General features: G+C 44.0%; 2 protein-coding genes across 4 annotated transcripts; one reads left to right on the top strand and one right to left on the bottom strand.

Annotated features, from left to right (window-relative positions):
- The first annotated feature begins 287 nt into the window (after positions 1 to 287).
- On the top strand, positions 288 to 24658 carry NT5DC3 (5'-nucleotidase domain containing 3). 2 transcript variants are annotated; one of them, XM_075427888.1, is made up of 14 exons: positions 288 to 476; positions 5332 to 5516; positions 9066 to 9140; positions 9659 to 9714; positions 13619 to 13709; positions 15440 to 15577; positions 17094 to 17154; positions 17402 to 17504; positions 17647 to 17748; positions 18728 to 18809; positions 19135 to 19221; positions 20359 to 20499; positions 20872 to 20936; positions 21927 to 24658. In XM_075427888.1, the coding sequence occupies exons 1-14, from the start codon at positions 440 to 442 to the stop codon at positions 22186 to 22188; spliced, it is 1485 nt and encodes a 494-aa protein (XP_075284003.1). In that variant the 5' UTR covers positions 288 to 439; the 3' UTR covers positions 22189 to 24658. The 2 variants fall into 2 exon arrangements, with proteins under 2 accessions (XP_075284003.1, XP_075284004.1); XM_075427889.1 differs by lacking the exon at positions 288 to 476 and adding an exon at positions 2059 to 2138.
- A 215-nt stretch (positions 24659 to 24873) lies between these two features.
- Positions 24874 to 112805, bottom strand: STAB2 (stabilin 2). 2 transcript variants are annotated; one of them, XM_075427884.1, is made up of 69 exons: positions 112483 to 112805; positions 107937 to 108070; positions 106983 to 107098; positions 102974 to 103059; positions 102039 to 102108; positions 99552 to 99647; positions 99125 to 99250; positions 96977 to 97173; positions 95853 to 95986; positions 89939 to 90072; positions 88055 to 88137; positions 87235 to 87384; positions 85725 to 85868; positions 84881 to 84943; positions 84669 to 84788; positions 83966 to 84019; positions 82712 to 82792; positions 81584 to 81736; positions 78366 to 78428; positions 77476 to 77559; positions 76196 to 76282; positions 75246 to 75357; positions 73781 to 73961; positions 72666 to 72759; positions 72289 to 72447; positions 71795 to 71890; positions 70920 to 71015; positions 69897 to 69944; positions 67370 to 67506; positions 66898 to 67012; positions 65851 to 65928; positions 65589 to 65681; positions 65368 to 65475; positions 62527 to 62658; positions 61311 to 61436; positions 59869 to 59925; positions 58574 to 58669; positions 57884 to 58079; positions 57252 to 57347; positions 56250 to 56295; positions 54632 to 54705; positions 52972 to 53097; positions 52347 to 52420; positions 50500 to 50571; positions 47630 to 47749; positions 47161 to 47208; positions 45932 to 46015; positions 45685 to 45831; positions 45188 to 45313; positions 44796 to 44855; positions 44141 to 44317; positions 43969 to 44058; positions 42887 to 43033; positions 41601 to 41657; positions 40794 to 40917; positions 39645 to 39794; positions 37734 to 37838; positions 37233 to 37340; positions 36438 to 36631; positions 35261 to 35402; positions 34776 to 34909; positions 33479 to 33644; positions 33140 to 33246; positions 32237 to 32356; positions 31296 to 31454; positions 30969 to 31076; positions 28374 to 28502; positions 27168 to 27287; positions 24874 to 26541 (listed from the first exon to the last, which is right to left on the bottom strand). In XM_075427884.1, the coding sequence occupies exons 1-69, from the start codon at positions 112564 to 112566 to the stop codon at positions 26491 to 26493; spliced, it is 7644 nt and encodes a 2547-aa protein (XP_075283999.1). In that variant the 5' UTR covers positions 112567 to 112805; the 3' UTR covers positions 24874 to 26490. The 2 variants fall into 2 exon arrangements, with proteins under 2 accessions (XP_075283999.1, XP_075284001.1); XM_075427886.1 differs by lacking the exon at positions 107937 to 108070 and having other exon boundaries at positions 112483 to 112565.
- Between the last annotated feature and the right edge of the window lie 9091 nt (positions 112806 to 121896).

Here is a 121896-nt window from a genome sequence, read left to right as displayed (position 1 = left end):
ACCTCATGTTTTTCGTTCTGTCTCTAGTCTCGCTGCTAACACTTAAGGATTACTTTGAGTTGTGTCAATAATCCGCTGGCCTAATGGGTCTTCGTATAGAAGCAAAAACCCCCCATGAAAGTTGTTCTAGCTAACAGAATTACATAAAGGAAACAACTTTTCTTTTTATTTGTATCACACACATCAAGCATATGCTAGCATTACAAAAGCACGTTGTCTGAAATGCGGGGAGGGTGATCTTTGAAAGCACTGGGACTAGACACTCGGGCACGCATCTCTTCTTCCAGGTTCGTCCCAGCTGTCTGGGGAGCTAACTACAGACTGCAGCAAAACCAGGGGTTCCTACCCGCAACAGTGGTTTTCACATTCGAGGCCCTGTCTTGCACACGCTTGCAGAGAGAGAAGTACCATCAGTCTGCTTTGATAGTATAAAAAATAAATGAATGTGAAAGTTGAAAGCCTTCAGCCTTCGAGGGGTGAGTGAGTGACAGTGCTATAAAGCACTGTATTATCTTTTTCCAGACTTTTAGCAGAGAAGTTTTCTGACCTTAACACTGATCTCACAGTAAGGGAACATAAATCCCTGGCTCTGCAGTATTCTCTTACTGCTTATGCCAGAACAGCAACACCTCCACTGACTGTTGGAAATGGCTTCTCCGTCACTGCTCCTGCTTGTATTATTCAGAGCAGTTTGTGTAACTGTTCCTTGAGACTGCGTCACCTACCTGTGTGGTCATTGCTCGCAATATTTATAGTCTTGGGACTCGGAGACCAGGCTGGGCTGTGTTCAGGAGAACAACAATGTGCCTTTTTCTATTAATGGGATTAATTAGCCTATGGGTTGGAGTGAAAAAGCCATCCGGTTCTAATGCATTTTTGCTTTGTTGAAGGTGAGTGATTAATTAGGAGTTGGGGTGAAAAGAAAACCTACAATACCTTAGAACTATGCTATGAATTCAGAATGACTTTCACTGAGTCTCCTAATTTCATAGGTGACTTAAATTTTTTTTTTTTCTGGTTGTACATGGCAAGTCTGATGCTGAAAGGTAAATGGGAGTTTTCATTTTCTCTGCCCCAGGGTGTTGCAGTGAGAGAGTTCTGTGAAAATCTCTGACTAGAAAGATCAGGGAAAGCAAGTACCAGATCAGAAATTCTCTACGAAATTGTCTTTCCTCTTGCCTTGTCTGTTTGCTAAATAGTGACCATCCTGTCCACCCCTTGTTCCCAGAATTTATCATGGTGGATTCGTAGTAATGCACACCAGAGTCACGTACTGCAGTAATGAAATTACAATGTAATGTAAATTATAGCGCAGGGACCCTGATGAAGGCTGTATCTGGTGTCCCCAGGTAACCAACTCTGCGCAGTCCGCAGGGTATCAGGCTCCTGGCAGTGGCAGTTGCGATGCCAGTCACGAGCTCAGCCGTGGTGGGAAGGGTCGAGCACACAGCTCCCCGCTGACAGACACTTTGACAGCCAAGGCCTGATTGTTTTTCTTTGTTTGCCGTGGTTTTGCCTGTAAAAATAAGGTGGGCGTCATTCTTCGTTAAACGAAACCAAAAACCCCCAAGAGCTCCCGCACAGCGAGAGGCCCCAGGAGGAGCCGCCATCCCCACGCAGCCGCCCTTGCCCTTGCACCCAGCGGTGACCCTCCGGCGCGGGCTGCGGCCGTGCTGCCGGCGGCTGCGGGCGGGGGGAGCGCCGCTGTCCCCCGTCGGGACGGCAGAGCCGAGGGCCGCGGCCACCCCCGCTCCGCCCCGCCCGGGGCCAGCTCCTCTGAAAGCTGCTCCCCTGCGGGCCAGGCCTCAGCGCTCGGGCGCTACCTGCCGGGCCGGGCCGGGCCCCGCCTCCCGCCTGGGCGCGGCCCCGGGGCGGGGCCCGGGGAAGTGACTTCAGGCAGCGGCGGCGCGGCGGGGCTGAGCCGAGCCGAGCGGCGGCGCGGAGCATGGCAGCGGTGGCTGCGCGGTCCCTGCTGGCGGCGGGGTGGGCGAGGGCGGGCGGGCGGCGGGGCCGGGCCCTGCCCGCCGCGGGAGCCGCTCCCTGCTGCACCGTGGCCCCGCAGCAGCGGCCGCAGCCGCCTCCCGACATGAAGAGCTACCTGTGGTCGCGATACAAGGAGGCCAAGAGAGTCACAAAGGGTGAGCGGCGGGGTGGGGCGCCGGGCTGCGGCTGGGAGAGCGGGGACGGCGAAGCGGGCGGGAGCCGCCGCGGCAGCCTGGCGGGCTGGGGGGGGCCGTGCCAGCCCTGCGCGCCCGACCCGGCGGGCCGGCCCGAAGCCGCCGTTGCGGGTGCTCTCCCAGTGCCAGACTGGGAGCGCTGCCGTGGCGGGGGCGGCTGCCCCGCTCTGAGGAGGGGCCGGGGCCGGGGCCGGGCACGGCGGGTAGCGGTGGAGGTGCGTCGAGCGGAGAGAAGAGAATGCGAAACGAAAACCGGGGAGCTGGTCGGCTGTTTGAGGGGCTTTCTGCAAGAGGCTGCTCTTCCAAAAAGTTAAAACGCTGCCAAGTTTTAGGTGACTTCGTGTTGCCCGTTTTCCCGTTAACGCGGTGGAGCGTTGAAGGCAGGGTGAAATGCGAACGGTACCCGCCTGGCTCCGGGGAGCCCTGGTCTTCAGCAAGCTGAGGCAGAAATTTCAGGGCCAAACGCTTGCTTGAAGCCTGCTGGCTTCTGCCCGTGCTCTGGTGGGAAGAGCATCGCCGAGGTGCTCCAGTGTGGCATCTCCTGACAGAGCCGAAAGAGGAAAAGGCAGCGTGTGTTCCACAGTGGGAAAGCGTGTCCTGTCACGGCAATGGATGGTGTTTTAGTCTTGCATCTTCTGCCCTTTAAAAAAAACCACAAACAAAAAAAGTAAGTATGGACTTATCTTACACTGAAGAGTCCTGAGTGCGACCTGGGGCTTCGCTGTGCTGCATGCAGAGGTAGCGTTTGCAGACAGAAAGTAGTGGCAGGGTTTCACGGGTGCCGTGGTAGAGATCTCGGAAGAATGCGACGGACTTTGGAGAGTGAGATAAAGCATAGGAAAAAGAGAGTAAATGCCTTTTATTTTGAATCTTTTTTTTTTTCTTTTCCTGTTTGTGGGATTAACTTTTTCTTTGAAACCACACCCAAATAATACTTCACAGCTGAGGTTAGAGCGTAGGGTAGTGTGAAGACGCAATGAGTGGGTGTGGGTTGGCGGAAGATGAGGCAAATGCTTCTAGAGTAATTCAGAAGATTTTATTACAGCCTAAGTCACCCAGTGGCTCCAAGTGTGTGACGTTTCACCTTGTGACAGCATTAAGATGACAAAACTGTCCGGATTTTTGGCCCAAGGTTTATAGCGCTTGGGATGCTGTCTGCCGGCCAAAATGTCTCACAGCAACAAAGTGTTTCTGCTGTCGGATTTCAGGCAGGCACTCGTCAAGGGTTTTTCAGGTTGTGGTTTGTTTTCTTTTGTGAAATGTCTTTATTTAAAAAAAATGTTGGCTCACCAGACTGCACAGTTGACAATTGAAAAAATACCTGAGCTAGAATGTAGAAATGGATGTTGTAACGTGACTTCAGAAGTTTTCTCAAAACTTTGGTTATGACTTCAAGTTAATTAAGTGATTCGTGGCCCTTTTTGTAGAGTATTTGCCTTAGTAGCAGCGGGTCATATTGCATTGGAGTATTTTGTTACCTCAACTGAGCATAACGCTTATCTACTGTATTTCTGTGAGCAGTGGCTGGGGACAGTAGGAGCTAATGTTTTGGTTGAGGCTTATGTTGTTAAATCCCGTGAAATGAAAGATACAGCTTTTCATGTCAGCTTAAGCATGGGGAACTCCTGGGGTCTTTTCTTGGTGAAGGAGATGCTAGACTTTATTTGAAACTTGAGATTAAACTTGGGCAAATTGCTGTTCTTTCTCTTGGGTATCTGCATCTGATAAAGTTGAATGGTTTCAGATTGCCATCTGTTATTGGGCAGCTGTGTAAGTTTCTTACTGTAGCTGCCCGTCGCGTGTGCAGCAGTCGAAGGCATTGCTTTTGTAAATGTTATTTCCCTTTCTATGAGTTTTCCAGAGTTCTCAAAATGGGGCACTAGCTTTCTAACAGATCTGGAGCCCCCATGCCTACCTGCCTTGCTGAAATGGTTTTCTCCTGTGATGGGTCACGTAGTGTATCTGTCCTCAGAGCTGAAGGTGTTTAGAGAAGCTTGACCAATTCCTTCTAGACTTAATGTAGAGAGTAACCAAAGCAAGCATGTTCCATTTAAACTCACCCTTCTAAGCACAAATTTAAGATGAAAGCTCTGCTTTTTTCGACTAGTGGGGAAGACTGTATTATAAAGATAATATATGGGAAGGAAAGGAAGGAAAACATGTTTTATGCTTTTGGGAGGGTAGCATTTAGCTTCCTAACATTGCTTTTCCAAGTTTCTAAACAAGAAATACAAACATCCTTAATACTGACGTTGGTGTTGGTCCTGTAATAGACTAGAAGATGATTCAGGTCGAGTGCACATATTGCGCAACTGTGGAAACTAGCATAATATGAAATAACAAAACTACATAAGGCATGGAACTATAGACAGGATATCTAGTCCTAAAATTGTTTAATGTTAGTATGTTGTGGCTCTATGTAAGTAGTCTTAACTTTTCAGTATACTTTTGAAACAAATACCAGGAGAAATATACCCTTAAAAATGGAATTGATTTACACACACTAGGTGCTTGTGTGTAGAGAATAATAAGCAGGATATTTCTGGTTTCCTTATTTACTGGAAGGTTAATAAACATAGCAATGTGCATGTAATTGTTGTTTGGGAATTATAACAATCACTTAAAGTTTACTTATTTGAGTTGACATTGAGTAATGTGGTAACCTTGAAATGGTGAAGCAAAATAAATTAAAGCAACGTCAGATTAAAATAATGTCAGTTCTGCTTCTGGGGCAAGCTGGACCAAATAAAGGGAGGAGAAGACAGGGCTCCCAGAATAATAATGTCCTCCTCACAACTCCAAAGTTCATTATCAAAAGCAGAAATAAATGTGTAAATGAAGTTAGCAAAAAAATTATATATATGGAGTCTGGGATTCTCTGATGACTAAGATGCTGCAATGCATCTTCTCTCCTACTTGAACTGTACAGAGAAAAGTGTGCTGCGAATTAAAACTGTGGGTCACCAAGATGAGTTAGGGACAGCATTTTCAACAGCATCAGATTGTTAAGGATTAGCTGGTTAATGTGAATGAGTTTGGTAGTTTCCATCATTATTTATCTGTATTTAGAAATTGCTAATGGATTTCTGGGTATTTATTTAAATAAAACTACAAGGCTGGTGTAACTTTTTTTTTCTCTCTCCCTTGTTCCCAGAGTTGGTTCCTTCGATTATGAGTAACATGCTGAATCCGGATGCTATTTTTTCAAACAACGAAATGAGCCTGTCAGACATTGAAATTTACGGGTTTGATTATGACTACACATTGGTCTTTTATTCTAAACATCTGCACACGCTGATCTTCAATGCCGCTCGAGATCTTCTTATAAATGAGCATCGGGTAAGTAAAACTAATAGAATAACAATAGACTTATGAATAAAGAGTATAATAAGTAATTTCTAACTGAGAGTGGCATAACTCATCTTTTCATGCCTTAGTCGTAGCTTGGGGCTCCCTTATGCATGTTGTACAACAGCTACATATGAACCACAGAAGTCCTGGTTTAGTCTCAGCTGCAGTTTTGAGCAGAGTGCAGTCTGACAACCATTAAGGAATAGTGTTTTATTTGTTTTACTTTTTAGTTTGGTGGTGGTGGGGTGGTTTTTCTTCTTTCCAGATTGTCAGTTGTTGGAGTCACCCTAATAGATAAGAAGACTAAAAGTTACCATTACTCTGTTGTATGCGTTGCTGTGAGTGCAGTGATTTAATTTCCATTTGGAATATTTTTAGCCTGACTTCTTATGAGGTGCTGGATTGCTCTGTGTGCTCGCGAGTTGCTCTGTACGCGCCCGGCGTTTCAGCTCAGTTAGGTGAAGGGGCAGCGTGTGCAGTGACCCTGTGGTCGGAGGCTGCAGAGAAGAGAGACCCAAGTGACTGTTCTGCTCAGTAGTCCCCTAAGAGGGAGCGCTGCCCTGTTGCCATGCAGGGTGTTTGCATCGGTGACCAGCTGACATCCAAGCATCTTGGAGCTGGTTGTTGTATGGTTCGGGGGTGAGAGAAGTTACTGTGTGTCGGAAAGCCGGGGGGAAACGGGTGACTTTGAAAACTGAAGGTATTGCAGGGAAAAAGAACGTGGACTGAAAGAGGTGAAGTTTATTGAACTGCAGGACTTGCAAGAAAATAAAAGACAAAAGGTCCATAGACTATTAATAAAACTGCTGTTTTGTTTTGTACAACCTAAATCTGAATGGGTGGTGTTATTCTGCTTTCGTATTTGAATCTAAAGGTTAGGAGCTATATATAAACATCTATAAATATCCCTGGAAGAACAAACAAAACTTCATGGGCACTACAAGCATACACAACTTGATCCCCCAAAGATTTTGTCATGTCTTGGTAGTAATTTCTGTAGAGTGTGTGAATACACTTTATTAAAGCTACCCAGTTCTTGCAAAAATCGACATGACCATAGGAGTTAAGACTAATTCTTGTAGACAGTAATTAAAATAGTGCTCTGTCTTTGCTGTTTGAATGAATTCGGTTTGTCTCGATTAAAATATCTTGAGTTCTAGGAGATGAACCTCTGATTACTTTTTGAGACAACTTACTGAAATATATCCTCTCCAGTTGGAATTTACTGGGGGACAATGGGTTTTATTAATGCTATCTCTGTAGCTGCTTATACTGTAAACGTTTTTCTCGACTTTGATGTTAGAAAAAACTTCTAGATAGTATTGCCCATTGTGACTGTCACAGCCAACCTAAAAGATGGCCAATTTTGGTCATGGCAATGTAAGGTAATTCATCAGAAATTGCAAAATACAGTGTAGAAAGCAAGGAATTTTGAAGTGTGTCCAAGACAATAAACATCAATGTAATGCTAATCTTGGAGGTGGCAGCAGGTGTTGAGCATAAACTCCCGCGCCTGGGTTGGTTTCTTTCCTAATGTATGGGCTTTGCGCCACCTTATCTGGACTGCTGTTTCAGTCCAGATATATCTATCCCTACCAAGAGCGGGATAAGCAAACAGTGCAATTTTTATCATTATTTTGTTTGACTGGTAAGGAGACTTTGATTTGTGTGCCAAGACAGGCTCAATGTTTTTCTCATATGTACTGGCATGCATGCAGAAAGACAGCCTTCTGGTAAAGTAAGTTAAATTAGGAAAATCAAGCATGCAGGAATTTGAAAAAGTCAGAAACAAATTTCCTTGTTCGTGCTTGATGTGGCTGCTTTGAGGCATGTGCAGTACACTGTCGGTTTTAATTAATCACATTTGGTATCATCCCCTGATGTTTTCCCATGTCTCTTGTAGTGCTTCATGTTCCCTGGCCAAATCTATACATCTTCCCAGCGCATCTGTAGGCATTTGATGCTGTGCTTCATTCGATGAGTAGCCTTCCCCGTTTTTTCCTGGAAGTGGTGGTAGGGAGGATAGTTCAGAAGTTAGGAGGAAGGACTATTTTCTGTAACTGTAGATGCCTGTGCTCAGTACAAGCACAATCTACAGTGGTTGTAGAGCAGGTCCTCTTCAGCATGGACTAAAAACTGTGTGGAGAAATTGCGACTTTTGTATTTTTTTTTTTTGTAAGAGTAGCTAAAGCCTCTCTTGAAGCTGTATAATCTACTTTTTTCCCCGAAAGGCCTGTAAATTAGCCATATATCCTTGTTGTTGAGAAAGTGGAGAATGTGCTTGAGTTGCATTTGTCAAGTTCTAAGACTGCTGTAGCCTGTGGGAGGAAAATGAAGGATCACCTTTCAGTTGGTTAATCCAAAGAAATGGTAGTTTTCTCAGGCCTTGTCAGAAATGACTGAGACATTTTACCTTTTGAAAACAAATGAACAAAACCCTTAGCCAAAGGCACACATCTGATGTAGTTTTTTGTCACGGCTGACCCATGCTTAAAGCAGGACAAAATTACAATTGACTGAAAGTGGGCTTGTGCTGAAAAAATGTAAGAAAACCCTCTAATGGGTGGTGTGAGCTACCTATGCTATCTATACACAACCTGAGGGAAGAATACGTGACACAGACATTTAATTCACATCCATCTCTGAACAGCAAGGTGTTACAAATGGTGTCCAGGGTAAGTACAGTTGGGTCACTGTGGTGTTCTCCTGAAGTGAGTCACCCCTGTGGTGTTGAAAGTCTAACTTTGTTTCAGAATCTGATCTTTGTAACACGCTGTACCTTGGGGGAGACCCCTGTTAGGGGAGCCTGGCCCCTCCAGGTAACGTTAGCGGTTGTGAATTCTCTTCTTCTTTCCTTCCCATCGGTGTTTATTTGTGGTACACTGTATCTTTAAACACCTCTGGGGTCTACATTTGAAACATGACAATCAAAGATCAGGAGTATTATCCACACTTAGTAAGTCAAAACACATAGCTCTGCTTCTTTCTTGGAAATGCCAGAGACTTTTTTTGCTCCTGTTAATATAGATGATGTCGTATTGATTTTTCTTTCAATAGAAGTGAGCAGTAGACTTCAGGTATCTCTAAATCAGGGCATGTTCTTGGGTTTCTAGCTAGAAGGTTAAGATGGAAACTGCATCTGTTTCTTGACGACACTTCAAAATGCAAAGTAACTCAGCTATTACTTTTTAATAAGTTAATAAAATTTAGTTTGTTTTCAAAGGTGCATATATTGAAATAACTTTTTGAACAAGAGGCTAATGGTTAAAGGTGATTGCTACAGAGTACCTTGCTGTCCAGCTTTAGGTACCGTGCCTGGCTTAGATTTAAAACATTGATCTTGCATTTTGGAAGAATATTTGACTTGTCTTGCACTGTACGTATGTTCTTGCAAATCTCACCAACCTAGCAAAAGTCTTTTAATGACTGGTGAAAATGAGAAGGACAGAAAACTTGGGCTTTTAAAATTCTGTGGAAACTTTTAAAAATCTTTTTCTGTTACGGATTTAAAATAAAACAATTGCTCCCTCTTCTTAGTATCCTGCAGAAATAAGAAAATATGACTATGATCCAAATTTTGCAATCAGAGGACTTCATTATGATGTGCACCGGGTACGTATAAATAACTTTGTGATGAGTTATGCAGTGCTGAGAACCTAGCCAGAGAAAATAAAGAGGGCTTTTAAGTCTTCCAACTTTGTTCGCTCTGTGTTGATGTGTAAGGATTTTGTTTCATATTTTTCTGTTTCGTAGCAAGCTTGATTCTTTCTCTCTTTTTTTTTTAATAGCTCTGAAGTCTGAAATGTTTTGGGTGTTTTGCTCTTAATGGTGGGTGGGGAGAGGATGACAACTTAAGAGCGCAACTGAATGAACCTGAGCAGGCGTCTGGTAGTAGAAAAAGTTATTTTGTCATGACTTAGCTCAGGTCACTGGACAACGTTTCCTTGGAGATTTGGCAAGCCCTAGATAAAAGTCATTGATAAAAGTACTTTGGAAGCTATGAAGGCAGTTGAAGTGAAGGTACTCGGGGGTTCTTGAGACAGAAAGGTTATAGATAAAATTGTTTTGATTTTTATAATTTCATGTCAAATAGTTGATAATAACTGATATTTTTTTTCCTCCCCTTCAAGGCATTATTAATGAAGATTGATGCTTTTCATTATATTCAGCTGGGGACAGTTTACAGGTCGGTAAAATTATTTCCTATTTATAATAAAAATGTGTACTTTTGTTTTTTGAATCTTAGTTGCACTTGTTAGTGTACATCTTAGGTTCATATCGGGAACCGTGCCCTGACAAGCACAGATATGAATGAACGTTGCAGCCTTACTGGAAGGGGTTTTCTTTGCACCTCTGTGTGTACACCCAGGCTCGCGCACGCGTTTAGTGACTGATACAGTACAGCGGCTTGCCCGGGTCAGAGCTGGGGAAGTTGGCAAGCCGGTTGGTCACATAGTGCTGACTCACTTCGTTTCCGGCTGTTAAATTGTGCTGAAAGACAGCTAAAAATACACTGATGACTTCTCCGCTGTTGCTTTCTATGTGAAGGATTGTCACAGAGCCTGTTAGCGTGGCTTTGGTGTGCTTGTAGAGGCGCTTGAGAGGCCTTGCTGTGTTTGCACAGAGCTTTTAAGTTTGGACACGTGAGCTGCATCGGACTTGCAGAATGGAGAACAACTGCTTTGCGTCTGCACAGCCTGACACTGCTGGAGTTTACTGAACTGGAGTAGAACTGGCAGTATCTGTGCTGTGCTTCGTTACATGATACAGGCACACTGCGTGGGATCTTTTTGACAGCAGTTTTTAGTCCGGCTCAGTTTGCTGTAATGAAGCAGTACACGTTTGACTGATGTGAGCGCCATGCTTGGTACCAGATTTTAAATTAAACAACAAGCCTGAGCACCTTTCTTAATGGCATTGGACAAAAAGTTTTCATTTGGGGCCAAAAGTGGAAGGTGTCCCTGCGTGTGGCAGGGGTTTTGAACTCTTGAAAGTCCTTTCTGACCCAAACCATTCCACAATTTTATGAAAAGATAACACGACCTTGAGGTGATTTACTATGGGGGACTGTATATGGTAGTACGCAATGATGTTAATGTGCTCGTTACTTCTTTTTGTTGGCTAATCGGGCAGCTAGGTAGATGATTCAGCCGTAGTCGTTGGTCTGTTCCTTTATGACTTAGTCCAAGGTGCCCTTTGGGAGAGGAAGGGAAGGAAAATGGAAGTGGAAACAAGGTGGCATGGTCCAGCCTTAGGCTCATACTGTCAACATAGTAGCTCTCTAAAGCTGCCAAACCAATGCATTCTGTGTGTATTATCGGAGTCTGAGTGAAACTTTGCACGATTTATTTGTGTGTTTTATACATGCTGATGTACAATAATTATTGTATGTTTCAGCTGACAAAACCCATTCCTGTGGTTTTTGGAGGAATTGTTTATGCAGGGCTAGGAGGGAACCAGAGAACTCAGTATGAAGGGTGCTGGTTGTAAGATTAATTTAAAAAGCCTGTCACATTTTCACATTTTTCACTGTGAAAAGTTTGCTAGATTAAAGGCTAGGTGAAATAATAAAAAAATACATATATCTGTAGAGATATGTTGTAGAAGTATTATGATTGGTATCACAGAATCACAGAATGTTCGGGGTTGGAAGGGACCTCTGTGGGTCATCGAGTCCAACCCCCCTGCCGAAGCAGGGTCACCCAGAGCAGGCTGCACAGGACCTTGTCCAGGCGGATCTTGAATATCTCCAGAGAAGGAGACTCCACAGCCTCCCTGGGCAGCCTGTTCCAGTGCTCAGTTACCCTCAGAGGGAAGAAGTTCTTCCTCGTGTTCAGACGGAACTTCCTGTGCTTCAGTTTGTGCCCATTGCCCCTTGTCCTGTCACTGGGCGCCACATGTGAGAGCACCAGAAAAAGTGTTGCTAGAACAGAAAAAAGGGTGGCTAGTGTTGGTGGTGCCTGGATCAGTTGGTCGTCAAGATATCAGCACATCTGCATGCTGTTTCTCCAAATACCCATGTGGGGGTGGGGGGAGCAAAAAAGAGGCTGAGGGCTTTGAAAGATGTCAGGAAGAACAGTGGTATGACTGGAACTGCATAGTGACCTGGGCGAGATAATGAATGGGTGGTGGGTCCATGAGCAGTGTTGCCCTATGATACAGAGTGGGACAAAATGAAGAGGCAGAAGATTACAGTTGCTGTCAACTCCTGGTACAAAAGGCACATCCAAAGCCAGCGGACCATGACCGGGCAAGAAAGCTCTAAAGAGGTGTTGAGATTTGGTGAAGAGCTGGTGTCCCTTGTTCTCCATGTCACCCAAAGTAATACTGGACAGACTGCTAGGTACTTGTGAGTGTGTGTGAGGGAGACAGTGGACGCTACCATTTCACTCAATACTTTCTCATAATTTTGTTTAAAATAAGGTTACCTTTCTCTTCTGTACCAACGCTGAGCTTTGCTGTCAGTTGCTGCATATCTGTAGTTCTTGGTTTTAATCTTCTGTGTGTTCTGTACGTGTGTAAGTCAGTTACACCTCTGAAAGTAGCAGGACTTGTCCAAGCACACAGCCTCACCTGCACTGAGAGGTGTCAGTGATTCCGGTATCCCTCTGACGATGCACATGTCTGAGAGCACCAACGGGAGCCCTGCTGTAGGTGAACGGTGATGCTTTTGGTGCCGTCTGTCCGTGCCGTCAGTGGAATAAAATAAATGCTGTAGGTATACAGCTGGACTGAGAACTGTGTCAAGACTCTAGGTCATCTGGTAAAGCTGTTCTACAGCTTTGCCTACAGTCGTCTTTCCTCTGTGGATTGCTTGTATGTCTGTTGTCCTCTCGATTTGTGCTTAAGTAGCTTCTGATCCACAAGCGCTTTCTTTAGCAGTACTTGAGTACCATTTGCCATAGCTGCCTGCAGACTAGAAGAGGAGTCAGTCCTCAGTTCTGGTTGTATGACTTGGTACATGTTGAACATTTTGGTTGCGTTTCTTTGTGTTTAAGCTACTGCTGTGGAGCGGGTGACGCCGAACTCTGTGTGTTACAAATCCAAGTTATTATCTGCCCTGTCTGTGCACAACATGAACTTGAATGCTGGAGTCCTACCAGCAGTAGCACAGAGCTGTGTACGAGTTGCTGTAGCACTCAGAGGTGCAGTAAAGGACCCAGTTAACATGGGACTCTGCTACCATAGCAGCCCTGAGGAAGTTCATGTATCATGCCCTGCTGCGGCAAAGCTGGCGTGGATGCTAAACACCGAAAATACTAGGCTTATTAATTAATTTATTTTTTAATGCCTCACTTCTGGATAAGACCAAGAAAAGGAGGCACTGAAATCAACAGTCTTACAAGGCTGCAAAAAACCTGAAGGGACCAGATGATCTGCTTTTCATTTGTGTTCTTTAGTCTGAAGTAAAACCTCAACACTTCTGTGTCCTCTGGTGAGGATGTTTGCATGCCTGCAGCAGTGTTTCAGATGCTTTAGTGCAAGATGCTTAATACTGTAAACATTCAAAACTGAAAAAACCAAAGCATTTAATCTCTTATTAGTTGATATAGAAACTCTGGTGAGAGATGTCTCCTCCTTTCCAGTTTGTTTAATTACTTGTCAACAATCCTTGAAGTAATCTTAAATTTTGGGAATCTGAACTGTTGATACAGTTTAAAATAAATTCTCATTTAGTTAAAAGTTGTGTGTGTTTTCCTTGAATCTTCAAGGTCATGCTGCAGAATAATCTGTTTTAAACACTATCACATCATCAGTGCTGTATGAAACGGAGTGAAGAATTACTTTGTGTTAAGAAACTGGAAGCTCTAACTATTTCTTAAAACCCTTGAGGCATAGTTTCAGTGGAGGCTAATTAGCTGTTTTCCCGTAAGAAAGCAAAAAGGACTTAAAATTGGAATGTGTGCGTCAGCCTGTTAAAGTGTTACTTGTTCTGTAAGGAAAGATGCTGTTTTAACTTACAGACCAAAGAGTTCCTATGACTTTATTAGTATTTTAATAAGCTGCGGATCTAAGTGTTAATCTTTCATTTGGTAGTGACTTGAAAATTTTAATCTGACTTTTGAACTAAAGCTAATGTTGTTTTCCAGAGGCCTCAGTGTTGTCCCAGATGAAGAAGTCATTGCAATGTATGATGGTTCCCATGTCCCTTTAGAACAAATGAGTGACTTTTATGGAAAGGTAAAACCACAAACTGCTCTTTAAAAATGATATTTTTTTTTTTCTCAGGGTGGGGGTAGTGGTGTTTGCATTTTGTTCCTATTCTTGCTACCAGTTATATTTTCTCGATACGTGATTGACTTACAGTGCCAGATGTGAAGTTTGCCCTCTAAAGTGACAAAAATATTTCCTTTCTCCCACTCACTGTAGTTTCTTCTTTCACTGTTCCCTTGCCCAGTCATACAGACAGAGAAGCAGAACATAAAAAAAAAAAAAGTGACTTGCTCAGTATTGCACAGCAGATCTGATAAAGGCTGGGGAGTGAACCATACCTGGTGCCTTACCCCAGCTGTGTACTTCTTCCCGGTGGTGTGATGGCTTGGCTGAGGTAGCAGCAAGTAAATACATGGAGGCATCCCTTGCATACAAGCGAGCATAGTGACAGGAACAGGGCTTGACAAAAGATGAATGATAAAAGGTAAAGCTTTTAAGTTCAGGGTTTGACTCTGTGGGGAAAGTTGATCTGCTTGCTGGTTGGTTCCTTCCTCTTTTGCAAATGAAGAATGATGCTGTCTTCTTAGTGAAAAACAGGTTTATTTTACCCCTCCTATTTATGGGTGTTAATTCCATGTTGGCATGAAAGGCTATTCTTTTTGCTGTGGAGCAATTCGTTGTTCTCACACTTGTTCTTATTTTAAGGAGCTGAACTTAGAATTCCCAAATCTGGTCTCTGCGGCAGTTCTGAACATTGGCCTAGCATTCCCTGTGGGATATCTTGGTCTCTGCAGGTCTATGCTTTCTTTGATCTTGGAAAGGACAGTGGCAGAACAAGAGGCCATGGACACAAACAGAAACACAGATTTCCTCTGAACTACAGGAAACACTTTACTGTGGGGGTGACTGAGCACTAGCGCAGGTTGGTTGCCCGCAGAGGTTATGGAGTCTCCATCCTTTGAGACATTTGAAAGCCATCTGGACATGGTCCTGGGCAAGTGGCACAAGGTGGCCATGGTTGAGCAGGGGGTTGGACAAGATGACCTCCAGAGGTCCCTGCCAACCTCAAGTATTCTGTGTTTCTGGGATCTTGACCAGTTTTTTGCCTTGAGCAAAGAAGTCTGGTTGCTTTACCCCTCCTCTTCTTGAGAAGTATTTGGTTTGTATTTGCCCTTGTATAATGAGTTTCTCTGCTTTCGTGAAACTTAACTGTAGTTACAGCTTTTGCAGACTAGAAATATTTTCTTCTGTTCCTGCATGAGTTATTGTAGATTCTTACAACTTTTTATTATCTCTTTTCAAGGAGGTAAATTGTTTTGCAGTCCTAATCCACTTATTAAAAAGCAGCCCCTCCCCTAAAAAAACAGAAAAAAAAAATCAAAAAACAAACCAAACAAAACCTCCAGCCCCCATCACAATACCCAGTGCTTCTTATTTACAGAAGTGCAGAGTTCCAGTGAAGGCCTCTTAAGTCCTTCTCTTAACTTTAAGCGGACCACTGTCTTTTGTGTGTTTACGAGTTAAAATACCTCTCTTAAGAGTAATGAATTATGATTAATTCTTAAAGCCAACGCTATTGTTGGAGTTACTTCATTGAAAGTCTTTTAGTTCAAAAAGAATCTAAAGCAATGTGAACAGTGATGGCAAAAGCTGATTATCTGCAGGTAAGCTGAAGTGTTTATACTGAATGAATTAAAATATTCTAATTTGAGAAATGCCTAACCTCTTTTTCTTCTTTTTTCTTCCCACTCCTGTAGAGCTCACAAGGAAATACAATGAAGCAATTCATGGATATATTTTCCTTGCCAGAGATGACACTCCTATCTTGTGTGAATGAGTATTTTCTGAAAAACAACATAGACTATGAACCTGTTCATCTGTACAAAGATGTCAAGGTACTAGCTTTGAAGATTTAGGCAAACCTCTACATTTGTGTGTCTTTTCTGTGAGTGCTTCAGGAAGCTTCAACCTGTTGTGTCAGCTGCAGTGAAATACCTCAACTTTAGGTTTTGTACAGAGTAATTATTGCTATACAACCGTAAAAACATAAGTAAAATGATGGTAGACCTTTGAAAAGAAACATAGAATAATGTGAAATTTGTTTTAAATCTGACGTTCTGGGGCTGTTGTTCTTTTTGTAGGTTTGAGGGGTGGATAATAAATAAAGCTTCAATAAAGCTTCTTCTGATTGTTATTGTACCACAGATTGTATATCTGTGGTATTTGTTTCTCACTAGCAGCAATTGTAAGAGACTATATGGAATACCAGTTTGGAGCTTTCAGTTGTACGGCCTCTGTATCTTTGCTAGTATATGATCATTTGCTGCCTCTTGCTTTTGGCATATCTATTTTGCCTGTTTTCCTCACTTCCTCCTCCAGAGAAATCTAGTAATAGGGAATAGAGTAATTTGACCCTCTGGATTCCTCAGGATGTATCCTGCAGAGGACATAAAATTATGTCATGGTTATTTAAGAACAGAAGAGGTCATACCCAAGTTGATGGTATTTGTCTGCACAAGCTTTCCATCCAAAACCTTTTCCTGGCCCCTTGTTGATACGTACTAAGCTTGTCTAGTTGTTCAGCATATGTGGTGCACCTGAATGTTGAACTTCTCACTTTCTGAAGTAGATCAGATAGGTTTCAATAAACTTTTGACCTCAAGAGTATTTTTCCCTTCTGCCTATGGTTACATAGAGCCAGAAGGCTAGTTTTTATGGTTTCTGCTGAAATATTCATAGAAACTTCTGTACTGCTTAGCATTACCAACATTTTGGAAGCCCCATAGTGGAATTTTTTTGAGGATTTTTAGGGCATACCCTATGTAAGTACCAAAATCACAGTACCACTGAACTGAAAAAGCGGTTTGGTGCAGAGCTGGCTCAGGAGAGCTGCGAAATGCCTTCGGAGCAGCTTACGGGTACTTTGCTTAAGCATTTAGCTCCTTTCATCTGTTTGTAAATTTATTTTTTAAATAACCAGGCATTTGGGAATGATCATAATCTAAAATCTGTCTGACTTAATGCTTTTGGGGTTTCTTTTGCAAGGGGAAAGGAATGTGTTCTGCTTCAAAGGTTGTTGGAAATCTGTGGTGACTCTGCTTCTGCAGAGAGCTTTCACCCCACTTCACCCTGCTGAGCTCCCTTTCAGAGCTGTTATGTGACAGAGCCCCTGTGCTACACAGTTTTATACTTCCCAAAAATATGAAGCTAGCTTCTTAGAGGGCAGGCTTACTCTTTGTCTGGTGGTGAAATATGCATGATGAACATCACATGGCATTTCTGTAAAGTTGAAAATGTAATTCAGAGAAAGGAATTGTTTTAAAAACAAATTACTCCTGCTATGCAGTGAGCATGGTTTTTACAGTTGAAAATATTTTTAAGTTCTTTAGTGCTCTGTTGTTTTCCTGACAGGATTCAATCAGGGATGTCCACATCAAAGGAATCATGTACAGAGCAATTGAAGCAGATATTGGTAAGTACTAATGAGGTTATCTATCAAAGCTTTTCTCACTGATAGTGTAATGATAGTGTAATGATTTTGGCTTCCTTATTTAAGATTACAAATTCTAAATTTTAAAGCTTGAAAGAGTTATTTCCACTTGTCTAAGGTGCCTTTGTTAAGTATAACCTATCATGTTCTGAACCCTTTGTTGAATGCAGAGAAAATTCTGGTGAAAAACTTTTTCAATTAATACCGTATTTTCCCCCAATCCTCACAGAAAAATACATCTGCTATGCTGAACAAACTCGTGCGGTGTTAGCAAAGCTGGCTGATCATGGCAAGAAGATGTTTCTCATCACAAACAGTCCCAGCAGCTTCGTGTAAGGGAATAGTTGTTTGCTGTTCAACTGTACATTTTTGAAGGATGGGGGAGAGTGAGATTCTTGCACGTGATTCATTATATTGCACAGATACCTGAACTTCTGTTACACTTCACTGTTAATATCCCTCTGTCCTTTTTAGGGACAAAGGCATGAAGTTCATAGTTGGCAAGGACTGGAGGGATCTCTTTGACGTGGTCATTGTACAGGCTGAAAAGCCAAACTTTTTCAATGATAAGCGAAGGTGGGTATTTGGTCAGTAAAGAACGATTCAAGCAGCTTATTCCATAGAAGGCTGTAGAGTGTGCTATGAAATATTTTAATTGCATGTAAGGTAAAATGAAATCACATTTGATGAAATCCTTGTTAAGGTCATTACAGAATGCAGCAATGCTCAGTTCTGAATTCCAAATATTTACCATTTCTTACCTAAGAAAGTTCCAGAGCTATTACAGTTCTGCTGGACTGAATTAGGGTCACAGAAGCTGTTTTTAATACTTTAGCTTGTATGTTGAAGTGTGTTCCTTTCCTAACAAACATGAGAAATTTTGATGCCTTTCAGAATCAGCCCCTCATCTGGAAATGTCTTTCATTGCTGCTGTTTTTTTTAGCCATACATGATATGTAAAGGGCAGACTGGCTGACAGGCTGGAGTATTTGGACTAGTTGTTCAATTAAGTAAAAACATTTGTAATGCATGTGCACTACTCTTGCACTTGGAAAAGACCTGTTCCTTTATGCTTACGATGATTTGAAAGTGAGATAGAGAGGTGGGATTTCTTTTTTCCTTTACTTTTTTTCATGCAAGTTTAAAAAACTTTGCTGTACATCTTGCCTTCTGTCTTCCACCTTCTATTTCAGTTATTGAGTTGTAGAAAATAATGTAATGGGCAAGATTTTTACACATCTTCTTTTGTATTCTTTTCTCTCCTTCTTAATGGCAGACAGTTCACACTGTTTCTTCCCCTCTGTCCAGGATCCCTGCTTTAGTTCTCCAACTCTGGGAAAAATGTCATAGATGTGCTGGACAGATGCGTTGCATTTCACTGGCTAAAGCTGAAGCTTTGAAGCTTTGCTCTTTGTCTGCTACAAAATGTTCAGATGCTAGACAGCATGTTTTCACTCTGAAAGATGAATATTTTTAATATTAACGTTTTATTTTCCTCTGAAAAAGTGACAGATTTTGTACAGCAATGTAATAATTGTCTGTAATTCTATTCTAGACCATTTCGGAAGGTAAATGAAAGGGGAGTGTTGCTCTGGGACAAAATTCACAAGCTGCAGAAAGGTCAGATTTACAAACAGGTATGCTTTCAGTAAACTCAGTTAAAATTCAGTACCTATTTCCTAGAATCCCAAGCTGCTTTAGATATCATAAACGCTTCTAAAAAGTACATATTTTTTTAAGTGGTACAAATTCATTGTTGGTATTGTCTGTCTGCAGTTTACTTGCCTCTTGAAGTGATAGTATTACTGAAGTTGCCTGTAAAATTTGGAATTTGTAATGTATTAAACTGAGGACAAGATTCTTGATATGAAAATATTTTTAGGGGTGTACTAAATTCCTTTTTCGTGTCTGTGAAGGTGCCAGTTGTGTGCTGCTACAGTGTATGTGTCATTGTTTCCGCAGGGTAACTTATACGAATTTCTGAAGCTTACTGGCTGGAGGGGGTCTAAGGTTCTCTACTTTGGTGATCACATCTACAGCGACTTGGCAGTAAGTAGTTTACTTTCAGAAAGTAGGATAAAAGATGAGGCTTTTTGTCAGTTTTCCTTCCCAGTGATTCAAGGTAACACACACTCATTTGAGATTCCTAAATACAACAAAATTTGAGTTGATAATTAAGCCATGCTACTTTTCTGGTTTGTAGCATTTAACTTGTTTACAAACTGTGCTCAGGAATGTGTGAGTTTGTATTCCTGATCCAGATACTGATTGCGTCAGATGTAACAGAGTAAACGCAGATATCCAAATGTGCAGGATGTGGCTGATCTGGATGACATTTACTACCAAGTGTAAGAAGAGCTGAATGAACTTGTGTTTTGAATGGCAGGAGGCAATCTTCCTGTCGCTAATAGTAAACTAACTTTCTTCCTGAGATCTTGCTATGGTTTGTAGCCCCACTATCCAGGCGTTTTCTTACTATTTGAGGAACAAATGTGCTGTTAACTGTTACTTTAGAGTAAGCGAGCACCACTGAACTCTTGTGTAACTGATTGTGTGTGAATGGCTGGATGTGACTTTCCACTGCCAAGTTGTGGTGACATGTTTCAGCAGCAGCAGATATTAATGTTTTTGCCCTAGTTTGCTTTTAAGGAGGTAAGTAAGTTTGGATGCTTCAGAAGGCTGAGGGCCAACGGAAGGAGGCGACAGCTCCGTTCTTCTCTGGCGCAAGGGAGGAGAGAGCACAGGTGGCAGCTGCCTCATCCTGTACTTGTCAGGAGGAGCTGCAATAGCTGGGGGTCCTGGTACGACCCTGCTGTCAGCTGAGTGTGTGGGTAAATACCACGAACCCATCACATGGCTTCCTCCAGATACTTCTCAGAGCAGCAGAGGTCTCATCTACTGCAGGAAATTTCCTACTGTTTGTTTTAAACCTAATGAATTGCTGCTTATTTGCAAGTGCTTATGTGTTCTTTGTCTTTAAAAATGTGGGATTTGAAGCTTACTTTGAAATTAAAATCTGTTGCCTGTTGGCACAGTTAAATCCCACTATTTAAGATTTCTGCTTATACTTAAGAAGCAATTCAGTTAGTGCCCCTTTGGGATAAACAATGGTCATATTCTTCAGTTCTTTTAAGTCGCTCTTTTTAAGACTAATACTTTTATTTTGTAATTCTTTTTGGTAAATAGGATTTGACCCTGAAGCATGGCTGGCGCACTGGTGCAATTATTCCAGAGTTACGATCAGAGATTAAAATCATGAACACAGAGAAGTACATTCAAACCATGACCTGGCTGCAAACCTTGACAGGATTACTGGAACACATGCAGGTTTGTTCTGTATGTGTGTAATCAGCTCTGTGTAGCAGAAGGGATCCAGGCAAGTTTCTAAATGCTGGACATTTATGTTGCAAGTACTTTCTGTCTCATTAGAGTTCACCAGTTTGTAGATAAATAAATGCAGTTATTTGTGTGGCTAGTTAGTAAGAGTTTTACCAGAATTTTGGTACCAAAAATCCCTTCCTGCCATTGTCAGCCTGGATTGATTCCTGCTTTCAGTTGTTCAAAATGCGTGTGGGTAACTTCTGTATGCTGATCTCTGAAGTGTTGCTCTTGTCTTGTTGGCTGACAAGGGTTTTTTAATGGAAAGGCTCATTTATGAGGGCATCCTTAGTTACCTGTCATCCATACTTTACATTCCAGGTCCACCGTGATCCTGATTCACAAATGATTTTAGAAGAATGGAAGAAGGAAAGAAAGGAAATGAGGTGAGTCATGGGAGATGAAGAATTTGCAATATGCTTCCTGGTAGCCAAGTGTTCTGTGTGATATCTTCTACAGGTTTCTTCAGAATTTCTATCCGTTGCTGATTTATATTTCCTGGTAGTTACAGACCTTCTAAAATTGTCTGTGTAAAGCAGTATTCTACCCGTGGAGCTCTTCTCCCTTCTGACCCTTTGAGCACATGAATGCCTTTTCCCTGTTCCCCTCATTTGGAACAGATGTTAGTTTTCTGCATGAAAGGGTAACATCAGATGGAATACTTTTCCTTCTCATCTTAGTTCTCCTGTCCCTCTGTGTTCAGCTATGACTATTGCCATTGATTACACAGCTTAGCTTCTGCATGATTTAAAAATGTGTTTCTGTATCAAAACTTAGTCACTTCTTCATTTTCTTTTTTTTAGATTATTTCTTCAGATTACATACCATAAATCTTAGAATATGCAGACATTGGGCACTGCACTAGATTGGATTTAGCAGTGGACTCATCAGAGATAGGTAATAGGGCTAAAACTCCTCAAATCTATTGTCGTGAAGGAGCAATCCCTAACTGCAGGGTGTGTGAAGTGCACAGTTGGCAAGGCCAGCAGCTGTACCACCAGCAGCCTTCCCCAGACAAGTGGAAGTAAATGAAGTGGGAATGATACTTGGCAGTGACTAGTAACAGAAGTTTTTTTTTTTTTTTTTTTTTAAAAGTCCAAGTGAGTGTCATTAGGATTTGGAGGAAGGCAAAAGTTGTCTTTCACAGTCTCTAGAAGCAAAAGCTTGAGATGTCATGTTTCTGAAGTCAGAAGCAACTTATCGCTGGTTTTAGTGGAAGAAGTGTGAAGCTCTTCTGTTTGTTTACTGCTGTGATTGATATAATAATGATAATGCACAGAACAGATTTTAGGAACTGCTTGCTTCAGATTCTGGATGCTAGCTGGTGCAGGTATGTTCACCTCGTTCTCTTTGTTTTCTTCTTTTTGTGGGGACAGGGAGATGAACAGGAATCTCTTCAACGCACAGTTTGGAAGCTTATTCAGAACTGATGAGAATCCAACTTATTTCCTAAGACGTCTCTCTAGATTTGCAGATATCTACATGGCATCATTGAGTTGTCTCTTGAACTATGAGCCTGATTACACGTTTTATCCAAGAAGGACTCCTTTGCAGCATGAACTTCCTGGCTGGTCAGACCAGCTGTGCACTGGTACATTCAGAATACCTTTTCTGCAGGAGACGGTTCAGATCAAATAAGCTTGTTCTCTCTAAAACCAGCAAATACGCTGAGTTTCTTTTTTTAATGTACATGTGTTTTATTTAAGTCACTTGGAATCTGTTATCTTGATTTTGACATAACTGATACTTGTTCTCGTGAGCATTGTGCCCATTTTCTCCGGTCCTGCTCAGAGATGTGTAAACTCCTTTTACACACAGAAGAGATGATGGCCTGCCAAAATAGTAGTGGGCTGGGAGGGAGGGAAAGGGCTGGTGGTGTTCTGGGGTGGCTGTTTTTGTTTATCTGTTCATTGAAAGTTTTGATCTGCAGCCTTGTGGTTTACAAAGAAATACCTATACTCTCTCTGCTCTGGCCCTGATCAGAACTCCAGCTGGAGCCTGTAATGGGTCTTGGCACTGGAACGCCTAAGTCCAGTATTAGTAAATCAGCGATAGGCAGTTAGAAACCAATGCGTGGTGAGACTGAGAGGGATGGTGCATGCATTTTTAACTTTCCTTGCTGCCATAGCCAGAGCCTTATCTGTAAGGGGACTGACTGCTGCGTGGTGTTGGCGTGCCTCTGCGGAGATTGCAGCGCTGACGGGCTCAGGCTGGTGGGCTTTTGCTTCTGTCTGTACTGTTTCTATTCTGGTAACGTCTGTGCTGGCTCTAAGTGGACCTGAGCCTAAAACAGAAAGTGCCAGTAACTTGGGCTGCTTCAGCTTCCTTTTGTTAGCTTTCAGGTACCTTTCTGTTTAAGCTTCAAAACACTTCGAACATCTGCTCTCTGAAAATAAAGCTGTTTGAAGAGGTCTTGCATTTTGCATTTCAAAGTGGAGACAGATCTCTGTCAGGCTTTAGATTAATCCTGAATGCTGCTTTTTAAAATTTTAACAGTGTCTTACAGTGGCATGCGATGTGGTTTTGCTGTTTCCTAGGAGAAGAATGTATTTCATATAGCCTTCAGTAACGGACTTTTACAGTCAAAAGTAAACACGCACAGTGGGCAAAGGAGTTGAAAGACAAATGAAGAAATGAGAAGACCAGTGTTTTCTGATGACATTCTTTTTAGCTCAGGCCCTCAAAGCTGAATTGGGGGTGGTGGACAGTTTGCATCTATCAAAATAATTTTGACGGTGCAGATTAGAAGTTTTACTGAAACGGATGTTTTCAGTAATTTATACTGAAATGACAGGCAATGCACGAATATAAACTCTGGGTAGCATATACGTTCCAAAGATTAGAGCTGAAAAATGTCGATTTTGCACAAGGAGAACATCTGTTGATGTGTTTCCTCAAACAGGCACTTTATGGAACTGCTATATAGTTGTTTTTAAAGAAGGATGCTTTCCTTTCTCTGCATCCAGAGGAAACTTTTTTTTTTAACTGGTGTTTCCCACCCCAGCCATTTTAGAAGGCATAATATGATGAATGTTTTTCAAATTTTAGTTATTAAAGGCTCTGGTTTTAAAAGCATATAATTACTAAAATATATAGCATTTGGTATTCTTCATTTTGGGATATCACTTGCTTCCTACCATGATTGTCAGGTAAACAGACTTTTGGTGACCAAAAGGTTTCTTGTTTGTTTGGTTTTTTTAACCTGTCTGTATTATGTGCAAGTACCTAGATTGACTTTCATGTGCAGTATCTTTCATATTTTTAAAAGCACATTTGCAAAGTAAAGAATGTATTGTAATCTAGCCTGCACATTTTCATAAGTAATTTTCCTGTATGCTTGAAATCAGTCTGAAGTCCTCTATAACAGAGGCAGTTACAGATTTTATGTTGGTGGTTTTCTTGTGCTTCTGTTTCACACCTGGCATGTGACACTCCTGGAGCGTGCGTGTGTATGCTTGAAACGAGCAAGTTCACGTGACAGTCCTGCTGTTTTGCTGGAAGAAGATAATAAAGTTTTGCAGGAAGTTGGTTTGGTTTTGTCAGGAGACTTGGTGGTGGGGCGGTGCGAGGAATATTTAGCACAACTTGATAATGACGTGTGGGGATGCAAATATCCCCGGTTTGCCTTCAGTTGTTTATCCTGATGCTCGGCGAGAACCGAGCTTGGTGGTACATGTGTGTAGCACCTCTCATGCTCCAGAGATTTAATGCGCTATTTAAAAAAAAACAACAAACAACCAAACCAAAAAACCACTGTACGTTCTCCATCTTACTACCAGCAAGTAATAATATTGTGTTACTCAGTTCTGCATTACTGAATTTGTTAACGTTTTGTTGGTTATAGCTCTGTGACGTTTATTCCTTTAAAGCTGGCTAGGAGTCAGTTTGCTTAATTTTCCTGTGTTAAGCAGGAACGGTTTGATTGGTTTGGATGATGTTATCCACATAACACATTTTATTTCAAGATGACTTTCTCCTCTCCCCCTTCCTTTCTCTTAACTTACAAATCAAACTTCTGTACGAAGCTATGTTATAACAGCCAGCTGAAATGAAATCTTGTTTATATTGCATGATTTCTTGAAATAAACAACATTGCATGAAAAAAAAATATGGGAGGGTTAAGTTCCTTTAAAACAACCCAACTATGTATAATATGAATTGAAGTGAGAATTTTAGTGTCCTATTTATTTTTCAGTGCTAGAATGCTCTTCTTTAACTTTTAAAAATTTCTTGCATTTTTGTAATGATTTCACCTTGGCACACTCTGCATTACTGCTTTTAACCTGGTTATGCTACCGACTTCAAAGAGATTTTCTGAGCATGTTTAAAGGGCAGTGTCTCTTTGTACTCATTTTCGGAGTATAGTTCATTTGAACACCAAAGCAAGAAGAAATTTTCAATCTGTTCTATCGAAAATACGGAAGAGAATAGTCTGTCAGTAGAAGAAGAGTTTAATGAACTGTGGGACTTTTTCGGTGATAAAAATATTCAATGATTATTAGAAAAATAAATGCTTGGACTTTACCTTCTGGTCCCTACGAGCCTTTATATTTCGGGTGACTGGGGAGAAGGAAAGAACATGAGTTGTACTAATTGCAGAGCTCTGTGGGGAAAACTCCCCTAAATGTGTATGTGTGTTTGTGTTTTAATTTTTTTTTATGATTTCTTACAGGTAAAAACAAGCAGGCATGGGGGGGGGGGGGGGCAGGGGAAGGAGTCAGGGAAGTGAGTCCAGTTTGTCCCTTTCACCCAGGCATATTTGTGCATGAGAGTCCCTTGGTTGTGCTTGATTGCTGTGTCAACAACCCTGGATTTGCCTGTGCATCTTGTTTGGATGGGAGGCAGCCGGGGGTTGCTCTCAGAGGTGACCGATGCTTTGCTGCAGTGACGCTTCCCTCCTGCTCCCCACGCCTGGCAGACACCCGGAGGCATATCGTAGGGGAACGTTACTGCTGCCAGCAAGAAAATCTTCCTTTTCTTGCTCTTTTGTGGTTTCTATAGCGTTCTCGCCATTTGCTATGATATTAAGGTTTTGAGGAAGGGAAACGAAAGAGAATCAAACTTCACCATGCTAATAGTATGGTGAATATTGCAGCTGTTATTGCTGTGTGTCAGTTGAAAGGCAACATTAACGTGCTTGGTAAAGATACGTCTGTGGACAAGCAGCTTCTGCTCCCAGCAGACCCCAAAATCTGAATGTGGACATGAGCTGGCAAGTGCTTCATCGTCATTGTCTGCTTTTCACAAAAATGGCTCAAAACTGATTGCTATTTTAATACCCTCATATAATTTATATTTCTTGCTAAAGCTGCTATAATTCCTATTTCCCTTTGCACAGTGAGGTGAAATGTAAACAAACCACAGTGAAGTTGGAGGAAAGGCAGAAAAGCTAGAGTGGGCAAGCAGGGCAGACAGGATGGTTGCATTCCAGCTGCTGAAATTCTTACAAGAAGAGGTATTCTAGCAGAAAATCCCCTCAGTTTAAAAATACAGGGTTAACACGTGTTCTGTTTCATGGTGGCCAGTTTTAGCTGTAACTGAGCCAACATGAATGCGTAGAGCTGGAGTACTAGCAAATTTAGGATGCTTGCCAAGTCAGCAGTGTGTTTGAGGCCATTTTAAAGTCTGTGAAGAGGAATAAAAGCAGTTAAATAGCAGGCTAGTGAAAGTCTTACACTTTTCACCAAAGTTCACTGTTTGCTTCTGAGTAGGTTAGTTGAGACAGCTTTGCATTTGGTGCTCTCAGTTGATACAGCTCAGATACAGCCGCTGCTTCTGAGGTTGGTAACTCTGTGACCTCTACAGACGGCATCTTAAACAAAGCTGTGCTCTTTTTAATTTGTAACAAGATTTTATTCTCTGAAATGCGTAGATGCTGTTTTTTCACAGTAAGGGTAAGTAGAAATGTGTTTTATACTTGACTAAGGCCAAATTCAGTCTTTAATTCTGATCGTGAGGACCACTTATCACAAGCTGCTGGTCATCCGAATCCTGTAAAAAAGAAGAAAAAGAAAATCAGACTTGAACATTGCATTAAGAAGTGAAAGTCTCTTTTTGGCAAATTTGTCCATACAGATGGCAGAGTTTGCACCAAACTAGTCTCTTTACTGTGTGCAAAAAGGTTTATTTGGATTTTAGACTCTGCATGTACATGAGGGTCTTGCTGAATTGGACCATTGAGGCTATTCAGATACTCTGACTTAACTCAATCTTTCCTCCCCTTGTTTCCCAGCCCCCCTCCCGTAGCATTTCGGATTCTCTGCAGAGTGCTGGCACGGCACTCAGCTGCATTTGCAGCAGAGAGAAGGGAAGACAAAACTGGAAGGCTTTTGAAGTTTGTATAGACCCGTCACTGGCATCCAGCAGCATTTGAAATCCGATTTAATTCAGCTCCCTTTGAAGGTTGGCTGCAGCCTAGTCATTACTTGAGTCACAGCTGTAGACCACAGTTTTGCTACAAGTGAGGCTACCCAATTTGTAGCAGTGGTGAGACGGGAAAGTGTTGGTGTTTTCCTGAATTAATTGTTCTGTCTTTTCCAGCTAGTCATTTTCCTTTCATAAAGTCATTCCCTCTTGCCCTGATTTTAGTTGTGTCTTGAATCAAAATGAACACTTACTGAGAAGAGATCGTAAGCAGGTTCTGGTGGAGTCAGTGCAGAAGAACTTTCGTATGAGGGGTTGGCGATATTTGAAGGCTGTGACTTGTCCAGTGGTGTTACGTCAGTGTCATCTTTTGACTACACAAAATTATACAAACCTGCTTAAAATCCGTCCTCCTCCTAACAGTGCATTAAGTGGGGCACTTAAACTTTGCTACCGAGGGTTGCAGTGTTGTGACTGAACTGGCTGTATCGGCTACATCGGTGTCTCTGGGCATGAACCGCGTTCTGGGTTGTCGTGTTAGCTCAGGTCACTTAACACTGGTATCTTTTTTTTCTCTCCCTTATTATTTTGAAGCCTCAGCAAAGATTGGGAGAGGAAGCGTAGCCCTGACATTGTGCCTGGGGTCAAAGGTACCTGGTTAGTCCTGAGCGCTCTCATTGCAGCTATGTGAAAATACAAGCGTGTCTCCTGGCTGATGGTTCCTGGTTTTGTCTCTAGAAGACAGCTCACGTTATGGAGGGGCTAGGATGGGAAGGGATTTCTGGTTACTTGTAGGCAGCCTTGCTTTTGGATTGATTCTCGTGCATTTTGGAGTACTTTTTTTGTCATCCCTCAGAGATCTCCGAGTAGCTTGGCTGTTGCTGGCTGATTTCACGTTATGATACTATGCAAGACTGGCAAAGTTAGTTGAGGGGAAGCAAGCATGAGAGTGCATCAGTATAAAAAATTGCACTTTTCAGTCCTGACAACCATTTCAATTTGCTTGTTTTTTGAATCTGGCCTTTTTCCTGTCAAACATTTCGACCTCCAGAGCAGCAAAGTTGTTAGCAGTGCCATGGAGGAGGGGCTGCCCTTTCAAGTGGTTGTAACTACCTGCTGCCCTAAGGTGAGGCAAAGGCTGCTGCGCTGGTGCTGTGCAGTTAAAGAAGCTTTTGGCCAGCCCTGGGTGTTGGGAGTGTCTGTGGGAGCAGGAGCCCGGCGGACATCCTCGAGGGAGAGGTCTGGGGGAGCAGTAGGCACATGTAAGCTTGTGCCCGGGACAAGCGTGGGAGCCTTCCCCGCTTTCTCCGTGTCTTAGCCTGAACAGTTCAGGTGGGAAGCGATCGGGAATGTTTCTAGCTCAATAAAATGCAAGGAGGGACTGGAGGCTGTGGGTCTGGGGGTGCGCTGGGGCTGGGGTAGTGCTGCCCCCCTGCTTGGCCTTCATGTCTGCCGCCTACCTTGAAGTGCTGGAAGCCAGCGTTTCTCTTCCTGAACCTGAGGTAAAAATAACCGATAAAAGCCACAATTCCAGTAACCAGGCAGATGCCGAAGAATATTCCTGTCCCGGTGCCGGCGTGGAGAGGAGCCTGGAAGTGAGAGAGAGGGTGAGCAAGCTACAGGGTGCGCCCCGGTCACCTTCCCACACCCGAGCACACGCAGTGTCCCTAGTCCTGAACTGCTCTGGCCCTCGAGTTTCCCGCTACATGTTCCCCAGAGACAGTTAAATACGGCCTTTTGATAGTAATTACAAATTAATTTTTTTCAGGGTACCGTAGGCTGGCTGTAGCAGAGCTTCATCTTGTTTATGTCTTTGAAGTTACAGAGCGTGCCTAAGCGTTCTGTTCTGCTTAGGTTTCTCAGAGTAGCAGTAGAGGCTACGGTGAGGCTGAAACCTCACTGGGGGCCTGAGGAGGAGAAGCGGGTGCCAAACTCCCTTAAGCAGCGTTGGGAACCTGTGCTACAGACCCTGGACGGCTCTGAGTGGGTCCCAGCTTCTTCCCTGCTGTTTTATGCACTGGGGAGGTGTTGGCTATTGGCAGCTGTCGGCAGCCATGCCACCCTCTGCGCCCTGCTTACCAGGGCTCAGACCAGACCGCGCCGGAGACCAGGGGCGTCTCCTCGCCGGGCAGAGGGGCTGCCAGCCTGGGCAGGGGCTGCGCGGGGCTGGGCTCTGCCGGCGGCCCGGCACCTGCCTGCGCTGGGTCATTGTGCCCCGAAACACGCCATGTCTGCTGCCTGAAATCGCTCTTCAGTCAAGAGGTAAAGTGCCAGTCCAAGCAACTCTACATAATAGTTAATAATAATTTATATATACATTTAATAAATGTGTAGGTGAAGGACTGAAGGACGTTTCCCCATGATCTGGATTTAATCTAACGGGGAGAAATGCCTCCAGACTCTGACTTTTGGTTTGCCTTCTGCAGCTGTGTGCCCTGACAGACTGAGATGCTGAAGGTGACCGGCAGTTTTGGGGTGACAATAATTTTGAGGGATGCCAGGCTGCAGTCTCCCCAAAGCACTGTGCTCTTTGCTGGCAATCCGGGAAGTGAGGAGGGGTCTGGAAGTGGGCAGGAGATTCATGTGCTCTTACTCTTGCTTTTGCACGTGATGTCCTAGCTCCATGGCCTCCCGCCTAGAAAACTAATCATTAAAATTACCCTGGCAAAAATAATCACGTTGTTGTCTTAATAGATATGCTCTCTTAATTTATTTTTTCAGAAAGCAAAGTAATTTATGTGGTGCAGCTGGACAGCTAAGTATTAGAAAACATTTAGTTGCCCTCTAGCATGTGAAAAATATTATAAAGACTGTAATATCGTGCTGCTGTAGACTGACAGAAATTGCCTATTATTTTGAATCATTTTCAGGCAGTAATTTATGCTTTTACCCAAGTGTGTTATTTCCTACTTGTGAGGGCTGCAGCCTGCAAGGGACGTTTGTGACCCAAGATTGTGCAGGCGTATTACTGAGCTTCTAGGAACGAGGAGGCTGGTTTGTAAAGGAGAAAGGGTCGCTCAGAACTAAAACGAAGGTGAGAAATAGGCTATGGATAGGATTAATCTTGTGGACCAAGGAGGCAGCGGGTTAGCCACTTCCAAAATCGGAGCTGGGATGGATGGGCGGTAAATGTGAGCGAGGCTCCTCCATCGCACGGAGAGAAGGATCAGGGAGAGCTGCCCTGACAGAAGGGAAGCTCTTCGGATTAAATAAGTGATGGGTCTTCTTGCAGGGTCAGCTTGAGCCCGTGTACCCAGTGTGGAACAGAGCTCGGGAGTGCCAACGCTGCACACCTGAACGCTAACTTTGTTCAGGAAAACATTTTGTGCTGGAAAAAAAGGTGCTCGCGGCGCATCCCTGCCAGGGGCCGCAGGGATCGCTTTTGTGAAACATCCCAGTTGCACTGCAGGTGGACAAAATGTTTCCTCCCTTTCATACAAAGCAGTAAACTTTGTGAGTGGGCAGTAAATAGAACAGTGTTCCTGCCTCCCTGCTGCTGGGCCCTCCACCCTTTTGACTCCAGGTTGAAGCAGCGCAGCTGCCAACTCGTCTCCGCGGAAGGGATGGCAGCGCTTTGTGAACGGTGCTGCTCTGCCACACGTGGTTTGCTTTGGTCTTGCTAATGGGAGAGGTCATTGGATAACTGGGACCATTCCAGGGATTCATGTGGGCAAAAAATACCCATTTTCAAAACACCTTGTTGTTTTGGGTAGGAATGAATGCAAAGCCAAGAGTAAAAACTTTACCTTAGAAGCTTGAAAGATCTTAGAGCTTTAGAAAACCTCCGTTGCAAACATGAACTGTTATAAAATGGAGCTTTTATTTTGTTTAGATAAAACATAAGTGGGAAGAACTTGTTCAGACAAAGATTTTGAACAACCTCCACTGGCACCTTGTTCTCAACTTCTCATTTTCTTTCAAAGTAACCTTTTAAGCTGAAACTGCATATATGGGAGGGAAACTGGGAATATATAAATATCAGCCGTGATCTTGGGATAATGTAAGCTACAGCCACCTCCCACCACCCAAAAAAAAAAAAATCCTTGTGTACTTACAGGTGCTGGTGGAGCCTTTAAAGGCTCTGAAATGACATGGATTATCCCATTGGAAGCGATTATATCCCACTCAACAATAGCGCTTTTGTCCACATATCTGATCTCATTCTGCCAGGAATAAGAGCAGTGAGAGCTCGGCTTTGACCCTCTTCCCTTGGGGACTGCAGCCCGCGGGCAGGAAAGAGCCTGCTGAAGCCAGGCTCTGATGGCTGCCCCCTCCAACCTTACCGAATTGCTCTCCAGATCAGCGTGTCACCTAATTACAGGGTATAGCGTAAAGGGGAGGGGGGGAAAAGTGTGAATATGGGAAATTTGTTAGAAAGGTACCTGTTCAGCGGAGGGGGCCTGAAGTTCGTGGCCCTTGGTGTTTGTAATGAGGAGTTTTTCCCCTAGACGAGTTAGAAGAGTGGTTCCATTGGTCAAATCCTCATAAAACATTATGGTGGCATTAGATAAGTGATACTCGATGTCGCGCCCAGAAAGTGTCTGCAAGCGAAAGCAAAATGCAAGGAACGTTAGCTGATCTCGTTCATCCTCTGGATTTACCAGCAGGCTGAGGGCCTGGGGCCTTTCTCCCTCTCTGCTGTTAATGCTGCAGCAAGTGCAATATGGGGTAGAGGCTACTGGGAAATCTGGATGCAAACAGTGGGATCTTCTGACTCTGCTGGCCTCTGACGGCTGCCACAGGCCGTACCTGGATGCTGGTGCGACAAAGGATTTTACTCTTTTGTACGATGACCTGGAGTGATGAGCCTCAGAAATATTGCATACAGCTTGAAGATGCAAGCCAGGGCATAAACCCACGTGAATTGTTGGAGACAATGTTTGATGGGAAGCAGGAAGGAAGGAAAGAAAAAAGGGATAAGCATAGAAACGAAGCTCGGAACATTCCGATGCCTTTAATGTATTTGTGGGAAATACCGAAGCTGTGCACTGCTTTCTTCAAAAAACTGTACTTGATGTTAATAACCCAGAGAGGACTTCATCTCTGGCAGACTCCTTTATGACTGGGTAGCTGAAATCTCTGATGGAAAATTCTCTGTAGTGACTCGAGAGCTCGATAACCTTGCACTCTTAACTGTGGAAGAGAAATGGGAATGACAAACTCGCCTCTTTCAGAAGCACAGTGTGAACTCTGTGAGGCTGCACAGAAGTCATGTCACACAGAGATTATTCTATTTTAAATTTAACTGGGATACAGAAACCCATAATGGCTGTTTAAAAAATGTTATTAAAACAAGGAAGGGAAAAAAGAAAACCGCCCTGACCTCATTTTCCCATAACCCGCTATCGTTTGGAGCAAAGAGGGTGGCGTGCACCGACAGGTCCGTGAGGTACCGCAGGAACTCTCTCCCCTTCCTAGAGCTGTTGGAGTAAGCCATGATGTCCTAGGCAGAAACAAAATCCAGCATTACTAAAGAGCAATTGCGAGCTCCTCTGTGGGGAGCTGAAAAGATGAGACCGGATAAATAACGACAAAGCAGCTTTCTGTTATTAGCCAGGAAGCAGCTCTGGAGAGATGTTACAGAAGACGTTTATATTAAAACACCGTTCTAGCTGCTGATTCAGCAAGCACATCTTAAACATGTAGGGAGCTGGGAGGGAGCTGGACCCTTGTTGTCTGTGAGGCTCCTTACGCGTATCTGAGAAGCAGCCAGAAAAGGACCCTTTTAATGCTTTGCCTTTCCCCAGCAGCAATTCGAAGGAATTACAAAAAAGCACCGCTCTCCTTGCGATGCTTAGAAAGCCAGGAGCAGCTGTGCACAGAATCCTCTTGAAGGATCCATCTGGAAGTTGTGCACAGAATCCGTTCAAAGCTAGGTTGGATGGAGCTTTGAGCTCTAGTGGACGGTGTCCCTGCTCGTGGCAGGGGGCTTGGAACCAGGTGATCTCTAAGATCCCTTCCAAACCTTACCATTCTATGAAGCTAAAGCTGCAATAGCATTTAATTTCCAAACGAGTTTTAAAACCCCCCAAAACTCTTTGTAGCAAGCAATTACAAATACAGCGACTATGTCTGATTTTGGTGGTGTGGATTTAGACCTCTCCACCTGGCTTTGCAGGTGCAGTGTTGCACCTTGTTGTGAGGCAAGCACTGAGAGACAGCCCGGTGGCAGAGCGGGCTTCGCTCCGCTCACCCGACCGAGCGGCGCGCCGGCTGCGGGCCGTACCGACAAGAAGTTTGTCAGCGTTGGGAAGGACGTCAGCACTTGCAGCAAGTTCCCGCTGCAGGAGGAGCCGTCCCCCACGTAGCCTGGCCTGCAGGTGCAGTTCACCTCTGGAAGGTACAAACACAGACAGGCACGTCGGGCAAACGCCCTTCTCGAGGAGGCTTCAGGCTGCTCTGTGCCTGGAAAACAACTTGCAGGCAATGGATTATTATTTTTTTTCAAGCTAGAAAGAGGCAGTGTCTCACAGTGTTAGCTGGCAGCCTGTTGCCAACCAACGGAACCGGAATCTGGGTTGCTGCTCCCCTGTGCACAGAGGGATGCAGCAAAGAACCCTCTGACCTTTCTCCCTGTAGCAGAAGACGTCCCAGGTTTCGCTCAGGTTGACTCTTCTCCCGTAGTCCACGATGCCAACGTAGCCGGAGCCACAGTTTGGGGAGGAGAAGGCAGTCGGGTAGCCCACTCTTTCGCCGTCCAGCCAGCCGGCAGCGCACAGGTGGTACCTCGCCTGCAGCCGCCGCAGCCAGAGGGGAGAAAACACCGGGAGAAGAGCTGGATGGTGGGCCTGGGGCCCCGCAGACAAAACGGACGATCCTCCCGGGCGCTCAGGCAGCACCTGACCCACCAGCCCTCTTTCTGAGGGTTGGAGGGGGCTTCGTCCATCTGTCTGTCCTGCAGCCTGCCCTGTGCTGAGCTCTATGCCAAGGGGCTGCAGAGACAGGGGCCCCTCAGAGTCTGTGGCTCCCTGTAGGGGCCAAGGGATCCTTTCCCGGGAGTAGCTTCCCCAAGCCCAAAGCCGGGCAGGATCCCAGGTGAGTGTGAAAGCCAAAGTGGATGTGCAATCCCACTGTGTGCCAGCCCACCTTTTGTCAGCATGGGAAGGGCTGACAAACCAGCTCAACACAGAAAAGAAGACCCCAGGAGCGCTGGAGCCAGCCCTGCTGCTGACTTTGCTACTTTGAGGGAAATGCTTCGACTGTGGGGTGCAGCGGACATGCAGCTCTGGCTGCAATCTGGATCTCCTCCGGCAGCAGCAGGAGGTTTATGTGCTGGCTGTGGTCCAGCCTCACATTTTGCTAAAGGTGTCTCCAAACGGTGAGCATCTTTCTTCCTGCCGCAGACGGGAAGGAGCCAGAAAGGCACAGGCAGCCTGACCCACTCTTGCAGAACAGGTTTTACAAACCCAAGGTGTGATGCTCATCCCACTGGTGTCAGCCATGCGTTGTCTGTGATACACTCCAGGAAAAGAATGTGGAAATGGGTCTGCTAACTGAACAGTGTTTGGGGAAAAGATTCACGGAGCCTTACATTAAAAAAAAATTAATCTAAGCGTAATTCTGAAGTGTACATTTCTTTAAGAAGTGCTAATAATGAGAACCCCTGTGAAAACACTCTGAAAATCTGACTCTACCATCTCAGCCTAGTATCACTGGAAACAAGAACTTTGCACCTGGTTTCAGTGCTGTACTAACAGGCAAGAAATCAATAAACAGTCTGAGAACTTCCCCCAGCAGCGGGGGAAGGAAAGGAGGGAAAATGAATCTCTTTAGCACAGATCAGCCCCCTTGCTCCTCCCTCCCCATCTCTGCCGCGGCTAGGTCAGCTCTGGGGATCTCCTCCCGCAGTGAAGCTACCTCACCTTCTGCGCGTACAGCAGCTGGTTGTACGTAGCGATGGTGGCTGACTCATTGGCACAGGCCTCCTTTGCCTTCTCGTAAGTCATTTTGTACTGCCCTTGTGGGGACCGTAAGTGGAAAACCCCAACTGTGGCATCTGCAAAGAGAGAGAAGAACCATCTCTTGCTGAGGGGGTTTCCATGTCTGCATGCAGAGGCAACTGTGCCATACAAATACCCGTGAGTTTTGTGAAATGTGATTAGGACAGATTGATCCCTTAGGGGTAACGTTCCTACCTGGAATGCCCTCATCTGTCGGTTCATAAATCTGGTATCACAAGGTATGTCAGCACACATGCTAACTTTAATCTTCTCATTGTTTCAAGGGGACATGGGTAGAGGACCGAGTAAGCTTACAGACACAAGGATCCTGGCCACCGGCTTCAGTGCAGTGACACAGGGGACAAGGATGTCCCTGTCCCATGAAGTGCACGGCGTGCCATCCTCACCTTGGTAGTGGAGATCGGCGCAGTCAGCGTCGGGGTGGCACTGCCCGTTGTCTTGCAAGCAGCGGTCGAGAGGAAGCTGCATCACCGAGCAGTTCAGCCCATCACCAATGTAGTTGTTTTTACATTCGCACTTGCGTTTGTCCTGGTCAGAGAGAGAATAAAAAAATGCCAGGCCAAGCACTTGGCTGACATAAAAGTGGTATGTCAACCAGCGTTCTGAACTGCTGAAAAATTTCACTTGATATAGCCAGGGATCGACAAACAGGAAAGTTGCTACTAAACAACTGTGATTAAACAGACCACAAAGTCTGACACTGACATTTATTCTTCCAAGCAAAACATTTACACATGCACTTGGGTGCTTTGCTGAGTTAATACCAAAGCAGAATTCCATTCACAAAGCTAATAGCGTGCCTTGGAGAATTATATAAGATGTAATCATCAGAAATGGATGGCAAACCTATCAAAATGATATCTAAATGACTGGGCACGGGAGCGTGAAAGGAATTTAGCAGTCCACTGACACTGGCAGTAACAAATTGGGAACTACAAAGCAGCCAGGAGTTGGGATTGTGATGGTTGGCAGCTGGAACGGATTAGTGGCAAGGCTTTTCTAGATAGCTCCTGGAAGACACCTCAGGCAAGCCACCAAAATGGAACGGACAGGTGATCCCGAAAGCACCAGGACAAATGCTGGATCAAGTCTCCCCATCACAAGTTTTCCTCGACAGCATTGACTGTGCGGGCCAAGGAATTTGCATCAGGTGGCTGCAGAGCTTTTAGAACTGAGTCTGGCCAGCCAACAAGTGACACTGTTCTCCCAGCTGTCCCTAGGTTTAGCTATCAAAATGTATTCAGTTTCAACCCAACAAACTCCTATTGCAAACAGGGACATCCAGTAGGGGAGAGCTAAGAAGGGGACAGAAAATTACGCAGAATATCCCATCTGGTGTCATACCCCTTTCCCTAGAGGGGAGATGTCAAACTGTTTCTCATCCCTCAGCTGAGAGGACACCAAACTGGTGTGGAAAGTAGGCTGGAGCTATGTAAAGGCTACTTTGGAAAACAGAGACTTTGAGAGGTAGGGAGTGTGATCCAGCCAGAGAAAAGACTTCTGCTGGCACCAGGAAGAAATGCCTCCGCCTTCCCTGCTGGTACCTGAAACCCTTCCACTTACAGGTCCTAGGACAGTGCAAATGGCATGCTCGTGGCAGCCTCCGTTGAACCCATCGGCACAAGGATTTACTGGAAGGCAAGTAAAGCCATCTCCCTTGTATCCCTTCTGGCAGCTACAGAAGACTTTCACCCCGAGTTGCGTGCATTCAGCCGCCTTGTGGCACCCGCCGTTGTTTTGCTCGCAGAGGTCTGCAGCTGTGCGGGGGAAAAGGAAACAGGTGAGTAATGTCTGCATTTAAGGAGCATGTTCTTCAAGAGGACAAATCACCTCCGGATTTTGAAGGCACACAAAAATGCTACCATGTTTTCGGGGTAAAAAACTGTTTGTTTCCTGTGGCACCCCCGAACTTGTGTGAAGCCTGTCCTTTGGGGCTCTGAAATTCTTGTCAGGATGTCATCGATTTGAGAGACGTGACACCACCCCCCCAGAGATTCTGCTTTACCCGCTCTGCCCAGGGTGACTTCAGAGGACCGAAGACGCGTGGCTCAGGAAGAAAGTCTGTTTCTGCAGCGATGTAAGAGAAACACTGCCGAAAACCCTGCTGTCTCCAAAACCTGACTGAAGCGCACTGCTTCATCATCCTCCTGCTCGGTAAGAGCTGGTGAGCCCAGCCACTTGCTTCAGAAAAAAACATGATCTGTGTAAATCCTAAATTTGTTTCGCTTGCTGCATGGTGGAAGCTGGTAGATTTGGTAGCCGACAGGTCACGCCAGACGGTAACCGCACGCAAGGGCACGTGCAAGAGGGGAGAGCCTGCTCTCCGGCAGCAGGCTGGGAGCGGGAGAGGGGGCTCACCTGTGCACGTGAGCCCATCCCCGTTGTACAACGGCTTGCACTGACACGTGTTGTTCTCCATGCAGACGGCGTTGGCTGAGCAGCTCGGGGAGCACACTGGCTGCAGAGCTGCAGGGAAAGCAGAACGGCTGGGGTGAAAGTCCTGTTTGAATTGCAGTGGCCTTGTTTCATGCAGAAAGAAAAGCTCTCACACCTGTCTAGCTAAATGGAAAAACCTGTGAGAAACTTTTTTGACTGCTTAGCAATTAGTTGGCACCTTCCCTCACATAGCCCAAAGCCCCTGCACAGGGGATGTAAGCACTTATGTTCTCACTTCACAAAGGAGGAGACAGTGAGGTGAAGGGACATGTCCAGAGTCTGGGGCAGAGCCCCGTAGCCTCTACTGAGGGCTTCTGACATTATTAACCCTTTCTCTCTTCTCTACACAAGCCCTCCGTTGAATTGCAAGTGCTATCAGCCCGTGGCTCCACGTGGCAGAGCCTGGTGAGAAGAGGCAGAGACCTAGCTTGGTTTCACACAGCCGGCCAGTCCATCCCGTTTCACAGAAACATCGTCCCGTTCCTGAATAGCCTTCGTCGCACTGCCCGTTGGTCTTGCATTCGCAGGCTGCAAAAGGAACGCAGAGGGATCACTTACAGAGCTGCCTTTGGGAATGGGGAAAGCCTTTCCATAGAGAAACAGCAACTAAACTGTCGGTTTAGACACAGTATTATTTAGATAAATTTAACTTCATTGTTTTTTACCAAGAGGCCAGTCAAGCAGTGGGCCAGACTGCCCAGAGTGGTTGCGCAGTTTCCATCCTTTGAGGTTTGCAAGCCCGAACAACCTGGTGTGAGCTCAGAGCTGACCCTGCTTTGAGCAGGGGTTGGGCTAGAGACCTCCTGAGGTCCCTTCCAACCTGAATTATCCTGTGATCCGATTATTTTATAACTGGCATTTATTCAATGTGCCTCTGAAAATGAATATTTGTCTTTGTTGTGGTAGAGCAGCAAACTTCATAAACAGCTGTGGCAGTGAGAAGTTAACGGCTGAGCTGAAGACCCGGCCTGATACTGCCCTAACGCGTGGCAGCTGCTGGCTGTGGGGAAGCCTTTTAGCCAGAGAGAAGTGAGGGGTGCTTGGGAGATGGTCTGACAGAGCAGGGAAACTAAATATGAGGTGAGTGACCTTTGCTGTAAAGTATGGGCAAATTAGCTGTGTTTTTTTGGGAGTGGGGGTGGGGTGTTGCGTATTAGACATTTTTATGACTAAAAGCTTCTGAGTGTGTTTTGTTCATTTTATATATGGAGTGTTATCCCTTGTGCCCTGAAAACTGAAGCATGAAGGGCTGATTTAATATATAGGTGATAGGTTTTTTTTCCCCCTCTTTGGGCCCTGCAATAACTTACATGTTGAGTTCTTGTGGAATTACTGCTGGCTCTGTTTTATAATGTAATGAAGTAGCATCCTTTCTTGCCTTATCCCTCTTCCTGAAATATTGTTTTTTAAAGGGGAAAATGATGTTGGATTGGAGAAAGTGATTCTGTGAAAAGCTGGTTCTGCTGAAAAGGAGTTTCACCCTCTGGTTATCTAATTTTTGGTGGACATAGATACACACTAAAGAGAAGGGGCTATAAAACACTTTTTTCTGTTGGATATCACAGTCTGGGTCAGACTGCCAGCTCACACAGTTTATGCTATGTTGTGCTGTAAAATAGATAAATTCCAGGTAAGCATACTCTTGAGCATTGGTATCTCAGCCTAGTGTCTTGCCCACACCCCAAGGATATCTATTTTATAAACCCCACCGTATGTGTGTCCTGACCACTACAGGTACACATGGTTAGGATGGAAGGGTTAATGTTGTAGCTTCCTATCTGAAAGATTTATGTTGTGAAAACATTTAAGGTTAAAGGGTGATATTGATCCCTGTTCTACCTAGTTTACATTTAAAACTACAGGGAAATGGATTATGTGAGCAATTTCTTGGGTGCTGTCCCTCTTCACAAACTGCCTTCATCTCTGTGTCCTTGTTCTTCTCTGTTGCAACAGTAGTGAGTGGCCTTGGTCTCCTGCAATCCTTGAGGAACCACACTGTTAAAATGCTATCTTGCCCTTTATGGGAATGGGGAAGAGGGCTGTGCTGTGGTTGAAAGCACTTGTTGATAGAGGCTCTGTCTCCTTTCCCTGTTGCTTATGTGCCACGTAAGAACAGGAGGAGCCTTGCAGAGAAATCTAAGTAAGCCTCTGCCCCCCCCCCCGCCTTCTCCTTCTTACTTCTGAGACCCTGTGACCTCCCTCCCTGTGAGGAGGCATTCAGGAAAAACGTTGGTGTTGAAAGAGGGAAGCGTTTCTTGGTTTACTTAACCCATCACTGACAAAATAGTTTGGGTGCAACATGGGCAACTGCATGGCAAGGAAATTTCAACGTACGCCTGCAGCTGGAGCCGTATCTGCCTGGCAAGCAGAGCTCACACGCCGTCCCGTTGAAGCCGCTGTCGCAGTGGCACTCTCCTGTCCCAGCGTAACCGTCGTCGCAGGAGCCGTGGTTATTGCATGGTATCTCTGGGCCTCCTGGGCAAGCTGAAAGGTTTAAAAAAAAAAAAAAAAGTGGCTATTTAGCTTAAGTGTGTGTTTACTTGTTGTCATGATTTGTTATTTATTTTCCTGTAAAAATGCTTGAGCAGGAAAATACCTGTAAATGCATTTCTGTTGGGGTGTGTAAAAGCAGCTGTGGCAACTGTGACTGCAAGCCTTGTGCTCCAAACTCCTCAACGCACTTTTACAACTCCTGCTGGAGGCGTGTGGCAGACCCTTCCAGCCCTGGGTCTGCGTGCTCGGTCAGACCCACCAGTGAATGGCACTGCCCAGCCCCTGCCCAAACCCAGCCTTGCTTGTGCACCTCCGTCTGCCTGCGTGAGCCCAAAGGGAGCTCGGGCTGGGCTGGCCAAAGCTGCCCGGGACCCCCATGTGTCTGCCTGTAAAACCCAGACAGTGAGCCGGCAGGGCTACATGTGCCCAGACCTGTCTGCCAGCAGAGATCCCAGCCTGGATCCTGACCCACCATTCCCCGGTGGGGCTGGCAGGTGGAGGAGGACATGGTCTGTTGGTGTCTGCTAATGGACAGCTGGAGGTAAAGCTGCCCAAGCTGCCTCCTGCCTGCTCCAAGCTACGGTTCCTGAGCTGGCACCAGTGGTGTGTGTGCTTGCAGGTGGCTGAGGAACCCCATGCTGTGCCTCTGGTGTGTCCTGGCGTCACTGTCACCAGCCTGGTGTCTGGTTTTGTGATGAAAGGACTTTTGGCTGGTGGGCAATTAAGACTCTCTAGGCTCAGGTACAGCAGAGCAGCCTTTGCTCTTTATAGCACTCACTTGGTTTGCTACCAGCCTGGAGCTTAAAGCTGTAAATGTGAAAAAGAGACTACGTGGAGTGGAAAAGCCGTAATGCTTTCTGTGTGCTTCAGCTCTTGCAACAGGGTTCCCCCATCTCACGGCCGGTCTCTCCCCGTCCCCCCTGCCCCAGGGCTCGCAGCTCAGCCTCTGGATGCTGCGCAGCTGGGCTCGGGGAGGTCAGGGCGTCCTACCTTGGCAGTCTGGCCCAAAGTAACCCTTGCAGCACTTGGCCGTGTGGATGACCATGGAGCAGTTCCTGCGGCAGCCGTCCCTCTGTAGCCCGTAGGACTCGTACGTGCACCAGTGGATCCCTTCCTGGGTGTCGCGTGTGCCAGTGCAGAGGAGGGGGGGAAAACCATAGGAAGATGAGTGCTGTGTGGAGGTTTGGGGTTTTCCCTCTTTAAATTACTCTTTCTGATGTGTGTTCAATCGAAATGTGATGTGTGAATTGTAGAATCATTAAGGTTGGAAAAGAGCTCTAAGATCATCAAGTCCAACTGTCACCCTAACACCACCATGCCTCCTAAGCCATGTCCTGAAGTGCCATATCTACAGGTTTTTTGAACCCCTCCAGGGATGGTGACTCCACCACCTCCCTGCACAGCCTGTTCCAGTGCCTGACCACTCTTTCAGTAAAGACATTTTTCCTAATATCCAATCTAAACCAAGGTGAAGAGTGCAGGCGTGAGGCCCCTGCCTTCTCCGATTCCTGACTTGCTACGCACCATCAATGAGGATGGAGGGGCGGCTCCAAAGCAAACCGAAGCACTCGCTGTGTGGATGCTGTGCGAGACCAACAAAGGGCCCCTGCCACCAGTGCCTGGGTGTTTGCCCAGGGACAGCTTTGTCCCGGAGGCTTTATGGCATCACTTAACAGTGTCGTTGCACTGTTGAGGGTTCTCTTTTTATTTTTTCAGAGCAACTCACTCTAGTTTGCCTGTGTGAAGCACAGAGAAGAGCAGGTTAGACTGCTCAAATGCAACAGTTTAACGTCTTACCTTTGGTTTTGTGCCTGGAGGGCATTTAGAACTGGTGAAACAGCTAACACAATGCCCCTGTTGTACAAAATAGAAAAGAAAAATAAGTTAAAACAATGGCAACAAAAGGCTGTTTGTCATTGACAAGAAGTCTGTTTTATGAGCACAGCAAATATGAGCAGAGAAGAGCGCAGGCTAATTATACTTGAAACAGATTATAAAAATTTCTGGAGAAAGAAGAGAGGAGAATGACAACAAAACAGATGCGTTAATTTAGTGCTGTGAAATGCAGTTTTGATACCAGAATATAAGTTCTGGAAGAATAAAATTTGCTCTGGATTTAAACAAGCAGTGAAGAGATGGTGAATAATCTTCAAACAGATATTGACGTGGGCTGCATCAGATCTGGCTATCTAATTTTAGAGCAGAGATAAATGGTTACTTCTCAGGAAGCGCTGACCAGATCTGAGGAAATTATATCTATTAAATTTCATTTAACAAAATCACTAAACAAAAGGTAACTTGAGCAGACAGGATACACACAAATGTTGGCTTTATAGTTGAAATATAAATTCCAATAAGCTTTTTTAAGACTGACTACATGAAATTTTTTTTCCAGTCTAGACATTATTTTCATACATTTGAATTAAACTGAAGTAAACATGGTCTTGAAACCATTTCAAAATGCGTTTCAAAACTTCCTGTTTGTGGGACACACCAAAGTTGATGGAGGAAAATCCTCCACGCTAACAGTGCCTGTTCAGGTGTGCTAAAGGATATTTCTGTGAAAGTAAGAAATGTGAGGGCCTGAGAGCCTGGCTAACAGACCAGGCAGCTCTCTGTCTCGTGGCCTTAAGTACCCTCTGCAGCTGGGGCAGCACTGCTGTTTCTCTGTAACTGGGCACTTTGTAAATACAGTCTCTATGACCAAATTCATAGTGTGAACACGTATTAATTTAAAAGCATGCTGGAAAAATCCGTCTTTGCTCATATTCATGCTTGCATTTGTAAGGTACTGCTCCGGTCTGAGCAGAATTGCTGATAAGTGGTCAGGGCTTGCTAAGCTGCTCGTAACTGAGATTGCTTATCCTGTGCGTTGCTTTGTGTGGATGCAGGATGCATCTTTCGGGTGTGGTGCTGTGCTTCTTAACCTTGGCTTTAACCAGTGCAGCAGACGAAGCCAGCCTGAAGTGGTGGGAGTTAAGCTCAGCAGTGCCAAAGCTGCTGCAAGTGTTGCCCTGGTCTCTGTGAGGATGGGTTTGGCCCTTGGGCTGTGCCAGAGCGGGGGACCAACAAAGCGGACTGACCATGAAATCCACAGTGAAGAAGCTGTCGCAGCGTCCCCCCAGGCTGGGGTCCGTCAGCAGGCAGTCGATGCCGTAGGCAATGCCCCCATCAAACTCCAGCTGCCGCTGCACTATCTTACACTGTCTGTCATTCAGAAAAAGCGCACCCTGAGAGATGAGATGGGGAGAGGGGGCGTGTGACAAGTCATGAGCCAGTATTTCTTGGGGCCAGGCTGAATCCAGGCCCTGCGTGGGTTTTAGGGACAGTCCTCCCTCTGCTCTAAACCAGTTTAGGACCTCTCTTCCTGTAGTTGAATGCTAGAACATCACAGATGGGCAAATTTTTTTCCTTTCCTGAAGGCAACAGAGTACGCCAACCTGATGTCTGCAAGTTTACCCGATGCATGTTTAGGCTTAGCCCTGCTTCCGGAGGCAGATGCTTGCCAGGGATTTTGTGGGTAGGATCTGGTACGTTTGCAAAGAAAAATGTGCCATTGTTCTGGCTTAAGAGGCTGCGTGCATGCCTGCAGTCTTCGCTTGTGAGTGCTTACAAACCAGAGTCTGTATGCAGATGCTACATTCACAGGGCTTCTGTCAAAGCCGTGTTCATCTTAATAGTTTTCCATTGTGTATTTCATGGTAGGAGAAGCTAAAAACGTGCTGGTGTTTCAGTTCTGAGATAGCTGAGAGCTGTTCTGAACAAATAGCATCTGCCAATAGAGGAAATGACAGCTCCAAAGAGTCTTACAAAGCATCTATTCTATATCTATTATATGAATATCTCCTTCTCTGGAGATATTCAAAACCTGCCTGGACAAGGTCCTGTGCAGCCTGCTGTAGGTGACCTTGCTTCAGCAGGGGATTGGACTAGATGACCCACAGAGGTCCCTTCCAACCCCGAACATTCTGTGATGCTGTGATCTAGTTGGCTGAAAGTGTTGGAGTGGCTGCCCTGGTTTTCTGGCTGTTGGCACAGACTGGCAAAGGTCAACTGAGTTTCGATGCCCCTTTTCTGGGGTCTATGCACAGGCACAGTGGGGTCTGCATGAGCAGATCCTGCAGCAGGGGCAAGGTGTAAATCTGCCAGCAGGGTGAACACTTACAATCTCCCGGTTATTCCCACAGCTAACACTGAGGTTGGAGCCCTGCAGGGTCTTCAGAGAGGTGGAGCGGGGGAGCTGGTAGGCCAACACCTGGAAAGGGAAGAGGGGAGATGCATGTGTCTGGGCTTGCATGTCTTGGCCTTGGCAATGCTCCTAAAAAGCAAGGGCTCACCGCAGCGTCACGGACGATGTGGAATTTGAGGTACTGCACCAGTTTGTCCGTGTTGGACTTCTTGAAGAGGAAGTCCTGCTGTTCCTGCGGCAGTCCACGGATGGCTGCGTCTGTGGGCCAGAAGAGCGTGACGGGTTTGTGAACAGGATCGTTGATCAGCCCAAGCAGGTTGTTTTTCTGCAACGTACCAAAAATTGGGGCAGAGGATTAATGTTCCATCTAAAACAACATTGATGAAATGGTGTGAATGTCTGGTGTAACTGGGATGCAGCGGGCTGCCTGGTCACCAGCTTGCCAGCACCATGACTTTAAAAAAACATATGCCTGAGTTGAGCTGCCCAAGTTGAGTTACATGACTGAATTCTCAGAAGTGCTTCACCACCAGGGGCTGTCTGCTGAAAAACAGGCTAAAAGCCCAACTTTGGGCTCAAAAAGTCATACTTGGGTCAAACCTTGCCATGTAACTTGACATACGGTAGGACAGAGCTGAGTGGTGAGGGAAAAGATAGCTGTGGGTCTGCTTGACATCACTCCACATCTGTGGGAGATGGACCACATGGTGACCAGGGTTGTGTACTGTGTCGTGACCCTGTTGGCTTCACTGAACACCATCCTGCCAGTGATGCCTTGTGCCATGTCTGTGTTGTGTCCTTACCTCTAGCAAACTGCTGAACAGGATGTATCCGTGTTTGGCTGCAACCATTTTAAGGCTTTCCTACAAAGAAAGGCATCTTCAGTAATTTATCTAATAAATACATTATATGGGTAGATATTAGCTTGCTTTATGCTGTCACTCTCTGTTATGAAATCAATGCCACTGCAAAAGCCCTGTGCAGAAGTCCTCTTATACTGTTCTTAGTATAAATGTAATTCCTGAATGAATTTTAAATATTTAACTTCTTCAGCAATGTAAACTGATGTTTGTAGAAGATATTTTTAGTATCACTGTTTGGTGTTTTGTTTTTTTGTATGACTTATGTGATTTATATATCTAACAGTAACTGTGAAAAAGTCCCTGGGTTAAGAACGGCAATGAGCTGTACGTACCTTCTTAAGGGGGAAATCCTGCATATGTGATGGGACCAGAATTTGGTTTATGACATGGATCACGCCGTTTGTGCCAACAGCATCACTGAGTATAATTTCAGCTTTGTTATTCAAAATCAGCGAGTTCTGGAAAGGCAACAAAAACATGTTTTCTGTGGAACCCTGTGGGAGGGTGAGGCTGGTGCCAAGGTTCTTTGATACGGTGAGCCCCAGTAGCTTTGGTTTTAATAAATTGCCCTTTGCTTTTTCAACCTCATCATGCTCATAAAGCCAGAGTCTGAGGATAAAATAACTTGTGTTAAAGCAAGAGTTGTACAACTCTACTGTTCGCATAGCAGATAAGTGCTGAACACTTCAGCTGAATGGGCAATGTTCTTTTAATGCTATTTGTTTGTTTTTGTGCATCAGGGGAGGAAAGGGAACCATTCATAAAAGAAAAGCTGAATGAGAGCAGACTGTTTGATTATTCTGCCCCTTGCCTCTTCATGCTCTGTCACCTGAGAGTAGCTGATGTGTATTGGGTCCCCATGGAGAGAGGTGATGTTGGTGACTGTTGTCAGGTCATTGTACAATAGACTGGCACAACCCACCATATGGTACCGGAGGACTTGAGCCATCATTCCTTTGGCAGTCCAGTCCTTGACCTGTAGCAGAAAGTGGAGGAGTTGAGAAGCAGTTGAGCAACGTCCCTGAATCCAAAAACTCATGGCCAGCTCACCAAAAACTTCTGGCCTTCTTACTTACTTGCGGGTCGCTGTTTAGTACGTCTGTGTGAGGTACAAACAGAGTGAAAGGGCCAGGGCCTGCAATATCTCTGATAAATGAGGCCTGTCAAATTTAAGAGGACAAAGCAGTAAAGAGTCATTAACGCACATAATGTCACGCAGTGATGGAGACAGCCCTGCTCAGTGGGGAGTGGTGCCCCCAGCCCTGTTGCATGTTGGATTCCCTTCCCTGCAACACAAGGGTGAGAGAAACTCTTGTATGGTGCGGACTTTCCTTGCTAGCCCTGTCTGTCACCACTGCCCATGGATATCAGATGGTAAGATTTTGCCTTATAGCCAAGTTTCCTCTGCAGTAACAAACAGGAGAAGAGGGAAAGCTCTGAATCAACACAAAGCATAGGGAGGATGGAGCAGGGGTATTCCATCTGGGCAAACCCCTGCCACCTTGAGATAGTCGCGAGTGGATATATGCATGTCTTGTACGTGTGTTTAGCTGATACACGACTGCTTGTACCTAGGAGTAGATTAATTACTGTTAGAGGGACAAATGGACCTGGGGTATTGCAGGCAGTTGCAATCAGGACTAAGAAACTAAAATAAGAAGAGCGCTCTGCTGAAGAGAGAGGAAGCCTTCCGTTTACCATGGTAGTGCAATTGAAGCTAGAATACAAGTCTTTGGACTAGCAGGCCAGCATACAGACTTGTGCTGCCCTGAGGCTCTGGGTAAATGGGGAATTACTGCTGCCAGTCTCCAAAAAGCAGTGAGAACGGGTGGTGTGCGTTGGCGCTCTAGCAACACACAGCAGCATCCTGCGACATTTTCAAGGGGGAACTGAAAACAGCATTGCAAGTTTGGAAATATAGCAGAGGTAGAAGAGTGATTTTTGCTCATGTCAGAGTTTGTGAGAAATGGGCTGGAAGATCTCAGACTGTGAATGAGTGAAAGTGCCAGTTTTATGATTGGTCTGGAGGGGCTGGGATCTCAGTCTTTGTTATTAATTCTCTAGGGGTTTTAATGATAGTTAAAAGTTTAAATTAGAGCATCTCTAATATTAGTGGCTGATCATGCAAATCCAGTTCTAATTAAGTTGAAGGATGTTGGTACATGCCAGATTCATGCCTACTCTCTGCCCCCTTCTTGAGGCAAAACAAAGAAAAGAGGGGAACATCCCCCCTCCACCTTCCTTCACCCCCCCCCCCCCCGAAAAAAAAAAAACCACAACAACAAAAAACTTGACCTTTTCTTACCTCTAAGTGGAAATAAAACCTGGATGTGTTGGAGTCCCTGAGAAGCTCCTGCAATCAAGAACAAGACTTTGTAACAGTGCTGCAAACGTGGCGCAACATCTGGAGTACAAACAAGTGCAGCACTTGGAAAAGAACTTCTGGCTTGGAACAAATGCTGCCCACCTGGTTGCTCTCGTTCTTTTCTTACCTTGCTCTACCAAAGAACAGGCTTCTTTGAAACCTAAAAATACCTAGTACTGCAGTCATAAGGATTGTCCATCAGTTGTGGTTGGGTTTATTTTTTTGTGTTGTTTTTTTTTTCAGGCAGGTAAAATCTTGCAGCATCCTGTTCCTGGTTTCTTGGATTGGGATTATTTCAAATTTTGGGGGAGAATTACCAATTTGCTCAAGAGAAAAACTGGCATGCTTCAAGAGACAGCCATTGTATTAAATGACTATCTGAAGAGAACAAATATGTGCAGCACTTTACCTGAAAGATATTGCCTCGGCACTTAAATCCATCCCCAACGTAGTTAGGTTTGCAGGTGCAGGTCCTTTCTGTCAGCTCGGTGTCATTACAGATAGCAAATTCACTGCAGCCTCCATTATTCTTGTAAAATGAAAAGTTAAAATTTTTACTTCCTTCATTGCCAGGTGTACAGAACAATTCTAGTTCACCACTTTCCCCCCCAGTGTACATATCTTAGAAAGCCTTAATCCCAACAGCTTTTTGAAACCAGACCTTACTGGAACCTGTGACAGTATATACTTTCTTCCAAACAGTAAAGAGCGTTTAAGGTTCGTAAGGATTATAATTCTTCTTTGACGCAGAGGATGTAGTTTTGATTCCCTCCTTGTATCTTCAGTGCATGGTGTTATAAGAATCCAAAAATTTCTAGGCAGGTTTCAGTCTGGACCTTGGGGATGAGTCTTAGCCGCTGTGCTGAGGCAGCATTGGCTCACTTTGACAGGAACTATTTATAGCTGTAAATCACTGTTACGGTGCTAGGAGCCTGGATTTCTGAAGGACCGTCACCATAGGACTGTTTTGTTGTTCTGCATCTGTCTGATGGCCCAGGATGGCTGAAATGGGGACCTGCCACATGTGTTCTCCTCTAAAACATCTCCTGTCTACACTTGGGTGTGTCACCAGGGTGACCTAAGGCTTGGAGCAGCAGTGATGCACCTCACCTGGCTGCCTGCCTCCGGGAAGCTCACTGTGCTAAGGGGAGATGTTCCTCCCACAGGAGCAGCGTGCTGGGGTTCAGAGCTCTACCCAGTCACAAGTGGGTGCTCCCCAGCTAGCACCTCCATTTGCAAATAAGATTCTATCCTGGACTTGAGGGCAAATCGGAAAAATTGAGAAGGCATCTTGTTTTCTGTCTTCATGCTTGTTTCATGGTGTTGTTTCTGTTGCCAGTCATCTTGGGGACCATTTCCCATGGGCCACGAGTGGGAGCAGAAGCTCCTTTGGGAGCTACCAGTGGGGCCTGACTTGACAGGCCATAGTGAGTACTGACTATAAGTGGTGGATTTGAATGCACTTGCTATTCATTTGGCTAGCTTTAGGTGGGCAGTTGGCAATCCTGGGTTTGTCGTGGCTTGCCATGAAGCTTTGCGACACAGAAGTTTGCCAAAGTGAAGCCAGGTTAGCCTTTGGTGTGGCAGCAACACTTCTCAATACTGCAATTTTTTCATATATATATATAATTAGCTTGGCGTAATTAGTCAATTGAAAGCAAAGTTGCTGGCACAAGGCATAGGAAAAGGCAAAAGCATACAAAATCATAGGAAGCAGTAGATCATAACTTTGAGCTCCCCGGCCTCCGGCTTCTGTTTTTGCCCTCGCTCTTTCATCTCTGCCACCTTTCAAGGTTAGACAGGCCAGGCTGGGAGGGTGAGAATTAGTGTCACTGTGGCCGGAGCACAAAGGATTAATGTGCCCAGAAGAGTGGAAATGTCGCCGCTGCAGCTTGCCAAGAAGCAGAGCAACGTGGCTGGTGCAGAGAACCGCGCTGCTTGCGAACATGTGGCTTGCAGTGTGAGAGCTAGCTCGTGCGAAACGAACGTGGCTGGTTGTCTGCCTGCAGTGATCAGTGAGGGGAAAAATGAGGAATGCCACGGGAAGCCCTGCGTTGCATCTTGTGGAGGGAAAAAAAGGAGATGGTTGGTATAGAAAATGTGGGTTGGTTTTTTGTTTTTTTTTTTTTTTTTAAACCTCCCCATCAAGTGAGGCTTCTGTTCTCCCATCCACCATCTTGCCTCCTCTCTTCCACTATTGACTGGCTGCCTCTTCCACAGCTGGCAGCGTTGCTATCCTGTATGACGTATCCACAGGGATGTGTTTGGGACGCAGCCTGCGCGTGAACGTAGGGGCTGCAGGGCTCCGTTCTTTGACCAATTCATGGGAACTCTGCCCTAGGTGAGCCTGCAGGCTGGGATCTCCGCTGGAAACATCTACTCCAGGGAGCCTGGGCATGCACAGGCCCCTGACCCTGGGTTGCCCCAACATGGATTTCAGTGGTAACGACCCAACAAGTGAGGACTTGATATTCTGATTGGGCTATAGAAATTTCGGACTGAGGTGGGGATGTGTGTTCTGACACTTGATTGTTTCTCTTGTTCAGGCTGCACGGATACGGTCCCAAATCACACCAGAGGACTTAATGACAGGAGAATATTAAAAATAAATGGGGTTTTTGATCTACTGTAGGCTATTCTCTTTGATTCCCAATCACCTGGCTCCTAGAACAGTTAGAACTGGTCCCTGAGCATCAATAACCTGAACCTTTGATTTTTTTTTTTTTTTTTTTTTTTTTGCATTACAGGTAACAGGCAATAGATCACACTTCTTTCTTTTAACATTTGAATCAAGCTCTTTAACTGTCTTGCCTAGAAGAAATGTTGGCAACCCTCTGGGTCCCAGACACAAATGTAAATGGTGGCTTTTTAGATCAGTTCAGGCAAGGACAAAAAAAAATCTGCTAAGAAGACGTGACTTGCACTGTGCCCCTAAAAACTAGGATCTGTTTCTCTAGATCTGAAGTTGTGTGTGTTGTGTTTTTTTTTTTTTGTTTTTTTCTTTAAAGACTCAGTGATAAGTCCAGGACCTTATTTGTATTATGTCCAGGTTGCAGTCCAGGAAAAGCCCTTACTGCTTGTCTAGTTGCTCAAACAGTGATGGCACCAAAGTGTGTACTGAACTAAGCACTTTTAAAAATTGGCTAAGTCAACATAAGTGGATTCTGGGCATAGAAGGTTCCAGATCTATGCATCTGACTTAGTTTTGAATGCATACAAAACCCAAAAGCGTAATGATTACAAGAAGACCTTAAATACTCTCTTTAAATGGATACTTACTTGTGAACACAGGCTGATGTATGTACATCTTCTACCGTCTCCAGAGTACCCCTTCAAGCAATTACATACTGCCTACAAAGCCAAAACAGAGAACATGCATACATGGAAAGATGTTTGACTTTTTTCAGCATATTTATATTTAATTTACTTTTTTGCCAGATTATTTCACAGTGTTGTTGTGTACATAATCTCTTCTGCAGCAGCTTCTTAGCCAGCATGAGCAACAGAGACTGAGATTGGGAAATAGCAGTTTCCAAGAGGCTCTGTCTGCCCTTTCTCTGCCCGTCCATCTCTCCTCTTCCCTCTGCTGTCCTGGTCATTTGAAATGGCCTTGCTGACAGCTGCACACAGTCATCTTGCTGGCGAAACAGGTTAAACCTCTAATTTGTTTCCCTCATTTTATATGCAGAGATTGGTACTCCGCTCTTCTCCCTTCCTGTTTTTTTGTTTTTTTTTTTTTAAATGATGAAACATCTTCAAAGCACACTTGAAATCGTGATGTTACTGCCAGCTTCCCATGCAGCAGTAATGAGTTTGACACTTAAGTCATGGTTACTCTGTTTTGCACTTGCGATTATCACAAAGATAAAAAATTAACATGGCTGCGAAGAACAGATTTCTCTTCCTCTCCAATTCACTGCTTAATGGTTCTCAGTTTAGAATTCACATTTACTGTGTAGGAGATTGAAAATTCAAGATTTCTGCAGCAGAAATAAGACTGGTAGGCAGTGTAATAGCAGTGTTTGATGTATGTGGACGACTGAAAGCTGAACAGAAAGCAGACTCTGTTCTGTACATTTGGCTCTGCTGCAATGTGATTTTGTAGTGGAGGTTATTATTGTTCTGACGTTAGCTATACTCCCATCGGTAAGATAGTATAAATAATCATGTTGTAGCTACTACTATCCCCAGCGAGGGTGTATAGAAGGAAATAGCTATCGCCTGTCTTCTCTAGAGGGATGGGGAAGGAGTTACACACTGAAATGTACTGACTGGCAAATGACAGTCAAGGCAAAGAGTTAGTTAATCAGTGCTGGCAAAAGGGCTGACAGGGCTATTGCCCCTCCTGTCACTGGACAACTGGAAGGCAGGAGGTGGCCTCTGACTCCTGGTTGCTGTTCCCTGCATTGCTCCAGAAGACAGACTGTTGTGCAGTGCTTGCAGGAGGATTACAGCCCTGCCAACAGCCAATATGAAACTACAGGGGGGTGAAAAGAAGTGCTGCAATCGGGGTGTTCAACTTCTCATGAAACTGCTATAAAAATAGAAACACTAATCTGTGTCACTTGGTTTCCTGGGCCAATTAGTTTGTCCTTTTGTCCTTTTATACTTCTTTTTCTTTGGAGAGTGTATGGTACTTCTGCACGGGAGATGCAGAACAGCGGAGGAGTGAGTGGATGCTGGTATGCTGTAACCCCTGCACAAAAACTGTGATTTGGGCTGTTTTGTTTCCTCGTGAATACGTTTGAGCTATGCTGGGAGAAGGGCTAGTCTGAAATGGAATTTTTCCATGGACAGTTTCTATAACAATGAAAGAAACAGTATCTGGCAATACTTTCAAATGGATAGGTTTTCACATCAAAACCTCTCAAAGGAGAAAAACAACCGCTTGAAACAGCAAAACACTGCTTTCCTCTGCAGTTTTGGATTTGTCTTACTGAAATTTTTTTCATGTTTGTCCGCACTCCTCCTCAAATACCTTTTTGAGAGGAGCATATACTTTTCAGAACTTTTGTTATGATATCCACTTTTCCATTTAAAAAACAAAGTCGAGATGGGGAAGTCTTTCTTCACCCAACTGTAAACACTTGGCCAGTCTTATTTGTCTGTGCTGACAAAGTACTCACTTGATTGGGTCCAGTCTGTGTGCATTCTGCATTTTTGTCACATCCACCATGGTTCTCCAGACAAGGGTTGATTTCTTTATGAAACAGAAACAGTATAATCATAAAAAAACCCAACAGTGACTTCTGAAAACCCAGGAAGGGAGACTTTTAAGTAAAGTATACTAGGAATGCAGATTTATGACAACTGTGAATCAATAAAACTCATTCCCTTAGCTACTTAACACCTCAGTCTAGGTCTTGTAGTTGTCTTGGTAAAGACTAAAACCCTGTCGTCAGCATTTTTAAAACCATAGCTCGGGAAGGTATGGTATAACAGCATCTAAAAGTCCTTAATTTTGCAATGGTCAGAGGGGTGTGAATGTATTGAGCTGCTGAAGATGGGGCTATCCTTGTTGAGAGGTAGATCTTTTTCAATAAGCTTTGCTGTCACACCCTGCTGCTGCAGTTGCATGGTTTGCCAAGTAGTATCAACTACGCGGCACGCAGAGATGCCTTCAGTATCAGGGTCTATAGTATCAGGAAACTGCACTTCTGGGTCATAGTAGATGCATGATCTTCCACCCACAGGAAAACTCACTTTTTAAATTTTCCTCCTAGTGATATATGAGAGATCCCAAATGCTTACCGATGCAGACTATTCCATCTCCAGTATACCCAGCATTGCAGACACATGCTCTGTTGCCAGGTGTTGTTCTTCTGCACTCTGCGTTGGCAGAACAGCCACCATTGCTGGTCTTGCAAGCATCAATAGCTGAACAGTGACAACAACCCAGATTAAACCAACGTGCTTAAAGGGCTTTTGGCTTTTCAGGTTAAACTGTCTCTGTGTTTTAAAGGGATTTGCTAACATTTTTGCAACACAGAACCTTTCTGATTTAAGAGGCCAGAGACTTCATTAGTGCTAGATATTTAACACATCTTATTGATTACAAGAGGGAAAGCTGAGAAGATGCTTCTAGTCTGGAAGGTAAGAATTCATCCAGGACTGACTTTCAGTATCTTCCAATCTTCTGATTCTGCCCATTCCAACCAAGCATCAAAAAAGTGACCTTCACATTCTTCTCTAGATTAAATGGCCATCTGAAGTTTTCCCTTAGCTTGCTTTTTTATGCAGGCAGATCAAATGGCCTTCTCTTGCAGAAGGTCTAGAGTGTAATGACACCCAGCTCTCCCAAGACAAAATGGCCTGGTTGTTATTCAGATGGATACTTGTGCCATTTCTCCAGCTTTGGATGAATCACTGGCTGGCAGATTCAACTTGCTTGGGTTACCCTGAGAGCAGGGAGGCAGCCTTTTCTGATCTCCAGTGTGAAACAAATCAGTCCAAGCATTGCTTTAGTTTTTGCCTCAAATGACCCCAAATTGCTGTTTCAGCAGCTGTAAGAGCCAGACTGGGGAGATGCCTTGTCCTGTAACTGGTTTTGCCCAGGAATTCTGTATAGGAGAGTAAGGGTGAGTGCAGAGCCACTATGGGTGACCTGTGTCACCCAGCTCTTCCTGCACATGGGGAATTTCCCACCAGCAGATTAAAATGAATTTGGTTGATATGTGCCAGAAGAGAAAAAGAAAGCAGCTAGAGTAAGAGTGCTAAAATCTTGGACTAGAACCCTGCCAGCCATTGTAAGTAGACAAATATGCTTCTGTTCCCAAGAGAATTAGTATTTTAATCAGTTAAAGATTAAGTAAAACAACTGTAAATTTAATTACAATCACTGTAGCCTGAAGCAGTCTATTTTGTAAGTCTGGCTATCCCAGGCTTTTGGAGGGACACCTAGGATAGGCTGCTATTGCCCATTACTGAGGTTCTCTCAGATCTCTCCGGTCTAAAGAAGTTGATTTTACCACCTCAGAAATCTGTGCAAGCTGAGAAAGATGAGGAAGCGGTAGGGCTGTACAGCTTCCAATAGCTGGAAGTGCTATTGTACCCTGAATTGGCCTCTCTTCGCTGGGCTTTGTTGGGAAAAAGAGTAGAAGTCATAATGCAGGTTTCATTACTCTGTGAACAATGGGGCCCGGGTTGTGCACGGTATGTACCCTTTTCTCCGGTCTCCCTTAGCACAATGCCTCCTGACTTGGAGATGCTGAGCCCTTTGTTCGCTATGAATCCGCACCTGGTGGGCTCTCACTCATTTTGAGCAAACTGGCAGCAATTCCTCTTTTTTAACTGGTGCATAGGGAAGTGCTCATCTCTCAACAGCTCCACTGTGACCACAGAGTGCTTCAAGCACCCTTTTTTTGTGTGTATTTTTTTTTTTTTCTAAAGGGAAGAAACAAAGTCCACTTGCCTGTGCAGAATGTCCCGTTCCCCTCGAACCCAGCTGCACACTTGCAATATGCAGTGCCATTTGATAGAAGGCAGCTGAAGAAGTAAAAGGAGGGAGATTACATTAAAAAAAAAAAAGAAAAGAGAAAAAGTAGTTAGGTCTTCTGTACAGCCCTTGTTTTTGTGCATTGTTCTGAAGGTAATGTCACATAGAAATAACAAGGCATTTAACCATATGATATCATATAGTTACAACCATAAAAATGAACCTAGCTGGACAAAGCTTTCCAAATGCAGTTTGGATCTATTTTTTTTAAGTTTTAAAAATGCACGCTTTGGCCATCAAGTGTCATCTTTTCTCATGCAGAACTCCAGAAGCTGTGTGCCTGCTCACCCAAAAACCTCACCGATTTTTGTTTGTGTGCACACAGTTTATTGAGGGACCCAGCAGAACTGATGTGCCAGGGCGGGGGCCAGGCATCCGCGCCCCCTGGCTCCAAGTTTGCTGTTCTTTGAAGTCTGGCCTTCTGTATGCAAGCATGGGTTTACTGCCCCATGAGCTCTGTATAATGCAGGGATTGCTCCCTGATGTCACCCAGGGACACTGTCAGAACACAGCCAGCACAATCACATCCTTTCCTCCGCTCCACTCCTGCCGTGCCTGTGCCTATCCCCATACCTACAGGGGTACCGCAGTGGATGGATAAGCCTCCACAGAAGAGCAGTCTGCTTTTCCTGTTAGAAACACAGTATCGATGCCAGCATGTGTGGGATCCCACTGAGCAAATTGGAGGGTGGAATTTTTCCAAAAAGAAAAAAAAACCCAACCAAACAACCCTTTGGTAAGATATCACTGCTGTGAGCTGCAGTTCACGAAGGTGCAGGGGCAAGAACGAACTACATCTGGGAAAAAGGGGGTTTGACTCTCTGGTTTCTCTGCTCCTTTAGAGGAGCTGTGGCCAAAAGTGAGGTGACTTTCCAGCTGTCTTTCCTCGTTCTTTGGATGTCTTAGGTTATGGAAATCTTGCTGTTTGGTCAATGATGGCGTGTGGGTGCATTTCAGTAAATGGCTCAGCGGGGGTGACTTGCTCCTTTGAGAACTGGTTAGTGTCCTAGCATTGCTGCTGGACTGCTGAGAGCACTTTGCTTTTTTTGTATATTTTGATGTGGAGAGCTGTTTCTTGTCAAATGCAGCTCTCTGGTGAAGTCCCTGGTGCCAATGGCATTTCTCAGTTCTGTGTGTAGTGGTGGATGGGGACAATAAAGCCCACCTCAAAACCTACCTTTCTGATCAGCCTTGCCCTACTCTTATGTTCTCTTTGGTGCTGCATGCTCCATTTCTTTGTACGCTGCATGGTAGGATGTCTTGCTGACTTTTTTCCCCTTTTCTTTTTTTTTTTTTTTCCTCTTCCCCCTAAAATCCCAATTGTTTCCCCTTTTAACATGTATGTTTTGAACTTTTTGGCCTCATTGCTGAATATGGTAAATAAACATTGCTCCTTATCTCTACGGTGGAAAATGTGAGCATTATCTGTGCTCCTGAGAAGGCTTTGTAAAGAGCAAGATGGACTATGCTTTTTGCCTTGCGAGAGATGCCCTTTTTCTCCCCTCTCCTCCGAATAAGTGGATTTTATACATACTTAGCACTGGTATGGCATGAAGCGTTACATGCGTCCTCTTTGATTTCTGCAAGAGGAAAAAGAAAATGAAACAGGGATCAGAACCTTTTGGGTCAACATCCTTCTGGTTTCCCAGTCTTTTGCTCCCACCACGCAGAGCTGGAGCCTGTTACGAGTTCTGCACCAGACAACTGCGCTCTCTGTCTGTATAGAGACTGTGTATAGACCAGTGGGTACCACTTCAAGTCAGTTGTGAGGAAGAGGCATGTCAACATATCACCAGGAAAACATGTCCTCTGTTGTAGTTTATCTGTGTTTACTCTGATGAATTTTGCACATTATTAGTTTAAATACGTGTTTATTTTCCAAAGGAATTGAAGGTTGCTCAGATATAGCAAATATAGCAACCTTTTAGCTATAAAGGTCTTCTCATTACTATTTTTTCCTAAGGAAATTTAAACCAGGTATTGATTGCTGCTATTAATGTTCTTATACATTTTTTTACTTTATACTATTATATGTAAAGTTATGAAATAATTATTTAATACATTTTAAATACATCTAGTTAAAACATAATTTTATTGGATATAGGAGTGGTATGAAACCAACACAAACTGATGTATTTTTGAATTAATTTTTCTTGTATTAACAAGAACATAGTTTAATATCCAGTGTGGTATAGCTAAATCAACTTACTGAAGTACTTTAGAGGCTTTTGATCTGAGGATCAAAATGTGCTAGGTAATTCTGTAAAATATATAGCCTTAACAAATGGGATATTCTTTTGAGACAGATACAGGTTGATACAGGTAGAGAATTAGCTAAGTCTCCTGAGCAGTACCTCAGCTGTCTCTCTGTTAGTACGGTGATTAATTGTCATAGCAGAGCAGTGTCACCCACATTTCACTGCATGTGGGAAGCTGCTGGGTATCTGGCAGTGCACTGGGATGTGATAGCAGCTGTGCTTCTGGCATTTCCTGAAATGGTCACTTCTCACCACAGAAAAAAGGAGGGGACACTCACCAGTCTCGCAGCTCACCCCTTTCCAGCCAACATCACATTCACAGGAGCCGTCCCCGTCGATCCCGCTGCTGCATTTCCCATGGACACAAGTGCATGCTGTGGGGAGAGGTGGGAAGAAACCTCTGTCCCTGGGCAGGGTAGCAGTGTGCGCAGCGAGGGGAAGGAAGGGCAGGAGGATGGTCCAGATGTCCTCTGCTGATGGCACCTTCTACTCTAGACTATTTCGAGAAACGCTTTGACTTGTGCCCATTGGCTTCTAGCTACAGAATAAATCTAAATTAAAAATATGCTTCTCTTCCCCCTATTCCCAAATACAGGGACTGAAACTGCATTTTTAATGGGAAAGCATTGGTGAACAAGCAGTGCTAAAGAGGATTATTCTTACTGGTTGCTGTTCTAAGCCAGAGTGTGCCAGAGTAGGAGGCACCATCTCCAAACCGAGGGAGTAGGGGGAAAATACCAGAACAGGGAAAGAAAAGGAGTTAACGATGTTTTTAAGACTGGCCTATTACCCTGAAAGTGATGCACTTTTCCAGGATCTAGAATGGACACAGTTGGAAGACCTCAGGGGAAGGTTTTAACGTCTGACGAGGCTAGCAAAGGTGCCTCTGTGTTCTGGGGATGCTCAGTACCTTGATCGCAGTTGCGGCCGTATTTGCCTTTGATGCAGCTTTCGCAGGCTGTGCCGACAAACCCCTCTCCGCACTCGCAGGCGCCGGTGCCGTTGATGCCATCCAGGCAGATGCCGTTTCCGAAGCAGGCGTTCCCTGCTTTCCCTGGGCAGGGCTGGCACTGCTGCCCGAAGAAACCTGCGCAGCACTCCCTGGTCTGGAAACCAAGAAATGCCGTGCTGAGGGTCAGGATCAGGGCAGCAAGCACCTGGCTGCTGGGTATCGTCTCTGGGGACTGCTGCTGGGTGGAGGTGAACTATAGATCTGGATTTTTAGCAGCGCTTCAGCTCTGCTGGTCTTTGACCACAATTCTTACTGTGCCGGGGCTCAGGCTGCCACCCCAAGTCCTTGGTGGGACCCAGGTGCCCTCCATCACGCCAGGGAAAGGTGGACGGGATTGCGAGGGACAAGGGGTTACCCTTCCCAAACCTGTGCTCCCTGTGCACCACGTCGGCTCCCAGCCCTCCCTATGCTGCAGCCATCAGCAGCCTTTAACCTTCCAATCTCTGCTGCCTCCAGAACAAAGGCCTATAAATATATTGTCAGGGACTGCCTTGACGTGCCACATGTGCTTAGCAGGGATTACAAGGTGGGTGAAGTTCAGGGATAGGGGGTTCCTGGCTTTTCCTGTGACAGAAACAGTATACTCACAATGATGGTTTTGGCACACTTTGACTGGCACCCAATCTGGATGGTGTACATTCTCATGTTGTTTTCCGAGAGGACGCAGTATTTCTTTTCACCTGCCTGAACACACATTGGAGAAATGGCTCCACTTCTGAGTAATACAGATCACCTACTTTTAAATGTTTTAAAAAATGGGACACTAACTTTATGCATGCCGTGCACGGACTCACACATTCACAATGAAAATGAAGGCAATACCTTTAGAAATAAAAATGCATTAGCTAAGTGGTTTTTGCTAGCAGACATGTGATCAATTTAACTCTGTGCCCTGTGGCATTTTAAAGCTGTGTCTAATACTGCCTTTGCTCAGAATTGAACAGCATTTTTTTCTGAAGTTTGACAAACATTTATTTTTTTTCCTGACACATTTCCTGTTCTTCCCAGTTCTTGGAAAACTGAGAGCCAAAGTTCTGCAAAAACAGTTGTTAAAACACTATCTTGCAGGTCTGGGCACAGCTGGGAAAGATTGCTTGCAGAAGACCTGCTGGTCTCATTGTACACTTGTTAGGAGACTGAGATAAGCATCCGTCCAGCTGCTCATGGTAAAGGAAATGTTAATATTTTTTGAATTTAACTCACAAGTGCTTCAGCCAATTACTTTAGCTGGGTAGATGGAACTTGATCTGCTTTGGAATTCTATTACTGGCATAACAAATTAAAAAATTATAAAGGAAAATATGGTTCTATAATCTCAACAGAGGGCCTTTCCCAGAGAAATTTAGATGCCAAGAAACTCTAGGTCTTATCATGGTTGACAGGGACCCGCTAAATATTTGCGGTTCTCATGTGTTGGACCTGGGCACCCGAAGTCTCCATGGTCTCCAGGTCTTCTTGCGACCATAGCTCAGAGCGTATTGTTGGGTCCGGGTTGAGTTTGCCCTTCTGCACATCTCTGATTTGAAGGGCTAAAAGCTGCTTCTGTAGTTCCAGCTGTAGCAAGCGTACTCTAGACCATGTGCAACTCCTTCAGTTTTGGTATGGTAGAGATAACTTTTGCAGTTAAAGGAGGCTACAGTTGTCCCAATGCTTACTAGAGACTGGTCTTTCAATATAAAGCTGTCTTTAAGCTGTCCTTGATTCTGATCTCTTGCTTCCAGGGTGGATGGGGTCTGTTGGCTGTAAGTAATGCGTGTAGCAGGGTTAAGTAACTACTATAACTTTTGTTGAAACAGAGGTGTTTATATTAAAAACAGGATTGAATGCACCTGTGCTCAGTTTTGATTAAAAACAGCAAGTAGCATTAGTGATAAAATACTTACTATTTCTTTTGTTCCTGGAGGACAGCTTGATGGCTGTGAACAAACTCTGCACTTTTCCTTAAGCAACACAAATGGGAGGTAGTTAACAGACTGCGTAGAGCTGCAGACAGGTGGTTTAATAGAAAATGCATAATTTCCAGCTATATTTCTGAACTTAGCCCTCAAGGTGCGTGATCAAGGTAACCCCTTTGGTAAAGGTGATCAGAGTAGCTGGACTGCTCAGCAAGAAAGAACATCCCTACCAGCGGGTCTGTAGGGATAGCCCTTGGGAGGCCTGCTCCCAAGGGAAAGGAGAAGGAAAGCTCTTCTGGATATTTCGCTCTGCTCTTCTAAAGCAGTGCTTCCCAAAGGCCTCCACATCTAAAGCACAACAAGAGGCAAATCCTGAGTTTGGACGTAGTTTGCCTGTGGCACAACTGCAATAGCAGCTTGGCAATGTGTCTATGTGTCTATGTCCTATGCTGTGTGTGTGAATCATTTGCGTGTGTGAGGTCAGTTTCTGCAAAATGCTTAGGTACATATTGTACCTAGTATACAATGCTTAATATTATTTCTGTTTAGCTAAATATATGCTTAGTTTTAGTAAGGCTTAAATGACTGTTTAAGTATGTTGCTGCATTTGAACATAGCAGGGAAAATAATTTACCATGGGAAAACAACGGACTATGTGCGAAGCCTTGGTAGTACCTGGCAGAGCAAAGCTCTTGAGTGAAATACACTTAAATATGTGACTGTATCCCAAGGAAAAGGATTAAGCTGCGAAAGTTCATAACTCTTAAATTTGCTTTAACTGAAGCACAAGTCTCACTTTGTTTTCCTTGTCTAGTTCGTTGCACGCTCCGTAAAAAGGGAGGTACCTGCCTGTTTGCTGTCCTATTTGGTTCAGGAAAGAAGACAAAGGGAATATTTCTCTGCCAGTTTGAGGAAACCACATCCTATTATTTAAAGGAATGTGAAACTATTTGTATTTCATATGTAAAAGGAGCAAAAGAGGGAGAATGCTTTACTCAGAGGGCACGAGGAGTTCATGTGTATGGGCAGTGGTAATCTACGACTGGAATGAAAAGAAACATTTTTCCTTACTAAAAATATCTTATTTTCCGTTTTTTTTCCCCCCCACTTGTTTGCTTGATAAACAAGTGGTCTGGCTGAGAAGATGTATTAGAATAATGCGTTGCTATTATTTTCTGAAATTTACAGCTCAGAAATTGCTTATTCCTGTGCTATTCTAATTACATTTTATCCGGACTGTCAGTACACCGATTGCAGCATCAAAGCAGTCTTAACAGATGCTTAAACTCTGGTAGGAATACCTTTTGTGGAAAATGCATGCATTCCTTACTAGGATATACAGTGTCAGGTATCCTGTACATTTTAGCTGTGTTTGACTGTAGATGTCTCTGATGGGCCTTTAAACATTTTGTATGAACTGAACCACTTACGGTGATCACGGTGTCATTAATATCACATCTGTTCTTCTGGATTTCCAGGACTTTTCCCAATCCATGAATAATGCCTTTATCTGTTGCAACATTTGTATAGCTTATAGGTGCATCATTTATGAACAGCTGCAAAAGAAATGCAGTGAGTTAGAAAGCAGCAGAGCTGTTTGGTAGCTGTATCACAACTAGAGCAGTAGCAGGTTGTCCTGGCTTCCTTTGGGAAAGGAGGAGTAGTGTACAAGTCTCACTTCAGGAAAACCAACGAACATAATTTACTTCAAGCAGTTGCTCACATCCCAGTTGTTGCATTTAAGAGTTTCACTGCACTGGAGGGCAGGAGATGACGTGCAGCCTGTTGAAGGTTTCTTACCACCAGGATTTGGCAAAGCAACATTTTCCGCCTTAGGGTGTAAAGGTGAAGGGTTTGAAGAAGGAGCCTAAAGCAAGCCAAGAGCTGGGTTTGCTGTCTGTAGGGGGTGAGGGGCTTCATGGAAGCCTTCCTAGCAGCTGCTCCTTTGAGGAGGACTTTCATCATCTCACTGGTACCCCACACTCCTATTGTGCTCTCACCAGAAACAGCTCCACGAACAAATGCTTTTCCAAGGCTGTGCCGTGCGCAGAAACTGCCTTGGTGATAAGATTTCTGTTCTCCTTTGCCTATGCCCAGAGGGAGCTCTGGGCCAGAGAAGGAGGAGGACCAATTTCCCTTCCTGGCTGTGCCGCATAACTGAGTGTGTTGCTTAAGCTTGCTGTGCCTGACTTTCCCATGAGTGGTGTTGAACAGAAATTCGTATTTCTTGCCCAGTGCTTTGAGCTCTAAGAGTTGAAACTGGAGTAAATCCTCAGAAAATAGAAATAATGTTTTATAATTGAAGGCAGGTTTCTAATAGGTCTTGGAAGTCAGATTAATGACTGCTCTGTGATGCAGACTTGTAGCTGCTAGAGACGGATGTCCACCACAATAGCTTCTAAAATGCGATGCTAAATGTGAACAGCACAATTGAAATAAAATTTAACCAAAGATCCCTTCAAGGGTGACTTTGAATTAAGCAGGTTTGAGAGAGGAATTGCATTTGAGTGACAACTTTTTTGCTATTATGTCCCAGAAGATAATAGGGGTTGTACAGCTCCTTTTGACTGCATCTTAGTTTAAAGTTGAACCTGGATTGTAAAAAGCAAGAAATCTGTTTCTTCAAGCAAGTGCAGACAGCAGTACCTGGCCGTTGTGAAGGAAGAACCCAACCTGGTAGGAGAACCCTAGCATGGTCTCCCTGTGCATGCCGTTGTGCAGGTTGTTCTTCAAGAGCTTCTCATCCAGCACAATGTGATAGCGAATTTGGCCTTCATCCTGCAAACACACAATTAAATTCAGAGTTACGTAACAAAGCATGAAGTAGTATTAGGGATAACTTTTCTCAAAGAGCGTAAGCCAAACCTAGACTGCCTGAATTTACTGAGTAGCTTCTCCAGCTGGCAGGTTATTTCATATTTCCTACTGTTGAGAGCCTGCACTCCTGTCATACGGACATTTTCATTGACCATGGGGGATGAAAGGCTGTTGAACTGATGGGAACAAGGTTTGCTTGAGCCTGGTAGTGTCTCTTTCGGTGTACAGGGCTGGCTGACAGATTCAGGGAAATGTTGGTCAGATGACTTTTTAGGACTGTGAACTTCATGACTCCATTTGGCATCAAAAGTTGCATAATCATGAAAGCTTTTATAATCTTCACCGTACCCATTCCTTCTTGATTTGGGAATCCCTATATCACCTATAGATGAATGCTTACAGTAATTTATAGGGTGTGTTGTGTTGGTGGTTTTTTTTTTTTTATCTCTAAGGTCATCTTCAGTCAATAAATTTAGAGCTACACGTGTTAATTGGGAAGTTTTCTATGCCTCACTGCTAGAATGTATTCATTTTTTATTGATGTGGTGAAATTATTCTCTGCACGTCAAAATTTTGTGAGGACTTCCCAAGGCTTCTGCATCTTGTTCCAAAGCAGGGGGCTCCAAGAGCTCTCCATGACTTGGAGGAGGAGGAAGAAGTAGGATGCGTCTGTGAGAATTTATAGATGTGAGAGAAGCTGGAGCGTTTGGAGGGTTTAGGAGCTGCTTAGCCAACATATAGTGCTGCTGCAGCTCTGTTTGCAATAAAAGGTGCTTTGGGAAAGTCTGTTGCCTGCTGTCCTCGTGTTCTGAATGTTTGTACAGCTCCTCGCTCTTGAAGCAACCCCAGGTTGCAAGATTTGTTATGTTGCTTGGCTTTGCCCACAGCATGAAATAGTGGTCTGTGCACCTCTTAGGGTGGGACCCATTCTATTTTGGATTCCACAGATTTGAAAAAGAAAGATTTGTAGACAAGAAGGTATAAATTCAGACAGAGCTAATCTCCATCGGTGTCCAACCTTGCTTAATCCTCCTGACCTGGATGCTTCAGAGGAAAAGTGAACTCTCATCTGTCTTCGCTTCTGCCTTTAATCATCAGCAGAGTGAGAACAAAACCTTGCTTCATCAAGGCCAAGAAATGGGGTCTCTTCCCTGTGCTGAGCTCTTCCCTCTGCGGCGGAGTTCTCCAAAGGTGTTTCATGAAGAGAGTAAGGCTTAGGCAGTCTTAACCTTATGGTTGTTTTCTGATTTTCTTTGTCAGATTGACACATCAGGGAAGGTTGGGAGGATGGAAGAAAGGCAGAAGCAACATTGGTAAGTAGTGGAAATGAAAAAGATTTCTGTGCTTGTGTAACCTAAATCCAATGGTACTGATGTTGTATGTGTCTCTCAAAGTTTGTCACGAATGCTTCTTACAGTGATGTGGAAATTATGATGTGTCATGAAACAATGAAAATAGTGTTCAAAAGTCACTTGAGCAGATGCAGCTTGGTCATATGTGAATTATTCTGGTGAGACAGCAAGCGGGACTTTTGCCCTGGGTCTGCAGGTTGATGGTAAATGTTTTGGGATAAGTCATTTGAACCCTGTGCTCTTCAGCTTCTTGGATCTAATTGGAGACCATGAAAGTAGGGACAGTGTGTGGCAGCGTAAATATTTATGGAAGAGGCAGGAAAGTGTTAATGTCATTGAGCAAGCCATGGGTGAAGCATCCTCTGCAAGGTGTGGCTCTCAATATGCGCATTCAACAAAGCTGTTTCAATATGGAGCAAATGTGAAGAAAGGCGTTGGGATGACGCAGGGAAAGGATAGCTTATCTTGGGAGGAGAGTGACAGGATTGAGAAGGCTGTTTTGGCCTTGTAAATATGTCAGGACACAAATGCCAGAGAGAGAAAGATGTTTCAGCTGAAATATATTCCTGGCATAAGAATAAAGGGATATGAATTGGCTAGAGGTGTGCTGTCAAAATAGTATAAACTATCTCCTTGAACAAGGACTGAGATCAGCAGGGGAGGTGCGATGGACACATCTGTACTGGTGGCCGGGTCAGACATGAGCCTGGTGTGGGGCTCCTGGCAGTGGGCAGCAGCAATGGGGTTTGCCCAAGGAAATTTTTCTAGCCAGAAAAGTTTCAGAAATTTTTCTGAGCCTTGGAACTGGCCAATGGTGCTTGTAAACTGGGATTAGAAATGGTCTGCAGAGAGTGGCTGGGCAATAGCATTCCTGGAGGAGGGATAGGGCAAGCATCTGGATAGTTTTAAGAAAGAGTCTGAATATTTTGTGGCAGCATTAATGATGGGGTTGCCAGTGATGACAGAGGACTGGACTTGTTCACCTAGGAAAGTAATTTCAGTGTTATTCCTGTTCTGATCATCTTTGAAAAACAAAACCCCAAGAGAGTCTACTGATAAAATGTCTTGAATATTATCAGCATGGTTTTAATCTAGAGAAGGACAAAGCCCAGAACAAATAGCTAAGGTCTTGCAGCAAGCCAGGAAAATATCGGTGGATCTATCCCTCCTCACCTCCTCTGGTGTGAAAAACCAAACCAAACTTACTGGATTTCTGGAAAACAAATCTCTCTTCCAATTTTTATGTCCTCTCAATCCACCCACTTGAAACTGAGTGAGATACTGAGTTGTAAAGACAAGTCTTGTGAGTAATACATACCAGAGTAGCAGACTTTTTGTCCCTTAGGTAATTTTCTATGGCATCATTAGTTGGGGCAAAGACTGTGTATGTTTTTGCAGCTTCTATTTCATTTCCCAGGTTGTATTGCTGTTGTGAAACACATGAAGACAAATCAGAATGACCACTGGTGGTCTGATACCAGTCCAAATGCAAACAAAGCAGAGAACTGCTTCTATTCTTACAAGGATGCAAAAGCTTACAATAATGTAGCCCCTGAAGATAGAGTAGTCGGGCATTTGCTCCAGGCGGGCCAGCAGCCTTGGCATGACGGTGCTGCGGAGGGGGGTCAGAACCTGGAAAGGGAGCAGATATCCCACGTCAGTACATGTGTACATGTTGTTGCAGCTGCAAGCATCGAATGTAGGGCAAAACGCTGTTCTGTGCAAACAGTTTTTTCCAAGAGCTGTTAATTTCTGCTGCTTGTGGTGCAGAGGAACAAATCCTCCGTATGCAGCTGTATACCTTATCAATAACGTGTATGATCCCATTGGTGGACGCGATGTCACCAGCCACTATGTGGGCGCCCTCGAGGGTGAGGTTCTGAAAGAGGGAGAGGAGAGAGGGTTTGCTTTTGCATCGCAGGGGTGGTGTTTTCCCACCAATTCATGCTGTGGATTTCCACACCTTCCCCAATGCTTGTCTGGGGCTCCACCATGGCCCCACTCGCGCCAGTCTGCACCAGAGGCTGGGTTACCTTCAGGGAGCTGTGTGCAGGAGAGGTGACTTTGGGACTCTGTGCTGTTCCCTGCACGCAGACCGGCAAAGCAGTGGGGTTGCTCGTGCTGTGGTGGTTGCTTGGGGTAGGTGTGTTCACCCCCAGCCCACGGCAGGATGAGCTCCTGTGCTGATTCATGTCCTCTGTGTCTGTGCAGCTTTGAAGGACCCCACTCCTGATTTTTCCCTTGGGTCATGGAGGTGAGGGGAACTTTTCCCTCTATTAATGGGGATGAAGTGCTTAAATGTGCTTTATGTATTTCCAGAAAATCCTCCTCAGAACATGGAGTGCTAAATTAAAAGCCTGAGGGGGAAGGGCTGTCAGTTGTAGTTCTTGACCATTAAAAATACCTTTGGGTGGTTTGGGACTATCAAGTTGCACATGTGGACATGTGCGCAGTGTCACTGCTTCCTCTTACCTTCCCTGTTCCCTAAAATAAGTTACTGGGTTTCCTTCATGCTCTTTGTCTTAAATTAGTTCACACGGGCTGCTCCGGGCAGGGACTGCGATTCTGCTTGACTACAAGACCGTCCAGCATCTGCAGCAGCTACTGGGGCATTAGAAATAATAAATATTGTGGACAAATTTCAGCTAGGTAAAGTGGTGGAGAAAATCAAGTTAATGTTTCTTCCAGAGGGCCCAATATAATTGATCTGTTACTGTAATTTTATGACATGGTATTTTTTTAAATACAGGTACATAATGTCTGTGTGGTTCTGTAGTACAAGAGAGTCAGTGACAGTGATGGTCAGGGTTTGGTGTATGATACCACAGTGGTTTGTCGGTCATCTCACCCCATTTTCTTTAGACAAGTGTAGGAAGTTGCTCTGCAGAGATGTTGGCAGCATATCAGAGGACGATAAATTCTGGAAATCAGCAAAGCTGTAAACTCCTGTCAATACATGATACCTAAAGGAAATTAACTGGATGTGAAGGTTTTGTATTTTCTCATTTTTTTTTAAAGATAAATATGCTTAGAGTGTCTAAAACGGTGGTTTAAAGCAGGAATTGTTTGTACAACACCTAGTTCAGCTATGTGCTGATCTTAGCTTGGCCTCCAAACATTTCTGACACAGTACGAATAATGCCTTTGTTTTCAATGGAGTTGCTACAGAGATTTAACCACAATAACTAGAAGGGGAATCCTGTGTCCTTCCCTTAAAATTACAATAGCTGTCTTGCACTGGTGGGTTCAAACCAAAGGCTTCTTTGGCATAAAAAGCAATTCATTAAAAAAAAAACCAAAACCCCAAACCAGTAACTTACTTCAGTAGAGTTGGGATGTTACTCTTTGACATCCAAAAGGCTTTCTCATCTTCTTCCATGTTTTCAATTGCTTGGAGAGAAGGCACGAGGACAGTTAGGTTTGAGGTGGTGGAGAACACCGAGTTTATCTCAGCATCCTGCATGAAAGTAAAGAAGGTAAAATAATTCATCTTAAGGATGATCTATAAATAGCAGCAGGTGACTTTTTAGCAAGGTGGAGTATGTGACGTGCTTTATGACCAGCCTGGGGAGGAAAAACTATTACACTGAGCAATGACTCGAACAAAAGTACTTCAGGCTGTACAAAAATGGTAAATGAGTGTCTATTTTTTACAGAATAGATTACCAGCATTTAAAGGGCAGAAGCAATGTTTAGGTCAGAACTGTTCCTTATTATGAAACACACAATTTTCCTCCCACAAAAGTTAGCCTGTCTTATGGATTCTATTTTACGCACTTGAATGTTAAAACGAAAATAAATCACGGTGATAAACACTAGTGGTTACTGATAACTTTAAGTATACTGCTCTTACAGAGCACTCTACGCTATTTAATAGATAGAAAGATTATGAACCATGAAATAAGAAACCCACATGACACAATGTTCCCATTTGGAATAAGACTATTTAACATGATTGGGATTTTTCAAGATGGCCAAGGCATAGCTGTGCCCACTAGCACTGCAGTGGAGCTTGCTGCTGACAGCTCTAATTTTAGATGGGGCATGTGGACTCTGTAGTGTGCACGAACTAATTCATCTTCCATATGCTTTTATCTACCTTAAGGATGGAGACAGCCTCCACTGCTGAGGATTTTTCCAGTTGTGTGGATTTTTTTGTGGAGCAGAAAAAAGAGTTAAAGATTTGAATGTGATCTTGCTGAAGATGTGGTTCTCCAAACTTATCACAGGCTCCACAACTTGCCATTTTTGATACTGCAAAACTTGAGGGAGTGGTATGAGCTTGAGTTCTACCTTTTTGCAGCTGGTGTACTGCCTGGAAGTTGACTTGTTTTGGATAGTCCTTCAATACCCATACTGGGTTTTAAGTCAAGAAGGGAATCGGTGCCCTTAAATAGCTGGGAATTTTGTCTCAGTTAAGATCATCTTTCTTTCTAGCCATCATCACTGTTACCTTCCAAATATTTAAATATAGAAATAGCAACAGACTTTCCTTTCTCATCCTTCCTGACCAGCAAGAAAAATATTTGGTTAAGAAAAGTGGTAAACATCACATTCCTGCTCAACTATGAAGTTAAAAACTCCACAGATGGATATACCTCCCTATTTTGCTCATGTTTGTAGCTACCATTATTTAGTTTAAGGGATACCATTTCTCTGAAGTGTAGCAGAAATTTCCACATCCCTGCTTCAAGATTATACAGAATCTGCTCCCTGAGTTCCACACCCCCCCCCCCCCCGCTTCATTATCTAAAAAGCACGTTAGCAGTTGAACAGCCTTTCCTATTGTGCTCATTTCTTTAACCTCCTTAGTTTCTCTACGCAGTGTCTAGTGCTGCAGCCTGAGCCCAGGCCAGGAAGATGGCTGATTTAGATTAGCCACACTGGCCTCTCTTTTAAGCAGATTCCTGAGGTCCCTGTTGCAATTGTGTGCTTTAACGATCCCCGAGCTGTCTAACTTTGAAAAGCATGAAAGCAGCCAATATGCTGTGACTTCTGCTTCTGATGCTGTTCATTAACATACCCCTTTCTGTTTGCCGTGTATTTGCTATACACTTTTTATATTTGGGTTTTAAGCTCTTTGTGGGAGAAACTGGTTTTGATCTTTATTCATACAGTGCCGACCACAGTGGAGTAGGACCTCTAATGTTACTGCTGCCCTAGTAACAGATGACAGCATGTGAAAATAAAAAGTAGACAGTTAAAATTGATCTAGAACTACTTTTTTTTTTTTTTATCTAAATTGCTGTTTCTTCCTTAATCTGAAGTCAAACAAGCTAATCTGTTTCTTCATGTTCTCCGCCTCAGTCAAGCTCACATGGACTGAACTTTTTCATCCTCGCATGTTGTGGCAGCAGCACGCTGACCAGCCATACGGTTGCATTTTCCTGGCACAGGGCTTGGTGAAAATGGGAAGGGTAAGGCATTGTCTTCCCTCTGTAGTTTTATTGCATGAGGAAATTTGGAGCCACTTGGCATATTCAGGCTCTGCTTGTACCCCACTGCTTGTCGTTTGGACTGAAGTGTATTTATGTACAGAGCCAGTCATGGCTTACGTAGTCCCCTGCTTCAGAGAGTGGGCTTGTAACTTGCTGCTCTGCTTGTGGAGCTTCCTCATTTGCCTGAATTTGGAATCAGAATTTGGGTTTTCACACAGAAATAGGGAACCAGATGATCAACCTTGACATGACTGGTGGGAGAGGCACTCTGTCTCCCCAGAGCATGGGCCTCTGGTGTGTCACGGGAATATTGCTGTGAGGTTCTTATTTCTAAAGGATAAAAGGCTCATGTATTTCTGCAAACCTGTACATACTAAAAAAAAAAAAATCGACCATGACATGTACTTACATTAACCCATTGGTTAAATGCAGCTGCTTCTGATAGAGTAGATAACTCCTGATTAGGAACAGAAAGAAAGAGCAATGAGTAAGTAAGCTCTAACTAGCTGTACCAAAGTAATCTTGCTGTAGCCTGTGGCATAACCTGCTGTGTCTGGCCTGGCTGATGTGACATGAAGGAGGAGATTTTCAGTGTGTGTGAAAAGGGAGGATGTTCGTGCATTTCTAGTATTGATACTTTCTGGTAATGGGAATGGTGAGTTACCAACTCTTGAAAATCAGGCCAGCTATTGCTTAGGTGTATTGTGTGTACCTGACCTTGGTGCGTAATGTGTACTGGCCTCAGGCTAAACGTTAATGTTCTGGGAATGTAAACCTAAAGCTTTTCTTCAATGCAAAATTAATTGAAAAGAAAGAATGCTGTTTTTCTTGGTATTTGTACAGCCCCTTACATATCATCCTACAAGTGGAGGGCCTTTATTCTGCCGCAGTACTTCGAACACAGATAGATGGTGGTACGAGCAGGGACGGCAGACAGTGCTAAGAGCCATGAAAGATTATTGACAATGGCTGGGACAGCTGACACTTTCATTTTTCCTATGCTGTTAAATGAGTATTATTTCACCAGTTTACTTGGTTTGGTTTTATTTGCCTTCTGGTCAGCATAGTTTGTTTTAACACGATAAATCGACCGTTTCCACTGAGAGAGTGCTCAGGGCAGAACTTCAGCAGAGCTGGGAGGTGAGTGCTTAGCACTTCTACACGTTAGGCCTCTGGGGCTGGTATCTTCCAATTTGTCTCAAAAAAATATGCTCGGATCCCCTAGGCCCCTTTCCAAGCTGTGATTTTAAACACAACAAATCATTTTTGTATCAGGCAAGCGTCTCCAGCAGAAACACTGTGTGCAGATAGCACTGGTGGGCATCATATTTTTCTAACTGTTTATAGTGGCTTTTCTGTCTCTCTGGTTAAGATCCAGTGTGAGAACTGTGCAGGAGGTCCTGTGCTCAGACAAGGTGACCATCTTACTTACATCTGCAGCACTTCCATAGCATATTCTACCATCTCCTTGGTAGCCCTTTGGGCACACGCACTCCCAGCCACGTGAAGACTCAAACTGACAAGTTGCCTTTGAATCAGGAAGAGAGAAGATTTGTCATATATTCAGGAGACTGCTCAAGCGCAAGGGTGGCCTGTAAAGCCTCTTACTGAAACCCATTGGTATACAGACATGAACTTAACAGAGGATCTTTGTACCATCTTCCTTGGATGTCCTCTCCCTCCTGTAGGAGAAACTCCACCAGCTGAGGGCACTAACTCCATCACCTGCCCACCATGCACCAAGTCTATAGGAAACTAAACCCTTGCTCTACCCTTTCTTACTTCCTCCCTGCATAAACTGGGCTCTGTTCCTTCACTCGACTGTGGCAGAGCCATCCTTGGCTCCCCAGTTCTCTCTGCTTTAGCTCTGTCCCTGTGTCCCGCTGGAGGCTCTTGCAGGCACTGCGGAGCAGAGCAGAGCCTGCAGGTCTGCAGAACACATGCAGCTACTGATAAAGCTGATAGATGCCTGCATAGGGGTGTGTGACTTGAGTAAACATCTCAACAGACTATTACATCCACATTGTAATTGCTGGTAGAGAAGCAGTGTTTGTTTATTCCAGGCTCAAGATAGTCCTGCTGCATGGCAGAATTGGGAGCAGCCCTTGCAGTCTGTCCTCAGCACACGTACCATACTGATGTGGTTCACATAGCATTTTTGGTGCTTGTAGCACTGCTTGGAAAGCTTTGTTCCAACTCAGACAGAAATTGCAGGCTTGAAATGGTAAGGAAATGCTATGGTGTGCGCAGGAGGCAAGCTGTGATATGTATCTGAACACTTTGTTCAGGGAATGATTAATTACTCACCAGATGATGGCATTTTCCATTTTGTTCCAGGCATGAGTTTATGGGTGTGCATTCAATTCCATTCCCGTGAAATCCATTCTTACACTTGCAGTCATTCTGTTGTTTCAATAAAACACAGCAATTCATTAAAATGATTAAAATAGTGTGCATACTCTAGACGTGGTGAATTAGTCTCTCTGTGTTTCTGTGTAGCTCCTCTGACTTTGGTGGAATGACACCTATTAATATCTCCAGAAGACCTTTATACCTGACATCTACTAATGCACTTAGTAAAAAGTATTTGCTGCCAGAACACCACCACATGGGAGGGAGAGAGCCAGCGCTGGCATAGGAACTGGGAGAGACTGCTTCGGGTAGAGAGCACTGTGTGGAAATTAACTTGTTGGCTGGGAGGGAGAGGAGAATTTGGGGAAGAAAACAGGGTAGGAAGCACCAACAGAGTAAAATGGGTGGGGACTGGTGCCGAAGGTGGCAGTGAATGTGAGAGGACTTACCTGACCCGGCCCAACGTATATGCAGGTGGCATTTTCGTGGCAGCCTGCCACGGTGGGCAGCAGACAGTTGTTGATGGCTGAGCAGTCCCTTCCATCGCCTGTCCATCCCACCTGGCAAACGCATGTGTGCTCTCCCGGGCCTGTCCGAACGCACTCGGCCTGGAGGGGATGCAGAGGCATCTGTTCAGGTCACTTAGGTGGCATCTGGCTTTGGGTGTAAGGCTTATCTAAGCAATAGCAACGCCGCTATTGGGGAAAGAGCTTGAAACCGCAGTGAAAATTGTGAGAGACTTGCTTCTGCACGAGTTTCTGGCCAAAGCTTTGTTACTGCCTCCTGTTCTGTGGTGTCAGGCTCTGTGGGAAAAGCACGTACTTACATTGACATTGCAGCCACCTGGGTTTAAAGCGGCACAAGGATCAACTTCGCTGCAGCTCGTGCCATCTCCCTCATAGCCAGGTTTGCAAACACAGCTACAGAGACAAGAGGAGGAGGGAGGCGTTAAACTCGACAGGGCAGCTGTACAGGGAAGAGATTGTTTTCCACTGTAACGTGCTATTTATAGGCAGCTTAAAATTGGTAACCTTGGATTCGTGATGCAAACAGCCTAAATGCATACATTATGGATTTTTTTCCAAAATATTGACTGGGTTAATGAAGTCAAATCAGGGATCCATTCTCTGTGTACAAGATGGGGAGTGAAATTAATTCTGCACTCATGACCTTTGCAAAGGTGAGCTAATAGCTCTAAATTAATTATGAGCTGGGGTTGCTCTTTCTTTCAGTGACACAGAAGATAGCGCTTTCGCTGAAACGCATGCAAGACAATAAGACCCCTGTTTCCCTGGGTCTACCCCAAATTAACCCATATTGGAGGGAATGTCTTAAGCACTCAAGTTGTGTAGCATCCCACATTCTGCTTTCTGCAGTGACTCATTGTGAGTACACTGCGGCAAGAGGCAAACTTGCTGCACGTGAAGGCGAGCGTGAGGCAAGTGCAAGGCAGCTGTAGCAGCGACAGAGTTTTGTGACCGGTCCTGTCAGGACTGGAGAGCCTGTGCTGAAATCCATGGTGTTGTGGCATGTGAATCTTGCCTGACCTGATCAGAGTGAACTATCTGTCCCCAGACTGCTGGAGAGTTTCATTTTTTTTTTCAGCAAGGCTCAAACTCCTAATTCACTGAGCAATGGTTAGAAAGAACAGGCTCCTAAGAGCCCTTGTAGATGTAGGAAGGCAGCCTTCTGAACAAGGGTCCGGTCTGTATGCATCTATCTTATCAGTGTTAAATATAAGGTACAGCATAGGGTGTTGAGAAGTCTTAATCACTGTCATGCAACTCAAGGTTGACGCAGTGCATGTTTATGCTCATTTGCTGCATAGCAGTATTTCAGTGGCTGATGTCTGTGTACTGCTACAAGGCACTGTTTTGATCAAACAAATGGGAAAGAGCTGCAGCAGAGTTAATATTAATTAGATGCGAGTTACTGACTTACCTCACTGCACCATCGCTGAGCTGACAGTCTGCGTGTGCATGGCAGAGCTGCAGGGAGGGCTCGCAGGGAACAACCTGCGTATCACAGAGTTTCCCCGTGTACCCACTTCTGCACGATCCAGGGAGACAGATCCCTTCGCTGTCTATTCGGTGGTCGCACTTCCCGTGAATGCAGAGGCACTCTACCAGGGATAAATGACAATGCGCAATTCCGTAGTGGTAAAAGGCATCTGTCCTTACATAGCATTTCTTATGAATCAGGTCCTCCCTTTTTTTTGGAATCTAAACTTCTGTATTTTTAAATTCTCACTTTGTTGGGTGACTTATGGTTTATTTGTCATATCCATGTCTTTTCAGGTGTGTTTTATGGGTGACTGTTCAAAATCCGTTATGTCTTTCTAGTGCACTTATCTATCAATGAATTTCAAAGTACTTCAGAGAACTAGGAGCAAAATACTGTGTCCTAGGCTATTAAGGTTAAAGTTATTTCATTGCACAACTTCTGGTGAACTTTTAGTGATTGATATGGGAAGCCTTTCAATACCGAGTCCACAATTCTACAAAATGCACAGTGCTGGGCTCGTACACGGAGCAGTAGCACAGACCTGCCAGCACTTTGCTGGAGCTGGGCTGATTGGTGCTGCTGGGAGGCACAGCAATGTGCCCACAGGACATACTAGGTAAGCTTTCTGCAGTCCCCAAAAGTACCAGTGGTGACTAGTTAAGCCAACACGTACTGCTTTGGTGGGACTGGAGCTTAGGCCAATACCACCTTTTCTTAAGGAATTTGTCTCTCAGATTTTGCCCATGTACCTCTGAACTTTCAAGTGAGCTGTGCTTCTTGAATGACAGACTGTTTCATAGCAAAAAAAAAAAAAAGACCACAAATGATGTTGTAGATGGGGAATATATCTATGTATGATGTTGCACGTTCTGTAGACTCTCAAATGTAGCACAGTTGGACACAGCAGGATTAAATCTGTCAGTACATAGAAGATGACTGCTAGAACTATAAGCTATTCGATAGATCAGAAATTATTCAGTAAGGATGGTTATTAAGTGGCCCTAAACACAATTTGTTTACAGATCTAGCTGTTCTTAGATTACATATATTTGTCATTGCAGGCAGAATCTGTTCTGTTGTGGGCAGTACCACATGGCAATGTAAAAGCAAAAATTTTCTTTTTGATTACTTATGTGAAGGAGACAGAAATGAAAGGAACAATAAATTAGTACAAAGCAAGTTAAGGCCTCTGCAGAAAGCCCAATTAAGTCAGTGAGGAGATTTTCACTGACTCTGGGCTTATGATGTATCCCTTTGAAATAAGAAATTAAAGTACCCCAGGGGCATCTTTCTCATCCATCATAGAGACTGTTTAGGGAGCAGTTAACTCCTAGCTTAATGTTACCAGAGTCCAAAGGAAATAGACCACACTGTTGGGCTGAGGAAGTATGGCTGTACTTACCTTTATCACACTGAGGTCCGTATTTGCCAGGGTCTGAGCAGAACTGACAGCGTGAGCCTTGAAACCCCTCAGCACAAACGCAGGTGCCATTTCCATCCAGACCATCCATGCACTGTGATATGGAACAGAGGAGATTTCTATGTATAAATTGAAATAAATCTTTACCCCTCCCTTAGAGATAGAGGGACTTTTCACAAGGGGGTGTAGTGATAGGACAAGGGGGAATGGCTGTAAACTAAAAGAGGGCAGATTTAGATTAGATATTAGGAAGAAATTCTTCACCACGGGGGTGGTGAGGCCTTGGCACAGGTTGCCCAGAGAAGCTGTGGCTGCCCCCTCCCTGGAAGTGTTCAAGGCCAGGTTGGATGGAGCTCTGAGCAACCTGCTCTAGTGGAAGGTGTCGCTGCTCATGGCAGGGGGGTTGGAGCCAGATGATCTTTAAGGTCCTTTCCAACCCAAACCATTCTGATTCTATATAAATTATATACATATATATATGCCTGTCTGTATTATGACTGTGATAGACTACCAGGAAGAGCCTCAGCTGTGATGAAAAATGTGTTTCAAAGCAAAATCTTTCCTTGTGCTTGTACTTTGCTGCTGTGTATTCTACCTTCCTTTGCAATTTTAGAGAGAATAGTGAGCTGGCTCATTACCCAGTGCTGTGCAATGCAAAAGTGTCAGAATGGGTCACTCAGCCTGAGCCTTGTCCGTGTGCTGTGTGTTGGAACCACAGAAACCTGCAATTTGGACATCCAAGAGGAGACCGATTAATTTTCCCTCCTCTATAACTGAACCTGAAATTCGCAGCCATCAGAGGACAGAAATGGAGGGCAGAGTGTTTGTGGAGCCCAGAATTCCTATCATGCCAAAGTGCTTCAGGGACTTTTGGGAGGCAGCCTGTCCGTCCCCCTGTGGGAGTGCAGGGTGCTGCCGGATGCTCTGCTTACCTGCCCGTTTCCTGAGCAGGGTTTGGAGAAACCCCCTGGGCACGGACTGCAGTCAGGGCCAAAGAAGCCTTTGCAACACCTTGGTTCCTGTAAGATGAAGAAAATATCCTCTTTTCTACTGCCCTAGTGTGGAGACAATGCTCTAAAGACAACTCTCATTGTGTTTTGGTCCTCTGGTAAAAGCCTGTAGGGGTAGCTGACTCTTGAAAGGCTTGTGTTGAACCAGAACCACCTCTGCAATGGCCTTGCTAAAACCAGGAGGGGTGCTGGCAGCCCAAGAAGGGGATGCACAGGCCACCAGATCCTTCTCTTGTTCTTATTGGACTCATCGGTGTCAGAAATCCCCATCGTGTCACCAGTTATGAATGTGGCTGTGTGTGTCTGCTCGTATGGTGGCACTCATCTTTGCCTGTGGGAGCGCAGCGCAATCGGAGGTGGGCAGTCTCCTTTGCATCCACGATTGGGAGCAGGAAGATATGATTTACCCCAGGGAGACGCCGTGAAAGCTAGACTTGCTGCTTTGATCTTCCTCCTTCCCCTCTGCACCAGTGCGGGATTTAGCCACTATGCAGCCCTAAATATTTTTCTCTGCTGCATCTTTTGTTTTATTCATGAATTGGCTGCTTGAGTCATTTATTTATCAAAAGCACAGAAAGTGTGTTAGAAAAAAAACTCATTTACATGTGTGATTCAAGGGAAGTAGTAATTAGCAGAAGGCTCTCAAAGCTTATGGATTTATAGACTTCTCTGTTTGTTACTTAATGATGGTCATGAAAAACAGAAGCTGATTTAGGAGCCCCAGGAGCCAGAAGGGTGCAAGTACTTCTCAGGGCCTGATGGCTTCTGCGAGGACTAGACTTGCCAAGCAGGTCAAGTGGAGCGCGGTTCTCGGGAGCGTTTCCCGTCCATTGTTACACAATATTGTGTGCAGTCCTTGGGCAGGAAAGGCTGGGACAAGGGGGGACCAAGCTGTCCTGTTCTTTGCGGGTGAGGCTAACAACAACATCTGGGCTTGGAGCCTTATGTGAAAACTCCTGTGTTACAGAGCGTGACAGCATTGTTGTCAGTAACATATGGCAGCTAAAAAACATCACTGGAGCTTGCCCGGTATTTTGCTCTAAGATTTACAGTAGCTCCTTTCAGCCCCCTGTAGAAGGGTATGGAAACTACATGGACATCTCCAGACATCGCTCAACTCCAAAGGAAAGCTCACAATGCAGAAGGCAACATGTAGGAAAACTTTTAGATATGTTTCACCTTAAGGAACCGTCACTCTATACCTTTATTGTTGTATTGCAGGCTCTAGCACAGCCAGTTTTCTGAAAGGTTGGGCCTTCAATAATGCATCTCCGTTTTGAGAAAGGCTGGAACATGCACAGAATGGAAGCATTAATATTTGTAAGCAACGTAGAGTTCTGTGATACACTCTTAATATCGCAACATAATTTAACTGGAGAACAGAAAACACCTTGCTATACGGTTTCATTTTATTAATTTATACATTAGGTATTTTTTTCATAATATAAACTTTCTTTTCATTATTACTCAATAATGGCGTATAGGTTATTACTGAGTACGGCAGATAGGACTAACTACTAGTGAATTTTTACAACATGGGGAATGAAATCCATGTGGTAGTTAGACATGAGTTTTGTACCTGGAGAAACATGCAGCCAGATTTGCATCTCTCGGATGCAAAGCAGATGGAAGATTTTCAATCCTTTTGAAGCTGCTTCTGCAGACAGTTACTTCTGGGAGGATGCTTAATCAAATGGAATTTTTTAATAGATGTGAGGTCTATTTTAAATATATCTCTCCTCTATTTTTCATTTACTAACTTTCAAAGCGTAATTGTAGTAATTCTCATTCCTCACCTCTCTCTTCTGCCAAGGCCTATCCAAAATAGATGTTATTTTACCTGACAAAAGAGTGAGAGTCTCTAAGAAGTCTATGAGGGACCTTGCAACAGCAAACAAAACAATGCTGAAATTACCCAGTGATTCAATCATTGCCAAAAAGACACTAAAGTATCATCTCCATTTGTACTTTTATGTAGTCTCCTGTATTCATATACACTTCTTTTGCTCACTATCTTGGGAGAGCACTATGGGGAGCCCTTCTCTCTATGCATTTTGTACAACTGGGGAATCTGTCAGGAAATGTCACTTACGATGGGCTTTGAATCCGGCGGACAGAGAGCCGATGCGTGTGATAAACAACTTGCACAGACACCCTAGATGGAAACGATAAGGATAGTCAAAGGGCATTATACCAACTACTGAGATGCATATTTATGGATGATATACCCTGTATATTTTAAGTAAGTACAGCTGCTCTGTGGCTTTTAACTGTTACAGCATGGATCTGGAACCGAAGAGCAGCACCAGGGCTATAGCTGCTGGCTCTGATATTTGCTGAGTGGCTGTCCATTTGTGCCTTCCCCTATTTGTCTTCATTTGTCCTTCTCCCAGTCCCTACTTTTAAAGAACTGGAAGCTTCCTAAACAGAAGATAAATGTGGACACGAATGCACTGATGTCCTTTGCTCAACCCGGTATAATACATCAACTAATACTGTCTAAGAGCATAGTGCAGTCTGCACACTTAACTTGTATTAGAATTTTTTATTTCCTTGGAAAACCACAAATTAGTTGTCTTGTATATAGACGGTGTGGACAGAAATTTGTCTTGTGTATAGGCAGTGAAAAGAGAAATATTCTTTTCTTCCATGTCATAGATCCTGTACTCCACTACGATCCAGTGGTATAGGGCTATTTTCATGTCTTCACCTTTTGGGTTGCCTTTCCCCGCTGCTGATTTATCACCATGTGGTGGTGACAGAGACTGGCAATTACAGCACTGGGGAGATAAACTCCAGTGGCAGCTTTAAAGGTGAGTCCTCTGAAAGGCTGAACATGCAATACCTTCAGAGAGGCTGAGCCTTTCAGAGCATGGACATGGAGTTTGTCAAAGCTGTGTTGCTCGTGACTACTAATGTGTTTCAATCAAGTTAGAATAAATCCTAGAGCCGGCATCCGATGTGTTACTTCACTGTGTTTAATAGTCATTGGACAAGTGACCAAGAACTTGAATTATGGCATTTTGCCCACAAATTTATCACTGGAGCTGTGGGGAAAGAATCAGGTACTGGCTTGGATTTAGTAGTCCCTCAAGTTGTACAGCATTTAAAGGAATAAAGGACCAGACTTACGAAAGCACTTGGGCATCAGATAATTGAGGTACTGATGCCACTATGAAGTCTTAAAGGTCTGTGGGTGAGACATATTTTGGCAAATACATCTGGGTGTTATAGAAGCTCTTTGATAAGCTGCGTAGTCATGGCTGAAGATGACTTAGTCTCGTACCCTTGTGTTTCTGAAAATCCCTGCAAGTGCCTCTTTGCTCCTTTAGAACTTAAAAATATCTAGCTCATTGGTGTGGAAAATGCTTGCCTCTGTCTGTGTTGCTCTCCCTGCTGCTCAGTGCCACTCAGTGTCACCTGCTTGCTCCCTTTCTCCACCGGTGATGGTCTCAGCCATTGACATGTACCTGCTCCCCCCTTTTCCTGAGGATGGGGGTCCTGTCTCTCCCCTCTGCCACGCTGCAGCAGGGGACAGAGAAAAGCACCTGCACTTCCACGCAAGGTCAGATCTGTCCATTTTCAGCAACAGATTAAGGCACTATCTTTTCACCAAAGTAACTGAAGCACAGACATCTATTCCTCTACGTCAAGTCTGCCATGGGAGCGATGATCTCTGGGAGGAGGTGGAGCAGGCAGCTGGGGACAGCTACTACTTCGGTGCTCAGAGCACCTCTTGTCAGAGGTCATCAGAACTGGCCACAGTCCACACATCGGGCGGGTACTGAGGACCTGTTGTCCCTCCTGTGCTCTCTGTGACGTTATGAAAAAGCACTGCTGTCCTTCAGCTAGGCTCAGGAACAGCTTTCAGCGCTTGGGTATGGTTATTCAGCGCTTGGATATGGTTACATGGATATGTACGCGTTAGCATCGTGGTTTCATCTCTAGGGATGTAAAGTTTTTGTAGGTGTGTACACCTGCCATTTCCCACAAGGTTTGCCTCTTTTAACTGGTACCAGAAGTAGTATTTATGAGATGGTGTTATGCCTGTTTTCTGAGAGTGATGAAGATGCACGGTGAAAGGTAAGAACAGCAAAGCCATTGCTCCCTTCTGATGTTCTCCGTGGTGCTCTGCCTAAAGCCTTGGAGATTAAATTCTATTTTAAACTATGCATGAAGCTTTTAAAGCTGACAAAAGTGCCTAACTTCAGTCTGGGGAATAATTTTTGTGACAGATGCTGTTTGTTTTGTCTTTAAATCATTTTTCTCAGTGTTGCTTTAGGATTGATTGATGTCAGACATAGACTGTGCATAGGTTCCTTGTAAGGAATTCAGATTACTGAGGTGTTCTGGGTGTTGACTGCTTTTTGTATCAGAGATAGCTGATCAGCGCTCTGCCTGGTTTATTCTATTGCACATACAGCACTTTGTAGTTACTGCCAGCAGTAATAGTTCTTTACTGCCAGGTCTTGTGTTTTCTTCATTAAATTTTGATGCTGTCCAGCTCTGCTGGGAGCCTCTTTCAAAGCTGTCATTCTGGACTGTTGTAAGTTAAGGTAGTAAATGTTTTTCATTACTGTACCGGAACTGTTATTGGCCCAGATATGTGCTTGAATGTGGTCCAGTAACGGCTCATTGGAGCCATGCTCCCTGCAAACTAAAAGCCTGGTCTGATACTCAGTCTTCTTACCAGAAAGAGTATCTGAATGTTACCAAGTGTAAAGGCTTGCCCTGTGTCACCAAGCTGAACGAGGTACATTGAAATCCACCCTTTGAAATATGAAACAGTTTTGTAATTCCTATTTTGAAGAAAACTGGAAGAAAGCTGGACTAGGGGAAATCATGGTTTCTGAAAATAACATATTTCTAATATATTAATATAAAATTAATTATTGCATTAGTATTTTAACTTGCTGGCTCCTTTCAATGTGTATTTAGTAGAAATTAAAATATTGATCTGGAGTAGTTTCCCTGGGAACGTGATGCTGCTTATCATGTGCTTGAATGCACAGATGGGATTCAGGGACTGGAGAAAAAAGTTTGACTGGAGAGACAACATATTTGAAAGGTCTACTGCAAGAAGTAGATGTGTTAAAGTGGTATAGGATGTGCTCATATGAATTTCCTGTTTGCAAATCATTTGTATCTAGGCAGTACTGATAGCCAGGTGGCCGTATGTTATTGATACACTAATTTCCAAAAATAGCCCCTTTTTTTTTCTGGACAGTATCAGAGAAAGTACTAAAGAGGAAGCTGGAGTGCCTTGTACGGAGCAGTTAAGAGCTGCTGGAGTTGTTGTGATTCTCTTACCATTGCGACTTGACTTCTTGTCTCATCACACCGATGTGGTAGAATTGGAACAATTGTGGGTGGAATAAGAACTCCTGCAAGAGTATAAATGCGACCATTTTTTGCAACAATATCTGTTTCTTCCATTTCTTCTCCACTCACCAAGACTTGTCCCTATGAAACAACAAATTATTATTAATAATAACACTTTCAGAACTTCTCAATTTCTGATAATTGAATTTCAAGAGTTCCTAGTCATACTTCTTTTTAATTGTCAATCTATTTTTGTTATTTTATGCAAGAAGGATGCATATGTTGCACATTTTCTTCAACATCGGTCTACAACAGCAGTATCTAAAGTTTTTCTCTTAATCTAGACTGTTGGCCTGTGGAACTGGTGACTAATAGACTGACAAAAATAACAGGACTGCTGATGATTTCAGGCACTGATTTCAGTGGGCGAAGTATGTTTTGGTCCTCTCTCTGACAAAGAAGGGGAAAAGTGAGAAAGAATCTGGAATCTATCCAAATTCAGAGGAGGAAAAAAAAAAAGTATTCTTTCCGCATTTACTCATGCAACTGCTCTGCATTTACAAGAATTTTCATAACTGCCTCTTTTGTCTAGAACATTAATATTTGGCTAAAATATACAAAGAACAGAAGGAAGTTAATGTAACAGATAAGTTTGGTTTCACAAAAGACAAACTGACACCTTTAAAAATGTTTTCACTAGGTTCATCAGGATCAGACCACTATAATATTAAAGGGAATAAAAGAATATCTATGTGTGCACTGAGAAGTGTTTAAAATAACCAAAATATGTATCAAAACAATTTAAAATATTTTAAATAGGTTTTTTTTTTTTAAACTAAGCAGAGCATAAATGAGGAACATTCCTGGACCTGTGGCTAATCACGTGAAAAAAGAAACTGCAGGCTGTCCTTGTGTGTGAAACATTTGCTCTACATCCTTTATAATGCTAATTTCTAACAGTGGGTGGGACTGGCAAGTTGAAAATTTCTGCCTCATTATAGCAAGAAATTCCTCTGCTAATGTCCCCCCTCCTCCCTTTTTTTTATTCCCCCTGCATGCAAAAATTTTCCTAGATCAGAGAGAGCTGTTCACAGGTGAAAGCTGCCTTTGACTTACAGTGCTGGTCCTGTTAAAGTAAATGAACTGCTTCGCCATGCTTCTGATGTGCTCCATTGAGACAAGGCTGGCAACCTCTAGCTGAAATGAATATAAATTGATTGAAAGAAATGTAATATCATTATTCTTTTCAAATCCAGATGGATTTAATGAGAAAGACAACCTTTCTCTTTAGGGTGAGCAAATGATCCTATTGGCTACGTGGGCAGCTTTGCATTGACTAACCTGCTTGTGTGACAACATTAGAGTGATTAAATTTTGACTGAGCTTGCTGGTTGCTGCATGTGAAGAGCTTATTGCCCAAAAGGATATTAATTTTTCTCCTAATTACAGCAACTGGTCAAAGTAAAGTTATCACCTCTCCCTAAAAATAGCCCTGTTTGCATCCTTAGACCGTTGTGGAAGCGACGGTGCTGATATCCCGTGCAGGTACAAGTGGGTCTCGTGCCTCTGCTCCCTGTGATCCCGCTCTGTGCCAGGAGCGACCTCCACCTTGGATGCTGCGAGCCGGGCTTTTTGCTAAGGATACAAGCACTACTTTCCTTCCCTGCAGCAGGGGCTGGGGTGGGGATGAATTTCAGTCTCCTCTGGCCTTAGTTGCTGGTGGTGTTGCTGGGTTCTGCTCTTTGTTTCCAGTAGAAAAAGGAGGGGAAAAAGAGGGGCCTTATTTACAGGATGACAAAACCACCTCTCTCTGATAAACAGAAGACTAATCTTCTGTTTCCGAGCTGAATAGGCTCAGAAAGAGCTCGATTTTGATAACAACCGGTACTTTTCCTGCTACTGGTTCCTGCAGCCCTGCCAAGCTGACAGCACCTCCTGACAGCGGTTCTTGCTCCACGGCAGGCTAAGGTAGTGGGTCTCAGGTTCAGCATGACTGGATATGTATAGGTACTTTTTTTCCCCCAATTGGGCTAAGTCCCCATCACCAAAAGGTATATTTGAAAGTGTAAAAAGTTACTTGCGTGTAACGCACTAGTGTGACACAACAGAGTTTTAATTTGCCATGATTCAGAGACTACCCCATGCCCCGTAGCAATGTTTTATTTTGAGTAGTGACAGAGGTGAAAGGTCTGTGTTTGCTGTTAGTGACATTTATGTGACTACCCTTAGTAAAGGCAGAGGCATCGCTGTCCTTTGCACTTTGCTGTGCAGCACTGACTGGAGATTGTTCTTGGAAAACCTCTACCTTCAGAGAGGCAAAGGGTTTGAAAATGCCCTTACACTCCAGGTCAGTAAAGCAGCCACACTCACCTCAGTATTGGGGATAATGTGGTATCGGACCAGCTCCAGCAACTTCCATGAACCCTGCCAAAGCAGAAAAGAGGCCGTTTTAGCCCAAAACGAGTCACGCAAACCCAGCCTGGTCTGTTGAGAGGACAAGAGGATGAGAACGGTGTCACCAGCTGGTGCACCAGGAACCTCTGGGTCAGTAGTGCTCAGCTCGTGACATACGCCCTGCCGCTCCATGCCCTCACCCCTACATCACCTTTTATTTTGGCATGGGCCTGTCATGACTTGTGTGTGTGTTCTGGGAGAGGCAAAAGTTGTCCAGGGGACAGGATGTCAATACCCACCTCCCAGGACCCCACCAGCAGTGTCTCCCAGCCAGGAGGGCCCTTGTGGCATCTGCTCCCCTTGACTGTTCCCACCAAGTGTAACAGCTTCCAGGAGAGGGTTTGGGGCTTTGCCAGGTGGCTGTCCAGGCTGTGCTCTCTGGGCAAGAGCAGGGGAGTGGGGCATGCTATGGGGGATCGTCATCTCTTTGTATGATGGGAGACCACAAATCCTGTTGCTCTCTAGGTGTCGTCTCGATCTTTGATTGTTAGAGGTGGCTTAAGCCTTGATCATAGGATCTTAGCTTAGATGAACACTGGGCAATGTATAGATACATCTGCTATAGATCTACATATATATCTACTATCTGAGAAAGATTTGCATTATAAAAATACTATACCTCTCCAGAAAGCAGGTAATCCAGAGCCTCAGCTTTCATATTACTCAAAGCCTCATTACTTGGAACAAAGACTGTGTAAGGTCTGTTGTCCTGCTGTAAATCCATTCCCAGGCCAGTTTTCTGTTTTGGTTTAAAAATAAAAGTGTAATTATATATTAATATTGAAGAACATCTGCAAATAGCTTTATGGAATTGCTTTTCTGGATCCTTACCTCTATCAAAGATGTAAATTGGCTGTATCTTCCATTATCTTGAAGTACTGACATTATAGTTTCCTGAAATAAGATGAAAGTAAGATTTATTTTAGTTGGGAACATGGAATAAATACCAGTTCTTATAAGACACTGAGTTACTCTACAAGTCTCAGTTATTACAGATTGAATATATTTGTGTTCCCTTATTGTTTGGGTGACTGGTGATGCCTGGAAATGGCTGAGATGGTAGCACTGTTGTCCTGGTGCTATACTGGCTTATAGTTAGAGTTTGTCATTGTCCTGAAATGGTGTGTAGTCACAGAACATACAAACAGTGTGTGTATGGGAAAACTGTTATTATCTCTTTTTTCCCCAATGAGAAAGGGCAGAGAAATAAAATATTTGCAAAAACGCCATATGAAGAAGTGAACTCCTAAGGAAGCGTGCCAAGCAGGGCACCAAAAAATCCAGAGCATCCAAAATTATCAGTTTTTATAATATTAGGCTTTTGGGGGGAGAGATTGCTGCTTTGAATACAAGTCTTGCCTGACATCTGTCCAGATGTCGCTCCTTTTAGTGTGTTGCACTGTAATTTAGAGGCACTGATCATGACTGCCAGTTTCCCAAGGGACCACTCAAATGCAGTGAGTACAACCGAATCCTCCACGGACCAGCTTGGCAGAAGAATGAATGTCTGTTTGCTGTGGAAACCTTTCACTTGGAATGTTGCTTCGCTGAGCTGATGCACAGTGGCTCAGTAGAGTTGGTCTAGCTGCTGTCAGTCATTTTCCTTTGCATTCAGTTACTGTGAAACTATTTTAAAAGAAAGTCTGACATTGCATCTATATAGCTGACAGCTCACCTCTTCGCTGCTTTCAAAAGTTGGCTCCACGTTGTCCATGGCTTTGTCAATAATGTGCAAAATCCCATTGGAAGCAATAATATTTCCCTGCAAAAGTTTTCCTTTCCTCCTTCCTCCTTGGATTCTAATTCTTAATTGATTATCCTGAAAGAAGCCAGGCAATGGGTAGTGAGCTCTTTGTTATGGGATGGCAACAGAGTGAATATGCATGCTGAATAAAGTCTAACACCCCCTTCCATTGCCAGCACCTGGGCCGTTTAAATCTGGAGAGGCTAAAGGTTGCTTCCGATGCTTATCAAGGAAATGGAAAACATTCCTTTGACTTTGGATCAGGACCATGTTATTTTGTTCCAGGACAGCAAAGTTCAGAAGAGAAGTGGGGACAGGCGCTGTGGGGAGAACAGTGTACCTAAAAGGGTTCTGATAACTGCTAGTAATAAAAGTCTGCTAGGAAATGATTTGAAATGTGATTGTACTGAAAGGGTCAAATCCTGTAATCTTATGGGACTACAATCCATTTCCTTATATTATATGTGTATTTAAAACAACAAAATGTTGCTGATTCTGCACTGTACTGAAGCCTGCAGGAAACTAACAGGTCTCAGACAGCAATAATATTTTTCTGTTACAAATAGAATACATACTTATTAAACAAATAAAATAGATCTCTGTTCTCAGATGCCACTGATCCACTGCAAAACAGAAGTACTTGACTTTTAGCCTTCACAGAGGCCCAAGTCATTAAGAGACATTTAAGGGACCAAGAACAATAATTATAGATAATATAAAACAATATAAATTACAATTTATAAATTATAAATAATATAAATATTAAAATATAAAATACATTATAAAATCTAGCATGTTAGCTGTAGAGAAGATTTTTTTCAATCTGTGGGATCAGACTGCCCTGATGTTTACTGACATCCAGTAAGATGGGCTAGTGACGAGCTTCACTCCATATATTTAGTGATAAATTGCTACGTGCATTTTATTTATGCCGCAGATTGCTAGGTGCTACATCATTCAAAAGATGCTGATGCTCAGTGGGAGGTGAGATCTGTGGTGCAGCTGGTGCTTGCTCTGTGTGAGCAGTCCACACAGGTTTCCAGCATAAGCTCTGGGCTTTTCCCTCCTCATGCTCCATCTTACTTCACGTCGGCTCCCTTAGTGCTCCCCCCCCCAGCTCTGTTGATTGTGCCTGCAGATTTAAGATGACTTACTGTTAGCAAAGATTTTTACAGCGGTCTGTGTTAGACCACTATGTCGCTCAGTGGTGGTGCATCTCTGAAGGTAATTTTTGCTTTCACTGATTTTAGTGGGAATTTTGGTGCGGGTGAGGTTTCAAGCTTCGCTTGATCTCCTTGTAACACATGGCCACAGCTGTGTTTTTTTGGTATTCCAGCAGCTATCTGCAACCTGACGTCTCGCTGCAGAAAGACCTTTCACACTCCTTGTTGAGTGAACAGAGAATAGTATTCTCACTAGGGCAAGCTGGAAGACCACTTACCTTTTCTCCCTTTGATATCTCTCCTGACTTGCCAGTCAAAGTGTATATTGCATTAGTGTTGTTCAAGCTGCTGGTATTCAGTTGACCAGCAATTACATGGAGTTTCACGAAGTATCGTGCTTTCTGTTTATTATTCAGAAGATCCTTTATCTAGAAAAGCAGAAGAACAGAGATTTATTTCAATGCAGGCTTAATCTCAGAGAAACCCCACAAACCAACTCTCATGGTGAGTGCTTTTTTTCCCCCTCCAGCTGTTACATTCTGAAACGAGACGTTTTCTTTTGAAGTGAGGTGATAGGGTCTGAACAGAAGAGAGGCCTCTCTTGGTGTCAGTTCAGGTCAGATTACACCCTTCTGTCCTTGCAGAGCTGGCCTGACTTCAGGGGAAGGTGCTGCATGCTGACCACTTCCATATCAGGCCACTTTTTTTGTGTTTTTTTTTTTTTAAGCTAAAAGCACTGTTTTTTTTAATGACCCTTACATAAAAAGTGACCTGTAGGCCTCCCTGCTTAAAACTCAGATCTTACTTCAGACCCTGTCTCCATCAAGTGAAAAAACCTTCAATGTAGCCGTGTAAGACAATCCAAGACTGACTTGAAGCATGGCTGCATTCTACCCTGACTCACCAAATTATTTTCTTTTTCTTTGAAGTAGGAAAAAGGCAAAGTCTGGCCCCTAGATTTAAATGTATCCAGAAGTGTACTAGAGCAAAAAGCTCTTCTAAATCTGTTGCATCAAAACACTTTTAACACAGATGAGGTTTCTGAAGGAGCTAAATTCCCCCCCCCCCAGTTTGAAACCTTCTCTGTTGTTTACTTACATTTGTGCCTTTGAGCCCCTTGTTTGTTGGTACAAGCACAGTAAATGGTCCCAGAGTACTCAGTGGCCACTCATAGACGTTTTCTTATAAGGAGGGAAGGGAGGGAAAAAAAAAAATAAATTTAAATGTGTATTGAAAAACTCGTTGGAGGAAGGGGCTGTGTAATCTGTGCCAGGTATGCAAGGGCAGAATAAGAAAGAACACTGTCTGTGATTATTAAACGTTAATTTAAGATTCTAAAGTCCGAGTCATTGAAAGATAAGATGCAGACAGGATGTGAAATCCAGGTGCTGCTGCGTATTTGACACATGATGAGGCAAAACATTCAGTATGCTTCTGGCACCCCAGATTCCGTGGCATGCAGACCAGGGTGATGGATGTGAAAACAGTGTTTCTTTGGAGAGATGCCTTTACAGAAAGATAGCTTCTGGCTTTAAATCGATTCAGTCTTCATGGGGTGAGGGATATGCTGCTGCTAACCTGCTGGCAGTGCAAATATCAGCAAATGCATAGCTGGTAAATAAAAGCTGATGCACTGAAAGTTAATTAAAGTTCATTTGCTACCCAGGCGGTATTTCTGTTTCCAAGATAACTGTATGAGGCCACGGATTCTGTAGCTGAAGGCATTAAATATGTCTAATATTCAGCTCTTTTTCCAGATGTTTAAAATCAGAGCTAAAACCATCTTTACAGTTGTTACTGGTCTGTCATACCAAAGAATATACCTCAAAATTAATATGCTGTCTTACAAAATAATGTATACTATTCTGCTGTATGTTCTTAGTTTCTGAAAGACAATGTGGAGTGAATGTATTGTAAAATATCCTATGCAGTTAATGTGTCTTTGTAGCTTCTGGTTAGGAAATCAAATGGCACGTTTATGTCCAAAACTTGACCAAAGAACATAAAATCTGGGTTGTTGTCAACAAACGGTGGCACCCAGCATGCCCGCACTTTTCAGACACAGAAGGAGAAATGCACAGCGAAACTGCAACTGAGCTCTCGGTGCTGAGGCAATGGATTTTGGTTTTCAGTGCTGAATGTGAAGGCCACTGCCAGATCTTGTCCTTGGCCAGCTATGGGGGACTATTATTCTGTTCTGATCAGGGATTCAGGATCTTTATTTTCATTGCTGGGGTCAGTGAAATGGGCCGGGCAAATTATATTTTTTCATGTTTACAAGATCCAGCTCGATTCTAGCAGTGCTTGTTCCTAGCTCACATTTGTGGCTGTGCAACAGAAAACGATGAAGACAGTTATGCTGGTGTCTTCACAAGGTGAACGCAATAGCTGCAAAAGGCTGGAAGCTGTGAACCCTGACAAGGGGCTCTGTCTCACCTCTGCAGGCAGTTTGGAAGCATCGAGACCCCCAAGCTATGGCCGAGGTGCTCTGATGGGGGATCCTGAGAGTGGTGCAGACCATGGATGGGGTCAGTCTCTTTCCCTCTCTCTCCTTTTTCCTGGTGAAAGCAATGCCACTGCTGATGGCTGGAGACTGGGAAAGAGATACCCAGCTGGGAATACTGAAGTTTTTGGTCAACTTCTGTGCATCATTCTAAATCAAATCTTAATTATCCAAATCAATGAGGGCAGGGAGGCAGAAGTGGGATGATCCCACTATGGGGCAAAATCCACTGGTGATACCAAATGACACGTGAAGGCTTGCGGGAACTAGTTTAGCACCACTTCTTGGAAATTCTTGCAGATTGCACGGCATGCTGAGCAAAGGCAGCTTTCGGTGATTAGAGGGAGTCTGGGGTGAGCAGAGTGCGTGCTGTGTCATGCTGTTAGCAGAAGCTTCCTGCAGTGAGGAGTGTGAGGGGAAGACAGGGCAAGGTCAACCCACCCAGGAGGAGCTGACTCTGCTTCTGTGTGGTGGCTTACCCATCAGCGACACGGCGGCTGTCAGCTTGCCTTGCCACTGTCCTCCCACTTCGGCGTTCAGGTCCCGGAGGCGCTCCATGATGTTTCCGTAGCACACAAATCCGTTCCCCACGGAGCCCGCCTGGCATGCACACCTGTGAAGGGATCCATTTTGGGCAGTGGTACTCGTACATTTTTTTTTTTCCTGAAGCTGCTGAAGCACAAAGTCTCATGCATTTTCAAATGTATGCTTTATGCTGCTACTGTCTCTGCACTGGAAATAGAACCATAGAATGCTTTGGGTTGGAAGGGACCTTTAGAGGTCATCTAGCCCAACCCCCCTGCAGTGAGCAGGGACATCTTCCACTAGACGAGGCTGCTCAGAGCCCCGTCCAACCTGGCCTTGAATGTTTCCAGGGACGGGTTCTCCACTACCTCTCTGGGCAACCTGTGCCAGTGTTTCACCACCCTTATCATAAAAACTTTCTTCCTTTTATCTAGTCTAAATCTACCCTCTCTTAGTTTAAAGCCATTACTCCTTGTCCTATCATAAGAAGCCCTGCTGAACAGATTTTCCCCATCTTTCCTATAGACCCCCTGCAGTTACTGGAAGGCTGCTGTAAGGTCTCCCCACAGCCTTCTCTTCTCCAAGCTGAACAGCCCCAACCCTCTCAGCCTTTCCTCGTAGGAGAGATGCTCCACCCTCTGATCATCTTTGTCGTCAGCCTCTGGACCCACTCTAACAAGTCCACGTCTTTCTTGTGCTGAGGGCTGCAGAGCTGGATGCAGGACTCCAAGTGAGGTCTCACCAGAGCAGAGGGGCAGAATCACCTCCCTCAACCTGCTGGCCACTTGTCTGGAATGCCCTGGCTGTCCCCTGGGGACTCCAGTCTGGGAGAGGTGTAAGTGGTGTACGGCTGACTCAGTCCTACATATCTTCAAAGCAGGCTCCAGTTTTGGTGCCCATGAGAGTGGAAGGCAATGCCTTGAGATGGGCTTAATGTCCTCGCTGCCTTAGGGTGGGCTGCCTTTGAAGTAGTGTGTTGCAGCCAAGGCAGAATTTAAAGGAAATTTATGGAAGAACACCACCAAGTGTCAGTCTGACATTTTCTGTCCCATGAGGGAGGGAACACACCTCATGATAACTGAATCTTATGGCCATGAAAGATCTCAGCATCACAAGAGAGATGGGTAAGAAATTTTTAGTTGTCAACATGATTGACACGTGCTTGCTATTAAGTGCTGATGGGTACAAATCTTTGTGAGTTTCAAAGAACAACTAGGACTTGTGTGTGCTTTGACCTTGTGTCAGCCTGACTATTTGCTGGGAGAGGTGGTTAGCACTTTCTAAAACATCTGGACTCTTTAAGTCTTCCTCAATGTGAGGCGCATCGATGACTGCTGGATTTGCCAATCTCAGGTCTTTCTGTTGCAGTCTCCAGAAAATCAGCCCCTGCTTGGCTGCTCCCGGGAGACTGGCTGGTGGTGTCTGCTCAGTCATTTACTCTTCTTTGGTGCTCAGATTAAAGCAGGTGCTTGTCAATGTGTAGCACGCACAGAAAGCAACCCTAACTGTGTTTAGGAGACTAAACAACTATACGGTATGTGTTGCCACACATTGGCTTTTAATAGTGTCTTTCTAATGAAGCCTCCAGTATGTGCGGTATAAGCCCTATCCGTAATGATTCATCTCTCTGGATATTTTTTTTCTAAAGGCATCATTTGAGAAGCAACATTACTCCACGCAAGCAAAAGATGTTCTTTATATAACTAATGACCTAATTGTTTGCATGTGCTGGTTGTTACAAACACACATCTGCCACTCACACCCTACAGTACTATCAACCTGATGCCAAATCATCTGTTTCCCATGTATGGTCTCTACTGTAGCTGTTTCTCTAGTGATAGTAATATTTGAAAACCTCCACAGTCCCTGCAGCTTGGGGGGATGCGTAGAGACTCAGAGGGTTGCTGGGATTTTGGCCAGGAGGTTCAAGCTTTGGCTCCTTCTGGTCCTGGGTAAAAATAGCAGTCTAAAAGCTTCTTAAATTTTTAGGACGTGATTCTGATGGTGAGCTCTTCTTTTTAAGGGCATCTCTTGGGCAGAGGGTATGACTGTGGAGCCCAGATGAAGAGTTTAGGGCTGGGGGAGAGGAGCAGCTCCTCTGTGGCAGCTGAACCCTTGCTGATAACACCAAACTGGGAGGTGTGGTAGACACACCGGAAGGCTGTGCTGCCATTCAGCGTGACCTGGATAGGCTGGAAAGTTGGGCAGAGAGGAACCTGATGAGGTTCAACAATGGCAAATACAGGGTCCTGCACCTGGGGAGGAACAACCCCATGCATCAATACAGGCTTGGGGTGGACCTGCTGGAGAGCAGCTGTGCGGAGAGGGACCTGGGTGTCCTGGTGGACGACAGGTTAACCATGAGCCAGCAGTGTGCCTTGGCTGCCAAGAAAGCCAATGGGATCCTGGGGTGCATCAAGAAGAGTGTGGCCAGCAGGTGGAGGGAGGTTCTCCTTCCCCTCTACACTGCCCTGATGAGGCTCATCTGGAGTACTGTGTCCAGTTCTGGGCTCCCCAGTTCACAAAAGATGAGGAGCTACTGGAGAGAGTCCAGCGGAGGTCTACAAGGATGGTGAGGGGACTGGAACATCTCTGCTATGAGGAGAGGCTGAGGGAGCTGGGCTTGTTCAGCCTGAAGAAGGGAAGGCTGCGAGGGGACCTAATAAATGCTTATAAATATCTGAAGTGTGGGTGTCAGGAGGATGGGGCCAAGCTCTTTTCAGTGGTGGCCAGAGACAGGACAAGGGCCAATGGGCACAAACTGAAGGCACAGGAAGTTCTGTCTGAACATGAGGAAGAACTTCTTCCCTCTGAGGGTGACGGAGCCCTGGAACAGGCTGCCCAGGGAGGTTGTGGAGTCTCCTTCTCTGGAGATATTCAAGACCTGCCTGGACAAGGTCCTGTGCATCCTGCTGTAGGTGACCCTGCTTTGGCAGGAGGGTTGGACTAGATGACCCACAGAGGTCCCTTCCAACCCCTACTATCCTGTGATTCTGTGATTCTGATGGGGTAAATATTGCTGTATTGATATACATAGCCCCCTTCATTTTTGAGGAGAAGAGAAAGAAACCTGAGGCTTCAAAGGAGCTGAGGAATAGTTTAGTAGAAAAAAGAAACTACCCTGAAATATTGCACAGATTGGATGAAGGTGTCAATATAAAACTCTTTTTTTCAGCAAATAGTCATAAAGAAGTAGGTGGTTAAACATAGTAAAATTTTTTTACTATCATTTCAAGGGGTACAGTGAACTGTAGAAATACCTTTGTAGTCTGAAATGTCATTTTTGAGGACAATATTGCTTATAATTGAGTGGGTGTCCGGTAACACGGTTTGGATGTGACTGGCAAAGGAAAGCACTTAGCAATTAGAGATTAGCACCTATTGTGTGGGATTGAACCCTTGAACCTGTCTGTCCCTTCACCCCTTCTGATGTAGTAATTTTACTCTGTGTGGCCGGGCTCAGAAAGGACCAGCTCGGTGACTGACTAGATTAGTTTTGTCTTACCTTAGTCTGGAGGGTCTGGTTTGCAACTCGTACTGTGTTATGGCTTTGTAGGTTTTGCTTTGAATGCATGGCGTACTTTATGGACTGGGTGCCTCGGAAGAGGAACAGCGTTAAAACAAACTCTGCTTGACTATTTAAACTTAGTTGTTTGATGTTTTCATGATACGCTGCATGGACAGTATAGGCAGAACTGAAAAAGACAGGAACTATCACTGCTTCAGCTTACGGAGGAGAGGGAAGATAATTACATCTTTCTGGAAAAGGGCAGCTCAGCTTCCTGTCTCCATTTTACCTGAAACTTGTATAATAGAGTTCTGGTTTATGAAGTTACTAATTTCTACACTGAAGACACAGATTAAAAATAAGAGTGGGATTAAAAAAGAAAATAATTGAGTTTCAGCTGAGGGAAAGCCAGTTCTCCTTGGAAACCAGAGAGGTTATGGCCTAATATGCAGTATGATTCTGCACCAGTTGAAGCTTTGTAGTATCTGGGCAAAGCTTAACGTAATTACTGTGCTGAAGTGACACCATAGAAAGTGTCAGCACTCGCTTAGGAAAGATCTAGACGGGAACAGGAAACAGAGGCAGTCTTGATTTTCCAGGAAGTTGCTGTGTTCTGTTCACAAACTAAATGTTTGTCCTTTCTACATCTTTGTCTGTGTGAGAGATTTATTCCTGTACAAATCATCTGATCCTGGAGAAAGTAGAAGTGACTGTATGGGGGAAGCTAACAGCACAACTATGTCTTTAATAAAGCCAAAACCAAAAGAAAGGCAGCAGCGCAGGTTTGTGGCTTCTGTTACAGCTTTGTGTTTTAGAAGAAATAAAAAAAATCCACCAAAACAAGCCCTCCCAAATACATTTAAAATCTGGGATGCAGCCAAAATACAGCAAGTGTCTGTCACTTATCAGGAAAAATTAACTGTACCCACATCTACCAATCAATGTTTTTCTTTGCAAAGTTCCTCTTTAATAAATGGGTTTTCTGTAGTTGGAAACTATTCAGTATAGTTTCAATTTTTTGCCAAATAGATAGTTTTAGTTTGATTTGATTCCCACTCCCTTCTTCTGTATTTGTTTTTGCCATTAAAGGTCATTGAATGATTGCTTGTTTCCCTTCCCAGTCACAAATTTTTAATTTTTCCATTCTAAAATTCTCAAAACTTCCTCGGCTGTTGAAAATTGAGTTGCAGCAGTGAAACAGTGACAGATTAGGCAAGAAAGGTCCTGATTTATGTGATGTGGAATTTTATTTTGAATATTCAACTCATATTGTGCAGTTTAGTAGTACACTGTACTAGGTATAGTGTAAGAATATACTAAGTGCAGTTTGAGTAGTATACTATGCTCTAGAAACGAGCTAGGGGATGTTCTAGTAAACTCATTTGAAATGCATAATAGCTTACACAAAAGTGATGATATTACACTGCAAGAAGGAGCTGCATGATGAAGCAAGAATAGGCAATAAGACTACTCTCCTGAGCGAACTCTTTCTGTCTATAGATCTATATGATACCTAATTTGTTCCCATCTTACAACTAATGGCCTGTCTTTTGATTTGCATTCAAACTCTCAGCTCCTGAAAACTAATGTTTCACTCTTTAGACCCGGTACTAGCCATCACTGGGCTATGGAAACACGTAATCCAGACTGTTCAGTTTAAGGTAGCTTTGTTACTTTTGATGTTAAAACTGACTTTCCTCCTAAAATCTGTCTAGCAAATTTCTGTACAGGGAAACAAACTTTGCCGGAGGTTTTGCAGTTTCCCACATGCTTGTCTCGAGGCTTTGAGAAATCTGCCGAGGTCGATGTTGCTTTCACAGCATGGGGGTCAGATTCCCCAGTATTAGTAATACTAAAAAGAGCCAGGGCTCCAGCGCTGTCCTATGATAATTAATGCTGATTAATTTTCAGCATGCTGCCTGCATGTTTCTGGCCCACACCAAGTAGCATTTTCCCAGGCAGTGCCTAGGCACAGCTGAAGGGATAGCATGTGCCACGGACCTCTGCCAAGAGGCAGTTAATCTGATTTAGAAGAAGAGACTTCAGCTGCGAGCCAGACTATGCTGCTTGCCCTGAGGAACAGAAAAGATGTCTTGGTCCTTTTTATTTACTAGTGTAGAAATGACCTGTGAGTGCTATAAAAATAAAACTTAGTAGGTATTAGCAAGTGGACTAATGAAATCAAACACTATGCAAATTGATTGACCCTAACCCCACTAAATCTTGTAATTTGTCCTTGGTGAAGAAACTATTAATGCTAACTAAGGAGGTGTTGATCTATTGGATTTGTTTTAGCAGCCTTTTTACTATGGGGAGGAGGGAGAAACTGGGTGAAAGGTTTAATAAACAGAAAGACTCACGTAATCTGTCCTGGTGCAACCATTGAGCATTTAGCTTTTTTATGGCAGGTGTTGTTTGTTTCACAGATGTCCACCATGCTGCATCCTTTCCCAGGTACAAAGTTTGTGTAATGCTCCTTGCATTCACAGTGGGACTAAATTAGGATGGTAGAGGGGAAAGAAAAATTAGACATGCACAAATTGTGGACTTCAGCATGCTTTCTGGAGCTAGGGTCTAAAGACAGCAAGCTTCCAAAGCCTGAGTTAATCACCTGGTGAGTTCAGATGCAAGTATAAAGTTTATCCATATTTCTACAGCTCCCTTCTAGGTTTTATCCATTCCAGAAAACTGCTAACTATCAGATAAACTTTCTTCAGATAAAGACCTTTAGATTAACTTCTGTGATCAAAGAACATTAAAAATTGGTGTGGGTAGGTCAGATTTTTTACCTCTGTTCCCACAGCCCTCTGCCTCCCAAAATGAGTGCCAACACATATTATTAAGGAGCGAGGTGTATCAGCACTTATATGAGCGTGAACTACAGGATGACCCTGGATGACTGACCCCCTTTTTGGCTCGTCAGAGTGTCCAGGCAAAACAGGCATGTGCTTCTGAAGTCTCACTTTCTCGGTGGCAGGATTTCTACCCAAGGAAACCTGAGCCAGTTCCTGGCAGCATGAATAATATGCAGTTTTTACATGTTCCCTTTCATTGTTAGCCCTCAAAGACACAGATTACTTCTTTCCTAAATACAGTCACTGTAGCAATTTATCTGCGGTACCTGTGTAAGGAGCCTACTGATCCTTCAAGCCCCCTGTGTTCAGAGAGCGAAAATTGAACTGGGAGAAGCTTCCTTCCAGTGCCTTCACTTTAGCAAGGCAAGTCTGAGCCAAAATATTCAAGGAAAAAGAACACTGTTGCTGTTCCCATTTTCAGAGGTGAAAGTGCCACACAGGTGCATGGAGAGGGAGGTAAAGGGACTCCCTCCTGGCCACTGAGCAGGGCTGATGCCAAAGCTAAGAGTAGAGCTTGGCCTCCCTGAGGCCTGTTCCCACACCCTTATGGCTTCTTTTTGGAGAGAAAGCATTATTCCTTCCTAGGTAGCTGACATAGGAAATGTCTGGGGCACTCCTTCAGTACTAACCTTTCCTGGACCGTCATATATGCAAATAGTGGATTGTGAAGGGCAATTCCCATAGATTGCTTCGCAAGGGTCTATGGGCAAGCAGACTTGACCGTCCCCTCTGTAACCTTCTCGACAGGTACATTCATGCTGATTTGGTCCGAGGTAAATGCAGTCGGCATTAGGATCACAGACCTTTTTGGAGCATGGGTTGATAGCTTGTGAAAAAAGAAGCAAAGTAAATGAATTATTGCCCACAGTTCTGAAATTGAAGATGAGGACTGGCCAGAGCACCTCCATGCCAAACAAAGCCTTGGTAGACTAAACTTCTCATAACAGCTAAGTCTGAAGTGTCGTGGCAGCATGAAGGCAGAAGGGAGGAATGTGTTTATGCTAACGCAGCAACCGGTTGCTTTTGAACAGAAATGATCTCTTAACTTGGCAAACTGAGTTATAAACAGATTAAAACATGTAATGTGCTTATTAAAATATCACAACTATTTCCCTGTTCTCTGGTGGACTTTAAACAGAGAAGGTCAGGTAGGTGATACAAGGTCTGTACAAGGTTTAAGCGTGTGTTAGATCACTTGGAAAATATTTCTCAATACAATAAGCCTTTGCTGTTTTCTTTCCGGTAATTAAACAATATAATGTCATCCATTCAGCTATTTGGAAAACTGGCCAGCAAGTGCTTTAGTTGAGTCTTCCACACTGCTGTAGTTTCAGGACTGGACTGAAAGCTCACCAGCTGTTTCTCTGAGCCCTTTTTTTCAAGGCAGTGGCATTGTTTGTCCTTGTTCATAGTCCAGCAGTGCTTGGAGAACACCTTCTCACACCTTTGTGTCCAGTTTAGGATATGGTCAAGCACACATTGTAGCTGGAAGGTGGCAGGCCCTGGACTAGCCTAAAAGGTGGTGCTGCTTCTGTCTTCCCCTGCCCATCTCCCTTTCTTCCCCATCAGCTGGGACTGAGAGAGTTGGCAATGCTCAGCTTCACTCTTTCAAGCCTTCTCTTCCGTTCCGGTGTGAAATCACACAGGTACACCCGTGTTCACATGCTCAAATCGACCATAAGCTACGCCACCTCCAGTGGAGTCTGGGGCAGTCACTGCTGTCCTCACTTACATACTTGGATTACTTTGCTTCCCAGCCAGTGAAGTGTAAAAGACACTGGCTTAAGCCGGAGATGACCCCAGTATCTAAAGGCACTGGGACAGAAGAGCAACATCCACACAGACTGCCTCAATACAAAACCCAAGAGAGGTAGGGATGCTAGCATCCTTATCTGCTGGTTGCTGCAATTTCTTTGTCGCTTGCTTGTCCATGCTACCTACTAGAAGAACATCACATTCCCTGAGGACTGCCTTTCTGATGTCTTGATGGTGCTCAAGCATATTCAGAGAGGATGACACCATAGTTAGGACCAAGACGACTGAACGTAAATATTCCCAGGCAGGATAAGTAGTATTGTATTTGTGGCCTGATCCAAGCCAACATTTACTAAATAGTGCTTCCAGCATCAGATACAACCATTTTCTTCATTGCAATTGGTCTAGAAGGAAGAGCTGGTGCTGTAAGACGTAATGTAAGTAGAGGAAAAAAGATCTGGACTCTTGAAATATTGTTAATTCAAGCATTCAATGGCAAGTTGAGGAGTCTATAAAGACAATGTTAAGGTAGACTTTTACCGCTAGCTGACATACTATTAACTTTGTTTCATGAAAAATAGGAAGGCTGAAATGAGCTTTACTTGTCTGTAGAGTTTATGCTTAGTGAATGAAGCTGAGCTTCCAGCCCTTGGTTGCTGTTGTTGATTTTTATGGAAGCAATCTATGAAGCTGAACTTTAGCAAGTAGAGGGATGTGACAGGAATGTATTGTATGCACTGATGACCTGGTATCCACGCTATGTATGTCAAGGAGGTTTACCAGCTTTAGTCTGGTTGTATGGACTTAAGCTTGTTAGCAATTGGACTGATGTGCTTCTGAAGCACATTTTAGGGTTTAGTTTCATCCTGAAGGAATCTAGTTTGTGCACAGGAGACTGCTTCGGGATATGAACCCAAGAACAATTAGGCAGTGAGGTCTTGTTCAAAAGCTCAGTCAATGTCTGAAGTATAATACCAATGACATTGTATATAAAGAACTTGGTAGACATGAAAATTACTCACGTTCACATCGTGTACCATCTCTGTGGTAGTTGGGCAGACATGTGCATTGCAGTTGTCTTCCGTCCTCGCCTGAGGAAGTGCATCTGGAGTTTGCAGGGCACCGCAAGGCCTCGCATTCAGGTATCGCTGAGGGACAGAGTGTGACAGGTTGAGTTGTGTCTACACACTATGCCAGGAGGCACTGCATTCTGCAGTATACTAGCTCAACATATGCCTGATCTAGAGACGATTGATCCCATTTCTGTCATTCTTCTGGCGATTGAAGTGGTGATGATGGTTATGGGAGCTCACGCACAGGGTTTGAGGTTTGGTGTATGTTTGGTTGCTCTGGAGTGACTAACCTGAGACTAATTTTACATTCGTCCTTGCCAATTCTAACTGTATCAGAGCTGTTGAATTTATCTTATATAGAAAACAATCTACTTACGCTCATCACAGCTGAGCCCTTTGTATCCAGACAAGCAAGTGCATCTTCCATCGCCTGTAATTCCACTGTTGCATACTCCATGAATGCAGTCGCAAACTATATGGAGAGATGGATTGGCTTTACTGAATAATAATGATGTTTGGAAAGACATTGTTAGTGGTTACCCATAGCAAATTGTGTCGTGGGCAACAACTTTGGCCAAACCAAGCTTTGACCCAAGTTCCTTAATGTATAGGCTTCCATTAGTGGGAAGATCAATACTCACAGTTGCATACATTAATAAATACATACTGATTTTTGCAGGCTGTTAATAGTCTGGGGCCTGAAAATCTTCAGGACATGCACTATAAGCACCAAATTGACTAGCTGCTAATACTATAAAACTTACAATATTTGACATACTCTTGAGCTGAAATTGAGTATAACGTGTAACATAGACTTTCTATAACTGTTAACAAATTGCTCATTTTTACTTCCATTCTGTTTGTCTCTCTAACACCTTCAGAAGAGATGAGTTTCATGACTTTTTTGCCCCCTAAACAGAATTAATTTTGTTAAAAGGGTAATTAATCACTGTGTAGCTCTCAGGCTTTTTTCTGGTCTTGTTCCAATATTCTGTCATTTCTGGTTATAAACCTTGTGACAATGTGCACACAAGATGCTGTATTCAGAGTCCAGGCAACTACGAGACCCTTTTATAAGTGGTTTTTTAAGCCTGGAGTATACTTAAAAACCTTTATAGTTATAACTGTTCAATTACGGTAATAATGCTTTTTTAAAAAGGCCCTTTACAGCTACACTTGGAAAAGCCTCTAAGATGTACAGAATTGTATTGGTGACTTCATGGTTAAGCAGCAGTGATGTAGCCTATCCTCTTCCCTTTACAAACATAGCCTGTGTTCCTGAAAATCACCTACACTAATTAATTAGTAAAATTCACCTATGTTAGTAGCCCTAATATAAAAACCAGGGAATGTCTGTGGTATTGCTCAAAAGCAGTTAGTCGCAAATGCAGGGTATTTACAGGTGCTTAGGAAACCTGGAGGAGCTCACATATCTGAAAGCTGAAGTGTAAAATGTTGCTTAAATTCATGTTCAGTTGAATCCTCTATTAGCTTTTTGGAAAATAATTACATTGAAGATATTGAATTCCTTCAAGTACCCTATTTGCATGAAAATGTTGGCTCAGTTACGTTTCTGTGCATCAACACTGGCATCCAGTGGACAGCTGGTGGAAAAAGGGCCCTGGAGTCAGCAGTGGTGTGGGATTAGTGTAGGAAGGCCAACACCGAGCGTTTAAAGTGAGACCATTCCTGACTCTTTTTAGAAGTAACTTTTTGTAGATCTTGAGGGAACAAAAAGAATTATACTTGGAGATAGACAACTATTACCACTTAAGAAAGAGAAACTTCTTAATATATTTTTTTTTCAGGCAGTTTTCTGGTTTGTCAGTTTAATGCTCAGCAGAGGTCAGGAAGGTAAATAAAATACCAGAAATCATTAAGAAACAGGAAAAATTAGAAAATATTATACATGTACATATACTTGTGATACATATACATTTTAAATAGTGTACATAGCACTAATCCCGCCCTCAATGACTTGCTTACCCTAATAGAAGCGTGTCCAACCAATGGAATCGTCTACCAGCGAAAAAAAACCCAAAACTAAACCAAACCCATCCTTTTTCACACTTTTGACTGAATTATGGAGCTCCCTGGCACAGAATGCAGTGGAGAGCAAAAGCAAACTGGACTCAAAGACAAGGTAGCTAATTTACGGAAGACGGATCAAGGAAGAGCCTTGAAACACTACAATTTGAGCACAATCACTGTCTGCTTCTACTCTTTCCCTAGATGTCAACCATTGGCCTCCAATATGGGATACTAGACTAGAAGGACTTTTGGCCTGATTCAGAATGGCCTTTTGTGAGTCAGATATACCAATTTAAATACCGTGTCTGTATTTCATGCCGTAATACAGATGGTCCACTTTGTAGATGTATTTAAAAACCATACCAAAACACCATAAACTGCTATAAATTATGCATTTGATATGTTCCCATGCAATATTTTAAGTACCATAATAACAGTTTGTATTTAGGTCAAATAAATGCAAATCCATAATTTAGGGTGAAAAGTGGATAATAACTGGCTCATAGGGAGGCATACGTGCAGGAACACACAGATGAATCTAATCCCTAATTAATCTGACTGCTGCCTGTAATAAAGATATTAAAGACAAGATTAAGATATTTTTGTAGCAGTACACTGAGAGTGTTGTCTGTACACTCCTGAGTTGAATCCAGCTCCATTGTGAATGAGGAATTGAGTAGCTGCCTATTTTCTTTCCCCGTTGTGTTCCCTGAAGCAGACAGCGGCTCTTGGTGGGAAACCTTTAGGTCATTTCACTGTGAAGTCTTAGTGTCTGAATACAGCTTTTGCTCACCTTCTTTCCCCCACTTCAATAAGGAAAGCTCAAACTTACCTGATGTGCAGTGAGGACCAAATAAATTATCTTCAGCACATTTTTCACAGGCTGTCCCACCAAACCCTTCCTGCGAATTACAGAACAGAAATCAAAACTTCAGATTCTCATCTATCTCTATACGGATATATGCTTAGCAGCCTGAAAACAGCATCTTTAGCTGCTGTCCCTTCCAACCCCTAACATTCTGTGATTGTGTGAAAGAAAATAATACGAAAGGTTCAATCAGCAAATCAGAAACGACTATTGCAATCTAGAAATCATTGTCATTTTAGTAATAGGTTTTTTTCCCTTCTCTCTGACTTCTTAAAAAAAGATTTTTAGGTCTTACATTTCCAATCAGATGTTCTGAATAACAAGTTAACAACAAAGACCAGTAATCAAGCCTAATGCCCAAATCATTCTTGCAATTGCTAGGTTGTATTTTCTGACTGCTTCTCACTCTGTGTCTTTTCCCATGTCCCCAGATGTGCTTTTGATGTAATGGAAAGATTGACCAGTAGAGGGGGAGGTAGAAAAAAATTAATTTGAGTTGTTTTCTTAAAAAACTCTTTTTGGCTGAAGTTGTTAAGCACTGTACATTGCACTCTCAGTAAAGGAACATTATATTGAGAGTATAGTCCCAAGTATAAGTACTTTCTAATTAGGGCAGAAAGTCGTAAGTAATAGCACACTCTGGAAAACATAGGAACTCAAAGCTCAGGAGTGCAAGATGGAAGAACTTTTTAACAATTTCACCCAAACATACTCAAGTCTGTAGATATAATAGCATGAAGATTAGTGCAAACTGAGAGAAAAAGTGGTCTCCAAGCAGATTATCTATGCTGTTTCTGAAATGCTTTCCTTTAATGTATTTATACAATGTACTATGCATTATTTCTTAGCAGAGCTTATATGCTTTTGTTACATATTTTCATTTAAAAGAAAGGACATACCTGACAAGTGCACTTTCCATCCCCGTTTATACCCTGGGAGCAGCGTCCTCTCCTGTTGCATGGTGACGCAGCTCCTCCTGGACAGGCTAGAAATGACAATGTGAAAGCCATCAATCAGCTCGCTCTGACCATTATGCTCCCCTTGCACATTACGGGTGACGACCTGGGATGCTGCAGGGTTTTGGGCCTGGTTTCGCAGCTGCCAGAATCTCTTCACTAACAGCTCAGCTTCAGCAAAGACCATCACCTTCTCTAGTGTGGCAACTTAGGCTAGTGACTGTAACCAAAAGATTGCACAAAAAATAGTTTTCTTATTCTAAAGTATCGTGTTAATTTTGTCCCGGCTGATCCACCTCTGTCTGCAAACACTCTAAACTGTTGGCTTTTCTGATACTAGGGGAGTTTGCCTGACCACTTCTTGTGTATGTTAATACAACTTTGATTAAAAATTTGCTATCAGAATTAGATTTGATGCTATGTCAGAGCTTAAATGAACCTTTTTTATTTTCCCCATAAATTGCATTTACTGTATGTGAAAAGATTTTCATTTTCCCTGCTGCCTCCCATAAGACACTGATACTGGATTCAAATCACGTTGAAGATCGAAATCTGGGTATCTCATAACCCGCTTCTGGCCAAGGGGCTGTGGTGACTAGTGAAACCTGTGTGCCAAACACGTGCTATGCCTTTCAGATCCTCTGGTGCTAAAACTCCGATTACAGGCAGTGGTACACCAAGTGAGACAGAGTCTGACCAAAAAACCCAGCCAGCAGGAGAGGATAAGAAACAATAACTTCATTTCAAAATAGTTTAATTTTTGGCTCAAAATTTTGAATGTTCAAATTTTTACTGAAAGATTGCCTGTAGGAAGTGTATATTTTTAGTCAGCTTGTTCTGTCATTTTTTCCACCTCTGGGGATATCCTTATTTTTTTATAGTCATGCAGCCTCTCTGTGGAAATGATTTATTAACTTCCTTTCATAAGACCTTACTTCTCAGAATTGGAGTTCCTGATGCAGGTGGTATTTAAACATAGCAAACTCGAACTGTCCTCGTAGGTCCTCTGCTGTAACTTACTGGTAGATTTATTGCTTATGAAGAGTCTCAGTTTGTTCTGTGTGGGTTGAGATGGGCAGCACTGGATTTATACTACCGCTGAGTAACTTCATCCTGATTTAGAGTGTTCAAGTGGTGCGGAAGTTTTCATGAAAATGAATTTGTTTTGGGCAGAGTATGAGCAAATAAGTGGATGTGTATATGTATGCACTTAATTTTAGTGACAGCTTTGGCTTTATATCAGTTTGTCAGTATTTCTCAATTTATTCCTTAATGTGAGGTCTGTTGGATCTAAGTAAGCTTCTTGTGGAAAAAACCCCATTAAATTCAAGGATGGAAATTTTAGTTCGGTTTATCTCATATGTGCTGAAATAAAGATTTACTAAGTGTTGAGATGAAATAACCAGAAATGAGGTAAAGTAATAAATGCATATACTCTACTCTTTAAGAGAATCTTGTTTTCTGGGTACTGCGTGATAGTTAATCTCGTCTTTAGGACTGACACAGGTGCAACTGTTTAATATTTGCTCTGAATAGAAACAATTTTAACTGCACTGATGCGTTTATTGAATGTGCAAAGACAGAGCAAACTTAGAGTTTGTGGTATAATTTCTAGAGAAGGATACTTTAAAATGGCTGACAAAGCAGGTTTTTTTGCAGTTGATACTCATTACACTTCCCCTTGTCTTCACTACCTCTTGTCTCTTGTTTTGACACCTCTGCCAAGGGGCAGCTTTATCAAAAGTTTAGCAAATTACCATATTGTTGTAGGATAAGGCAGAATAAAGCGCTTCCCCCGGCCAGTGGGGCCGCAGGAGGCCATTCTGGGGACAAGGGAGCGATGCTGGCACCGTCACCTGCTGCCACCCCAGTGCTGGGGAGAAGTGAGATCTTTGCTTTTGTTGAGGATGTTTTTCAAAAAGCAATAAGAAAAAGATGCTTCTGTTTAGCTCCCACAGCTGTCAGAGTATGAAGGCCAAATCTTTATACTTAGGCCAAAAGCGCTTAAATCTATCAGCTTTTTTGTCTCATGGAGTTTAATTCAGCACTTCAAGTGTTTTCAAATGCAGCTTCTTGGGTTAATTCACCTGACTCCCTGCAGGCTGAAGCATGCATAGAACTTGTAAAGATGCATTTGGGACAATGTAATGTAATTTATTAGAATTAGGTTTGTTATCTTTCTTCTTGATCTTTTTTATTTCTATTCACTTTTTCTCTTTATTCTTACAGTGCCTTCTACTCCGTTGCTTATGCTGTGCACCTTTCAGCTGGTACTCAGACTCTTCTTTGGAGCCATGCAAATATTTGCCCAGAGTGGGACCCTGAGCTGGGGTGGGGAGTAGCTCCTGCTGAAGCCCATCAGTTACACGCATGGGGCATCTGAGCTCTGCCAGCTGTGGTGTCTGTGGTTGAATGATACTGATGGTGTTGAAAGGCTGTGCTCTTTTCCCCTGGTCCTTTCTCCCCACCCATCATACTTTTGCCTTTTTCCTTGATGCCATTTTAGAGAGGGATGGGTGTGCAGCAGGTTGGCGTAGGGAGGGAAGGGGACAAAACATCTTTCTTTCACACTGTGTGTTTCAGCGTGTGCTATCATTTAAGGAAGTTGGAGTGCTGTTTAAGACATAATTTTGTCATTGCCATCAGATGCTAAATGTGGAGTAAACCCCTAGTCAGGGATTTTTCTGTGGCCTCAGGAAGGACCGGCTTTCCTCCAAACATTTCAAGGAGCGTTGTGTGCTCTTACAGAGATTGTGATAATGCAAAGAGCTATTTTCTTCCTCTAGATGATGGCAGAAACAATGCTGAGACCTTGATTCTTTGCTTTTTTGGGCCAGGAAGTTTGTCCGAAGATAGAGCGGGCTTCCTTGCCTCTGCAGCCTCCTGCCCGCAGCGGTGGAGGCAGGGCTCCGGCTCAGGGGCATCCAGCTCTGCCCCTCTCTAGAAAGAATACCTGTGCCCCTCGCGTGGCCTCCCAGAGCACCCTGAAGTATGGGATGGAAGCCATGTGTAACATCACCTTCCTCCTGCCGGGCACTTAGGCTGCGTTTGGTGGAAAGATGGTAAATCACCACACAAGTGGTTATCTTCAGAAGGAAGGCATGGCCACACGCTACTTACTCCGCTATTTGCTGATCTTTTCTGTAGAAGCAGTTATAAGTTGGGGTTTGACTATTTTGTTTTCGTAGATAAATGACTGGTATTTAAATCGTAGCTTGGGCAAAACCAGATATTTTAAACTATTTTGTAGACAAAAGAACTTGATGGACATTGAACCAGACCTTGACCCCGTTAACTAAAAGGAGGAAATACTCTGGGCAGGGGAACTCGATGCCCACCTCAGTCACCTGAGATGTAATGAAGTTGTGGTGATGCTGAAAGGCTTTTCCTGAGGAAGGGGCAGCGAGAGGAGAGGCACTCCTGATTACCCATGCTTCAGTAATACCCTTTAGCATTTGCTGGAGGTTCAGAAAGCTTAGAGAGAAAGAGTGTTTCAACTTGAGCTGAAACAAAAGACCATTCTTGCGTCAAAAAGTAAAGGATTAAATAGATTTGGAAATATTTCAGACTCAGATGAGGGTATTTTTGACCCATAATGAAACATTTAAGCTTGCAGTTTGAAAATTTGAAGTTTTAAAATCCCTTGTGGGGATCCTCCCAAATGAAAATGCAGTTTGCAGGCTTTGACTGAAAAGATTTGTTTTGAAAAAATCTCAAAACCAAGGGGGTTCCCTGAGGTTTTTTAATTTTTCAGTGAATTTTTCTTTTTAAATGAAGCTTTGGACATGTGTTTTTCTCCAAATCCCCTAAGTTTTGGCTGAAAACTGCTATTTATTTCTACTTCTATAATAAGCTCTGAACAGCAATCTTCTCATGGCAATAGTTTCTGAAAAGAAGAAAAATTACTGCTTTGCTTCTACTCAAATTCTATCAGAAAAAAAAAAAAGCTTACCCATGCAGTCTGGGCCCCAGTGTCCCTGGCAGCACTCAGGTTGTTCAAATTCCTTCACACAATGATGCCGACATCCCGGAAAAGAAAGTACATGTGTTTTAATTTCTAGATAATACCTGAAAAATAGAAGTTGGAGCTGCTTTAAAGTACTTAAAGCTTCCTGTAGGGAAAAGTGAAATTCTTAACTCCCTCTTCTCCTTTCAGTGTCAGATGAACACTTTAAGCTTAGTTGTATTGATCTGCCGTTTTGTTTTTCATTATAATATACATTGCACATCAAGGCCTAAAATGATCCTTGGAGCTGTTTCTTTTGCATAGTATATTTATCTTTTTTTTTAATTATTAATTCTGCAACCTAAATACAGCAGTTTTCTCTAAGTTTTGATGTGAAATAGTGTTTTAAAAATTGTTTAATATCAAGGTTCCTTAAATGCTAAGTAAGCTCAAATAGTAACATTTTCCTCAAAATACTGCTCTTCTTTTTTTTTTCATCTGACAGTCAAGATTTCAAATTGTTTTGAGATATTGCTTCCTGTCCTTCACCCCCCCCAGCTCTCCAATCTGTAGTTTGAAACATCGGTTATTTATATGATACTATATATGAAATGAGTGATATATAAATATCATTTATCTGATAGTTTGTATTAGTAATATCATATTTCTATATCGTTCTTATCAAGTAGGCAGAATAAACAAGGAAGTGATTTTATGATATCACTCAAAAGAAAATCTGATAGGCCATTGATAGCAATGCTTATTTTCCTTTTAGACCATTTGCTGATTAACTTTAGGGTTGAAGTACTCTGAGTAAAGCTTGAGTTCTGGAGCTGGTGAAGCCAATGGTAAATGGTCCTCAAGAAAATTGCGTAGAATAGAGCATTTGTAATATGAATTAACATTTTCTAATTCATGGAGAACAATATTCACAGAGAAAAGCTCTGGCAGAACAGATACCTGCAGTCTGGTATCCCAGTCCCATTGGTAATTTTGGTGTAACCAGCAAGGCACTGGGTTTCGAGGTTTAAAGAGCAAGGTACACATTCAGTTTTCATTTGAATGAGCAGTTTTTGATTACATTGCTTCTTCATCTGTAATAGGAAAAGATTAATTAAAAAGAAGGAAAAAGTTCTCTGAGTTGATTTAACTCTGCCCCCAGTGTCATTGCTGAAAAACGACGAATTGAACTCAACTTTGTTCTCACTTGCAGCCACAGGCTCTATCCTGTTCTGCAGGAGCTCCCTGCTCTTCAGCTAAACAAGGTAATAGCCCACACATGAGGGTTTTGCAGTAGTCTTGTCTGCACAAAAATGTCCAACCACTGCAGGATAAACCCTTCTAAGTGTCATATTTCTTCTAAGAATGCTTTATCAACAAATGCTAAGTTCAGCAGACGTAAGAACCAGGTTACCAAGCCAGCATCAGCCTAGGGAGTTTTAGTCCTGAAGTTGCCTCACAAACCCAAAGCAGGATGGAGAAGGGCAAGTGCTGGTAAGTGCCTTCTATGGCAAAACTAAACATAAGACACAGGGGAAGTTGCTCGTGGCTCTGTGCAGACAGAGCACAACACAAGCCTTTGTTCAGATCAAAAGGGGGTTTCATATTCTCAGCACCACCCTACTGAACTAAAGTGCTATGCCTGGTATTTTCAAATTGGCGTCGGAGAATGACGTCTAGGTTTACATTGAAATCTGGTAGGAGTTATGGGCCTGACCCCACCAGAGCACACTGAGAAGTGCAGCCTTCTCTTTTTTGACCTAGAGAAAGCCACAGAAGGAATCAGTCCAGCTTGGGAAACCTGGCCTTAGTCCTCTAGCTCACGTGCCATGGGTGCGTGCCCCTTGCTGTGGAGGTCCCAGTTTCAAGAATCCGAATCTGACAAATGGCTTGAGAAGGTGGCAAGAAGGAGAAAAGGGCTAGGGTGTTGTCACAGTGGTAGCATTGTATTTTATGGTTGAAGAAATCATAGATTTGAAAGTATATACTAAGAATAGTGCCTGTTTCCTCCTACTAAAACAGTCGATGTGTATTAAAGCAAAACTCTTTGCTGAACTACATCTAATGTTCTGCTTTCTTCCTGAGAAGTATTTGTAGAAGTAAGTTCATAATTCACAAGTGGTGAGGAATGATCTAATGCAAAATATGATCTTTAAAAACCAGCAAAAAGTAATAAATGAAATTATAATTCTCAGAGAGGAATTACTGTGAAGTGCTCCATTTTCTATTCCAGGATAACCATTTATCCACTGTTCAGCAGGGACCCATTTCGGTGGTCTTAACACACTCCAGCAATATTGACCACGACAGGCTTCCTGTCTGGTGCAGCAGAAGTGAACACTCTGAATGGGATTTCAATTAAGCAGTCGAGTAGTCAATTAAGGCAATGTCTGAATCATTGCCAGGCCAATGTGAGGAAATTCTTAATGTTTATATGGAAAACCTGTAGCTACCCGCTCTGTGTGTGTGTGTGTGTGTGTGTGTACATGTGTGTATGTATGTAGGGGCCAGTTCGAGCAGCATCATCCTTTTGAAAATATTTAAATATGTTAATAGTTGTCTGTGGATGTTTTAAGTAGATTCCCAGATGATAAAGCTAGAAGGACAATTATACCAGAGAAGCATAATGTGGGATAAAGGAGGGTCTTGCATGAAATTTAGTTTGAACAAGAAGATCTTTTAGAAGGCATTAATTTGTTTTGGAAATGGTCAGTTGTGGAGAAACAAACTGTGGTATGTTGCTTCTGTCACAATTTGTCTGTGGTGGTTTTGATTTGGTCTCCAGCCATTGCTTTGCTGTAGTTTGCAATGACAGGTAGGAAGCTGTTCTGCTACTGAGTTTACTACTCCCTTCCTATGGACGCTTGCAGTCTGAGATTAAAGTACATTTTGTTTGTGCACCTACATAAACCGCATTTCTCAAATTCCCTGCTATGATTCCGGTTTCCCAGTTCTCGAGTCATTCCCCAGCTCTGCCCTGGACCCTGCCCCCTTTGACAATAGTCCTCCTGGATGGAGAATGTCAGACCTGGCCTGCCTGGGCAATTCCTGTGCACATGAATGGGACTTGTGCACTCCCCCTGCAAGGTCTTCTTTGTCCCCCACCTCAGCAAATGGACCATTAACCATTTGTGCAGTAGCATCGCAACAGGACCTTCAGGTCATTTGCTATGCAGGGTCTATTCCATCACTTCCAAGGATGGAGCCAATTGCAGTGCCATCATGTATTGCTGATGGATGTTCTCCAGTATATCTCTCTAGGGATTCCCAAGCAACATATATGCATATGCAGCCCTGTGTTGTCTAGGTGGTAACTGGACCTTCTGGGCATGTGTGGGATCTGCAGCCCTGTTGCAGAAGCTCACAGTTGGCCTGGGCGGGTACACTGGCACCTTGGGCAGGATTTCTACATGTGCCATAGCCTGGTAGTCCTGGATGAAGCCCTCACCTCAGTGGTTTCTCCCCTAGTCAGTTATTCTTCTGTCATTGTTTGTGATAGCAGCACATTTCAGTAGTGAAGACTGTGAAGATGCATCACAGACACTTATAAGATTAAGTTGCATGAGCTCTGAGGAACTCCACTTGATAGTCGTCACCCAGTTTAGCAGTACATTTCAATATCTGTTTAGTCTTCACATTTTAGTCTTTATAAACGTACTGTTGAAATCTGATTTGGGCAATGTTCAAGTACAGTAGTTAAATTTGGGTTGTGAAAATTTTACTGTTGGCTAGGTGCATTTCAGGCATCTTGGAAATAAAAATGAGACCTTTTTCCAGATGTGGGTGTAATGGGGATGCAGCTTGATCAGACAGTTGGCAAAGCAGCAGCGAGCAGTGCCGTGCTGAGCAGACCGAGCAGCCTCTCTGCCCTCTCGGCAGAGCCCCGCGGTGGTGGGGCACTGGACTGACCTGGCTCTTTGGGTCTAAAGTGGCTCCCCCAGACTCAAACCAGAGCATCTCTGCACCCTACTTCCCACCCAAAAACACATCACAAAGCACCAGCATGAGGGGGCTTTTGAATGCTTCAAGCCTTTCAAAATCCTGATGCTCAGCGCCAGTGCAGCCACCTTAACAGCCCATCCTTAACAAGAGATGACTCGCCCACCAGAGCAAGAACCAACACAGCACCAAGGCGCAGCCCGGGCACCGTAACCCCTATGAGTATTTCCACTGAGTCAAACCGTAACTGTTAATGTTGAAGACCCATAAGCTCAGAGCGTTTGCTGATTAATCGGAGTCTTTAACCAGGTGTGCTGCTGAAGCCCTGCTCCTTGAAGGTGCTTAGGGTAAGCCATTAAAAGTCTGCATAAACTGCTGGGCTGGTGGGATATTCAGGTTCACAAGTGAAAAAGTTATTGGCAGGAGTAGCTGAAAGCCTGTCACCGCAGCAGTTGTGACCAAAAAGGCACCTCACAAAAATTCATTTTTGGAAGAAGAAAATTCAGAGATTTTGAAAAGATAAAAGCTAAATAAAAATAGGTTATTCCCTTTCCCTACCACCACCTATGAAAACTATTTGTTTTAGAACAGTGGGGTTATTTATTCTCTCTCCCATTTCCTCATTTTCCCTTTTTGCTGTCAGGGAAAATGAAAGAAAGGTGATTTGTTTGGTGGCTGTTTTTTTTAAAGACAGAACAAGTTTAACACTTTTCCCAGTACCTGTATGTACTTTTCAAAGTATTTTTCCATTTAAAAAAAGCAACGAACAAACAAAAAAAAACCCTGAGTGGCTCCCTCCTGCCCCCTCCCCCCCCCGATTTTTCCCTGTCCTTTTGTTTCTTCTTCTATGTGTGTTTTTTCTCCAGAACACAGTAATTCAAAACCTTATGTAGTGAGACAGTTTCCGTGAGCGAATGTCTTGCTGTTGAACTCCTGGTTCAGGTTTCTAACCCAACACTTTCTGCCTCCCTATGAGGGTGGTGCAAACAGATTTGGTGACATTCTGCAGTTCCATAGGATCTGCACACGACAAATGCACCACTTCTCCAAAAGTCTACAAATCTCCTTCAGCTTGTGACTTCATACAGCCACTTCCAATAAGCTCAGTTCCCTACATTTTTTCCCTACCTATCTGAAATAGCTTTTCCTTCTTGTGGTTAGTACAGTGGATAATTTTCACTACAGAAAAGTTTTTGCTTTTCTCTTCTGATTTATCAGAAATTCTAACGGATTTCTTTTGTTGCTTTTGATGAATGTGTCAGCTACAGTCTTTTGCCAGGTCTTTCATTTTTTAGAGACTTTGTCAGTGTACTCATGACACACCCTCTGAGCCAAATTCTCATGTGGAATAAACAGATGCATTTCTGTTCTTTCAGAGAACTGAATTACAGAGGTCTTAGCTTATATTTCAGAGTTATATGGCATGAGTGACTGTTAAAGTGGGTTTTTCTTCTGTGAGAGGCAGTATCTGATAACTATTCTCTCTATAACAGTGAAATAACCCCCACCCCTACAGTGTAATACAGATGTATAGTAACAATTCATTACTTAAAAAACTGCTTCTTACCTCATCTGCGACTTGTGATGTCAAACATGGTTTCACTGCAGCCAAAAAAGCCAAAAAGAGTAAAACAACTGGATTTTTTTCCATTGTGAAGAATTTAGGTTTTTTCCTTCAGAGCCCTCCAGACATGAGAACGAAAATTCCAATGTAAAGGGATTGTTTGTTAGAGTTGCTATTTCTTCTGCATTCTTAGGCAAATAGTTCAACAGGACTCTTGTCTTCCTGAAGGAAAAGGACTGAAGGAATACAGCATGTGAAGCTTGCCTGCAGGCAGGAAAAAATCCAAAATGCAAGGTCTTCGCTGAAGGTTTTCACTGCAAAGCTGCATAAACCCTTCCTAGCTGAATGACAGGATATCCTGATGGGGCTCTGCTCATTTATCCCTCTCTCTGAAGCTGTTGACAGTACAAAACCAAGGACACTGAACTGTTACGACAGAAGATGTTTTCTTCTTTTAGGTGGGCATGGAGAGGGGATGGGAGCAACAGCTACGCTTGTTATCGTTCCATTTGTTCAGCTGATCAAAGGCAGACCAAAGGATCTCTGGAAGTTGGCTTATCAGCCCTAATAATGTAAGGGTGGGTCCCCTGAATGTGGTTCTGGGAGAAATACTACTGACTGTATCTGAGGAGGCCAAAAGCACATCTTCCAGCTTCGGTTAGCTGGATAAAAAGGGAGATTGATGTTTTTTTTCTGTTTTTGATAAATCAATTTTGACTGATTTCTTGGAGGTAAGCAGAGGAAAATTAACTCAGCTATGTTACTTGCATATGGTTAGACAGACAAGATTAGCCATAAGCCAGACTGTCTCTTTCTTCTCAGAGTTGTTCACCTCTTCTCTAGTGCAGCTCTTTGCTGCTGCTGCCCTGGTCAGTCTTGTGAGGGCAGCCTCTCTCATATCTTCAATACCTAATAATTCGACTGCTGTGTCAGCTTTGCTTTGTGCCCAGACATTATCATTTTTCAGTCATTTGAAGGCTCTCCATAAGGGTGCCTTAATACAAAGCTGTGCTTTGAAGCTAGATGAAGTTTCTGAAGAGTCCACAATGGCTGTGAACATAGTGTTTTCTCCCAAATTCCTATCTGTAGTCGTGGCTAGATGCTGCATTCACCTTTAGACCGCAAATGTGATGTTTGATGCAGTCGTAATCCGTTATCTTGAACTCCTTATTGTTTTCCTAAAGAACTCAGTTGTTATACACATATAATACACAAATTAATCTACTTTTATTATATGCTCTAACCCGATACTGCAAAATTGCTGGTAGGAGATGGCAGGGCAAGATGTTTCCTGTGTGCTCATCAGATCCTGTTCCTTTCTGCTATAGGATGAGGAAAGTAAATAATTTCTTGTTTATGCAGACAAGATGGCAGCCAGGGCTTGTGGTATACATGCTGACAATATGTATGGCCCTGAGAAGTGCCATTTCTCTTTCCTGAGGTCAAGGCCTTTCATGTTACCTTGGTTTTGCATGCAGTGTGCAATCTGGCCTGGCAGAAGGAATGTCTCATTTTTTTCTCCAACAGAGCAGAATCTTGGAGGATCTTCTCTCTCATATGATGCGAGCCCATGGCCGCATCCATTTCTCCATGGGATGTTTGAGAGTACAACTTATCCTCCCTCTTCTGCAGCTGTCCCTTGTTGGGGTCTGGGCAGGGTGGCTGTTGGGGCAGGGTGGCTGTTGGGGCAGGGTGGCTGTTGGGGCAGGGTCTGTGCTACCTGGGCAAAACATGTTTGCCTGGTCCCTGGGATCTGTGATGGCAGGAGCTGACAGCTCCCGCAGCAGCTTGAGGTCAGCAGGGTTTCTTGCCTGTTGCCACTTCAGACAGCGCAGTGGTGAAAGGAGCTGTAAATCAAGCCACATCCCTTTCCTGTCCTGTCAATTGAGATAAAAAGCAACACACATCAGCTCTCTCGTTATCTGCTCTAACCTCCCGTATAAGCGTTTGTGTGAAGCAAAGCCTTTTTCCCTTTCCTTCCTCTCCCTTCGTGTCAGAGTGCAGCCTCCCCGCCAACGGCCATGATAATCGCTCTCCCTGCTCCAGGGGGACCGGTCACGCTTTCCTCATGTCGGCGATGGGCATTTTCCTCCTTCCATGGGTTAAATACAGACTGTGCCAGGCTCTAACTGTGACTCTGCCTGGCCAGCTCCTGGGCAGAAATACAGGCTAGCACATCTCCTTGGAGGGCTACAAGGATGATGAGAGGACTGGAACATCTGTCCTACGAGGAAAGGCTGAGGGAGCTGGGCTTGTTCAGCCTGAAGAAGAGAAGGCTGAGAGGGGACCTTATAAATACTTACAAATATCTGAAGGGTGGGTGTCAGGAGGATGCGGCCAGACTCTTTTCAGTGGTGCCCAGCGACAGGACAAGGGGCAACGGGCACAAACTGAAGCATAGGAAGTTCCGTCTGAACATGAGGAAGAACTTCTTCACTCTGAGGGTGACGGAGCCCTGGAACAGGTTGCCCAGGGAGGTTGTGGAGTCTCCTTCTCTGGAGATATTCAAGACCTGCCTGGACAAGGTCCTGTGCATCCTGCTCTAGGCGACCCTGCTTCGGAAGGGGGGTTGGACTAGATGACCCACAGAGGTCCCTTCCAACCCCTAATGTTCTGTGATTCCTGGCCCACAGGATGGGGCTCCCTGGGGACTCGGGGGTGGGAAGGCGGCACCCCGGTGATGGAAGCAGCGTGGCAGCACTGCTGATGGCAGCTTACCTGCTAGCCAGCCTTGCTTGGGAGGAGGCTGCCTCGGTGGCATGGCCAGGGCCCGAGGCACCAGGCAGCAGTTGACTCCAGCGCTGCTGTTTGTGCTGGGGTTGGGTGCTGGCCTGCTGTTGGTGTGGGCAGGAAGGCCGGGCTGCTGGGTTTCACCCGCTGCTTTTAGAAACATGGCGCTGATGGTCTCCGCAGGCTGCGACCTGTGTCCTTCCCTCCCTTCCCCTGCTGGTGCCCAGGCCATGGAGTGCCAAGGAGTCCACACACCTCTGCGATGCCCTGCGGGGATTTCATCTGTCAGTGTGAAACCCTGCGCGTTGCCACGGCTGTGCCGACTTTTGTCTTGGCCATCCTCCATCTCCTGCCCTTGACATGTTTGTATCTGGTCCTGGCCTTACAGCCCGTGTATTTCTGGGGCTGTCCTCCTCCAGGGTCATGGTGGCAAGCTATCTCATTCTCGTTATCTTGCTGCTCATACAGCTCAGCTGAGACCTTTGTGCTCTTGAATTTCCTACTCTTACTCTTTCCTGGCTTTAGCAGGACATTTTATTTTAGCTTTGTGCTGTGCCTCTTTCTGTGTCCAGCTGGAGTAGTGGACAGGTCTTGCATGTCTTTGGTTCCTAGAAGGTGAAAATTTTGGAAGCCTTAGATGACAAATATCAAAACACAAAGGAGTCTGTGGAGTGGGTCCCCTTGGATTTTTTAAAAATAATTTTGATACAGGTGAGGGAAGTGAGAACAAGGAATGTGGGAGTGACAGCAACCAGAGGCATGGATGCACCTGAAAGCTGGGATCAATATGACATGGAGGAGCCCAGCCAAGCCTCCCTGAGTATATCCTGACCACTCAGATGCTGCCTGTCTCAGCTTCTGGTCACCCTTATACCTCTGAAAACTTTCAGGTTGCACGAAGCCTGGTGAAAAAGATTAGTAAAGAGTCATTGTGTGTGCTGTAATACTGCCAATACCATGTGCTGTGGCATATACATGTGTGTCACAGCCTTCCTCCGCTCTGCTATTGCATTCCTGGACTGGATGCTCCTACTTTAAGTAGATGTGAGCTGGCTGCCTTTTCACTTTCCTCATCCACCTACTGCCTCTCTCCAAGTTGCCCCCTCTATTTCTGTGCTGAAAATGTCAGTCAACCAGAGAAAATGCAATGGCTCATTTATATAGGTATTTTTGAAAACAGTGTTTCGTGCCACAACTTCTTTCAGCGTTATGATCAGATAGTTGTTCTTTCTTAGAGCTAGGCATCTGGTGCATGAGGTCAGGCTAAAAGTGAATAAAAAATGGTGGAGATACAGACATGATGATTGCAGCGCTCACCTTCCTCTACACAGTTTTGATAACTGCATAATTTCTTGCATTTTTAAAAATTTTTAATTGATTATTGACTAAGACTTGCATTGTGTATCATTCCCCTGGACTTTCTGAACAGTGAAGCTTTCTTAGCCAGAGGTGGCTGAACAGCGTATGATGAGCTCTCAGAGACTCATACAAAGCTCAGCCATTTCACAAACAATCATATGACAAAAGCACCATTTTAGAAGAAGAAATTAAAAAGAAATATGACCTTTTTGAAGAGCAGTCATTGCAGACAGAACATTCGTGAGCTCTGCGTATTAAAAGCTGGCACTGCTTTTCTGGTACATCCCACCCTACTTTCAGCTCAGCTCCTCGCCCGGGGGAGCAGCCTTGTTAGTGAGGTCTGAGAGTGTCAAGGATGAGGGCAGTCTTGAGCTGAATTTAAGACTCTTACTTAGTAATTTGAAAGTAAGCAGCAGAAAAAAAAATGAATTACTATTTTTTCGTGTGTGTGTCTTTCTGTGTTAGAGCTGGTCACAGCAGGAAAACTGTCCCAGGGGTGTTTGAATACAGTTTGAGGCTCCACATGTCTGAGGAAAGTCACTTTGCTCTTTGTTTGGAAACTGGCTAAAGCACCTTGCAGAGGGGTAGAAAAAGATAAAATGTGCTCAGAAGAAGAAAGCTTCCTAGGGGGAGGGAGGCTTTGGCTCTGCCAAGAGAATCCTCTGAATGCTAATTGTAGGTGGGAGGAAGGGGGGCACAAACCGTCCAGTTGCCTAGGAGGAGGCTTGGGGAAAGGGAGGGGGGGGAATATTTGGGAAATACTGCCTTTGATTAACACAGACTTAACTGGAACATAACAAAGAGATTAGAAAAAGAGGTTTGGCAAGTTAAATCTTCCCAGTGCCATACATCTGAGGAAGCCAACGGTGGCCTATGGAGAGTCTGAATGGGCAATGTGGAAAATTCTAGGGGTGTGTAATTTTATCTGTGGGGTTATGACAGCCATCATTTTGAAACATGGTGACTATCAGAACTAATTAATTCTCCAAGCCCATAGGATGCATTAAGATAGAGCTGCAGCTGGTATGCTGAGGAATGCCGTGCGCCCGGCAGAGGCCATCGCTTTTATCAATGTTAATGAGGGAGAAGGCACAGACAGCTGATCTAAACCCGAAGGCGTTCGTGATGCATACAGCTGATGGCAATGCAGACTGCCAGTCAAGGGGTGGTCTTAGCCATAGATTAGATCCTCATAGTGGCCTCTTCAGCTTGCTTTCTTTCCTCTCTCTTTTTTTTTTTTTTTGTTCTCAAAAGAGTCTTTCAGCTGGTGAAATTGTAAACAAAAGGCATTCTAGCTGAGGCCGTGGCGGAGAGGGCTTTGCTAGGGAGACATGAGGAGGGTAGTCTACGTGGCGCTAACTTGGACAATGTTATTTACGACAAATTTTAAGGGTGTGATAGGTGGGGGAGCTGTAAGACTGAGTTTGTGATCAGCACCGTGCTCTAAAGGGAGTAAGCGCAAAATCAAGGGCTGCTCACAGGTAACTCTGCTACCCTTTCATGCTATAGTAACATATTGCTTAAAGAAATGAAAGATGTGCTCAAGCCACAGGTTAGTCTCCGTGGCCTGTAGGTCCAGCAGGATATAGGACAGATTTACAAGTCCCCGATTTGTGGGAAACATTCCCCATGTTCAGCTGTGCGTTCAGGCCAAGATGCACAGGTGACAACATTGTGGGGGTGAAGGAAAGGACTTAGTAACCCAGACCTGGAAGTGCAGGTGACATAGAGGAGTATTAAAGCCATCTTTGCGTCCCTGTCTCTGCTCTGCATCTCCTGCATTGTAGTTCTTGATAGACCATGCATAGAAACTGGTCCTAAGGTGCTGCCAGCTAATGGCATGCTAAACGCAGAAGGTACTGCTCTGGTACAAAATCTTGACTTTTTGGAACATTGTGGCTCTTCCTGGTGGTATCACACTCTTCAGAATCATTAAATCATGTATCTAATGGAGTATAAATATAACACATATTCCTTGCACAGTTTTGGAATAAAAGGAATCACAGTTATGAGCTGCTGGATAAATACACCAAAATAAACTTGTAGTTTGAATTAATATCTGCCTGTTTGTGAAAGTCAGCATGTAAGAAGCTTCAGCTTTAAGATGCAGTCGAAGGATATTAGAAACTAGGAACAAATAATGTGCTTACAGAAGAAGAGAAGGTGGCTCAAATGGATCCTGATGACAATTCTCAAGCAAACCTATTTTGCAGCTTGTAAACATCCAGGCAGGAAGGAGACTGGCGTTGTTTGTATATGTGTCTTGTACTTCTGCAGTTCTGCTAAGGTTGCCGTGTGCAAGGCCAAAATACCAGGAAAACCCAGAGATTCCAGGATTTGGGATGGACAGAGGGATGTAGAGCATGTATTTCACAGAATCACGGAATGTTTGGGGTTGGAAGGGACCTCTGTGGGTCATCTAGTCCAACCCCCCTGCCGAAGCAGGGTCACCAGAAGGAGACTCCACAACCTCCCTGGGCAGCCTGTTCCAGGGCTCCGTCACCCTCAAAGTGAAGAAGTTCTTCCTTATGTTCAGCTGGAACTTCCTCTGCTTCAGTTTGTGCCCATTGCCCCTTGTCCTGTCGCTGGGCACCACTGAAAAGAGTTTGGCTCCATCCTCCTGACACTCATCCTCAAGATAAGCATTTAAGGTCCCCTCTCAGCCTTCTCTTCTTCAGACTGAACAAGCCCAGCTCCCTCAGCCTTTCCTCACAGGAGAGGTGCTCCAGTCCCCTCACCATCCTCGTAGCCCTCTGCTGGACTCTCTCCAGTTCTGGTGCTGTAATGTACATTAGTCTCCAGCCCCATGGTAGAGAAGCAGGACAGAGAGTGGCACACACATTCAGATCTTAGCAGTTGGCTGTGGTAGGACTGGGGCATTTGGAAACCCCAGGCACCATAATAAGGGAGCTTGTGGAGTTGGGGGAAGGAGCAGAGGCCGTGTTATCGCTGCAGTGTTATTACCAGCTGACTTCCTTCCTTGCTCTAGACAATGCAGAGAGTTGGCTGTAATTTTGTTCTACACAGAGCTTGTACGATTTCATAGTAATACTTTTGTTTTGACTAGTCAGACTTACACAAAGTTAGCTTAATATAGTTAATAATTTACTAGTAATGGAACTGAATTGCACATAATGATGTGGAGCAATCAACCTTTGCTCAGTTTTTCTTTTTCTTCCTTTTAAATGCAGGCTTTATGACATTATCCAAATGTGCGTGTTTACGGCTATAGCAAATTGATTTCAGCCAATTATCTTGTCTAGGAAAAGCTAGCTCAAAATTTGTTTGAGAAAAAATCGTGCAGAAGACAAGCTGGTGTAATTTCCTCAGACAGAATAACAGAGTGTTGTCTTAGAATCATAGAATCACAGAATGGTAAGAGTTGGAAGGGACCTTAAAGATCATCTGGTTCCAGCCCCCCCGCCATGAGCAGGGACATCTTTCACTAGACCAGGCTGCTCAGAGCTCCATCCAGCCTGGCCTTGAACATCTTACATTGCCTTCCTCCTTATGATCTATAAACTTGCTGTGGTTTGCATCAGGCTAAATGGATCTGCTATGCGCTGGATGGGTAACACGGTGCGCGTATGCAGCACGGTGATCCCTAAGCCATGACCCAAGGGCAATGAGTTGCCCACGGGGCCATCAGATATTACCGGGAAGAGCCAAGTGTGGTGCTGCCTGGAGTGTGTTAGCTGCCTGCAGGCCAGCAAAGGTTGCAATCCACTGCCCTAAGAGTTGGATTTGGGGTAAGGAAGCTCAGGATGCTTTTTTGGCTACATTGCTTAAAGATGCGGACAAGCCGCTCTCACTTCTGCCTTGGCTGCATCTTGTCTCCTTCTCTCCTCTCTACAGTTTGCCTGCCTTTCGCTATGGGTGTGTGTCACCCCCGCCAAAAGTGACACCCGGGGCGAGCGTAGCTCCAGCGCAAGAACGAAACGTAGTTTCTCCACCCTCATCCTCCACCCCTCTTCAGTTCAGTGCGTGTATTTTCTCTTCAGTTTTTCCTGATGGGGAAGGGAGAGATAAGGGTGGGCTTTCTGCCTGCCGTCTCCGGGGTCTGGATTGCCCTGTTTGGGGCGATTTCGCAACGGACTCTCCCGGCGGGACCACCGGAGGGCAGCAGAGTCCAAGCCACGGCTGCAGCCCCTCAGCCCGCAGCGGCGCCTGGCAGGGGCTCCCCCGGTCCCCATCACCCCCGGCGAGAGCCTCCAGGCGGGGGGGCCGCTCCCCGCGTGCGTGCCCCCACTGCCACCCGGGGGGTACCCGTTTCGTAAAAAGGGTCTGAGAGCATGTGGGTATACATAAATACATCACAACAAATGTATAAAATAAATAAATAAATAAAAAATATAATATATAAAAATGCATTATGGCGACGTTAAAACGTGAGGTTTTTATACGATGGAGAAGTTTGGAAGTATTCATCTAGTTGCAGAGAGTCCATAGGACATGAGGTAGAACGGCGAGATACATCCAGACTACCTACACAAACATACGCTGCGTCTCAGAAACTGAGCACATGGGAACCATCGCCTTCCCCTGGCTCTCACTGAGTATGTAAGTTATGTGTACAAGCTACCGATAAAAAACCTGAGTGATTTCAAATACACAGGAGCATGTACTGAAGTTTCATTGAAAGGAATCTGCTTGTGCGTTGAAGACTAAAGGTTGTTAGGAAGTTTACTCTTTTCTTTTGTGATGAAATAAACATACAGAGCTCCTTTCTGATGATACAAAAGGTGTGGGAAAATGACTGTTCTTTGTGTTAAACACACTGGAAAGTCTAAATAAGCATGAAAATGTAATGTTAGTATAACCGGCGATGAGATTAGGTGGAGCACATGTATGCAGAAAAACCTCTTCAAGGGCTCACATTTGTGTAGCAAGGCTCTGTAGCGAAGGAGGAAGGCATTTGTGCAGAACCGTGCAAAGTCCTCCTCTACAAATGCAGACAAGATTTGGATATGTCCAATATAAAAAAAAGAAAGCTACAGTTTTCAAAGTTTTGTTGGAGGAGTATTTAGAAGTATGAAGAGTTCAAAATTAAATGCCCTGCACAAGAGGATTATTCCATTCAGCAATTAGAGATAGTAGCATGAAGTGTTCACCTGAAGAGAGGAAATCTAGGTTATGTAGTGGTTATGAATCAGAAACCTTCTAGTATTTGAATGCTTGACTTGTTTTCAGATATTAAAAATAGATAATTTTTAAAAGTTTTTGGAGGTGTAATAGCCTAACTTACAAAAAGGAAAAAAAGAACAAACCCACCTGTACACTAGAGTTTTAATTGAGTTGGTTTTTTTTTCAAGTTCTTTGAGGTTAGAA

This window comes from Opisthocomus hoazin, chromosome 8 (genome assembly GCF_030867145.1).
Source record: "Opisthocomus hoazin isolate bOpiHoa1 chromosome 8, bOpiHoa1.hap1, whole genome shotgun sequence".
NCBI lineage: Eukaryota > Metazoa > Chordata > Aves > Opisthocomiformes > Opisthocomidae > Opisthocomus > Opisthocomus hoazin.
Note: the sequence above shows the minus strand (reverse complement) of the source record. Positions and strands in the feature narration are given on the sequence as shown.

Bases quoted from the DNA above. Each gene is read 5' to 3' on its own strand.
- STAB2 (XM_075427884.1), bottom strand. From the start codon at position 112,566: ATGGAAAAAAATCCAGTTGTTTTACTCTTTTTGGCTTTTTTGGCTGCA. The intron at 54,706-56,249 runs GTATGTATAAAA...TTACTTCTTCAG, and splicing joins TCATGCCATACCAGTGCTAA to CTGCCTTCTATCAAATGGCA. The intron at 31,077-31,295 runs GTACCTTTCTAA...TATTCCTGGCAG, and splicing joins AGGCCCCCTCCGCTGAACAG to AATGAGATCAGATATGTGGA.
- NT5DC3 (XM_075427889.1), top strand. From the start codon at position 2,087: ATGAAGAGCTACCTGTGGTCGCGATACAAGGAGGCCAAGAGAGTCACA. The intron at 9,715-13,618 runs GTCGGTAAAATT...GTTGTTTTCCAG, and splicing joins CAGCTGGGGACAGTTTACAG to AGGCCTCAGTGTTGTCCCAG. The intron at 20,937-21,926 runs GTGAGTCATGGG...TTGTGGGGACAG, and splicing joins AAGGAAAGAAAGGAAATGAG to GGAGATGAACAGGAATCTCT.